The sequence below is a fragment of the Ranitomeya imitator genome, chromosome 5, assembly GCF_032444005.1.
Source record: "Ranitomeya imitator isolate aRanImi1 chromosome 5, aRanImi1.pri, whole genome shotgun sequence".
In the NCBI taxonomy this organism is placed as follows: domain Eukaryota; kingdom Metazoa; phylum Chordata; class Amphibia; order Anura; family Dendrobatidae; genus Ranitomeya; species Ranitomeya imitator.
The window spans coordinates 625624998-625769176 of record NC_091286.1 but is presented as its reverse complement, the minus strand read 5'-3'; the positions used below and the strand labels follow the sequence as shown (position 1 = coordinate 625769176).

The 144179-nt window shown below is 44.6% G+C and overlaps 2 protein-coding genes across 3 annotated transcripts; one reads left to right on the top strand and one right to left on the bottom strand.

The window, feature by feature from the left end:
• The first annotated feature begins 3522 nt into the window (after positions 1-3522).
• PDIA6 (protein disulfide isomerase family A member 6) lies at positions 3523-41285 on the top strand. 2 transcript variants are annotated; one of them, XM_069728096.1, is made up of 13 exons: positions 3523-3655; positions 6934-7075; positions 9598-9655; positions 14372-14498; positions 16239-16348; positions 34604-34731; positions 35338-35452; positions 36995-37135; positions 37354-37438; positions 37556-37628; positions 39453-39611; positions 39749-39845; positions 40746-41285. In XM_069728096.1, the coding sequence occupies exons 1-13, from the start codon at positions 3646-3648 to the stop codon at positions 40812-40814; spliced, it is 1314 nt and encodes a 437-aa protein (XP_069584197.1). In that variant the 5' UTR covers positions 3523-3645; the 3' UTR covers positions 40815-41285. The 2 variants fall into 2 exon arrangements, with proteins under 2 accessions (XP_069584197.1, XP_069584196.1); XM_069728095.1 differs by lacking the exon at positions 3523-3655 and having other exon boundaries at positions 6882-7075.
• Positions 41286-48243: 6958 nt separating this feature from the next.
• Positions 48244-139756, bottom strand: ATP6V1C2 (ATPase H+ transporting V1 subunit C2). The gene is made up of 13 exons (XM_069728094.1): positions 139677-139756; positions 123545-123701; positions 117264-117331; positions 103249-103334; positions 81500-81594; positions 63016-63107; positions 61853-61951; positions 59766-59834; positions 56308-56400; positions 55945-56038; positions 50924-51021; positions 49640-49769; positions 48244-48922 (listed from the first exon to the last, which is right to left on the bottom strand). Exons 2-13 carry the CDS (start codon positions 123671-123673, stop codon positions 48824-48826), a joined length of 1152 nt encoding a protein of 383 aa, XP_069584195.1. The 5' UTR covers positions 123674-123701; positions 139677-139756; the 3' UTR covers positions 48244-48823.
• Positions 139757-144179: the final 4423 nt, after the last annotated feature.

Below are 144179 nucleotides of genomic sequence, written 5' to 3'. Positions count from 1 at the left end.
ACTAGCCAGATTGAGTACATGTGGGGGTTGCCTGGTTGCTAGGGAAATCATTCAGCTGCCGGGATGAAAACTAAATCTCCGAGCACTCATAAATACTCGGAGGACACCCGAGCAACGAGTATACTCGCTCATCACTACTCCTCACCCAACCGCCTCCAAGACTTCTCCAAAATATCCCCCATCCTCTGGAATTCTTTGCCCCAACATGTCCGACTATCAACCACATTCGGATCCTTCAGACGGAACCTCAAAAACCCACCTCTTCAGGAAAGCCTACAGCCTGCACTGACCCCGCTGCCTCCTCATCACTACCGAAGCTACCGCCTCACCAACATCGGAGCTCCTGCAACCCCCAACCTACTGCCTCATTCCCCACAATCCTGTAGAATGTAAGCCCGCAAGGGCAGGGTCCTCGCCCCTCTGTATCAGTCCGTCATTGTTAGTTTGTTTGCTGTAAGTGATATCTGTAACTTGTATGTAACCCCTTCTCATGTACAGCACCATGGAATCAATGGTGCTTTATAAATAAACTAGATGGTGGCCCGATTCTAACGCATCGGGTATTCTAGAATATGTATGTAGTTTATTTATGAAGATTTTAGAATAATACAATGAATACACAGAATTCGGCTGGCCGGGCGCGACCAATTAGCGAAGCGTGGTTCAAATCCCGTGCCAATTCGCGGCCGGAGTGCGCCTGTCGCTGATTGTTCGCGGCCGGCCACATAGTATATAGCACAGCAACATAGTATATAGCACAGCGACGTAGTATATAGCACAGCCACGTAGTATATAGCAGCCCACATAGCATATAACACAGCCACGTAGTATGTAAGAAACTACTAGATAGAGGGCACCATCTATAATTGTTTATGTGCTCAACCCGCTGCATGTCAAATACAAGTCATAACAAACACAGAGAAGGAAACATGCATAGACGCAGGGATCAACAAAAATGACAAATTTTATTTATTACAAGTCCTTAGACCACACACTATAAATTTTAAAAACATTTAAAAACAAAAAATAGAGAAATTACCCAAGAAGACTAATAATCCACATGGAAAATGATCCCCAACAAATCTACCTCAAAAATCATTCACTGTCCCAAGCAATTATCTGCACTAATGTAATGAAATCCAATTCAGACCGCAAAGTGCAATTATGCAAATAGCTATAAAAAGACTTTACTCTGCCATAACGTTAACAGTATAACAATACTAGAATCGGCATAATAACCAGCAGAAGGACAGATAAATCAGAAAGTTATAATACACGTATGAGAGCACACATTACCAGAATAAGTTCCCAATGGACATGCTCATAACCGATCAAACCGCTGAGGAAGATAAGATAAAAAGGGAATCAGCCCCCATGTGGCCCACCCAACGCGTATCGTCACAAAAGTGACTTCATCAGGGGTAACGATAGTGTGATGGCTGGGGGATCCCAGATTATATAGTACTTACTAAATGTGCGATGTAATTCAGCTGCAGGGAGTCTACCACGAGAGAGCAAGCACCCACACATTGTCCTAATTCTAGTATTGTTATACTGTTAACGTTATGGCAGAGTAAAGTCTTTCTATAGCTATTTGCACAATTGCACTTTGCGGTCTGAATTGGATTTCATTACATTAGTGCAGATAATTGCTTGGGACAGTGAATGATTTTTGAGGTAGATTTGTTGGGGATCATTTTCCATGTGGATTATTAGTCTTCTTGGGTAATTTCTCTATTTTTTGTTTTTAAATGTTTTTAAAATTTATAGTGTGTGGTCTAAGGACTTGTAATAAATAAAATTTGTCATTTTTGTTGATCCCTGCGTCTATGCATGTTTCCTTCTCTGTGTTTGTTGAGCCACGTAGTATATAACACAGCTCACATAGTATATAACAGCCCACGCAGTATATAACGCAGCCCACGTAGTATATTGCACAGCCACGTAGTAGGTAGCACAGCCCACGTAGTATGTAGCACAGCCCACGTAGTATATTTCACAGCAAAAGAGGGGAGAAGCCAGCGCTGCCTATGGTTAAAACGCAATACATAAAGTGCAAACGCACATATTGAGTTCTAACTGTATTTTCAAAATGAGACATTTAGCAAACAATTGATCAATTCTTTGAGCTACCCCGCCACGTCACGGCATTCTCATAATGGGGCAGTCCTACTCTACGTTTTTTATATTTGCCGTGCCATAAAGGCCTCCTAAACTAATTAAAAGCAAGACCACATTAAATGCAAGCTGTACCTGGAACATTACTGAATCACCCCCATGGCGCCAAAGGGGCAAGTGAGGATAAAGGCTGACCAGGTCCAGGCATAGACATTTCAGGTCCAACCTCCACACTGCCCAGCCAGCACCACAGATAAAGGGTGAGACAGGCTGAGACACAGGTGCATAATTAAAAAAAGCCTAGGGCAGGGCAGGGCTGCTGTGTGTGTGTACAGCAGCCTATCAATCACAGAAACACAGAAAGAATGGCGCACGTAACCCGGAGCGCACGTACCAATATCAAAGCAAAAGAGGGGAGAAGCCAGCGCTGCCTATGGTCAGAACACAATACATAGAGTGCACATGCACATATTGATTTCTAACTGTATTTTCAAAATGAGACATTTTGCAAACAATTGATCAATTCTTTGAGCCACCCCACCACGACGTGCCGCAATGCATTATTGCGACTGGAGCGGCGCGCGAGGAGCGGGAAAGGCCTGGGCTGGATCCGGGGGCCATCGGAGGGTGAGCATATAATGATTTATTTTTTTAACATTATGTTTTTACTATTGATGTTGCAGGTCACAAAGAGGGTTAATGGCAGGGCTAAAGGACTGCCTTACACCGCGTTATGCCACGGTGTAAAGCAGTCCTTTTAACACTCTGTGGGCACTGACTGGGGGGGAGGGGAGTATGGAGGGGGCACTGACTGCAGGGGAGTACGGAGCGGCCGGACTGTGCTCGTCGCTGATTGGTTGCGGCCAGCTGGCCGTGACCAATCAGCGACGCAGGATTTCCGAGACAGACAGACGGAAGTGACCCTTAGACAATTATATAGTAGATAATAATAAACGATAGATGAGGAGTTTTCTTCCTGATGTCCCTCACTTTCCCAAATAATAAAAGGTGCAGCATGCTGGTATTATTTTTTGGCCAAATATGACAATACTACAACATGAGCCAACACTGTGATCACCCGCGTGTTTCTTCCTGCAGTGTCTCCTTACAGTGGGGCAGAGCCACATCAGCCTGATAAGAGACTAATAACAGGTCTCGGGTAAGAGGAAAAGGGCAGAAAAACAGGAGACAAAGGAGAAGGAAACGTCCACCTAAAGTTCACAACGTTCTATCCGGCGGTGACGTCACGTTCCATTCTAGAATACTAACAAACCCCGCCCACATCGAACCAGTCAGCCGGCGCCAGCCAATCAGATCCTCCCAGCTCGCCTTGCCGGAGGAAGGCTGTGGGACGGGGCTGAGGCGGCTGCGCTACCCGGCCGGCGCTGATTGGCTATATTAATGATGGAATCCTCGGAGCGACCAATGGGCGGCGGACACGGCGGAAGGTGAGAGAGCGGCTCCGTACTACTGAGGCGAAGTCGGGCAGAGACCGCACACACCGGGACCCGGGAGAGCACGGCCAGGATGCTGCTAGGTATGCTAGCTTAGTATGCTGCTTGTGTGTGTGGAGCATGTGTGCGTGCGCAGCCATTGTTCTCAGTGGTGGTTTCTATAGTGACGGCCCCAAGCGCCTCTTCTCCCTCACTGGGGAAACCTCTCACAGCAGCATCTGAGGCTGCAATCCACTACCTGCAGCTATGGTGCCTGATGGCAGCCACTGTGTGGGGAGAAAATGGCCAATGCCATTCATAGTGGCCCCAAACTGAGAATTGTCCGCGGGGCAGAGGAAGCGCTGAGCCGTGTGTGTCTGCATGAGGATGCTGGCGGATCCGCCCCGGTGAGGACCGTGCAAGCCATCCACTCTGCATGGGACGGATCCGGTACTGATAGGGAGGTGCGGACGGATCGGGTACAGATACTGAGGTGTGGACGGATCGGGTACTGATACTGGGGTGCGGACGGATCGGGTACTGATACTGAGGTGTGGACGGATCGGGTACAGATACTGAGGTGTGGACGGATCGGGTACTGATACTGGGGTGCGGACGGATCGGGTACTGATACTGGGGTGCGGACGGATCGGGTACTGATACTGAGGTGTGGACGGATCGGGTACTGATACTGGGGTGCGGACGGATCGGGTACTGAGGTGTGGACGGATCGGGTACAGATACTGAGGTGTGGACGGATCGGGCACTGAGGTGTGGACGGATCGGGCACTGAGGTGTGGACGGATCGGGCACTGAGGTGTGGACGGATCGGGTACTGAGGTGTGGACGGATCGGGTACTGTTTCTGAGGTGCGGACGGATCGGGTACAGATACTGAGGTGTGGACGGATCGGGTACTGAGGTGTGGACGGATCGGGTACTGTTTCTGAGGTGCGGACGGATCGGGTACTGTTTCTGAGGTGTGGACGGATCGGGTACTGTTTCTGAGGTGCGGACAGATCCGATACTGTTTCTGAGGTGTGGACAGATCAGGTGCTGATACTGAGGGGCGGACAGATCCGGTACTGTTTCTGAGGGGCGGACAGATCAGGTGCTGATACTGAGGGGCGGACAGATCCGGTACTGTTTCTGAGGGGCGCACAGATCGGGTACTGTTTCTGAGGTGCGGACAGATCCGATACTGTTTCTGAGGTGTGGACAGGTCAGGTGCTGATACTGAGGGGCGGACAGATCCGATACTGTTTCTGAGGGGTGGACAGATCAGGTGCTGATACTGAGGGGCGGACAGATCCGATACTGTTTCTGAGGGGTGGACAGATCAGGTGCTGATACTGAGGGGCGGACAGATCCGGTACTGTTTCTGAGGGGCGGACAGATCAGGTGCTGATACTGAGGGGCGGACAGATCCGGTACTGTTTCTGAGGGGCGCACAGATCGGGTACTGATACTGAGGGGCGGACAGATCCGGTACTGTTTCTGAGGGGTGCACAGATCGGGTACTGATACTGAGGTGTGGACAGATCCGGTACTGTTTCTGAGGGGCGCACAGATCGGGTACTGATACTGAGGTGTGGACAGATCCGGTACTGTTTCTGAGGGGCGCACAGATCGGGTACTGATACTGAGGTGTGGACAGATCCGGTACTGTTTCTGAGGGGCGGACAGATCAGGTGCTGATACTGAGGGGCGGACAGATCCGGTACTGTTTCTGAGGGGCGCACAGATCGGGTACTGTTTCTGAGGTGCGGACAGATCCGATACTGTTTCTGAGGTGTGGACAGGTCAGGTGCTGATACTGAGGGGCGGACAGATCCGATACTGTTTCTGAGGGGTGGACAGATCAGGTGCTGATACTGAGGGGCGGACAGATCCGATACTGTTTCTGAGGGGTGGACAGATCAGGTGCTGATACTGAGGGGCGGACAGATCCGGTACTGTTTCTGAGGGGCGGACAGATCAGGTGCTGATACTGAGGGGCGGACAGATCCGGTACTGTTTCTGAGGGGCGCACAGATCGGGTACTGATACTGAGGTGTGGACAGATCCGGTACTGTTTCTGAGGGGCGCACAGATCGGGTACTGATACTGAGGTGTGGACAGATCCGGTACTGTTTCTGAGGGGCGCACAGATCGGGTACTGATACTGAGGTGTGGACAGATCCGGTACTGTTTCTGAGGTGTGGGCAGATCCGGTACGGTTTCTGAGGTGTGGACGGATCGGGTACTGTTTCTGAGGTGTGGACGGATCGGGTACTGACATGGGGGGCGGACAGATCTGGTACTGAGTGCAGACGGATCCATTGACGTTTGGGTGCGTGCGTCGCCCATTTTTAACGCTGACAGTAAGATCTCCGGTGTTGTGAACGTGCCCGGGTCCCGCTGTGGATCCGCGTCTCTTTGCTCTGCAGAAATGCAAGCAGTTTTTGGCGCAAATCTTGTAATGAAATCCGTGCAATCTGGCCGTGTCCCATCTTCTGTATAGGTGTATCCACATCCTGCGCACACACTGCTCCCAATCAAGTGTTTTTTTTTTTTTTCAGATTTAGTTTTATAATATCTGTAGTTTTCCTCCTGCGCTGCCCGTGGTGACATCTGCAGATTAATGATCCTCGCTGTAGACCCATGGGCACGGCCGTCTTCTTGTGCTGCGTGTGGATGATGGTTGGTAAAGTCTTTGCTTCTGCTGTCTGCGCACGTTCACATTGCATTTGGCGGCTCTGTCGGGATACATGTTGGACCCCCAGCACAACGGGGTCCGCACACATGCTCCGACGGGGCCGCAGACTGCAATGGTGACGGCAGAGCGAGCGTGCATCATTTTTCGGAGCGTCCGCCGACTGGAAGCACTCAGGTGTAACAGTCTGCGTCTGACTGTCCCCCTCCTGTAGGCGTACGCTCCCGATAATGATGTACGTTCTCTGCTGTTTTTGTCAGGTGATCAGATCGTTCACGTCTGTAATAAAAATCGTTCTCGGCAGCACATCGACATATGTAACCCGGAGCTGTGCTGCCGAGAACATGATGTTTTATGCACTCAGAGAACAAAAAGCAGTCATTCTGATTGCCCCCTGTCTACGTCACCAGCAGTCTGCGTGTGTTTAGCTCCTGGTGGTCTTTGTACGGGGTGACGCACGCGATGAGGACTTGTGCATTTGCTTTGCTTGTAGTTCAAAAAATGATGACTATAACCCAGACGCCGGAGCGTGGAAACCCACAGGTGTCCAGGTGTGACTCTTCCAAGTGATGCAGCCGTCCCACTCTCGGCTCGCCATAGACCCAGAGATGGATTTTTCTCTCCCATGATCCTTGTATCTTCTTGCATTGCATGTTTTGTATATTAATGAGCTGGTCTCTTCTTCCAGGCGCAGTCGTTTGCTCGCTGTTTGTGGCGGCGCGGTGCATGTACTCGGCCAGCGATGATGTCGTAACGTTAACGGCCTCCAATTTCCAAAGAGAAGTCGTCCAGAGCGACAGTCTGTGGCTGGTGGAGTTCTATGCTCCCTGGTGGGTATGATTGTCCGGGGGAGGGGCGGGATAATGTTGGGGTCTCCAGCTTCTGTGGATTACAACCCTCTACATCCTGGGAGTTGTAATTCCAAAACAGCTGGTTGTGGAAGAAGCATACGCGAAACGCGCGTAGGGGCTGGCAGTCTGGTGACAACACTATGACCGATATGGGTAACGATCAATTTTGAACTATCCACTGTACTGTTTGCCTCTTAAAGGTCCATGCACACTGTTATTTATGGTTTAGTATATTCAAAAACTTGTTCCTACCGGTCATATATTTCTACTATAGTGTTGTCTTCCAGACCCATCCCCCTTCTTTGCCCTGTGTCCTTCACATCTAACGCTACCTATATAATATTTGTGTACCTAATATTTTAGTGATTTTATTGCTATCTATACTTTGTCTATGTACAAACAAAAACTATTTTTGATATACTTAATTGATTTAATTTTCCATGGATGTGATACATGTACAGTTATATGAAAAAGTTTGGGCACCCCTATTAATCTAAAGCTTAATGTTTTATAAAAATTGTTTTTTTGCAACAGCTATTTCAGTTTCATATATCTAATAACTGTTGGACACAGTAATGTTTCTGCCTTGAAATGAGGTTTATTGTACTAACAGAAAATGTGCAATCTGCATTCAAACAAAATTTGACAGGTGCATAAGTATGGGCACCCCACCAGAGAAGTGACATTAATATTTAGTAGATCCTCCTTTTGCAAAAATAACAGCCTCTAGTCGCTTCCTGTAGCTTTTAATGAGTTCCTGGATAAAGGTATTTTTGACCATTCCTCTTTACAAAACAATTCCAGTTCAGTTAAGTTTGATGGTCGCCGAGCATGGACAGCCCTCTTCAAATGATCCCACAGATGTTCAATGATATTCAGGTCTGGGGACTGGGATGGCCATTCCAGAACAGTGTAATTGTTCTTCTGCATGAATGCCTGAGTAGATTTGGAGCAGTGTTTTGGATCATTGTCTTGCTGAAAGATCCATCCCCTGCGTAACTTCAACTTTGTCACTGATTCATGAACATTATTGTCAAGAATCTTCTGATACTGAGTGGAATCCATGCGTCCCTCAACTTTAACAAGATTCCTGGTGCCGGCATTGGCCACACAGCCCCAAAGCATGATGGAACCTCCACCAAATTTTACTGTGGGTAGCAAGTGTTTTTCTTGGAATGCTATATTTTTTGGCCGCCATGCATAATGCCTTTTTGTATGACCAAACAACTCAATCTTGGTTTCATCAGTCCACAGGACCTTCTTCCAAAAATAAATTGGCTTCTCCAAATGTGCTTTTGTATACCTCAGCCGACTCTGCTTGTGGCGTGCTTGCAGAAACGGCTTCTTTCGCATCACTCTCCCATACAGCTTCTCCTTGTGCAAAGTGCGTTGTATAGTTGACCGATGCACAGTGACACCATCTGCAGCAAGTTGATGCTGCAGCTCTCTGGAGGTGGTCTGAGGATTGTCCTTGACTGATCTCACCATTCTTCTTCTCTGCCTTTCTGATGTTTTTCTTGGCCTGCCACTCCTGACCTTAACAAGAACTGTACCTGGGTTCTTCCATTTCCTTACTATGTTCCTCACAGTGGAAATGGACAGGTTAAATCTCTGAGACAGCTTTTTGTATCCTTCCCTTGAACAACTATGTTGAATAATCTTTGTTTTCAGATCATTAGACAGTTGTTTTGAGGAGCCCATGATGCCACTCTTCAGACGAGATTCAAACAGGAGAACAACTTGCAAGTGGCCACTTTAAATAGCTTTTCTCATGATTGCATACACCTGGCTATGAAGTTCAAAGCTCAATGAGGTTAGAAAACCAAAAAAAGTGCTTTAGTAAGTCAGTAAAAAGTAGGTAGGAGTATTTAAAACAAGAAAATGATAAGGGTGCCCATACTTATGCACCTGTCAAATTTTGTTTGAATGCAGATTGCACATTTTCTGTTAGTACAATAAACCTCATTTCAAGGCAGAAACATTACTGTGTCCAACAGTTATTAGATGTATGAAACTGAAATAGCTGTTGCAAAAAAAAAATTTTTTTATAAAACATTAAGCTTAAGATTAATAGGGGTGCCCAAACTTTTTCATATAACTGTATGTCAGTATCCATCATCCTGTCCCCCGGCCGCAGTGTTTTTTTTTTTTTAACATACTGTGCCTTACTCTCCCTCCCTGGGTACAGCGCTGAGTCTTTGCCGCTGCTCCCAGTGTCTGTTATTGTCTGCAGCACTGACATCATGTTGACAACGCTGCAGCCAATCATTTGTTTCTGGGGCTCGTGCCATTTGCTCAGGCAGAGATCCTGAGTTCACCGATTAGCTGCAGCGCTGTCGATATAAAGTCAGTTTTGCAGACAATCTCAGATACTGGGAGAAGAGATTCAGCGCTGGACCGGGAAACAGTAAGGAATTTCTGAAACCCCCTTTAAGAAACTAGTTTAGATCCGTAGAATAACTTTATATGGAATGGTGACGTGTCGGGGTATCTTTTGCCAGGTGCGGCCATTGTCAGAGACTGACCCCCGACTGGAAGAAAGCTGCCACCGCGTTGAAGGTAATACCTGGCGTGCAGCCAAGAATGTGACTTTTTTTATTTATTTATTTTTTACGTTTTGCTTTTTTCTTTTTTGTACATTCATATTTTTACATTCCATATGGGGGTGGGGAACAGCGCAAAAATAGTAATGACCACAGGAAGCCAAATGGCACAAACCAAATTGCTGTGTAGGTGGGATTTTTATTATATTGGTAGAAATTTTTACATTGACATTTAGCTTTAACCCCTTCATGACATGGCCATTTTTCTATTTTTTTTCTTCTTCTTTTTTTTTTTGCCCACATAACCGTACGAGGGGTTTTTTATTTTTGCAGGCTGAGTTGTACTTATGAATGACAATATTCAATCTATTACATGATCTACTGGAAAATGGGTTAAGGATTCCAAGTGCGTTGAAATAGAAAAAAAAGTGTCAAATTTATTTTGGGGTTTTTTTTATGTAGAATGTTCACTATATGGTAAAACTGACCTGTCATTGAAACTTGATGGGGACGTACGAGCATGCAGATACCAAACATGTAGTTTTTTTGTTTATTTATGTGATGGAAAATTTTTTGGAAATTTTGTTAACCCCTTCGTGACCTTGCCGTTTTTTGCAATTCTGACCAGTGTCCCTTTATGAGGTAATAACTCAGGAACGCTTCAACGGATCCTAGCGGTTCTGAGATTGTTTTTTTTATGACATATTGAGCTTCATGTTAGTGGTAAATTTAGGTAAATAAATTATGCGTTTATTTGTGATAAAAACTGAAATTTGGCGAAAATTTTGAAAATTTCGCAATTTTCACATTTTTAATTTTTATTCTGTTAAACCAGAGAGTCATGTGACACAAAATAGTTACTAAATAACATTTCCCACATGTTTACTTTACATCAGCACAATTTTGGAAACAAAATTTTTTTTTTTGCTAGGAAGTTATAAGGGTTAAAATTTGACCAGCGATTTCTCATTTTTACAGCGAAATTTACAAAACCATTTTTTTTAGGGACCACCTCACATTTGAAGTCAGTTTGAGGGGTCTATATGGCTGAAAATACCCAAAAGTGACACCATTCTAAAAACTGCACCCCTCAAGGTACTCAAAACCACATTCAAGAAGTTTATTAACCCTTCAGGGGCTTCACAGCAGCAGAAGCAACATGGAAGGAAAAAATGAACATTTAACTTTTTAGTCACAAAAATTATCTTTTAGCAACAATTTTTTTGATTTCACAATGGTAAAAGGAGAAACTGAACCACGAAAGTTGTTGTCCAATTTGTCCTGAGTACGCTGATACCTCATATGTGGGGGTAAACCACTGTTTGGGCGCACGGCAGGGCTTGGAAGGGAAGGAGCGCCATTTGACTTTTTGAATGAAAAATTGGCTCCACTCTTTAGCGGACACCATGTCACGTTTGGAGAGCCCCCGTGTGCCTAAAAATTGGAGCTCCCCCACAAGTGACCCCATTTTGAAAACTAGACCCCCCAAGGAACTAATCTAGATGCATATTGAGCACTTTAAACCCCCAGGTGCTTCACAGAAGTTTATAACGCAGAGCCATGAAAAAAAAAAAATTTTCTAAAAAATAATAATAATAATAATAATAATAATTTTTATTTATATAGCGCCAACATATTCCGCAGCGCTTTACAAATTATAGAGGGGACTTGTACATACAATAGACATTACAGCATAACAGAAATACAGTTCAAAACAGATACCAAGAGGAGTGAGGGCCCTGCTCGTAAGCTTACAAACTATGAGGAAAAGGGGAGACACGAGAGGTGGATGGTAACAATTGCTATAGTTATTCGGACCAGCCATAGTGTAAGGCTTGGGTGTTCGTGTAAAGCTGCATGAACCAGTTAATTAATTTTTTTTTTTTTTAATATAGGCCACACAGGGATCGTTAGGTTAATGCATTGAGGCGGTAGGCCAGTCTGAACAAATGAGTTTTTAGGGCACGCTTAAAACTGTGGGGATTGGGGATTAATCGTATTATCCTAGGTAGTGCATTCCAAAGAATCGGCGCAGCACGTGTAAAGTCTTGGAGACGGGAAAAAATGATCTTTTAGCCTGCAATTTTTTTTCCCCAAGGGTAACAGGAGAAATTTGACCCCCAAAGTTGTTGTCCAGTTTCTCCTGAGTGCGCGGATACCCCATGTGTGGGGGTAAATCACTGTTTGGGCACATGCCGGGGCTCAGAAGTGAAGTAGTGACGTTTTGAAATGCAGACTTTGATGGAATGGTCTGCGGGCGTCACTTTGCGTTTGCAGAGCCCCTGGTGTGCCTAAACAGTAGAAACCCCCAAAAGTGACCCCATTTTGGAAACTAGACCCCCCAAGGAACTTATCTAGATATGTGGTGAGCACTTTGAACCCCCAAGTGCTTCACAGACGTTTACAACGCAGAGCCGTGAAAATAAAAAATCATTTTTCTTTCCTCAAAAATGATGTCTTAGCAAGCAATTTTTTATTTTCTCAAGGGTAACAAGAGAAATTGGACCCCAGTAATTGTTGCGCAGTTTGTCCTGAGTATGCTGGTACCCCATATGTGGGGGTAAACCACTGTTTGGGCACACGTCGGGGCTCGGAAGTGAGGGAGCACCATTTGACTTTTTGAATACGAGATTGGCTGGAATCAATGGTGGCGCCATGTTGCGTTTGGAGACCCCCTGATGTGCCTAAACAGTGGTAACCCCTCAATTCTACCTCCAACACACCCCTAACCCTTATCCCAACTGTAGCCATAACCCTAATCACAACCCTAACCCCAACACACCCCTAACCCTAATTCCAACCCTAACCCTAAGGCTATGTGCCCACGTTGCGGATTCGTGTGAGATTTTTCAGCATCATTTTTGAAAAATCCGCGGGTAAAAGGCACTACGTTTTACCTGCGGATTTTCCGCGGATTTCCAGTGTTTTTTGTGCGGATTTCACCTGCGGATTCCTATTGAGGAACAGGTGTAAAACGCTGCGGAATCCGCACAAAGAATTGACATGCTGCGGAAAATACAACGCAGCGTTTCCGCACCATGGGCACAGCGGATTTGGTTTTCCATATGTTTACATGGTACTGTAAACCTGATGGAACACTGCTGCGAATCCGCAGTGGCCAATCCGCTGCGGATCCGCAGCCAAATCCGCACCGTGTGCACATAGCCTAATTCTAAAGGTATGTGCACACGCTGCGGAAAACGCTGCGGATCCGCAGCAGTTTCCCATGAGTTTACAGTTCAATGTAAACCTATGGGAAACAAAAATCGCTGTACACATGCTGCAGAAAAACTGCACGGAAACGCAGCGGTTTACATTCCACAGCATGTCACTTCTTTCTGCGGATTCCGCAGCGGTTTTACAACTGCTCCAATAGAAAATCACAGTGAAACTGCAGTGAAATGCGCAGAAAAACCGCTGTAATTCCGCAGCGGTTTAGCACTGCGGATTTATCAAATCCGCGGCGGAAAAATCCGCAGAGGACCAGAATACGTGTGCACATACCCTAACCCTAACCCTATTCTAAAATTAGTGGGAAAAAAAAAATTCTGTATTTTATTATTGTCCCTACCTGTGGGGGTGACAAAGAGGTGGGGGGGGGTCATTTACTTTTTTTTTTTATTTTGACCACTGTGATATAACCTACCACAGTGATCAAAATGCACTTTGGAATGAATCTGCCGGCCGGCAGATTCGGCGGGCGCACTGCGCATGCGCCCGCCATTTTGGAAGATGGCAGCGCCCATGAAGAAGACGGACGGACCCCGCAAGGATCGGGAAGTATGATGGGGTGAGGGGGAGCACGGGGGGGGGGGGGGGATCGGAGCATGGGGGGGTGGATCGGAGCGCGGGGGGGTGGAACGGAGCACGGGGGGGGGTGGATCGGAGCACGGGGGGTTGGATTGGAGCACGGGGGGAGCGGACCACAGGACGGAGGGGAGCCGGAGCAGAGGACCGGACAGATCGGGGGGCTGGGGGGGCGATCGGTGGGGTGGGGGCACATTAGTGTTTCCAGCCATGGCCGATGATATTGCAGCATCGGCCATGGCTGGATTGTAATATTTCACCAGTTTTAATAGGCGAAATATTACAAATCGCCCTGATTGGCAGTTTCACTTTCAACAGCCAATCAGAGCGATCGTAGCTGTGATTGCAATGCGGAATACAAAGTGTTAGTCTTGGGCAAACTATTTGGGGATTTAGAGAAAACCTGCTCTGGGCTTTTGTGTCTTGTGACTACAGGATGTTGTCGTGCAGTCCATTTCATTCCCGACCCGGGTTTTCCATGTGGCTGAAGGCCACAGATTCCAGTCTAATTCCATTTAAATTGAAGTAAAGGGTTTGGGTGTGTCAGGATCAGTATCAGTCAGTCTGGTTGCTGCAGGAGTGCAGAGCAAGCGGCTCTGCAGAGCTCCACCTGTGTGAGGCAAGCGGAGCTGACAGGCCTGACACCCACAGCGGTGCAGTCGCCCACAGTAACTAGTTTCGAAGGTGGACTGGCATGTTTATCAGCTGCAAACTGGAGAATATGGTTCCCGGCTGCAATCCGGAGGATATTGTGTACTGTGTATTGCTGTGAGTTGAACATTAAAGGGACGTTTGTTTTGGAACTTTGCTGGGTCACTGCCTCATCACTTCAGTGTGGATACCGCTGCACTACAACTGTCATGCACTAATGCGTATACAGCTCCAAGTTACCGCCCTCTTAGCTCATGTCCGATGTCTATTTCAGGGAATAGTGAAGGTGGGAGCTGTGGACTGTGATCAACACAAGGCTTTGGGTGGTCAGTACGAGATTCGAGGGTTCCCAACAATCAAGATATTTGGGGCAAACAAGAATAAGCCGGATGATTATCAAGGTATGTGTCCAATTGATTAGCTGAGGCTTCTGGTGTTAAAGGAAATATGTCAGCAGGTTTTGCTATGTAATCCGAGAGCCGCATGATGTAGTGGCCGAGACCCTGATTCCAGTGATGTCACATGCTGGTGTACATGCCGTCATTTTCTAATAATCCCTGTTTTCTCTGCTGCAGATCTAGCAGTGCTCAGAATGTGAAGTTGTTTATACCCTGCCCACACCACTGATTGGTAGCTTTCTGTCAATATACAGTCAGTGGTGGGGGTGTGTACTCCTGCCCCTGCATGAGGTTCACCAATCATGAGCAGGAGGTGTCATGAATGGGAGAAAAGAACACACCCTCTACTCGCTGATTTCTGCATCTACTGGAGAACTACAGTAGAGTTGAGCTATGTATCATTACAAACACCTCCAGATCTCATCTCGCAGCACTGTCAGCTCTCGTCCTCATACTGACCGCCATGAGAAGAAATTGGGAAGTGTTTGTAATAATACAGCTGAGCTGAGTTATATATAATTACTAATGCTTGTAAATCTTTTTTTTTTTTATTTGTATAGATTTCTAACCACTGTTTCACCTTACATGGCAGGACAAAATAATTTTTGCATTTGGGGTTAAGCAGGCTAGCATAAATCTGTTTCCTACTTTGATAGGTCAACTTTTAAACAAATTAAGTAAATAAGGCAGCACACTGCAGCGCTGAAACATGCAAACTTGAAACACGAAATTTGAACTGCATTACTGCACTAGAAATATGAAAAATGAGAGCGTTTAGCGCATAAAAATGGCCAATTTTATGTGTACCTGGTAGCCCCTTTACGGCATCTCTCTAATACCAGGTCCTACACTTGCCTTACCTCGCTGAGAATAAACGTCTCCATCTGAATTGGTGCATGTGAAACCTCTTCCTAGACTAAAATTCTCTCTCTCTGTGGAGGTGTATTGGACCCGCTGTAATTAAAACACCTGTAGGCTAGGAGGCAGAGTGCACGATCAGAAGGCTAGAGAATACATTTCACAAACCTGACCTGCACATCCAAACATAGACTAAGTGTGAACAGGTGCTGAACCTAGAGTCGCCAACTCGTATATAGTTAAGTAAAGTGTGCTGCCTTATTTACTTAACTATATACGAGTTGGCGACTCTAGGTTCAGCACCTGTTCACACTTAGTCTATGTTTGGATGTGCCGGTCAGGTTTTTGAAATGTAACTTTTAAACAAAGTCGTCCATTGAATTCAGTCTATAACCTAACCTGTTGATCCAAAAGAAGTTAAAAACACCATGAGGCAAATGCTAATTTCCTCCATATTAGAGAAAATATTGTCCCTCCCACCTGCCCAGCATGTGATGACGTCTTTCTGTGCAGGATGTAGAACTGAGAGGGGCTGCACGACCCTCCATAACTATTACAGGCCTATGACCTGAGACGTCACTGACGCTCACAATAAAATAATCTTTAGGCCGGGGTCACACTTGCGAGTTCAATGCGAGAAAGTCACGTGAATCTCTCACCTCAATACCCAACAAAGCCGCCGGCACTCGGAACGGAGTGTGCGGCTGCATGTATTTCTATGGGGCTAAACGCTCCGTTCCTTAGTGCCGGTGTCGGGTATTGAGGCGAGAGATTCGCGCGGCTTTCTTGCATTGAACTCGCAAGTGTGACCCTGGAATTATTCTGCTCCTGGTTTGGTCAGGATCCTCGGTTTTGCTGATTGCATCTTCGCCTGTTCTTTTCCAGGAGGAAGAACCAGTGAAGCCATTGTTGATGGAGCATTAAATGCCCTCCGGTCTCTAGTGAAGGATCGGCTGAGCGGAAGAGGAGGCGGTGGCTATGATTCTGGAAAACAGGTCGGTATGGGAGCAGCCTTCTGAGTCCGGCTGTGTGTTGCACCTCCATACAGACAAGGAGGGTATGCCTAACATCCTGCCCCACCGGTATAATGAAGAGGTCAAACACCGAGCCGTTCAGTGTGCAATCATTTATGGAGATGGCAATAATGGAAATTGAAGCTCTGTGCATTAAGATATATTTTTCAACACTTCAATACAAAGCCATTGAATGAGCACTCCGTATAGAAATGATAGTTACACCTAGTGCCAGCCCTAGGTATGCAGAGCATAGCACTCCTTTATAATCTGGGGATCACAGGATGGCAGCCTCTCATTTACTGGGCATGTTGCGGACTCGACTCCTGAGCCCGCTATTTTATGTCCTGTGTCGAAAAGGGTTTAACTAATAAATCTGTCTAGTCAAATGTATGTTATAAATGATCAAATACATTTTACACATGTTACATGATCATTGGACGAATGAATATAAGGTTTTAAAAGGTTTGAAGCTCATGAAGAGAATGCCAAGAGTGTGCAAAGCAGTCATCAAAGCAAAAGGTGGCTACTTTGAAGAACCTAGAATATAAGACATATTTTCAGTTGTTTCACACTTTTTTGTTAAGTATATAATTCCACATGTGTTAATTCATAGTTTTGATGCCTTCAGTGTGAACGTACAATTTTCATAGTCATAGAAATACAGAAAAATCTTCAAATGAGAAGGGGTGTCCAAACTTTGGTCTGTAGTGTGTGTGTGTGTATATGTGTATATATGTATGTTCTGTGAAATCAGTCATGTCGAAATGGTAATGACAGTGATGGTAATACCAGCTGGGAATATAATATATATAAAGATAAATGGTATTCTATTCCCAGTTGGTATTACCATCACTGTCATTACCATCCCCATCATTAAAAGCTCCTAAGTGATGAAATTGCATGGATTTTACCACTGAAGTTTTCTACAGAGGAAAGACAAAAACTCCTTTCACAGATAATGGTGATGATTGCACAGCTCCTATCAAAGTTATATGGATGTAGATCACTGACTGTACATTTATAACATAGCAGCTTATATAGGAAAATGAAGGCTGATCTGTGTCCTCCTAGTAGTCGGCGATGGTACTGACTATCTTGTGTAATGATGCACCATGAGATTGACTGAAGAGGATAGATGGATACAATGCAAGGGTAGAGCTAGGTACCAAGTGAAGGGGTGAAGGGAAGAAGACAACGGTATTATGTATATATGAGAAGTGTATTGTGTGACAATCAGGAGTACTTCTCTAATTTCCTCCTGATCCTTGTGCTTTGTGGCTGATATGAGAGGCCAGCACTTAGCATGGAGGGCTTGGGGAGTGCTCCTGTGGCGGCCAGCACTTAGCATGGAGGGCTTGGGGAGTGCTCCTGTGGCGGCCAGCACTTAGCATGGAGGGCTTGCGGAGTGCTCCTGTGGCCCTAAGGAACCTTACCGCCAGGGACAGGTCTGATTTGAAGTTAGTGAGAAATGAGGGCTGACAAGATTAACATTTTTGGACCCGAGTAAAATAAAGACATTTATTTTGAGATACGGTAGACACAACGGAGCCATGAATAGTTAGCACTGCAGAATATCTTTAATGTCTACTATTGCTATATCACAGTAAACTATACGGAAGAGAATACAAAGCTTCCTACAGACACCCCAAAACTGTTCTGCCTCTGCTTTCCAATCCACATTCCCTCCATATGTCCAAAACTAAAACTGAGTTCTTGGGGAGAAAAGTAGGAAACTCTAATCCTTTGTAATCAAAACCTTCTGGTGACCACACAAATATTATTGAGGCAACTCCTAATAAGACGAGAAGCTCTAATAGTGAAGAGGTCCGCATTGAGCTTTTCTTATGATGGAGTTATCATTGTGTAGGATCGATCCGAAGAAGAAATGGCGCACCATAGACGACGACCAAACAAGCAACACAAACAGCACTGTGATTCCCAGGGTCGTAATCAACAACACTTTCCGCACCTTAAACCCCAGGGTTTACAATATCATCAGCCTTCTCAACAACGCGGCTTCCAGCAGCAGCGTGGTCAATGTGGTCAGCGTGGTTGAGTATGAAGAGGTCCAGGATCCAGCCTACGACCATGAATCAAACCTTCTGCCATAACTGATTGAAATCAAAATCTACAGCATTCTTGTCTGTGCGCTTTATCTTTTAGTTTTCTGTTTTCCATGAAGCTTAGCATCTGTCAATGTGCTGATTTAGTGGTTTAGCGCTCTTGTGAGGACGGATGTGACATGTTTCTCCATTTTATCAGCTAAAGATTACGTAACGTTCTGATCGTCCATACGACTGCTGTCTAAATTCTGTACAAACCTGTCCTGATAAATTATAAATCACACATCAGCTCTGCCCACATGCGATGAGTTTGGTTATTTGGTACCTGCGATCACATTGGACTTGGTGTCAGGTGGCGCTAGGGATGGATGGATTGAATGTTTAGGGTGTTTTCAAGAAAAACTAAATGGCCAAATTTACATCCACAACATAACAAAATAAATAAAAGACGTGGTGGCTCTTGAAGCAATCGGTGAAGAATTAAGCACGGTGCAACACAACCTTTGCGATTTTCGTTACCGTCGGGTTCATGTTACCAAAAAAAGACCATTCAGAAGCTTGGAATAATAAAGCGTTAATGGCCATCCATTCAACATAATACTCTGGTGGTTCTGGAGGTGGTCTGGCACAAATAAGTTAGGTCCCGTTGGACACTACTGACTATGGGAGTGAAGTGGCTACGCCCATGAAGAACCCAATCTATTAATCGAAGGAAGGTCGCTCTCTAGCAGAACAGAACATTGAGTCAAAAGCCACATGACCACATATTTGTTTGGCTCCTCTCACCCAACCACATATATTTAGCCCAGACCCTACCAAATCCCTTATTCAGACTTCCAACCTATTCATATTATTCAGTCCTACCCTTTATGGCAAGATTACACTCATCTTCCGTCAATGGTAGATCTATCTGGAAGAGTTGGAAAGTTGTTTGCAAAAACGGATACTCCGTTCAGTACACATTCTCTCAATAATCAGCAATGTGGGAAGACCAATGACCTCGAAAGGTGAAAAACCCTCCTCTATCCACATTGAGGTGAATATATACATAATTTTTGGGAAGGAATTCTACGTTCAAGAAGATAAGAGGTGGGGGAGTTAAAAGTAGACACAAAAGTATTCCACATTGTCAGATGAGAAAATCACACTAGAGAACCACATAACTTGAGACTTGGACCTATTTGCAACCCTCTTGCTCTTCACTTTCATTTTTAAGATAGTTGTTCATTTATAGATGGGGGTGGAAATATACACTGCTCAAAAAAATTAAAGGGAACACTAAAATTCCCCATCCCAGATATCACTGAATGAAATATTCCAGATACAAATTTGTATTCATTGCATAGTGGAATGTGTTCAGAACAATAAAACATAACAACTATCAATGTAAATCAAAATGAATATCCCATGGAGGTCTGGATTTGGAATGATGCTCAAAATCAAAGTGGAAAATCAAATTACAGGCTGATCCAACTTCAGTGGAAAAGCCTTGTGACAAGGAAATGATGCTCAGTATTGTGTGTGGTCTGGGGAACGGGCGGGCCAGTCCATAGCTTCAATGCCTTCATCTTGCAGGAATTGTTGATACACTCCAGCCACATGAAGTTTGGCATTGCCCTGCATTAGGAGGAACCCAGGACCAACCGCACCAGCATATGGTCTCACAAAGGTTCTGAGGATCTCATCTCGGTATCTAATGGCAGTCAGGCTACCTCTGGCGAGCACATGGAGGGCTGTGCAGCCCTCCAAAGAAATGCCACCCCACACCATTACTGATCCACTGCCAAACCGGTCATGCTGAAGGATTTTGCAGGCAGCAGATCGCTCTCCACTGCATCTCCAGACTCTCACGCCTGTCACATATGCTCAGTGTGAACCTGCTTTCATCTGTGAAGAGCACAGGGCGCCAGTGGCGAATTTGCCAATCCTGATGTTCTGTGGCAAATTCCAAGCGTCCTGCACGGTGTTGGGCTGTGAGCACAACCCCCATCTGTGGACGTCGGGCACTCAGACCATCCTCATGGAGTCAGTTTCTAACCGTTTGTGCAACAGATGCACATTTGTGGCCTGCTGGAGGTCATTTTGCAGTGCTCCTCCTGTTCCTCCTGGCACAAAGGCGGAGGTAGCGGTCCTGCTGCTGTGTTGTTGCCCTCCTACGGCCCCCTCCTCATCTCCTGGTGTACTGGTTTGTCTCCTGGTAGCACCTCCAGCCTCTGGACACTACGCCGACATACACAGGAAACCTTGCCACAGCTCGTATTGATGTGCCATCCTGGATGAGCTGCGCTACCTGAGCCACTTGTGTGGGTTGTAGAGTCCGACTCATGCTACCATGAGTGTGAAAGCACAACCATCATTCATAAGTGACCAAAACATCAGCCAGAAAGCATTGGTACTGAGATGTGGTCTGTGGTCCCCACCCGCAGACCACTCCTTTATGGAGTGTGTCTTGATAATTGCCAATAATTTCCATCTGTTGTCTATTCCATTTGCACAACAGCATGTGGAATTGATTGTCAAACAGTGCTGCTTCCTAAGTGGACAATTTGATTTCACAGAAGTTTGATTTACTTGGAGTTCTATTCTGTTGTTTGTGTTTCCTTTTTTTTGTGCAGTGTAGTACTGGAATGGTGCTCATTTCTAGCTGTGAAACAAATGTTTGGCTGCTAGGTTTGGGCTTAATTCTGTTGCTCTAAAACTTATTTATCACAATCGTATGGTCCATACTGCGCCTGAGACTTGAGGATGCTGATTGTTGGATGTATTCACAGTTGGGAATATGAATATATATATGGACTGTGAATGTATTGTACATCCAGGACCTGCAGCAAACAAATGGTTAATGGCAAAGTTGTATGCTATCAACAGAAAGTAGCTGAAAACTGTGCAAGCAAAGTAACCGCAAGTAACTATATAAACTGGATTCTTACTTGCAGAGATTACACACTGTTGCAGCAATTTAATAGTGTGAACAGCAGAGAAGAGTTTATTCTTACATCAGACAAATGGTTAACCGCAGGTCTAAAGGTACCGTCACATTAAGCGACGCTGCAGCGATATAGATGACGAGCCGATCGCTGCAGCGTCGCTGTTTAGGTCGCTGGGAGACGTCAAACACCGGCAACAGCAGAACGATGCAGGAGCGATCCAGTGACGTACTTATCGTCCTTGCTGGTTGTTGCTCCATGAAAAAACATTGCTGGCATCGTTGCTTTTGCGGTCAAACATGACGAATCACGCCGACCTGACGACCAAATAAAGTTACGGACTTTCAGCTCCGACCAGCGATGTCACAGCAGGATCCTGATCGCTGCTGCGTGTCAAACACAACGATATCGCTATCCAGGACGCTGCAACGTCACGGATCGTTGTCGTTCTCGTTGGAAAGTTGTTCAGTGTGAAGGTACCTTAAGCCAGGAAGTAAATCCAAATAGATGTTAAACAGGAGTTTGTGAAGAAATGATTAGGCAGAGATAAGAGGATGAGGAGGCAAACACCAGAAGTACACATGGAAATTAAGGTACCTTCACACTGAACAATTTAACAACGATATCGCTAGCGATCCGTGACGTTGCAGCGTCCTGGCTAGCGATATCGTTGTGTTTGACACGCAGCAGCGATCTGGATCCTGCTGTGAGATCGTTGGTCGGCGCAGAAAGTCCAGAACTTTATTTCGTCGCTGGATCTCCCGCTGACATCGCTGAATCGGCGTGTGTGACACCGATTTAGCGATGTCTTCACAGGTAACCAGGGTAAACATTGGGTTACTAAGCGCAGGGCCGCGCTTAGTAACCCGATGTTTACCCTGGTTACCAGTGTAAATGTAAAAAAAAAAAAAACACTACATACTTACATTCCGGTGCCTGTCCCCCAGCGTTCTGCTTCCCTGCACTGTCAGTGCCGGCCGGCCGTAAAGCAGAGCACAGCGGTGACGTCACCGCTCTGCTTTACGGCCAGCCGGCGCTCAGTCAGTGCAGGAAAGCACAGCGCCGGGGGACAGACACCGGAATGTAAGTATGTAGTGTTTGGTTTTTTTTACATTACACTGGTAACCAAGGTAAACATCGGGTTACTAAGCGCGGCCCCGCGCTTAGTAACCCGATGTTTACCCTGGTTACCCGGGGACTTCGGCATCATTGGTCGCTGGAGAGCGGTCTGTGTGACAGCTCTCCAGCGACCAAACAGCGACGCTGCAGCGATCGACATCGTTGTCTATATCGCTGCAGCGTCGCTAAATGTGACGGTACCTTTAATGCAAAGCTGCTAAATACTCAGACAGTACATAGATAATTGAGAAATCTGATGTTCAACACCCAGTGGACACCTCCCTTGCCTGGTTCTTAAAGGAACATTATTCATAGAAATTAATCATTAAATTAATCAAGAAACATAGATGCCCTCACTGGTTGCAATTCTGCAACATTTTCTGCATGATCCTGAAACGGCTAATTTTATAGAAATCCTGCAGAGAACAATGGGGTTCTGCTGACCAGTTCCACTGTAAGCAGGGTGTTTGCTTATCCCCCAACACCTTAGCAAAGGGGGTTAGACTGGTACCTAAAATCTCCTTTTTTACATTTCCATCTTTACACTATAGCACCTTTGTAATTGGTTTTATTTTACAACACTGTACACTTCTCCCTATGGAGCTAATCCCTAAATGTGTTTTTTTTTTTTTACTTTCTGTGACTTTTTCATTGACGGGATTCTCAAATGGGATGTCCCATTCTGCAAGGCGTATTGCCTCTTCTGGGACAAGACATCAGAGGGGGGAGGCTCCTGCTGCAGCTAGTTGTCCTTACAGACACATACAACACTGCATTGAGAAGGTGGCATACCTTAGCTCCTCATAGAAAGTATATTTTCTTAGCTTTCATAAGTAGTATGAGGCAAAATGGAATGAAAAAGATGATGAGAGGACCTGTTGGATTTATTTTTTATTTATTTTGTGTGCATTTTCTGTTTAGAGCTTTTCCATATTTTGTATTTAATTGATAGTTGTGACTGGGGGGGGGGTGATGAAGTTAACATCATCCTATGTTTTATGCTTGACGTGTTTCAATTGATTTTGTTTTTGATGGGTTTATGTTTTTATAGCTTTCGCATAGATACACTTTTAATATATTTTGTAGTTGGGCCTTTCCCGTGGCAGTGCAGGCAGGATGTCTCGTAATGTTACTTTTCAACATATGTCCTTAAATAAACAATGGCACTTCAAACTACTATATCAACCAGAAGCGGATTTAGATCCCATTAACCCGCACGAAGAGAACCATATGAATAAAAATGGAATATCTTTATTAAATCGACATAAAACGAACAACAAGACCTGATGATATATTACAACAAAGTGTCCTAAGAGAGATATAAGGGCCACACAGTAAGCTAGATAGGTCAGCTATAGTATACGTCAAAAAACATATGATGTAATCCAAAGTACAGAAATACAGGGGGAAATGGTAGTTCTCCCAAGTGCCTAGACAATAACCCTGCCCGTATGCGGAATTCTAAGTAACCAATCTAATCCTTCTACCAGCTCCTATAATGAGCATATCCAATGAACAATATGATATGATATGATATGATAGCATATAAAGAGGATAGTACCGTAATGGAGCAGGACCCTTCTCTCCCGTGCGCCCCGACGCGCGTTTCGCCCAGAGCTTGGTTAAAGTGAGGACCCAGCGGTCATTAAATACAACAAACCGCCAATAGAGATTCGACATTTAATAGGGGGCGTGAAATGTGTGTTTTTTTTTATTAAATGTCGAATCTCTATTGGCGGTTTGTCGTATTTAATGAAAGTATACAAAGTATAAAGTGTATACAATTAAATCCTACTATACCTCAGGGGTCGTGGCACCATCAGACCAGAGGTATAGTAGGATTTAATTGTATACACTTATTTGTTTATGGCGCCGCAATATGGTGATGTAGTTTGGGGCAACGCATTGTATTATGCCGTGTTGGCAAGAGAGACTTTCTTACCCTAACAAACTATCATATACTAGACTAGCTATTGAACCCGTTCTACGCCCGGGTGGCGAGCATTTATATTGGTATATTGTCTCCATCCTGTCATGCGCTGCTCCATCCTGCGTTCCCCTTCCTGTCATGCGCTGCTCCATCCTGCGTCCCCATCCTGTCATGTGCTGCTCCATTCTGCGTCCCCATCCTGTCATGCGCTGCTCCCATCCTGCGTCCCCATCCTGTCATGTGCTGCTCCATCCTGCGTCCCCATCCTGTCATGCGCTGCTCCATCCTGCGTCCCCATCCTGTCATGCGCTGCTCCATCCTGCGTTCCCCTTCCTGTCATGCGCTGCTCCATCCTGCGTCCCCATCCTGTCATGCGCTGCTCCCATCCTGCATCCCCATCATGTCATGCGCTGCTCCCATCCTGCGTCCCCATCCTGTCATGCGCTGCTCCATCCTGCGTCCCCATCCTGTCATGCGCTGCTCCATCCTGCGTCCCCATCCTGTCATGTGCTGCTCCATCATGCGTCCCCATCCTTATGTGCTGCTCCATCCTGCGTCCCCATCCTGTCATGTGCTGCTCCATCCTGCGTCCCCATCCTGTCATGTGCTGCTCCATCCTGCGTCCCCATCCTTATGTGCTGCTCCATCCTGCGTCCCCATCCTTATGTGCTGCTCCATCCTGCGTCCCCATCCTTATGTGCTGCTCCATCCTGCGTCCCCATCCTTATGTGCTGCTCCATCCCGCGTCCCCATCCTTATGTGCTGCTCCATCCCGCGTCCCCATCCTTATGTGCTGCTCCATCCCGCGTTCCCATCCTTATGTGCTGCTCCATCCCGTGTCCCCATCCTTATGTGCTGCTCCATCCCGCGTCCCCATCCTTATGTGCTGCTCCATCCCGCGTCCCCATCCTTATGTGCTGCTCCATCCTGCGTCCCCATCCTGTCATGTGCTGCTCCATCCTGCGTCCCCATCCTGTCATGTGCTGCTCCATCCTGCGTCCCCATCCTGTCATGTGCTGCTCCATCCTGCGTCCCCATCCTGTCATGTGCTGCTCCATCCTGCGTCCCCATCCTTATGTGCTGCTCCATCCCGTGTCCCCATCCTTATGTGCTGCTCCATCCTGCGTCCCCATCCTTATGTGCTGCTCCATCCTGCGTCCCCATCCTTATGTGCTGCTCCATCCCGCGTCCCCATCCTTTCATGTGCTGCTCCATCCCGCGTCCCCATCCTTATGTGCTGCTCCATCCTGCGTCCCCATCCTTATGTGCTGCTCCATCCTGCGTCCCCATCCTTATGTGCTGCTCCATCCTGCGTCCCCATCCTTATGTGCTGCTTCATCCTGCGTCCCCATCCTTATGTGCTGCTTCATCCTGCGTCCCCATCCTTATGTGCTGCTCCATCCTGCGTCCCCATCCTTATGTGCTGCTCCATCCTGCGTCCCCATCCTTATGTTCTGCTCCATCCCGCGTCCCCATCCTTATGTGCTGCTCCCATCCTGCGTCCCCATCCTTATGTGCTGCTCCATCCTGCGTCCCCATCCTTATGTGCTGCTCCATCCTGCGTCCCCATCCTTATGTGCTGCTTCATCCTGCGTCCCCATCCTTATGTGCTGCTCCATCCTGCGTCCCCATCCTGCTGCTCCATCCTGCGTCCCCATCCTGCTGCTCCATCCTGCGTCCCCATCCTGCTGCTCCATCCTGCGTCCCCATCCTGCTGCTCCATCCTGCTGCTCCATCCTGCGTCCCCATCCTGCGTCCCCATCCTGCTGCTCCATCCTGCGTCCCCATCCTGCTGCTCCATCCTGCGTCCCCATCCTGCTGCTCCATCCTGCTGCTCCATCCTGCGTCCCCATCCTGCTGCTCCATCCTGCTGCTCCATCCTGCTGCTCCATCCTGCCTCTGACCCGCTCGGCGCCGAGTGCTGGGGGGCCTTAGCAGGCGGGGACACCGGCGCGCTGTGGGGGTCAGGTGCCGGTATCGCTGCCAGCTCAGGCCCCCCAGCACTTACTATATTCACCTGTCCCCGTTCCATCGCTGAGCGGCGCCATCTTCCCGGTCTCCTCGGCCTGTGACTTTTCAGTCAGAGGGCGGCGCCGGCGCGCATGCGCGTCATCGCGCCCTCTGAACTGAAGGCCACAGGCCGAGGAGACCGGGAAGATGGCGCCGCTCAGCGATGGAACGGGGACAGGTGAATATGTCCGATACTCACCCTCCTGGCGGTCCCTGCTTCTGCGGGGGAGATCGCGGTGTGCGTTCAGTGTGAACGCACACCGCGATCTCCCGGGAGCGTCGCTCTGTGAGGCCCAGACTGCGCCGGCGCTTGCGCTTGCGCAGTCTATCGAGGCTTCGGACAGAGTGACGCTCCCAGCGTTATATTATAGATTGTGGCCCGATTCTAACGCATCGGGTATTCTAGAATATGCATGTCCCCGTAGTATATGGACAATGATGATTCCAGAATTCGCGGCAGACTGTGCCCGTCGCTGATTGGTCGAGGCAACCTTTATGACATCATCGTCGCCATGCTGTGCTCGTCGCTGATTGGAGACGCGGGATTTCCAGGACAGACAGACAGAAAAACCCTTAGAATTATATATATAGATATACGGCGGCGAGTTATAATGTTGTTACAAGCTTACCTCTGGCCTGGGGTGCCTATATTTGGTACCATCTCCATCATTGGTGTTTTTATAGTGTTTTGTGTATTGTTCCAAATAAAATTTATAAGTTTATTGTACAATGAGGTTCTTGTGCAATTTTTTGTAGGTCATTATGTCTAGCAATGTGTACAGTCATTTTATCCATTGTGTAAAGGATGTGAAAGTTCCGTGTAGGAACGGACGTTTAGACTGATTTGACTTTCTTGATAGACGAGCTCACAGGGATCACTGTCGGCCACAATGCCCGGCTTTCCCTACCCCTCCACCTACATAGTGCTGCCAATGTTGCTTATTGGGTCAGGATATGAGCTAATCTCTGAAGGCATAAGTCTTTTTGCTTTTATTTAATACATTGTTTGGGACTTCTAAAAAAGTATTTAGTCAGTCAGCAATAGTGCAAGTTCCACCACTTAAAAAGATGAGAGGCGTCTGTAATTTACATCATAGGTAGACCTCAACTATGGGAGACAAACTGAGAAAAAAAAATCCAGAAAATCACATTGTCTGTTTTTTTAACAATTTATTTGCATATTATGGTGGAAAATAAGTATTTGGTCAGAAACAAAATTTCATCTCAATACTTTGTAATATATCCTTTGTTGGCAATGACAGAGGTCAAACGTTTTCTGTAAGTCTTCACAAGGTTGCCACACACTGTTGTTGGTATGTTGGCCCATTCCTCCATGCAGATCTCCTCTAGAGCAGTGATGTTTTTGGCTTTTCGCTTGGCAACACGGACTTTCAACTCCCTCCAAAGGTTTTCTATAGGGTTGAGATCTGGAGACTGGCTAGGCCACTCCAGGACCTTGAAATGCTTCTTACGAAGCCACTCCTTCGTTGCCCTGGCGGTGTGCTTTGGATCATTGTCATGTTGAAAGACCCAGCCACGTTTCATCTTCAATGCCCTTGCTGATGGAAGGAGGTTTGCACTCAAAATCTCACGATACATGGCCCCATTCATTCTTTCATGTACCCGGATCAGTCGTCCTGGCCCCTTTGCAGAGAAACAGCCCCAAAGCATGATGTTTCCACCACCATGCTTTACAGTAGGTATGGTGTTTGATGGATGCAACTCAGTATTCTTTTTCCTCCAAACACGACAAGTTGTGTTTCTACCAAACAGTTCCAGTTTGGTTTCATCAGACCATAGGACATTCTCCCAAAACTCCTCTGGATCATCCAAATGCTCTCTAGCAAACTTCAGACGGGTCCGGACATGTACTGGCTTAAGCAGTGGGACACATCTGGCACTGCAGGATCTGAGTCCATGGTGGCGTAGTGTGTTACTTATGGTAGGCCTTGTTAAATTGGTCCCAGCTCTCTGCAGTTCATTCACTAGGTCCCCCCGCGTGGCTCTGGGATTTTTGCTCACCGTTCTTGTGATCATTCTGACCCCACGGGGTGGGATTTTGCGTGGAGCCCCAGATCGAGGGAGATTATCAGTGGTCTTGTATATCTTCCATTTTCTAATTATTGCTCCCACTGTTGATTTCTTCACTCCAAGCTGGTTGGCTATTGCAGATTCAGTCTTCCCAGCCTGGTGCAGGGCTACAATTTTGTTTCTGGTGTCCTTTGACAGCTCTTTGGTCTTCACCATAGTGGAGTTTGGAGTCAGACTGTTTGAGGGTGTGCACAGGTGTCTTTTTATACTGATAACAAGTTTAAACAGGTGCCATTACTACAGGTAATGAGTAGTGTTGAGCATTCCGATACCGCAAGTATCGGGTATCGGCCGATACTTGCGGTATCGGAATTCCGATACCGAGATCCGATATTTTTGTGATATCGGGTATCGGAAGTGTAAAATAAAGAATTAAAATAAAAAATATTGTTATATTCACCTCTCCGGCGGCCCCTGGACATCAGCGGGAGGATCCGGCGTCCGGCACGGCTTCTTTCTTCAAAATGCGCGCCTTCAGGACCTGTGGAATGACGTCCCGGCTTCTGATTGGTCGCGTGCCGCCCATGTGACCGCCACGCGACCAATCAGAAGCCGCGACGTCATTCCTCAGCTAAAGTCCTAGAATGAGCGCCTTCTAGGACCTGAGGAATGACGTCGCGGCTTCTGATTGGTCGCGTGGCGGTCACATGGGCGGCACGCGACCAATCAGAAGCCGGGACGTCATTCCACAGGTCCTGAAGGCGCGCATTTTGAAGAAAGAAGCCGTGCCGGACGCCGGATCCTCCCGCTGATGTCCAGGGGCCGCCGGAGAGGTGAATATAACAATATTTTTTATTTTAATTCTTTATTTTACACTTTAATATGGATCCCAGGGCCTGAAGGAGAGTTTCCTCTCCTTCAGACCCTGGGATCCATGAGGATACATTCCGATACTTGATGTCCCATTGACTTGTATTGGTATCGGATATCGGTATCGGCGATATCCGATATTTTTCGGGTATCGGCCGATACTATCCGATACCGATACTTTCAAGTATCGGACGGTATCGCTCAACACTAGTAATGAGTGGAGGAAAGAGGAGACTCTTAACCCCTTTACCCCCAAGGGTGGTTTGCACGTTAATGACCAGGCCAATTTTTACAATTCTGACCACTGTCCCTTTATGAGGTTATAACTCCGAAACGCTTCAACGGATCCTGGTGATTCTGACATTGTTTTCTCGTGACATATTGTACTTCATGATAGTGGTAAAATTTCTTTGATAGTACCTGCGTTTATTTGTGAAAAAAACGGAAATTTGGCGAAAATTTTGAAAATTTCGCAATTTTCAAACTTTGAATTTTTATGCAATTAAATCACAGAGATATGTCACACAAAATACTTAATAAGTAACATTTCCCACATGTCTCCTTTACATCAGCATAATTTTGGAACCAATTTTTTTTTTTGTTAGGGAGTTATAAGGGTTAAAAGTTGACCAGCAATTTCTCATTTTTACAACACCATTTTTTTTTAGGGACCACGTCTCATTTGAAGTCATTTTGAGGGGTCTATATGATAGAAAATGCCCAAGTGTGACACCATTCTAAAAACTGCACCCCTCAAGGTGCTCAAAACCACATTCAAGAAGTTTATTAACCCTTCAGGTGTTTAATAGGAATTTTTGGAATGTTTAAATAAAAATGAACATTTAACTTTTTTACACAAAAAATTTACTTCAGCTCCAATTTGTTTTATTTTACCAAGGGTAACAGGAGAAATTGGACCCAAAAAGTTGTTGTCCAATTTGTCCTGAGTACGCTGATACCCCATATGTGGCAGTAAACCACTGTTTGGGCGCATGGGAGAGCTCGGAAGGGAAGGAGCGCTATTTGACTTTTCAATGCAAAATTGACAGGAATTGAAATGGGACGCCATGTTGCGTTTGGAGAGCCACTGATGTGCCTAAACATTGAAACCCCCCACAAGTGACACCATTTTGGAAAGTAGACCCCCTAAGGAACTTATCTGGATGTGTGGTGAGCACTTTGACCCACCAAGTGCTTCACAGAAGTTTATAATGCAGAACCGTAAAAATAAAAAATCATATTTTTTCACAAAAATTATATTTTTGCCCCCAATTTTTTATTTTTCCAAGGGTAAGAGAAGAAATTGGACCTCAAAAGTTGTTGTCCAATTTGTCCCGAGTACGCTGATACCCCATATGTGGCAGTAAACCACTGTTTGGGCGCATGGGAGAGCTCGGAAGGGAAGGAGCGCCGTTTGACTTTTCAATGCAAAATTGACAGGAATTGAGATGGGACGCCATGTTGCGTTTGGAGAGCCACTGATGTGCCTAAACATTGAAACCCCCCACAAGTGACACCATTTTGGAAAGTAGACCCCCTAAGGAACTTATCTGGATGTGTGGTGAGCACTTTGACCCACCAAGGGCTTCACAGAAGTTTATAATGCAGAGCCATAAAAATAAAACAAAATTTTTTTCCCACAAAAATTATTTTTTAGCCCCCAGTTTTGTATTTTCCCTAGGGTAACAGGAGAAATTGGACCCCAAAAGTTGTTGTCCAATTTGTCCTGAGTACGCTGATACCCCATATGTGGGGGGGAACCACCGTTTGGGCGCATGGGAGGGTTCGGAAGGGAAGGAGCGCCATTTGGAATGCAGACTTAGATGGAATGGTCTGCAGGCGTCACATTGCGTTTGCAGAGCCCCTAATGTACCTAAACAGTAGAAACCCCCCACAAGTGACACCATTTTGGAAAGTAGACCCCCTAAGGAACTCATCTTGATGTGTTGTGAGAGCTTTGAACCCCCAAGTATTTCACTACAGTTTATAACGCAGAGCCATGCAAATAAAAAATATTTTTTTTTCCACAAAAATTATATTTTAGCCCCCAGTTTTGTATTTTTCCAAGGTTAGCAGGAGAAATTGGACCCTAAATGTTGTTGTCCAATTTGTCCTGAGTACGCTGATACCCGATATGTGGGGGGGAACCACCGTTTGGGCGCATGGGAGGGCTCGGAAGGGAAGGAGCATCATTTGGAATGCAGACTTAGATGGATTGGTCTGCAGGCGTCACATTGCGTTTGCAGAGCCCCTAATGTACCTAAACAGTAGAAACCCCCCACAAGTGACCCCATATTGGAAACTAGACCCCTCAATGAACTTATCTAGATGTGTTGTGAGAACTTTGAACCCCCAAGTGTTTCACTACAGTTTATAACGCAGAGCCGTGAAAATAAAAAATCTTTTTGTTTTCCCACAAAAATTATTTTTTAGCCCCCAGTTTTGTATTTTCCCAAGGGTAACAGGAGAAATTGGTCCACAAAAGTTGTTGTCCAATTTGTCCTGAGTACGCTGATACCCCATATGTTGGGGTAAACCCCTGTTTGGGCACACAGGAGAGCTCGGAAGGGAAGGAGCACTGTTTTACTTTTTCAACGTAGAATTGGCTGGAATTGAGATCGGACGCCATGTCGTGTTTGGAGAGCCCCTGATGTGCCGAAACAGTGGAAACCCCCCAATTATAACTGAAACCCTAATCTAAACACACCCCTAACCCTAATTCCAACGGTAACCCTAACCACACCTCTAACCCTGACACACCCCTAACCCTAATCCCAACCCTATTCCCAACTGTAAATGTAATCTAAACCCTAACCCTAACTTTAGCCCCAACCCTAACTGTAGCCCCAACCCTAACCCTAACCCTAGCCCTAACCCTAGCCCTAACCCTAGCCCTAACCCTAGCCCTAACCCTAGCCCTAACCCTAGCCCTAACCCTAGCCCTAACCCTAGCCCTAACCCTAATCCTAGCCCTAACCCTAGCCCTAATGGGAAAATGGAAATAAATACATTTTTTTTTATTTTTCCCTAACTAAGGGGGTGATGAAGGGGGGTTTGATTTACTTTTATAGCGAGTTTTTTAGCGGATTTTTATGATTGGCAGCCGTCACACACTGAAAGACCCTTTTTATTGCAAAAAATATTTTTTGCAATACCACATTTTGAGAGCTATAATTTTTCCATATTTTGGTCCACAGAGTCATGTGAGGTCTTGTTTTTTGCAGGACGAGTTGACGTTTTTATTGAAAACATTTTTGGGCACGTGACATTTTTTTATCGCTTTTTATTCTGATTTTTGTGAGGAAGAATGACCAAAAGCCAGCTATTCATGAATTTCTATTGGGGGAGGCGTTTATACCGTTCCGCGTTTGGTGAAATTGATAAATCAGTTTTATTCTTCGGGTCAGTACGATTACAGCGATACCTCATTTATATCATTTTTTTATGGTTTGGTGCTTTTATACGATAAAAACTATTTTACAGAAAAAATAATTATTTTTGCATCGCTTTATTCTCAGGACTATAACTTTTTTATTTTTTTGCTGATGATGCTGTATGGCGGCTCTTTTTTTGCGGGACAATATGACGCTTTCAGCGGTACCATGGTTATTTATATCTGTCCTTTTGATCGCGTGTTATTCCACTTTTTGTTTGGCGGTATGATAATAAAGCGTTGTTTTTTGCCTCGTTTTTTTTTTTTTTTTCTTACGGTGTTTACTGAAGGGGTTAACTAGTGGGACAGTTTTATAGGTCGGGTCGTTACGGACGCGGCGATACTAAATATGTGCACTTTTATTGGGTTTTTTTTTATTTAGATGAAGAAATGTATTTATGGGAATAATATTTTTTTTTTTTTTCATTATTTTGGAATATTTTTTTTTATTTTTTTTACACATTTGGAAAATTTTTTTTTTACTTTTTTACTTTGTCCCAGGGGGGAACATCACAGATCAGTGATCTGACAGTTTGCACAGCACTCTGTCAGATCACTGATCTGACATGCAGCGCTGCAGCCTTCACAGTGCCTGCTCTAAGCAGGCTCTGTGAAGCCACCTCCCTCCCTGCAGGACCCGGATCCGCGGCCATCTTGGATCCGGGGCTCGAGCAGGGAGGGAGGTGAGGAGACCCTCGCAGCAACGCGATCACATCGCGTTGCTGCGGGGGGCTCAGGGAAGCCCGCAGGGAGCCCCCTCCCTGCGCGGTGCTTCCCTGCACCGCCGGCACATCGCGATCATCTTTGATCGCGGTGTGCCAGGGGTTAATGTGCCGGGGGCGGTCCGTGACCGCTCCTGGCACATAGTGCCGGATGTCAGCTGCGATAAGCAGCTGACACTCGGCCGCGCTCACCCCGTGAGCGCGGCCGATCGGCTATGACGTACTATCCCGTCCAGGGTCAGATAAGCCCAGGGCACCTCGACGGGATAGTACGTCTAAGGTCACAGAGGGGTTAAAGAAGAAGTTACAGGTCTGTGAGAGCCAGAAATCTTGATTGTTTGTTTCTGACCAAATACTTATTTTCCACCACAATATGCAAATAAAATGTAAAAAAAACAGACAATGTGATTTTCTGGATTTTTTTTTTCTCAGTTTGTCTCCCATAGTTGAGGTCTACCTATGATGTAAATTACAGACGCCTCTCATCTTTTTAAGTGGTGGAACTTGCACTATTGCTGACTGACTAAATACTTTTTTGCACCACTGTAAGTCTGCAAGAGATAAGTGTGACTTAAAAAAAACAAAATCTCAATCTGGAGGACCAAATAATGTATTGCCTCATGTTCCCTGTGGGGGCACTGCAGAGAAACGAAGTGCTTAGGCTACGTTCAGACTAGCGTTGTGCGCCGCTGCGTCGGCGACGCACAACGCACCGAAAAACGCGGCAAAACGCACGCAAAAACGCTGCGTTTTGCGATGCGTGCGTCGTTTTTTGCCGAAAATCGGACGCAAGAAAAATGCAACTTGTTGCGTTTTCTTGGTCCGACGCTTGCGGCAAAAAAGACGCACGCATCGCAAAACGCAACAAGCAAAAACGCATGCGGCCCCCCTGTTACACATAGGGGCGCATGACGCGTGCGTCGCCGCTGCGTCGCCCGACGCGGCACCGACGCAGACTAGCACAACGCTAGTCTGAACGTAGCCTTATTGTTAGGCTCCCTTATGGTTGTAACTGACTGCTGAGGGTCAATACAGCAAGACACACTGGAAAAAAAAATTGAATGTAAATATTATTGAAAGAGAAATGGAATAATTCATCTTTACATTCTCTTTCTCTTGTTTTCTGTAGCAGAGAAGCACTGGAAGCAAGAAGGAGGTCATTGAACTGACAGATGACAATTTTGACAGACTAGTATTGAACGGCGATGACGTTTGGCTTGTTGAATTCTTTGCTCCGTGGTGCGGCCACTGTAAGAAGTAAGTGTACACTGGAAGTTCTGGTATTCAGGTCACAACCTATGACGTATAGGTACGTCATCGGTCGCCTCCCTCTGTTTGATGCGGGCTCCGGTGCTGAGCCCGCATGTTTTCCTGCACTTAACAGCTGATATGATCTGAAAAATAAGAAGTTATGGCTCTGGGAAGAATAGGAGTTATAAAAAAAAAAAAAAACATGGAGACGCAAAACTCCTAAGATCGTGAAAGGGTTAAAAGGGTTAGTACGGCTGTTAGGGGCACATGACAGCTGATCAAATCATCTGTGGTGCCGGAAAAGATGCAATTACATTGGAGGGGGGGTCACTAGGGAGACTCTTGCCTTGTCTAACCACGTAGATGCTGCAACCACTTTTGGCCGTGGTATCTGAGGGGTTGAATCTCGATTTGATGTTCTCTCCTCTCCCCGGTGGTTGTCGCAGCAGAATATCAGTTATGTGCAATAAAAAAAAAAAAAGTGCCCTAAACAGATAAGCAGGTAGAGTTTGAGAGATTTATGTTATTTTATTGTGGAAGCAGTCCTAGTTTTTGTAAGTCATTGATCTGAGCGTTATATTGAATAATATGCCGTGTTCTGTCTGCCCTCAGCTTGGAGCCGGAGTGGGCCGCTGCAGCCTCCGAAGTTGCCGAACAAACCAAAGGCAAAGTGAAGCTGGGCGCAGTTGATGCCACGGTGCACCAAGGACTAGCCAGCCGCTATGGGGTGAGTAGTGACCTGTGTAACCGGATCGCCAGGTGCCAGTACGGACACTGGGCTATAAGTCAGATCGCTGGGACTGGTGCCCGTACCGACACTAATAATGAGGTATAATATCAGGAAATCGCTGTGACTTCACTGTATACAGGGACCGGTGCCTTTTTTTTTTTTTTTTTCCTCCATACTATAATCTCTAGTAATGACTAGCGTTGAGCGAATATGTTCGGGTCTCCGCTTATTTGGCACACTATAGCGGTTACTGAATAAGCTGCAGAGGGAACACGGATACATAGAGCGCGCCGGCTAATCGGCACCGCAGCTGCATGTGTCGCGGCTGTGTGACAGTCACAACACATGCATGGAGAGGCTGTGTGTCGGGCTCTCCATTCATGTGCTAGGACTGTGACACAGCCGCGACACATGCAGCTGCGGTGCCGATCAGCCGGCGCGCTCTATGTATCCGGGTTCCCTCTGCAGCTTATTCGGTAACCGCTATAGCGTGCCAAATAAGCGGAGACCCAAACATATTCGCTCAGCTCTAGTAATGATCACTACTGAACTACTGAACTGTCTGCTCTTTATCCATTAGGTACTGTTGTATCTACGACCTATGAGGGATTATTGTACATCTTGTGTCTTTCACTCAAATCCTATAGGACAGTGAGTTCATTCTGCCCCTTTCCTCACAACAAATTTAAATTGCTTTTGGGGTACAGATCAATCTAATATGTCCAGGAACTGTTCCTCTTCTCCTGCTTTGTAACTTGCCCTCCACTCTTTCAGTAGGTGGGGTTCCTGTTCATCAGTATTCTGACAGCACTATAGGAGCTGGAACTTCCTTTCCCCTCCCTTTCCCGTGTGTATTGCTTCTGTCATTGTCCACTGACTTACCTGTCCTTGGCTGAAAGTCTGCCTCTCTATTATGCCTTTATTCAGTTTGATAGTGAGGAGAGCAGTACCAGGGACACAAAAGACCCTTCTCCACTTCCTGTCGGCATCTCTGCTTCTAGAGACAGATTACACTTGACAGCAGGCAGGAAACCGCAAATTCTACAAAACTGAGATACCTAGGGGCCGGCACTTTGGATTGAGTTTTCAGGCCGAAAATGTAACAACCCTGCAGCAGAACAACAAAAGATTTGTAGCCGTAATTGCAGCAAAAGGTTCTGCAAAGTATTGAGTCAGGGGGGCTGAATACAAACGCACGTCACAATTTTAAGCTTTACATTTTTAAAATGTAATTAGAAAAACAAGTATCCTTTTCTTTACACTTCACAAATACTTGTTTATTTTGTGTTTTATATATCACATAAAATCCCATTAAGATATATATGTTTGTGGGTATAAAGTGAAAAAATTTGGAAAAGTTTGCGGGGTATGAATACTTTTTCAAGGCACTGTATATTGGGGAATTGCATTAATAGAATTTAATTATCGGACCATGTTCTCCTCTACAGTAAAGGGGTTCGGCAGTGAAGGATAAGTGTCTGTAACGCCCTCATCAGCTTCAGGCGCAGCATCTGTAACTTTAATTCTTTTTCTTTTCAGATCAGAGGATTTCCCACCATTAAAATTTTCCCGAAAGGAGAGGAACCCATCGACTATGAGGGTGGACGGACGAGGGCGGATATCGTGGCTCGTGCCCTTGACTTGTTCTCTGAGAACGCTCCTCCCCCGGAAATCCTGGAGGTTGGTTTTTCTTCATTTTTGCCTATTTGTGAGCAGATAAGGCTAGGCGGTGGCAGAGGTTCCTGGCAGCTGCTTTGGACAAGCCGATCATCCATGCCACTAATCCGTCCCGTCATCTGGGTTGCAGGAACCCGGAAAACTCTTGTGTGACCTTCCTCTACGTCCCTCCCATGTTCCCGGACGCGGATGATGAACTCTCACACTTTTTGCTTTGACAGATGCTGAATGAAGCCCTCATGAAGAAGACCTGCGAGGAACACCAGCTCTGCATCGTCGCTGTCCTGCCTCATATCCTGGACACAGGTACTAGGTCTGACACCACCCTGCACATCGTCGGACTAATCGGAGGGGTAGTGGTTGGCATCGCTTGGCCTTCGCCGTCGTGGACGGGACCTCAATTGTTTTCCATTTTTCTTGCAGGAGCATCTGGAAGGAATGCCTATTTGGAAGTCATGCTGAAAATGGCTGATAAGTACAAGAAGAAGATATGGGGGTGAGTCCGCCTGCAGCCGCCATGGAGCGTTACAGTGGTTTATTTCAAATGTCACCCCAAGACGTCATTTTTTAACCCCCTTCCTGACATAGGGCATACACATACTTAGGTGAACTGGACTTCTTTTGGAGATCGTGATTTAAAAAAAAATAAAAAAATTTGTATATTGCAGTATGTAGTCAAGCAACCAAATCATTGCCGGGGACTAAAAGTATAAGCAAAAAGTAATAGAAGTTTTTTACATTTTTACTCCTCAATTTCCCAATGCAAAATTAAAAAAAAAAATTCTCTCTGCGGCCGTAATAGTCTATCCGATCTCCGAAAATATGATATCCATTAACAGTAAACAGCATAAAAAAATGCTAAAATTGCTGTTTTTTGTTCACCTTCCTTCCCTCCAAAAAATGCCAGAAAAAGCGACCAGAGCACTGTACATAGCCAAGAATGAGCCATAAAAACTACAGCTCAGCACTCTACAAATAAGCCCAGCGACGTGACTAATTAAAAAAAAAAAATGCAGATATGGGAAAATGGCAACACGCACAATTTTTATTTTTTTTAAGTTTTGGGTTTTTTTTTTGGTTTTTTTTTTACCATGAAAATACTAATAAAAACTATTCATGTTTGCTATCGACCCCATCATAACAACCTGGAGAATCATGTTTTCAAATCCATATTTACCTCTCAATTTACCCTGTGAAAAACATTCCCACCAATCTCCCCCGAAAAAGTCAGAATTGTTCGGGAAGGGGGGGGGGGGGGATTCCACTATTTCATGCTACATGGAATTTTATTTTATTTTTTTTTTTCATTTTCCAGTTCATTCAAATGAACGAATGTTTTCATAGAAAAAAACTTTTGGAAAATGGTGACACAAATAAAATTTTTATTTTAATGAATTTCTGAATTTTTTTTTATTTTTTTTTTAATTTTTACACCATGAAAAAAAAAAAAAACTAGGCATATCTGGTATCACCGTATTTATCCTGACCTGGAGAATCGTATTGCCTGGTCATTTTTATCGTACAATGAACAAAATAAAACCAATTGCAGGATTGGGGGTGGGGGAGGGAGGATGAAATTTGGTCAAACTTGGAATTTATTTCCCAGTACATCGCATGGTAAAATAGATGGTGGTCATACCTCGTATGTCTGTCAATTTAGAAGAATAAAAAATAAAGTTATGGAAAATCTCCATGTCGGGAAGGGGTTAAAGGGATTATTCCCAGTTTCATATATAGGTATTGGTGGCTAGAGCTTGTAAATAGAAGCAATTTTGCCATTTACTGCTCGTAAATATGTCAGCCATTTGTGAGATATTAACACTTTTTCTTTTGTTTACAGGCTCGTTGCCTTAGAGACCGACCTCCACTGCTGGACAACAGAACATGAGCAGTGTTTACAAGCTCTTTTCTGTTGAGCTTGTAAGGACTGTATTTTTTTTTTTTTTTCTTAAAGCTGACCAGGATTGCTAAAGTGAGCTGTTACCTCCTGATCCTGGCTAATTTCAGCGCAGTGCCTGCATGCTAAGCAGCAGCAGTGGTCGGTCTCCTTGGCAACAAGCTGTAAACAAAAATGCTAGTATCTCAAGAACGGCTGACAATTTTAATAAGCCGTAAATTGCAAAAAGTGCTTGTTTTTACCAGCACTATCCGACCAATATCCAGTTCTAAAAATGGGAATAACCCTGTAACGTTTCAGCAGCTGATATTACGCTTTGGAAAGACAAGGGAATATTTTTCTGCAGACCATATTGGAGCGGTTTGCAGCTATTGAACAGCTGCCACGGTGTACGGACATCTAATAGCGCGTGTATTGTTACAGATGGCTCTGGACAGAAGCCGGTGCCCAGCTGGATCTGGAGACCGCTCTCGGCATCGGCGGCTTTGGTTATCCGGCCATGGCTGCTATTAATGCACGAAAGATGAAGTTTGCACTTCTGAAGGGCTCCTTCAGCGAGCAGGGAATCAACGAGTTCTTACGGTAAGAGTAAATTGTGTCTCGTGGGTGGATGTCCCTTCTGAGCTTTTCCGAGCGATATCCATAAAGAATTCTGCGACGTTCTGGTTATATTTGACCTCCATGTTTATTCGGTTTTGCTTTTCCCTCTGTGTTTGCAGAGAGCTCTCGTTTGGCCGCGGCTCCACTTCTCCAGTTGGCGGTGGCGCCATTCCCAAGATTAACTCCGTCGAGGCTTGGGATGGGAAGGATGGAGAGGTAAGAACACATCTAATTCTGGTTATTAACAGGCTCGTCCGAGACTCCTATATGAATGTCCTACCCGTAGGACAATGGTGGGGGTCTGACACCCCCCATCAATCTGCTCCTGCGGTTGCCATAAATGTATGGGGTGAAACACAGCCACCCTGTACATCGTTTAGTGCTCGCTGTCAGCCGGCATTGCATCCTATCTCTACTCGTAGTGGATAGGTCATCAATATATAAGACCCAGACAACCCCTTTTCAAAAGGAAACTGTCAGGAGGTTTTTACTATGTAATCTGAGAGCAGCATGATGTTGGGGCTGAGACCCTGATTCCAGCGATGTGTCGCTTGCTGGTCTGCATGCTGTCATTTTGATACAATCGCAGTTTTCTCTGCCTCAAATTTAGCAGTTCTCAGATGCTGATCCTTCTATAGCCCCGCCCACACCCCTGATTGGCAGAAAGCGAATCAGTGATGGGGGCGTGGTTGGACTAGGAGGCACAAGACCTCTAGTCCTGCAGTGATAATCTCCTACTGATAAAACACTTATTCTATTGAGACAACAACACACAACCCAGTAAGTGACACATCCCTGGAATCAAGGTCTGAGCCCCAACATCATGCTGCTCTCAGATTACATAGAAGAAAAACTGCTGACTGAACATCACCCAAATTGAGTTTCTTGCCAGTGCCTTAAAGGGGTTCTCTGGGTGTCTGATATTAATAACCTATACTCATGGCCTCAATATTAGATCAGCAGGGGGTCCGACACCTGGTACCTCCATCAGTCAGCTGCTAGCCATTGCAGTGATGGCCAGATATAAACCTTGAGCACTGTGCTGTCATCCATATCATGTGTCTGGAGAACCTCTTTAATAAATCCATCCTACATTTCTGTTTTTTTTTTCTGCAGCTTCCGGTCGAGGACGACATTGATCTCAGCGATGTAGACCTTGACGACATTGAGAAAGATGAACTGTGAAAAGAAGCAGCACATGCCTCCATGTCGTATCGTTACATCCCTCCTCTCGGAGGAACGTTCTAGATGGTGGGGTGGACCGCCACCCGTCCAGAACGCTGGGGTGGCAGCTGCAATGACTCTTATGTGTGCACTCGGAGAGAAGGATTTCAATTCTACCAATGGACAGTTCCTCTCGGGAGAACACTGAAAAAAATTCTATGAATTGTCGTAACAGTGATGACTTCTGTTGTTTTCTCTTTAGATTTTTGTTTTCCCTTTTTTTTTTTTTTGGGTCTGGGGTCGTGGTGTTTGCAGACTGAAGGAATTACACCCTATTTGGCTTTTTTCGCCAGTTAAAAACTGTCACCCAGATCGTCTTCTCGGCCGATGCTGCAAATATTGTTTTGTTTAATGTATTTTATGTTTTGGGTATTTTCATTGGCAAATTGATCAGCTTGACTCAATTTCTGAATAAAATATTTTTTGACACTTGGTGTTTTTATTGGTTGATTTGTGTTATACCTTTCTGGAAAAGTAGCTTTCATATCATAATTTGTAATGTTTTTTTTTTTTTAGCAGGGTTTTTGTATTTTTGTGTTCTGGAGGTACAAAATCAAATATATTATACTTTTCTCGATAATGGCATAGGGGTATACAGGACCATGGGTGTGCGCTCTGCCACGACATGGCTCGACATATGATCGAAAAGTTTTGACTCCACTTGGTGGGTTTCATCTTTTACTACGACACTAGGCAGCTCCGTTTTAGTGTCGGTAGGAGGCAGACACGATCTGTATCAGACCTTCTACACGTTTTCTTTGTCATATTTTTTGCTTTTCTTTCTGTCTTCAGGTGGTGCAGATGTACCCTGCCTTAGGATAGCATCCCAGGAAGGACTTGTTTACAGCTCGTTTGGCTGTTTTTTGCACTTTTTTGGCCACTTTCCCTGGCACCATCCACTGGGGCCTTCAACAAGCCCATGGTAACCCTTGGTAATCGCCTTCTCTGTGAAAGGTGAGGCCTTTTTCCTAGCCTGTGGGCCTTCTCTAGTGATTACCACCATGGGGGTGCTGTGCGGCTGTGGAGTCTTAACTAATCGAGGCATGGTCTTTACTTCTGGCTAGGCCGCAACTTCCATTTCACGTCTGTGGTGGCCTGTTATCTCCCGTCTCGTCTCAAAGGGATTCGAAGAGCAGGCTTTCTCTCCCTTCATGTGCTTTTCTCACTATTTTTTTCGGAGAGGGCTTTCTTTTTTTTAAGCTTTGTCCTTCCTGGAGTCAAAGCTGTCTCTCCACTCCTACAGGCATCTTTTCTGTGTCACTTTATAGTCACAAGTCTCAAGTAGCTTGCCGATATAATATCCAGCTGCTCAGCGCCATTTGATGGAAACAAATACTCGGTTTAACTGCTCCTGCACTTTGCTTGCTACCAGTAGGCGCCTTTCTTTGGTATATTTTCTTTTTTTTTCCAGCTCCTATGTTCTCTTCCCTGGAAGACTCCCCAGGCAATCCCTGGTTACATAACTTGCATTGCAACAAACACCTTGCCATGCGGTGAGCCAGGTTCCCTCTGCGAGTTTCTTAGACCTCCTGCCCACTCTGGAACCAATGTCCCCCGAATGGGTCAGGTCTATCACACAGGCCTCTCCGAATCCATGGTTGTTCCCCTGGTGCGCTTGCCAGCCAGGCTCGCACGTGAGCGTTTTCGTACACAATCACTGCCCTGAGCTTGTGGAATTCACCTCACCCCACAGATCTTCTCACAAGACACAAAGAATCCCTTCCAACAGATCTTCAGTATCCTGGGACAGAGCCCCAGCAGATGACGCCGTTTCACCCACTGCCCAGACTCAATTCTTGGGGGACTCCTCTGACTCTGAATATGAGCAGAATTCAAAGTTTACCTCAGGCATGGAGGAGCTTCTTCAGGCCGTGAAATACACCACACAAGTCAAGGACGAATCCGCCTCCTCTTCCTAGGAAGGAAATCGGCATTGTAAGCAACAGATCACTTTTCCCCATGACTTTGATGATCTTTCAGTGAAGGAATAGAAAAGCCCATATATAGTAGAGTTCAAAATAATAGCAGTGTGGTCAAAAACATGAATTAGTCACAATCTTTATCCCAGTTTTTATTTCCAGCATTGGGAACATTGCACACTGTTTTCGAATTGAAAACCTGAAGGGAAATGTATATAATTATTAACTACTTCAGAAAAAAAGCAAAAAATTAACATTGGGCCGTTCTAAATAATAGCAGTGTCATCATGTGTCTTTACAATCTCACAATATGTACTATTTTGAGGATTTAGCATTCCTGTGAATCGGTAACCTAATATTTAGTTGTTACCCACAGTTTTTTTGTTTTTTTTTTTTAGAACTGCTTCACATCTATGTTGCACGGAGTCACCAACTTCTGTCCGCTGTCACCTGTAATTCCAGCCCAGGATGCTCGGATTACATCACACAATTTTTTGGCATTTGTTGGCTTTGCCTCAGAAACTGCATTTTTAATGATCCCCCCACAAGTGTTCTATCGGATTAAGGTCCGGGGATTGGGCTGGCCGCTCCATAACCTCAATTTATTGGACTGGAACCAAGATTTTGCTCATTTACTGGTGTGTTTAGGGTCGTCGTCTGGTTGAAACCCCCATTTCAAGGGCATATCCTCTTCAGCGTAAGGCAACATGACCTCTTCAAGAATATATGCAATCTGCTCCATGACCCCTGGAATGCGGTAAATAGGTCCGGCACCATAGTATGAGAATCCTGTCCCATATCGTGATGCTTCACCACCATGTTTCTCTGTATGCAGAGTGTACTGTGGCTTGGAGGCAGAGTTTGGGGGTTATCTGACAAACTCTTCGGCCCTTGGATCCAAAAAGAACAATTTTACTTTCATCAGTCCACAAAATGTTTCTCCATTTCTCTTTAGGCCAGTTGATGTGTTCTTTGGCAAATTGTATCCTCTTCAGTACTTGTTTTGGTTTTTTATTAACAGTGGGACTTTGCGGGGACTTCTTGCTAAGAGATTAGCGTCACACAGGTATCTTCTACCTGTCATAGTTCTCACAGGTAACTTGAGACTGTCTGTGATCATCCTGGAGATGCTAATTGGCTGAGCCTTTGCCATTCTGGCTCTTCTTCCACCCTTCGGATGGTAGTCTTCCTTTTTTTTTTCCATGTCTCTCTGGTTTGGTTTTCCATTATAGACAGAAAATCATATCATTACGAATCATAGCCCATTCAGGACCCAAATATAAGGCTAGAGTGGTATTTAAAACAAAAAAAGATGACTTGGCGTGTGCTGGTATTGTCCCGACGCGTTTCCCCGTTAGCACGGTTCATCAGGAGGAAAATAGTGTGGTCATTGATGATGCCGGATGCCATATAGAGGTATGTCTATAATGGACGGAGGACGAGCATAGTCACTAGTGGATTATATTTTGGCTTTTTGGTATGAGCTACTTACTTATGCGGTGTGCTGTATCATTGTAATATATATGGGGGTGCCTGTTAGGGCCTTTAGACTGCTTGTATTTGTGGGCATTTTTTTCTGTGTTTTTTTCACCACTGCTCTTCACTATATTGTTTTCCCACCTATATTGAGAGGGACATTGCAGGGGAGTGAGGGACAGCCTACGTTGAGTGGGGGCGCCAATAAATCGTTTCTTAGGGTGCCAACCTCCACAGTCAGGCAGTTTTGAGCAGTAGGATGTGTGTAGGACCTTAACAGGATATTGTTTAGTGGTATTTCGTTTCCTATCTAATATATATTGGTATTTACCAAATTTTTAATATTGGGTCAAGGTTTTTTTTTTATATATATATATATATATATATATATATATATATATATATATATATATATATATATATATATATACAGTGGGGCAAAATAGTATTTAGTCAGTCAGCAATAGTGCAAGTTCCACCACTTAAAAAGATGAGAGGCGTCTGTAATTTACATCATAGGTAGACCTCAACTATGGGAGACAAACTGAGAAAAAAAAATCCAGAAAATCACATTGTCTGTTTTTTTAACATTTTATTTGCATATTATGGTGGAAAATAAGTATTTGGTCAGAAACAAAATTTCATCTCAATACTTTGTAATATATCCTTTGTTGGCAATGACAGAGGTCAAACGTTTTCTGTAAGTCTTCACAAGGTTGCCACACACTGTTGTTGGTATGTTGGCCCATTCCTCCATGCAGATCTCCTCTAGAGCAGTGATGTTTTTGGCTTTTTGCTTGGCAACACGGACTTTCAACTCCCTCCAAAGGTTTTCTATAGGGTTGAGATCTGGAGACTGGCTAGGCCACTCCAGGACCTTGAAATGCTTCTTACGAAGCCACTCCTTCGTTGCCCTGGCGGTGTGCTTTGGATCATTGTCATGTTGAAAGACCCAGCCACGTTTCATCTTCAATGCCCTTGCTGATGGAAGGAGGTTTGCACTCAAAATCTCACGATACATGGCCCCATTCATTCTTTCTTGTACCTGGATCAGTCGTCCTGGCCCCTTTGCAGAGAAACAGCCCCAAAGCATGATGTTTCCACCACCATGCTTTACAGTAGGTATGGTATTTGATGGATGCAACTCAGTATTCTTTTTCCTCCAAACACGACAAGTTGTGTTTCTACCAAACAGTTCCAGTTTGGTTTCATCAGACCATAGGACATTCTCCCAAAACTCCTCTGGATCATCCAAATGCTCTCTAGCAAACTTCAGACGGACCCGGACACGTACTGGCTTAAGCAGTGGGACAAGTCTGGCACTGCAGGATCTGAGTCCATGCTGGCGTAGTGTGTTACTTGTGGTAGGCCTTGTTACATTGGTCCCAGCTCTCTGCAGTTCATTCACTAGGTCCCCCCCGCGTGGTTCTGGGATTTTTGCTCACCGTTGTAATCATTCTGACCCCACGGGGTGGGATTTTGCGTGGAGCCCCAGATCGAGGGAGATTATCAGTGGTCTTGTATGTCTTCCATTTTCTAATTATTGCTCCCACTGTTGATTTCTTCACTCCAAGCTGGTTGGCTATTGCAGATTCAGTCTTCCCAGCCTGGTGCAGGGCTACAATTTTGTTTCTGGTGTCCTTTGACAGCTCTTTGGTTTTCACCATAGTGGAGTTTGGAGTCAGACTGTTTGAGGGTGTGCACAGGTGTCTTTTTATACTGATAACAAGTTTAAACAGGTGTCATTACTACAGGTAATGAGTGGAGGAAAGAGGAGACTCTTAAAGAAGAAGTTACAGGTCTGTGAGAGCCAGAAATCTTGATTGTTTGTTTCTGACCAAATACTTATTTTCCACCATAATATGCAAATAAAATGTTAAAAAAACAGACAATGTGATTTTCTGAATTTTTTTTCTCAGTTTGTCTCCCATAGTTGAGGTCTACCTATGATGTAAATTACAGATGCCTCTCATCTTTTTAAGTGGTGGAACTTGCACTATTGCTGACTGACTAAATACTTTTTTGCCCCACTGTGTATATATATATATATATATATATGGATCATTAAAAGTGAAGTTTTAAGGGATTACATGTACGCACTGTGGAAATGTGCACATTTTAGGCATTATTCAGCTTTTGCATTACATCCACAGCAGAAGTGGACGTGCTGTGAATTTCAGGTTCATTTGTTTTTGCCATTTTTCTCCAGTGTATGTGAATGAGATATCTTGAACTCTTTGACGATTTAGAAGCGTGAATGCATTTATGGAGCGCCCGCTAGGGCTGTGGGGCACTCTGTACCGGCAGTACTTAAAGGGGTGGGTCACGGTGGCAGTGACCCGGTCCGTGGCCCTGGGCATCCAATAAAAGGGGAAAGGTGCAGTGGGAATAAAGTCTACTGTAGTAGTGTTCGTGATGCCACCTGTGGTATTCGGCCCGGGATGGCTGACGCTGCTTAAAGGGGTCCTCTGGGGATGATGGTATTGTAGCAGAGGTGGTATAGTTCCCCACAGGTAGAACTCAGTCCCCAGGGCTTCCAGTGTACAAGGGAAAGATGACAGACGGAATACTGCCGGAAAGAATTGGAGGACACAAGGTTGCAGTCTCTTTACCTTTTATTGTAGTAATCAACCACAGTCCAGGGTACGGATCACAGGTGTTGGTGTGGTCCGGCCAGCCTGGAAGCGATTCGGAGATCCCCCTAGCCAGGTGGGGTAGCTTTCCTTACTGCGCTGTGATTTAAGTCCCTTGCTGCCTAAGGCTTCACACAAGCTCCTCACTTTCTCTCTGTCCCTTTAAGTAGGACACTAATCCGTATGGCAGGCAACTCGAGCCTTTTTATAAGTGTCCCTGGTTGCGGCGACTCTGGGCTCTATATGCTGCTGTGGCTTCGGATGTAATGGTGGACAGGCGACTTGAAATCTCCTGCCCGCCAGGTTCTGCTGTGGGGCATAGATACCCCCACAACCTCGGAATTCCGGCTTCCAGTTAATTGCGCCAATTCTGGAGTGAGCCCTCTCGTAGCTCCACTCCGAGTATCTTTCCTGTCATTTGCCTCTTCTCCCTCACAGTCTCTCACAGACTGCCCTGTCTCTCTATTCTCTTTGAAGGAGCTGCAGAACCACATGTCTGCATGGCCCCAGCTTTCCACTCCTCACTCCTCTCTGACAGACTGACTCTAACTCCTCCTCCAGCCAGAATATATAGGGAAGCCACCCACAAACTGGATCAGAGCTCCCCCTTCTGGCCTGGAGTCAGAACAGTGTTGTGTGTACGTGCTACCTGTTACAGGGATCCTTCCTCGCTTCCAGGCATGGCATCACCCTCCCTGTGAGGAAAACAATACCACTGACAACCGAACTCCTGGGAAGTCACATTTATTTATTGGGTCGTTCCCATTTTCATGGATGGATATTGTCGGATAGTGCTTCTAAAAACACACACTTTTGATATTTATTTCTTATTAAAAATTGTCAGCTATTCTTGAGATACCAACAATTTTCTTATTTTGTTTAGATCTCATTTCCTAGGAGAGCGACCACCACTGCTGTATAGCTTGTAAACCCTGCGCTGAAGCTGGCCAGGATTAGGAGGTAACAGCGCCCTCCAGCGATCCAGACCAGTTTCAAAGCAGTGCTTACAAGCTGAATAAAAAAGAGCTTGTAAACACTGTGCATGCTCCACTGTCTGGCAGTGGTGGTCGGTCTCCAAGGCAACAAATGTCTCCAAATGTTAATATCTTGAGAAGAGTTAAAAATTGTAATAAACAGTAAATTGCAAAATTGCTTGTCTTTACAGGCACTATCTGACAAAACCCTATTTATGAAGATGGGACTAACCCTTTAAGCACTCTTAAACTAATGGTTGGTGATGGCTGAGCATAATGATGGGGTATTTGCATATTTCGGGTCATTCATTGCCTTTGGAGAGTGTGCATCATGTATTGCAGACTACATCGCAGTTAGTACTAATTAGTCACAGATTGTACTACACAGTTACATATATAATATTTATTTTATTATAGGTGGTCACAGTCCACCAGGCACAGGGTCATGATATAATTTACAAATATGACATGCTGCTGAGTGATGTCTTCTTCATATAGCTCTGGTTTCATGCAGTTTCCTTTTTGATGCTGATTAAGGCTGTGTTCACACGTTGTGTTTTTTTTTATGCGTTTTTTCCGGAAACCAAAATCTGCTCTCTTGACAGTAAAAAAAAAAAAGCTGCTTACAAAAAAGCATGTTTTCCTGCATTTTGTTGGTGCAGATGTGTCATTTATTTAGAGTACATGTTTAATAAAGCTAGTTTCATTCACCCAAATTTTTTTTTGCGCGTTCTAAGGTGAAAAAATGCTTTAGAAACAAGATTTATGAAATCTTATAGCTTTTGATGGTACTGTAAAAAGCAGGTTTTAATTTTCATTAAAGAAAAACCACAATGTGTGAACATACCCTTAAAGGACATGTCTTGAGGAAAGACTAGGCAGCAATATCAGTACAGTGTTAAAGGGACGATGGTCACTAGGGAATTCACTATGGTGTGTTCCGTGTCTTGCATAGACAGCATCTAACACTACGACCCAAAGTCTAAGCTGGTCAGGTCAATCTTGAAGGAGACGTACGGGTAATACTCTTGGTTGTTCAGTTGTAAGCCAGGAATATCCATATTTACCTACGATAACAAGCAAATTATAGTCAGTACAAGTTATGGAGAAACTGTACAGAAACTCCAGTGGACGCATGAAATCGGTCTCGACAGCCAACATTCGGTACCACAAACAGGGGAGATGACTTAGCAAATCTTCTGTGTCGCCTAAAGTGATCTTCCACCCTGGGACTGAAAAGTGACTTACATTTTTCATGTATAATTACCATAGCTGGTGTCCTCCATTTGCCTCCCGCAGCTTCCTCTGCAAAAATCGGAGGTCCATTTCTCCTACTCACAAGATAGTGGCATGGGGGGCGCACTGGTAAGTCTAAGCCACGCCTTCCCCGTCATGACTGCTGTGCGATAGGACAGGTCAGAGAGGCGTGGCTTAGACTTACCGCTGCACTCCCCGCGCCACTGCTATCTTGTGAGTAAGAGAAATGAACCTCTGACTTATTAAAAAGTCACATTTTATAAATCGGTTGAAAACATCTGTAAACTCCATGCCTACAGTCGGTGCACCCTTACTCATTAGACCGTTGGCTGAACCGGTCGATATCAGTGGGTTCATTACTCTAATGTATATGGTGGCCTTAAAAAAGGCTAAGAAGATTTGCGGTTGTCGCCATATGACACCATTTTGGGGGACGTGCTCAAGAGAAAAGGGAGGTTCAAAGGGGATAAACCCTTTAAGGCAACAAAACCAGAAAACGTGGCGTTTTATTGGTGCCTTCTACTTACATCCTTCATGTTGGCAGCCGCTGCCTCATCCAGGTGTCGGAAAACGGCGTTCAACACGTCTCGTAATCTTTTCATGGACTTCTTGTTGGGCTGTAGAATTACTGCCTGGAAGTTCACCGGCAAGCCATACCTACGATAACAAGATTACCAACCGTAAGTTACAAACTTTATGGGCAATCTTTCAAGGGGCTGCCATGGGGGGCTTGATAACCCCTTTTACAGAAATGTGCCCCACTATGCGCCTTACACCAGGGGTGTCAAACTGCATTCCTCGAGGGCTGCAAACAGGTCATGTTTTCAGGATTTCCTTGTACTGCACAGGTGATAATTTAATCACCAACTCATTATTTGTGTAGGGGATTAAATTATCACCTGTGCAGTACAAGGAAATCCTGAAAACATGACCTGTTTGCAGCCCTCGAGGAATGCAGATTGACACCCCTGCCTTACACTATGCATGTGAATCTCCCTGCTCAGATCTTCCCCCAACATCTCAATAAATGAAGCACATGGGCTCTCTGAAGCACAGTTGCTCACAGCAAATACATAGGCCTGCGCTCTGAGACACAATCCTTCATCCTGAGCCAAGTAGGGAGAAATCACATGATCAGCGAAGGGACCAAGTAACACAAAGCCCTGGTAAGAACGGCGGGTCCACCATGAGTATGTATATATATATATATATCACTACAAAAATCACACAACACCAACATAAGTAATTAAATAGGAACCTCTTTAATTAAAGTGTCTAACCTACTGGTACCGCAGGAACCCAGGTAACATTTCAGCCATAAAAACTGTATCCCCAAAAATTTTTACAAAATTTGACAATATTGTGTCAGAGAGTACTGGATGCAAATGCTGCAGACTGCGCTCTGTGCAGCAGCATTATCCATGCCACAGGCAATGTGAAAATTGTCTGATTTTCACCCAGAAAAAAAGCACAATTTTTCATCCACATGGTTCATTTTTATATATCGGCAGTATAAAAATTAGCAAGACCAAATAGTTTCCCATGTTAACACTGGATGCTATACAGTGGCCGCGAATGGGATATTTTTTTATTTTTATTTGAGCAACCCATAGGCTTGATGGTCGAGTTTCAGCCGAAACACGAAAAAAAACCTACTCTGAGCAGTCCTGCTGCGTAACATTGGTCTGTGCAAGATCAGTTTTTTTCACACAGACCAAAAACGCACAGTCATGTGAATGTAGCCTTAAAGAAAGTTTCTCTCCACCCAGGAGCAATATTCCTACATACAATCAGTACTACAAGGTCCTCACCTTAAAACAGACTCCACGAAAACTCGCAAGGCTTTCACATGAATCCAGGCAATGAACGCTTCACTGAAGTTTACTTTTAACCAGCGCAGCAGAGGCCCCTGTAGGTCAGAGCAGTAGAGGTAAAGATCAGCTTCCTACAGGTTAGTACAGGACATTATGATGACAAATGTTCTGAATTTTTTAATTATCGTTAGAGATGCAACAACTCAAATAAAAAAAAAAATAAGATGATTCCTGGCCTTTGTTGGCGCATCATCAGTTTTGTGTGTGAAGGAGGCTGGCTGATTGCTCATTTTAATCTCTGTTTATGCATGGATTGAGACAAAGAAGGGAGCTGGCTTATCAGCCAGCCCCCTTCACACACCACATTAGGCAAATGTCTATATATGAAATGCTGTCCAGTATGGAGCACAAGCCAGAAGTCAAGCTTCTTTTATCTTGGACCAGGGTGAATCACTTTAGGACAGGGTACAATTAACATTTATTAGAAACCCATATAACTTGCTTTTTTAGGCACATTTTACCCCTTAAAGGGGTTAACCGGGACTATTTCTTTTTACTATGGACCTAAAAACTAATAGGCAGGTAGTTACCTACCTACCTGTCTGTCTGACAACCTACCTGTCTGAAGTGCCCGCTGCTGATCTTCCCTGGCACAGGGTGGTCACAGACCACTCTTGCTAGCGATTCAGTGGCTTCTGCCGACGTCATGTCGACAGAGCTAAACCAGTCTGCCCTAAGGTGTGGTTATGAGGCACGTTCTCATGGTCAGTAATCGGCAGCGCTTTAGACACAGCACATGTCCGCTCTGTCCAAAGCACTGCCGGCTTTTGTACGCGCGGTGATTCCGCATGTGTTCACCGAACCGTGCGGAATCACCGCATCCTATACATAGAATGGTGCTATTTGTCTTGCCGAGACTGAGCGTTTCTGAAAGATAAATAGACATGCTGCGGTCTGGAAAGACGCGCCGCATGTCTGTCTCCGCAGGGATGCCGAAGGCGTCCTTGCACGCATAGTGGAGATGGGATTTCTTCAGGCACGAGATGATGAGGGGTATTCTCTCATGATTAAGTATGTGATATTTGGTGCCTGTCTTACACCCATGTATGTGGTTCGCCCCCGTAGGGCAGTGGGGTACTCGGTACCGGGTCCTTCGGTTCTCAAGGGGGATGTCACAGTGGCTGACCCGGTCCGTGGCACTCGGGAGGTCCGTTGTAAAAGGGAAAGGTCTTTAAAGGGGAAATGTTTGTGACGCCACCTGTGGTATTCGGTCAGGGTGACCGATGCTGCTTAGGGGTCCGCTGGGGTGATGGTTATGGCAGCTAGATGGTATACCTTCCCACAGGTGAAGTGTGTCCCCAGGGCTTCCCAGAGTGTAGATGATGGATGGTGGATGGTGTGAGGCGCAGTGAAGAACGAGGACACAAGGTTGCAGTCTGTTTACCTTTACTGAAGACTTCAGCATTCACAGTCCAGAGCACCAGATCACAGGGTAGGCAGAGTGCGACCGGTTTGGAGGCAAATCCAGAGTCCCCTTATCCAGGTGGAAGTCAGTAGCCTTCCTCTAGCGCCTGGGTGTTGTAGTCCCTTCCTGCTGAGCTTCTCATAATGTCCTCACAACTGTTGTAGATGTTCTAGATGTTATGTCTCTCTCTGTCCCCCAGATGGATAGGAACAAACCCGTATGACTGGTGGCCTGAGGCTTTTTACAGGGACTCTAGCACGCTCCGGCCTCTCGTGGGTGCCACCTTGCCTCCTGGGTATAGGGTGGACAGGTAATGTGGAATTAGCTGTCCTGCCAGTCTCTGGAGCAAGGCATAGAATCTGTTGCTCCCTCGGTATTCCGGCTACCGGATCCTGCGCTTTAGAAGGAGGCAGCCTGTGCAGGGCAGAACTCCTTCCGGTTTCCTCTCCTTTTGCTAAGACTTCGTTTCTCACCCTCTACAATACAGTTCGCTGTTTGTGTCTCCTTCTTAGGATGCTGCTGCACGTGGGGCAGGCGCAGCTCCGTGGCCTTCTGTCTAGGCCTCTGACAGGATCCCACCCCTGTCAGGGACCAACTACCTGAGCGGAGCTCAGGCAGCAGCTAACTGGGTGAAGCCCAGTCAGCTTCTATGTCTAACTTCCTGTCCAGACCACCAGTTTTACCTTGTGAAGAGTGCCCTAATAAAAAGGAGCATAGCTCCCCCTGGTGGACTGGAGTGTGAAATGTGTTGTGTGTTGGTGTTACCTGGTAAATAGATCACCATTATTGCCTTCAAACGTAACATCACTCCCCTCTAGAGGAGAATGATATTACTGCAAAGACCAGGACCCTGGGGCGCTGCATATGTTTAGGGCAAGGTTAGACTTCCCATACAACATCAATGAGCAATGAAAAATGATGTAACGATGTAATGATTCCTCTATGATGTAACCTTGTAATCGGGGCGGACATACCGCCGGTGCAGCTGCATCGGGGCCTGAAGGTGAAGGGGGACCCCTGCAGGCAGGGCCGTATTGCCCATAGCAGCAGAGTATGCAGCCATTATGGGAGCACTTAGTTAAGATTATGGGCGGGAGTGAGAGGAGCCCGGTGTCCTCCTGCATTGGGCCTCTCTCATTCCCTCCCATAATCCTGCGAATACCCAGAGCCGGGGAGAGAGCGGCGCGCAGAGTGCAGGAGTTCAAAAAGGGGGCATGTCATGTAGGGAGAGACGCTTTCCCCAGCAGACTGAGGAGAGCGCTCACTGGCTGCCGTCTGTCCTCCTGCATGGCGGGTCCCAATGGTGAGTATACAGGGGACAACAGTGGACGAAGAGCAGGACTTACTGTGGGTCCTCTGCTCCCTCCACTGTTCTATCCCCAGCCGGCTGCAGCATCTCAGAGAAGAGGCCAGGGGAGGAGGCTCACTGCACGGGACAGCATGGCGGCTGCAGGGGGTGGATAACAGTCCTCTCTACAGCGATCTTTATCAAAGCTTTGATAGACATCGCTCTTGCGATCGAAAGGCGTCGCCTGCTGTTTCTGTGTGCACATGGTGCGGTCTTGGAGCATGCCTTTTGTCATTTCTAATTGATGAAATAAATTTTGAAGATTTTATCTAAGGAGCTGGAACAAAAACCTTTTTTTTCTATGTATGTGTGTATCTATGTGTGTATATACGGTATATATATATGTATATGAGTGTACGGTATGCGTATATTATATGTGTATATAAGTGTGTGTTTATGTATGTACGGTATATGTGTGTGAATGTATGTACGGTGTATGCGTGTATGTATGTACGGTATACAATATGTGATCCATTGGATCATGGATACCTTGCTGATCACTGGGGATTCGACCACTGGGCCCTCCAGAGATTCTGAGAACAAGGGTCCGCAGTCTCGTCCTACATGGATCAGAGTTGTGTGTGCTCGGCCTCTGCTCTCCATTATCCATAGAGCTTGTGAGCGCTGCGCTCGGCTATTTTCATCAGTTCCATAGACTATGGATAGAGCAGATACCAAATGATACAGATACCAGACATATAGTGTAATATAATGTACACATGGTTGAGCTCTGCCGGTTCCAGCAGTTATCACATAACCACGAGGATGTGCTTTGCCCACTTGCTGTGATGTGCCAACTACAGTGTCAGCCGCATCTGCAGTGTTCTGTTCACTAACACAGCGGACACTAGTTGTCACCTGACTGCCAGTATGACTGGGCTGGAACCAGCAGATCTGAATGCTAATGGATATATATATTACACACACATACAGTATATATATCTCCATCTCAGTGAAAAAATATAAATATATATATTTTTAGAGGTGTGGGGGCCAAATAGAACTTTTGCTATGGGGCCCTGTGGTTGCTATGTACGTCCCTGCTTGCAGGGCAGTAATAATGAGGGCAATCTGCCTTGTTTCTCGGAGCCTGAGGTTCCAGGGGTCCCATTGCCAAATTCCCCTTGTAAGGGGGTCACGGTATCTGTACTGAACCCCTAGGCGTTTCCCGGTGTATAGGTTGCAAAGCGTATATATATATATCTATGTTTACATACGGTTGTCAATGTATGTTATGTAGTGAAAGCGTATTGTTGGTAATAGACCACTAGATGGAGGCATTTTTGAGTATCTAGTTTAGCACGGTAGTTCACCAGTGTGAATAGTTAATTGTAAGAGGGGTCACTATGATAAGGGGAAGGGAGCTTCCTGGTTAGAGGGAATAGGGGCCTGGGCGCCCATAGAGCTCGGGTGAGCTTATAGCCCGAGCAGCTTAGATACCCTGCAACGTTCTGTTTAAGAGAGGAGCCCAGCCATCCAGAACCAGGGGATTAGTTTAGCCCCAGCAACAGTAGTGTCAGCAGCTTCAGGAGCTAGAGCCGCAGTGAAAGGACATGGCAGGAAACATGGGCAGGTCACTCGCCATGTGGCAGGTGATCGCATGGGCAGATACCCTCAGATCTGGTGCGAAACGGTTGGGGGAACATCTCGAAAGCAGAGAATCTGGACAGGGAGGACGCTGAGACACCGTGTGATACAGTAGGACCCGGTCTCGAGCCGTGTGACAAGGAGAGGAGTGAAGGGAAAGCTGAAGTGACGTGTAATGTGAACCCTAATGTTACCGCTGTAACGGATCTGGAAATGCTGTGAAGAAGTGAGAGTAAAGTTTTGTGTTTTGAGTTGCACCTTGCCTGTGTCTCTGCGTATTTGCAAGCGATCAACGAAGATCTTGGGGGACACAGGAGAGGCCCTGTCGGCGCAGAAAATAGAGAGGCAAGTAAGTTGCCAGGGAAACGTGATTTTTATGTGAAGGGAGGACAGGGCACACAAAACCCGATAAGCTCAGCCACGACTATGGCCCTGGCCGACCTTTACACCCTCATCATAAGCAGCGTACCCGGCAGGGAGGGTGGCCCAGACACATTTCTTGCACAGGGGCCCCGAGCTGTTAGTGCCCGCCCCTGCTTGTAATGATGTATGATCTTCAATAAAACAAGTAAAAAAAAAGAACTGTCCAAACCGTAGGCTGCTGGCATTAAGACTCACATACTGCTGCTTCTTATCTGCCTCCAGTTTAATGATCTCATCTTTTTCAGACTGCAGCTCTTTCTCGTTGAAGTAAAACTCCCGCACTATGAACCTAAAGACAGAAAATATGATCAGTACAGTTAGGCAACAGTTAAAGAGGTTGCCCACTAGTTTTTCATTGAAGACCCATCCTTAGGTCATCACATGCGGGGATAGCCTGTTTGTTAGACTATCCCCGCATGTGTTGCGGTTGTCAGACAGCGGAGAGACCTGAAGCTGCGGTGACTAGAGCATTTTTTCGAGCACGCCAAAAATACAGGATTAGGACACACCGGATAACACGTTAACCAAGCTCGCTCATCACTAATGCCAAACTCTTACCTGTTCTCCCGAGCCTTAGCTTTAAATTCATCAATCACTTTTCTGAAGAGGGTGACGGTAAACAAGCCTCCTTCTGCGTCCTCCGCAATCATCCTGCACGGAAGCACACAGACGGCGGAATGAACAGCGGCGCCCAGTTTCTGATGACCTGAGGTCGTACCGCCTGTGCCCATTTTGTCTCTACAGCCAATGGTGTCACTAATCATTATCCCGATATGAATTGGTCGCTTCTTCCCACTGTGTGCACTGTCTGATCTCCTCCTAAGGAACTCATCGTCATGGAGGATCCCTCACTGGGAAGATCACCAGTAATCCTCCACAGAAATTACTCAAAGGGCTCGTGCACATGATCGATTTTCTCGCACAAGTGCTATCTATGGTTTTCATGGACTTTCAGACTGAAGAAGGTGGAGACACTTTTTTATTTTCCCTCCACATCGGAGAAAAACTGATACCACTCTCGGACCCTTTTTGAGGGGAGGAGAAAACGGTCGTGTGACCCTACCCAAATAGTAACTAAAGTTTCATGGTTTTCTATTTATATGTTTGTCCAGTATGAAACGTTGCACATCACTTTATTAGGGGATTTGTCTTCATTCTTGCAACAACAAAAAATTGCATGTATATGGCCTGCAAACCCCTGCTTTTTCCCTAGTTTATTTCCTGCCTTCAGCTGCAGAAAGTACTTATTAGGAGTACAGATGATGGCAGTGATGGGTCAGCTCGGCTTGTGTCTCATTAACTATGGGAATAAGCAGCTTCAGGATATTGTTCTGATAAGCAGAACAGTCAAAGGAGGAGACAGAGGCCGACTCCATCACTGCCATCATCTGTACTCCTAATGAGAACCTTCTGATATCAACGCAGCTAAAGGCAGGAACATAAACTTGGGGAAAAGTCGAGGCTTGGAAGCCACTTACATGAATGAAGACAGACACCTAATAAAGTGATGCTTAGTATTTGAACATCTTCCTAATGAGGGATTCTTGGTGACTATTCATTTCTGTGGAGGATCTCACAAAACAAATCCAACCGAATTACCTTTTCATGGCATCAGATATACTCTCAGGCCCAACGAGATTTCAACATGGCAAAAGGATCGACCCATGCCATGATGTAACTGTGCATTCATGGCTAATTAGAAAACTCAGCGGAAATAAAATTTTATGAATAGTTGTATGTATCACCAGATTATCGAATTGGTAAAGTTTCCCCCTGTTAAGAGCTTAAGCGTAACCATCATTTTAACTTGTATTTCATAAACCATTAGCACACATGAAATTAAGCAACTTTGTAATGTATCTTATCAGAGAAATGTGCTTCTTTTTCCTCCAGGACTGATCTTCTAGTCTCAATTCATGGATGAAATCTGTATTCAATGAAGACAGATTTCCCCATTACTGAGACAAAAAAATAACAGTTGCTGCTTATAAGACTCTATGAAGGGGGAGGAGAATGAGGGAGGAGCTAGCGGAACCCAGACATTCTCCATAGAACTTTATGAACACAAACGGTCACCTCCTATCTCAGTAATGAGAAAGTCTCTAGTCACTGAATACAGATTTTCCCCGTGAATTGAGAATTTTGACAAAGAATAATTAGTCCTGGAGGAGAGTGGAGTGGATTTCTCAAATAAAATATATTACAAAATTTCCTATTTTCACATGTACTATTAATTTAATGAAAAAAAAAACTATGGTTACTTCTTATGAGCCATGCTATGCTTCCCTGAGAAATTAAATATACAGATAGCCTGTTCACAGAGGAAGAGAACACCAACTCTAGTGCCACCTGTTAGAAGTAACGATCCTAGAAGTCAATATCGACCTTTTAAAGGGCCACATGATTTAGGATATGACGCCAAAACAAAAACTCCATTTTTACATACAGCTGTTTCAGGATTTTTTACGCTCATCAGTGCAAAGTAGAAGACTGGCTGGCAGGGTGGGAGGCGTTTGAAATGGGGACTAAGAGATAAAGTTTCTCCTTCTGGAGAGCGCCAAGTTGATGTGGAGAAACTTAGGTCATGCAATGCTATCCTTGAAAGTTGGAGGCCTGATTCAACATTTGTGATTTTTTTTAAGTTACTTTTTCTTTTTTTTGTCTTTATTGATGTTTTTGCTCAAAATTCTTCAAAATGGTGCACCCGGTTTATATATTTAGAGCAACATAAAAAAATGCTGTTTAGCTTTGTCTTCAACCTATTTTGTGACCTTTAGCGAGAAACATTTTATGTTCCTCTATAAAATATCGCAAAATTTCAGGTGTTCATGAAATCACTCCAGAGCGAGACTCGAGTTCGCTTGCATCAAATTTTGTGACTTTTCGAAAAGATGCAAATGATGGATCATTAAAAAAATATTTGGAAACACTAAACTCTGTCCATAGTGGCAAACTAGTAACAAAATAGGCCAATAAACATATATATACGGTATATATATATATATATATATATATATATACACGGTATACATATATATATAAAATAAATTTAAAAAAAGACGCAAATAAAAACATGTGAAAAAATCCAAAAACGTGGTGCAAATGCAATAATTTACTAAGCCCTAAATATGCAAATAGCCTCTTCACAGAAAAAAAGAACAAGATCTATCACCTGGGGAACTCCTTATTCCCACTGTCAATAGCTTCCCACCCAGCCAACCAGTTCTCCTTCTTAAGGCCGGATACACGCTTGTGTATTTCAGTGTCCGTAATTTCCGGACTGACCATGGGTTGACTTGAACTCGCAACCTCTTAAACATATATAAGGCTGTAAATTGGGGTTGGAAGATCTAATACCAGATCTGGCATTGGGGTCGATATACGGACAGTGAAGTCCACTCATGTGAACCTGGTCTTACACCAAAACAGCTGCATGAAAATGGAGGTTATGCCTATGTATCCCAAATGTATCCCTATGCCTATGTATCCCAAATCATGTGGCAAGACTCTTTAATTGGTTGATATTCACTTCCAGGATTGGCACTAGAGGCGATGTCTTTTCCTCTGGGATCAAACTATTTACGGTACATGTCACCAGATTAGATTGGTGCAAAAATTTTGGGCAAAACTCACAACCAAATTCCTCCCAGCACTCCAGTCTTACGCTCGTGTTCGCCAATAGTCTAATGAGTATGGGGGCGCTGGCCAACAGATTGCCCGGGAAGATGTCCAATTTCAGATCACCTTCTACTCCCAGAGATAAGACGCAACGCAGAGATGTCAATTGACGGCTTTTTCATAGAGAGCACAGGAGTGTTTGGCCGAATGAGTCCTCTGGTGCATGGAAGAGTCAGCCAAGATGGCAGTTGGCCGAACGATCTGCTGAAGAATCGTTCGGCCGACAGAAATTTGATGTGTATGGCCGGCTTTACAGTCTACCCGGAAACAGAGTATACATTTCTCAAATCCCAAGTCCTCCTACTGTGTCTTTAACCATTATACCCACTGATTCTTACTTGGTTGACCGAGGTACAACCATATCGGCCAGAGATTCGTAGGTCTTCTGCCAAGCATTATAGCCGGTCCTGTAAGTGAAAAGTTACAGAATTTGTAAGAATAAGATGCAGCATGTTCTCATTCATCACCATCATTCATTTGGTATTAGTAAAACTTACAAAGCCTCCAAGATCGCCATAACTAAGTTTTTGGGACCTTACGAGGCTCTGCACACCAATGGAATGATTGCATAGTATCCAACAAATAACACTTATTTTATAAAGGTGAGCCATGCGGATCAAGGCAAAACAGCTTCATCTCGAATTTTACAAAAATTTTAGACTCCATTCACTCCAAATTATTTGTGATTCACTGTGTGCAAATTCAGTCCCCATTTGGATGGACTGTCAAGGGCTGTGAAAGGGGTTAAAAGAGAAAAACAAAATAGTAAACTCACCTTGCTGCTCACCTGTCCCACCACCGTTTCTCCCCGCCAGATCCTTTGCTGGCTTCATCTGGCTCCAGACTTTACAGGTCTTCATAGCAGGCGATCTCCTCATCTGTATGTTCCTTCTCTTTGCACAAGTGCGTCCTGCGCTGAGTAGGTTGTGAGCTACTAAATAGACATCGGGTGATGCACGTCATGATTTTGTGATGTCATGACATGTGGCAATGGGGCATACTGAGCGTTGGAAGCGTAGGTACAAAGTGAAGGGAGATGTAGAAGAAGACATCACCTCCTGTGAAGACAAGAGCCGGGGGAGACAGTGGAGTTCTGGGCAGGGAGCTGAAGCGAGACAGCTGAGCGTCGATCTGAGTACACTATTCGTCTACCCCTTAAATACCCTTTTAGTGAGATTAATAATACAAGATTTTAAAAATAGTCAAAAACTATTTTTTTTTTTTTTAAATAATCAAAAATACAAAAATGTAAACTCCTCTTCCTTATCCCATTTATCTCTTAAAAACTCTAAATTAACATATTGCTGCATGTCGGAACTCTCAAAATATCATATTACAATTAAATTATAAAAAAAAAATCAATGTTATTTGTTCCACATTGTAAATTCTATATGAAAATAAAACTGCCAGAATTGCTGTTTTTTGAATACGACACCTAAAACAAAATTAACTAGTAACGTCATCATAAGGTCTTATGTACCAGAAAACGGTTGCAATAACAATTTTCTTGTTTCCTGCAAGAATCAAGCCCTCACACAGCTATGTCATTGAAAAAGTAAATGAATAAGGCAACACAAAACATTTTTTTTAACGATAGTAAAACATGAAAAAAAAACAACTATATATGATTTTCTGATAACTGTATATCCCCAAAGAATAAAGTTCTGCATATAATTTTTACTACATGGTAAAATCTGTATTGGTAATAAAAAAAATTGAAATCTTGCAATTCTCACACTGGCCACTGGGTTTTTGTTTTTTATTCTAACTTCCTGTTGTTTCAGGAAACAATACATGTACATTAGTACGCTAGCCACAATGGTCAGACCCTGACCCTAAATTTTGTATTCAAGCATATCATGAGCGTGTGCAAAGGTAATTGTGAAGGGACATGGAGAAGGGTCAGCGGTGACATCGCCTATTGTGATGAGTAGATGCTTTGTTATCAGCTATACATAGGGATGATACCTGTCATTGTAATCCTGACTCTGATGATAGTGCACCTGCTGAAAACTCTTCCTGAAAGGACAGGAAGTAGGAGTCTAAAAAGTCCCAGTGACCCTCAAAAAAAAACACATAAAAAAATGCAAAAGTCTTGGAATCCACTTGAAAATAGGTGAGGCGGAAAAGAGTTCCCACTGAGTAACAGCAAGCAGAGATCTTGAAAACCGTAATGAATTGACACAGTGAATATATTAGAATATTGAACATGCACTGTCGTCATAGTGAGCCAATCAGAGAAGACGGAGAGGCAGGAGGAGGGAACGAGCAGCAGCTTGAACCAATGATGAGCCAGTGGGTGTGTCTCAGACCACCTCAGTCTCCCTGTAGACACTGATAGAGGAGCAGTAGTCACAGATCACAGCTCTGCTTTAATGAGGTTGATCAAGTATAGGTGTAGGTCCTGACTATTTATACTACTTACTTTGGGACGACCACCAGAAGTGTTATGAGATATTCGGAGTTCAGAACAAAGTCTTCTTTATTTACAATGTCAGCTAAGGTTCTCGTCAGTAAATTGCCCCTGTGGAATAAAGGAGACATCTATTACTAGTATCTAGAAAATCAGAAAATTAAAGGGATTGTCTGGGTGCATAGAAAGTTGTTTTTTTTTTTTTTTTAAATGGAAATTAATGAAACTTACAAATCTACTTTAATAATGAAATCTACACAACTGATTCCATTTTAGTGTCAGTTTTAATACCCCCGGACATTTCCTCATTCGTTCTCGGACATAGGAAAGAGCATCTGACCTCTGATGAAGGACGGCTGTCTGTCTACGTAGTTTAATTAGTTAAGCCACCTTCCCTCTTTCTCCATCGCAGCTGATGAGAAGTCAGAGAACAGGGGCTGGCTTTTCTAATAAACTTAGCCAGCCCCCCTACCACATCACCAACACAGGGAGGCGAAAAAAGCTCTTCCTACAAATTGTCACATGAAAAACTCAATCTCAAGTATTGGGGGCTAACTTAAGAGGGAATCTGTCAGCAGGCTTTGCTACCCCATCTAAGAGCAGCTTAATGTAGGGACAGAGACCCGGATTCCTGCAGTGTATCACTTACTGGGCTACTAGCTGTCAATATATTGATAAAATCACAGTTTTCTCTGCTGCAGTTCTACCAGTTCTATGAATGCTGAGCCCACCCACACCACTGATTGGCAGAAAGCGTCCAATCAGTGATGAGGGTGTGGTAGGACTATCTGGCGGACGGGTTACTAGTCCTCTAATGATAATCTCCTGCGACAAAACAGTGATTTTATCAAAACTACACTGAGAAGCCCAGGAAGTGACACATCGCTGGAATCAGGGTCTCTGTCTCTACATTATGTTGCTCTCAGATTAGGTGATAAACACCTGGTAGCAGATTTGCTTTAAGACCCTCATACACTTGAGAAAAAAGTCTGTAATATATTTACATTATATATATATTTATAGTGTGGGCCCATGGAACTCTATAGGCAAAGTACTGTGGATCCATGCAGCACAGATCAGTAATGCAGCCATGTGCATGAGGCCTAATACTCGTACTATTATCAACAGATCTCCTATAGAAATGCAAAGTCACTCACATAAATCTCTATACATACACAGTTTTCCTCTCCAGACTCTGCAGATTGCCCTTAATATTGTTATATGTAAGTGCTCTTGACTTCAGATCTGTGTCTATTTGTGACATTTGCTGGAAAAAAAAGGTGAGAAATTAAAATACATTCAGGTCAATGGGCCCATCTCCATTATTTCCCCTAAAATTTACACTAAACTTAAAGGTAATGTATTGTCAGAAAATGTTGTTCTATTGTTTAAGTCAAGTTTTTGTGTTTAATGTTTTTTTGTTTTTTTGCAAATATAGGGGGCTTCCACGTTATTGATAGCACAAAGGCTCTAAAAAAGCGCTATGGCTCCTCACCCCCCAAAAGAAATCCAGCTCCCAAATCCAAATGACCCTCCTCCCTTCTGAACTCCAGTGTGCCTAATCCATATTTAGTGTCCAGATGTTTGCCATTTCTGTAGCGATGAGAGCCCGACTGAATTTGCAGGTGCATGTCTCCAGAAGCAAGAACTGGGCACCACAACATACTGGTCACTACAATGCAAAATTGACTGGAATTGAGATGGGACGCCATGTTGCATTTGGAGAGCCACTGATGTGCCTAAACATTGAAACCCCCAAAAGTGACACAATTTTGGAAAGAAGACCCCCCTAAGGAACTTATCTAGATGTGTTCTGAGAGCTTTGAACCCCCAAGTGTTTCACTACAGTTTATAACGCAGAGACGTGAAAATAAAAATAATTTTTTTTCCACAAAAATTATTTTTTAGCCCCCAGTTTTGCATTTTCACAAGGGTAACAGGAGAAATTGGACCCCAAAAGTTGTTGTCCAATTTGTCCTGAGTATGCTGATACCCCATATGTGGGGGGAACCACCGTTTGGGCGCATAGCAGAGCTCGGAAGGGAAGGAGCGCCATTTGGAATGCAGACTTAGATGGAATGGTCTGTAGGCGTCACATTGTGTTTGCAGAGCCCCTAATGTACCTAAACAGTAGAAACCCCCCACAAGTGACCCCATATTGGAAACTAGACCCCCAAGGAACTTATCTAGATGTGTTGTGAGAACTTTGAACCCCCAATGTTTCACTACAGTTTATAATGCAGAGCCATGAAAATAAAAAATCATTTTTTTCCCCACAAAAATTTTTTTTAGCCCACCAAATTTTTATTTTCCCAAGGGTAACAAGAGAAATTGGACCCCAAAAGTTGTTGTACAATTTGTCCTGAGTACGCTGATACACCATATGTTGGGGTAAACCCCTGTTTGGGCACACGGGAGAGCTCGGAAGGGAAGGAGCACTGTTTTACTTTTTCAACGCAGAATTGGCTGGAATTGAGATCGGACGCCATGTCGCATTTGGAGAGCCCCTGATGTGCCTAAACAGTGGAAACCTCCAATTCTAACTGAAACCCTAATCGTAGCCCCAACCCTAACCCTAGCCACAACCCTAACCCTAGCCCTAACCCTACCCCTAACCATAGCCCTAACCCCAACCCTAACCCTAGCCCTAATCCTAACCTTAGCCCTAACCCTCGCCCTAGCCCTAACTCTAATGGGAAAATGGAAATAAATACATTTTTGTAATTTTATTATTTTTCCCTAACTAAGGGGGTGATGAAGGGGGGTTTGATATACCATTTATAGCGTTTTTTTAACAGATTTTTATGATTGGCTCACACTAAAAGACGCTTTTTATTGCAAAAAATAGTTTTTGCGTCTCCACTGTTTGGGCGCATGGCAGAGCTCGGAAAGGAAGGAGCGCCGTTTGACTTTTCAATGCAAAATTGACTGGAATTGAGATGGGACGCCATGTTGCGTTTGGAGAGCCACTGATGTGCCTAAACATTGAAAACCTCCAAAAGTAACACAATTTTGGAAAGTAGACTGTTATGATCAGGTGACCTTGGAGCAGCATGACAACTTTCACTGGAATAGGTGGTAACTATACTGACCGCAAACCCTGATCTTAACACTGCAACTAGAAGTAGCTGTGGGGTGTGCCTAACAAAACCTAGACACCTCAACACAGCCGGAGGACTAAATACCCCTATAGATGGAAATAGGAATTCTACCTTGCCTCAGAGCATAACCCCAAAGAATAGACAGCCCCCCACAAATAATGACTGTGAGTAGTAAAGGAAAAGACACACGCAGGCAGAAAACAGGATTTAGCAAATGAGGCCACAATAGCTAAATAGGAAAGGGTAGGACAGGATACTAAGCGGTCAGTATTACAAATCCTTCCAAAAATATCCACAGCAGAAAATACAAAAACTCCACCATCTAACTAAAGATGGGGAGCGTATATCTGCAACTCCAGAGAATCCAACAAGACCGAGAAAACACTGACACAGTCTAAGCTGGACAAGAGAAAAACAAATGAATAGCACAGAATATAAGCACACTGCATGTGTGCTACAGAAAAAGAAACAGACACTTATCTTTGCTGAATTGGCAGCTAAGCAGGAGAAGCCAGAAAGTGATCCAACACTTCCCAAGAAACATTGACAACTGGCAAGGACTAATGAATCCTGCACACCTAAATATCCCAGTCAGAACTGCAATCAGCAGAAACACCTGGCCAGGACTGCGACTCGGAGACAACTGCATTCCCACCTACAACCACTGGGGGGAACCCAAAAGCAGAATTCACAACAGTACCCCCCCCTTGAGGAGGGGTCACCGAACCCTCACCAGGGCCCCCAGGACGATCAGGATGAGCCAGATGAAAGGCACGGACCAAATCAGCAGCATGGACATCAGAGGCAAAAACTGTTGTGAATTCTGTTATCGAACTCCCTCCTGTGGTCATGAATGGTACTTCGGCGAGATCTGTCCATGGACTCCCTCTGGTGGCTGTGAGTGGTGCTGCTGCTTCTGAGGTTCCTTCCACAGGTGACGGAGTTTATTCGTTGGCTGGCTGCTCTATTTAACTCCACTCAGATCGTTACTCCATGCCAGCTGTCAATGTTCTTGTACTGGTTCAGTTCGCTCTTGGATCTTTCTGGTGACCTGTCTACTCCAGCAGAAGCTAAGTCCCTGCTAGTTATTATTTGTTCATTGTTTTCTGGTCCAGCTTGATATCATGATTTTGTTTTGCTAGCTGGAAGCTCTGGAATGCAGAGTGGCACCTCCGCACCGTGAGTCGGTGCGGAGGTCTTTTTGCACACTCTGCGTGGTCTTTTTTGTAGTTTTTTGTGCTGACCGCAAAGATACCTTTCCTATCCTCAGTCTGTTTAGTAAGTCGTAGTAGAAAAAACCGTGTGCACTACTGTGAGGATGGTGCCAAGGTAGGTTCCCACACCTTAGTGTAATATACAAAATCCATTTCTCCCTAGTTTCAAACGCCCGTTGAACCTTAAAGATTCTCTCGTAAGGGCAGACGTGGGGTCGTGTAAAGCCTCACCTCGCCAACAATTTCTACAAAATCCTCGTACGGGAACTTTCCCATGCCTCAACTGTGCGCAATGCCACAATGTCCGTAAGGGTTCTTCCTTTCACCATCCTCGTTCTGGCAAAACATTCCGTATCCCAGGGTATTTCACGTGTGCCTCATCATGGGTCGTATATCTGATCAAATGTCCCTGCGGACTCCTCTACGTGGGAGAAACCACGCAATCCATACGTGATCGCATCTCCAAACACAAATCCACGATCCGGTGCAAGAATCTTCTATTACCCATCCCGTCACACTTTAGCAATCAAGGCCATAGTGTTTCACAACTACAGTTCCAAGTCATTGAGCATATCCCCCCTAACAGACGGGGTGGTGACCGAGTGGCCCGTCTAAAACGTAGGGAGGCCTTTTGGATCCATACATTGGAGACCCTTCACCCACTGGGTCTTAATAGAGAGTATGATCTGGCATCATTTTTGTAATATTATGTGGTTCTCCCCTTTTCTTTTGGTAGCCCTATAGGCTCTATATGTTCATTTGGGTAGACACCACTTTGGGTCTCCCCCTTATACAACGTTAAGCCATACCACCATCTTAATATGTTTTACTCCCCGGTTCTACACTCGCACCTAACATGGCTATGATGCGAATAGACATATGCATATTTATCTGTATGTATTTGTATTTGTATGTCAGGTATTGATTATCTCTCTTTCTCCTTTATCATTAGAATCGGCTGTACTGAGGTCCGCTCATGTCACTCATCTATCGCACTGGAATGTGGTTACATTCCTCACTCTACTCCTCTATCTCTGGCTCGACTCAGCGCAGACACTAAGGAGATCCTCCACCCATCACTGGTTCTCCTTTTAGGCACCGCCTCCCCCTGTCTGTGAGACCTTGTTTATCCTCTTGCTTTAGGCGGAACCTTCCTCTCTGTGACTTTGTTTTGCCGGACTGTTACACTAGATCGTCACTTCCGCCGGACCTGTAGTGCGGCGCACACACGCCGCTGCTTCTCAGCGTGCCGCGTTGTCATGGCAGCGTGACGCACTTCCGGTTTCGCCGCACGCTTTCCTATTGGTCCATGAGCCCCTCCTCCTGCCTTTATACAGCGGTCTCTCATTCTTACGACTAGACCAGCGGTGGATACCGCGTCTAGCTCATGGCACAGCTCATCTCACCCGGAACAGGTAACTTCTTCTTCCAGCGGAGCACGACATCTCTCACATAGTCCTACAGTAGGCTCACCTTTCCCATCTCTCTTTTCTGCCCCCAGTAATTGGTCCTACATAGATTTCCCTACGGAGCTCTGGCACTAGGTATGACGCAAGTTAAATTTCTTTCACACTCCACCTGTAGGGCACTATTTTTATACCATCCATTGTGACCCTTTAGACGCTGCTTTACTCGTGTGCCTAGACACCTTGGTCTCTTTGACCCTACTTAAAGCTCAGTACGGTACGTGTCACACGGTTTTCTATAATTTTCCTGTGTACTTCCTACTCTTATACACGGAACATGATAGTGCCTCGATATTCTACATGGTTCTCTCTGGCGATTCTGTCGCTGTATCTACAGACCTGTACATATGATACCGATGCCGTTGTTCTAAATCTCTATACGTTATGTATATACTTTGTTTATTTATGTATTTATTTTGTTTTTTTTATTATTTGTATTATTATTTTCACTTGTAGTTACTGATGAAGGTCCGTGTGGTGGACCGAAACGTTTATTTGGTACTACAATAAATCTTTCACTTTGAGCATCAAGTTGAGTGCTAGGTTCTTTTTGTATATTACACTAAGGTGTGGGAACCTACCTTAGCACCATCCTCACAGTAGTGCACACGGTTTTTTCTACTACGTGTTATTCCCCATACGTGTAGCACACTGTCAGGTCATGTCTACATTTTTCTATAACGCAGAAGAGACCACGAATATCTTGGCACGTTCCACCTTTAACAGTGATTTCCTCAAAATTCCACCAAGGGAGATTAGGGGGAGAGATTTGGAACGGGAGCTCCGGCACTTTACCAACATTGAACTCCACTGTGCCACCCTCACCGAATACCTTAGAGCACAACGGATCCCTAGGGGTCTGCGGGTTCCATTACGTCCCACACTGTTCCGAGATTGTCCTGAATATTGTACTAAGTATGAACATATACTAAACAAATGTTCTTTTGACATTATCACCCTGACCATCGAGCACCTGCAGAAAGCGATCACCACAAGTTCCGAGGCCATCGAAACCATCGAGGCGCAGCTATCCTCATCAGGTTATCCAGAGGAACTCACGACCCTGAGAGACCAAATATCTAAAAACATTGAGAAACATCGTCGTGAGACGGAGGAAAGGAAGCGCATCAAATTCAACAGGGACACGGAAGACTACGAACGCCAGCAGGTGTATAGATGGCAAGACAGCTTCTTCTCTCGACGTATTCCAACCCGTCAGGCTCCTCGTACTTCCTTGGACTACTCCACGTCGGGCTCGGAACAGGAACAAGGTACCTCTGTCACCCTTCCGCCACGTTTTTTAGGCCAACAACAACGCTATCCTCGAAGAAGACAACGAGGCGGGGCCACGGACATAAGAAAGGATCCAGACCATGTGAGGATAACGAGATCCCAGGTAACATAGTAACATAGTAACATAGTTAGTAAGGCCGAAAAAAGACATTTGTCCATCCAGTTCAGCCTATATTCCATCATAATAAATCCCCAGATCTACGTCCTATAGTAACATAGTTAGTAAGGCCGAAAAAAGACATTTGTCCATCCAGTTCAGATGGACAAACCCACTGGTAATAAACATTTCGGACAGACTACTTGGGATAGCTGAATACAAGGTCCTTCAGAAGGGACTATCTTTCTGTCCCTCATACCAGTGTCACACGTTCGACCTTGAAATGGACTTACAACGGTTTTTCCGTTCCCTCAGACTTAAGGCCTTTTTCGCTACCTCCCCAGAGCCGGCCCCTACTTTACCCACACCCACTACATTGGATCATACGCTCTCCTCTCGTAGTTTGGGTTTATATACCAAGAGCCATTTTAGGCCCCCACATGGTTCACATGCCATGGAGTCGTTTATAGGCTTCGTACAAGATGCCTTTAAGTCATTACGTGAGGATAATAGAAGAGGTAGACTGCACTTCACCTCCAATCTCTCTAATACTGAACGTCAGGTCTTACATGGCCTACAAAATGACAAAAACCTGATTATCAAACCAGCGGATAAAGGAGGTGCCCTGGTCATCATGAATAAGTCGGATTACCTCCTTGAGATTAGACGACAGTTGGATAACCCTACCATTTACACTAAGTTACCACGTGACCCCACACCCGTCACTCGGCAACTTATTTCAGACACCCTCCTCAAATATACCGAGTTAGGGGTACTTGATGCCAAAACAAGCAACTTTCTTACCAATCCACATCCGATTACCCCAGTATTCTATACCATTCCTAAAATCCACAAGAACCTGGAAAAACCGCCGGGTAGACCGATAGTCGCCTCTACCGACTCCATTCTCTCCCCTCTGGCAGTATACCTTGAGAAAATTCTAACCCCTCTAATACGATTAGCTAAATCTTACATCTTAGACACAGGATCTTTCCTTAAAATCCTCAAAGACCTGGGACCCATTCCTCCAGGGTCAATTTTAGTCACCATGGATGTTAAAGACCTGTATACGTCTATTCCTCACATAGAGGGTATCAATTCGGTCCATAAGCTTCTCACTAAGTCCAATTTTTTACCTGATCAAATCAATTTATGCGTCGATTTACTAACCATTATCCTAACCAAAAATTTCTTCATGTTCCAGGACGACTTCTACTTACTGATCCGTGGGACCGCGATGGGCTCCAACGTAGCACCCCCATATGCAAATTGCTATATGGCCGATTTCTAGGAGAGCCACATATATTCTCATCCTCTATTCAGTAATAACGTGATTTTATGGAAACGCTATATCGATGACGTTTTCTGCATATGGGGGGGGGTACGTTGGAGGCCCTCGCCTCTTTCTTCGGCTGGCTCAACACAGCCTGGCCGGGCATCTCTTTTACTATGTCCCACGATGATACACGGATAAACTTCTTGGATACAATGGTTATCCTCCAGTCAGACGGCTCCATCTCCACCGATTTGTATACTAAAAGCACCGATCGGAATAGCCTGTTACATTTCACAAGCTTCCACCCTCCCGCTACAAAGAAATCGGTACCCAAGTCTCAGTTTCAGCGGGTGTCCAAAATTGTATCAGACGGAGACCTAAGGCCTCTCCGTCTTCAGGAGATGTCCACTAAATTTTCTGAACGGGGCTACCCATCATCAGTACTACAACAGGCCGTCGTACCTTCTCCTCCACGTCTAAACAGAGCCACCAACAGAATTCCATTTATACACACTTACCATCCATTCGCATATATCTTACACAGGTCTATCCGTCAAAATTGGCATCTACTATCTAAAGCTTATCCTCAGGTACCCGAATTTCAAAATCCATTTCTCCCTAGTTTCAAACGCCCGTTGAACCTTAGAGATTCTCTCGTAAGGGCAGACGTGGGGTCGTGTAAAGCCTCACCTCGCCAACAATTTCTACAAAATCCTCGTACGGGAACTTTCCCATGCCTCAACTGTGCGCAATGCCACAATGTCCTTAAGGGTTCTTCCTTTCACCATCCTCGTTCTGGCAAAACATTCCGTATCCCAGGTGCCTCATCATGGGTCGTATATCTGATCAAATGCTCCTGCGGACTCCTCTACGTGGGAGAAACCACGCAATCCATACGTGATCGCATCTCCAAACACAAATCCACGATCCCGTGGAAGAATCTTCTATTACCCATCCCGTCACACTTTAGCAATCAAGGCCATAGTGTTTCACAACTACAGTTCCAAGTCATTGAGCATATCCCCCCTAACAGACGGGGTGGTGACCGAGTGGCCCGTCTAAAACGTAGGGAGGCCTTTTGGATCCATACATTGGAGACCCTTCACCCACTGGGTCTTAATAGAGAGTATGATCTGGCATCATTTTTGTAATATTATGTGGTTCTCCCCTTTTCTTTTGGTAGCCCTATAGGCTCTATATGTTCATTTGGGTAGACACCACTTTGGGTCTCCCCCTTATACAACGTTAAGCCATACCACCATCTTAATATGTTTTACTCCCCGGTTCTACACTCGCACCTAACATGGCTATGATGCGAATAGACATATGCATATTTATCTGTATGTATTTGTATTTGTATGTCAGGTATTGATTATCTCTCTTTCTCCTTTATCATTAGAATCGGCTGTACTGAGGTCCGCTCATGTCACTCATCTATCGCACTGGAATGTGGTCACATTCCTCACTCTACTCCTCTATATCTGGCTCAACTCAGCGCAGACACTAAGGAGATCCTCCACCCATCACTGGTTCTCCTTTTAGGCACCGCCTCCCCCTGTCTGTGAGACCTTGTTTATCCTCTTGCTTTAGGCGGAACCTTCCTCTCTGTGACTTTGTTTTGCCGGACTGTTACACTAGATCGTCACTTCCGCCGGACCTGTAGTGCGGCGCACACACGCCGCTGCTTCTCAGCGCTGCCGCGTTGTCATGGCAGCGTGACGCACTTCCGGTTTCGCCGCACGCTTTCCTATTGGTCCATGAGCCCCTCCTCCTGCCTTTATACAGCGGTCTCTCATTCTTACGACTAGACCAGCGGTGGATACCGCGTCTAGCTCATGGCACAGCTCATCTCACCCGGAACAGGTAACTTCTTCTTCCAGCGGAGCACGACATCTCTCACATAGTCTTACAGTAGGCTCACCTTTCCCATCTCTCTTTTCTGCCCCCAGTAATTGGTCCTACATAGATTTCCCTACGGAGCTCTGGCACTAGGTATGACGCAAGTTAAATTTCTTTCACACTCCACCTGTAGGGCACTATTTTTATACCATCCATTGTGACCCTTTAGATGCTGCTTTACTCGTGTGCCTAGACACCTTGGTCTCTTTGACCCTACTTAAAGCTCAGTACGGTACGTGTCACACGGTTTTCTATAATTTTCCTGTGTACTTCCTACTCTTATACATGGAACATGATAGTGCCTCGATATTCTACATGGTTCTCTCTGGCGATTCTGTCGCTGTATCTACAGACCTGTACATATGATGCCGATACCGTTGTTCTAAATCTCTATACGTTATGTATATACTTTGTTTATTTATGTATTTATTATTTTTTTTTATTATTTGTATTATTATTTTCACTTGTAGTTACTGATGAAGGTCCGTGTGGTGGACCGAAACGTTTATTTGGTACTACAATAAATCTTTCACTTTGAGCATCAAGTTGAGTGCTAGGTTCTTTTTGTTTAGTAAGTCGGGCCTCTCTTTGCTGAAACCTGTTTCATTTCTGTGTTTGTGACTTTCATCTTTAATCACAGTCAATATATGTGGGGGGCTGCCTTTTCCTTTGGGGAATTTCTCTGAGGCAAGGTAGGCTTTATTTTCTATTTCTAGGGCTAGTTAGCTCTTAGGCTGTGAAGAGGCATCTAGGCCGTGTTAGGTACGCTCCACGGCTATTTCTAGTTGTGTGATAGGATTAGGGGTTGCGGTCAGCAGAGTTCCCACTTCCCAGAGCTTGTCTTGTGTGAGTTTAACCATCAGGTCGTTCCTGGTGCTCCTAACCACCAGGTCCATAACAAGAAAACCAAGAATTATCCTCCTGGCCATAACCCTTCCATTTGACAAGGTACTGAAGCCTCCGCCTCGAAAAACGAGAATCCAAAATCTTCTCAATCACATACTCCAACTTTCCATCAACCAACACAGGGGCCGGAGGATCAACAGAGGGAACAATGGGCACCACATATTTCCGCAATAAAGATCTATGGAAGACATTATGGATAGCAAAAGAGGCCGGAAGCGCCAAACGAAAAGACACCGGATTAATAATCTCAGAAATCTTATAAGGACCAATAAACCGAGGCTCAAACTTAGGGGAAGAAACCTTCATAGGAACATGACGGGAAGACAACCAGACCAGATCCCCAACCCGAAGCCTGGAACCAACACACCGACGACGGTTAGCAAAACGTTGAGCCTCCTCCTGAGACAACACCAAGTTGTCCACCACATGAGCCCAAATCTGCTGCAACCTGTCAACCACAGAATCCACACCAGGACAGTCAGAAGGCTCAACCTACCCATAAGAAAAACGAGGATGAAAACCAAAATTACAAAAGAAAGGCGAAACCAAAGTAGCCGAACTAGCCCGATTATTAAGGGCAAACTCGGCCAATGGCAAGAAGGCCACCCAATCATCCTGATCAGGAGACACAAAGCATCTCAAATAAGTCTCCAAAGTCTGATTAGTTCGCTCGGTCTGGCCATTTGTCTGAGGATGAAATGCAGAAGAAAAAGACAAATCAATGCCCAGCCTAGCACAAAAGGCCCGCCAAAACCTAGAAACAAACTGGGAACCTCTGTCGGACACAATATTCTCCAGAATACCATGCAAACGAATCACATGCTGAAAAAACAACGGAACCAAATCTGAAGAGGAAGGCAATTTAGGCAAAGGCACCAAATGAACCATCTTAGAGAACCGGTCACAAACAACCCAGATAACAGACATCTTCTGGGAGACCGGAAGATCAGAAATAAAATCCATGGAAATATGCGTCCAGGGCCTCTCAGGGACTGGCAATGGCAAAAGCAACCCACTAGCACGGGAACAACAAGGCTTGGCCCGCGCACAAGTCCCACAGGACTGCACAAAAGAACACACATCACGCGACAAAGAAGGCCACCAAAAGGACCTACCAACCAAGTCTCTGGTACCAAAAATGTCAGGATGACCAGCCAACACGGAACAGTGAACCTCAGAAATCACTCTACTAGTCCATCTGTCAGGAACAAACAGTTTCCCCACAGGACAGCGGTCAGGTTTGTGAGCCTGAAATTCCTGAAGAACCCGTCATAAATCAGGGGAAATGGCAGAAAGGACCACCCCTTCTTTCAGAATACCGACCGGTTCTAAGACCTCAGGAGAATCAGGCAAAAAACTCCTAGAGAGGGCATCAGCCTTAATATTCTTAGAACCCGGAAGGTACGAGACCATGAAATCAAAATGGGAAAAAAACAAGGACCATCGAGCCTGTCTAGGATTCAGCCGTTTGGCAGACTCGAGGTAAATCAGATTCTTATGATCCGTTAAGACCACAATACGGTGCTTAGCTCCCTCAAGCCAATGTCACCACTCCTCAAACGCCCACTTCATAGCCAACAACTCCCGATTGCCGACATCATAATTGCGTTCAGCAGGTGAAAACTTACGGGAAAAGAAGGCACACGGTTTCATTAAGGAACCAACAGGATCCCTCTGAGACAAAACGGCCCCTGCCCCAATCTCAGAGGCGTCAACCTGAAACGGAAGAGAAACATCCGGTTGGCGCAACACCGGAGCAGAAGTAAATCGACGTTTAAGCTCCTGAAAGGCAGAGACAGCCGCAGAGGACCAATTCGCCACATCAGCGCCTTTCTTCGTCAAAACGGTCAAGGGTTTAACCACGCTGGAAAAATTAGCAATGAAACGGCGATAAAAATTTGCAAAACCCAAAAATTTCTGAAGGCTCTTCACGGATGTGGGCTGAATCCAATCATGAATGGCCTGAACCTTAACCGGATCCATCTCTATAGACGAGGGAGAAAAAATAAAGCCCAAAAAAGAAACCTTCTGCACCCAAAGAGACACTTAGACCCTTTCACAAACAAAGCATTGTCACGAAGGATCTGAAATACCATCCTGACCTGTTGCACATGAGACTCCCAATCATCGGAAAAAATCAAAATATCGTCCAAATATACAATCAAGAATTTATCAAGATAAGTCCGGAAGATATCATGCATGAAGGACTGAAAAACAGATGGAGCATTAGAGAGTCCGAATGGCATCACAAGGTATTCAAAATGGCCTTCGGGCGTGTTAAACGCAGTTTTCCATTCATCACCCTGCTTAATACAAACAAGATTATATGCCCCCCGAAGGTTAATCTTCGTAAACCAACTAGCTCCCTTAATCCTAGCAAACAAATCGGAAAGCAAAGGTAAAGGGTATTGAAACTTGACCGTGATCTTATTCAAGAGGCGATAATCAATACAGGGTCTCAAGGAACCATCTTTTTTAGCAACAAAAAAGAACCCCGCTCCCAACGGTGAAGAAGATGGTTGAATATGCCCTTTCTCCAAAGACTCCTTAATATAGCTCCGCATGGCGGTATGTTCAGGCACAGACAGGTTGAAAAGTCGACCCTTAGGAAACTTACAGCCTGGAATTAAGTCAATAGCACAATCGCAGTCCCTGTGCGGTGGAAGGAAACTGGACTTGGGCTCATCGAATACATCCTGAAAATCAGACAAAAACTATGGAATTTCAGAAGATGAAGAAGAGGAGATTGACATCAAAGGAACATCATTATGAACCCCCTGACAACCCCAACTAGTCACAGACATGGACTTCCAATCCAACACAGGATTATGTACCTGCAACCACGGAAAACCCAGCACGATAGCATCATGCAAATTATGCAACACCAGAAATCGACAATCTTCCTGATGGGCTGGCGCCATGCGCATGGTCACCTGTGTCCAAAACTGGGGCTTATTTTTAGCCAAGGGTGTAGCATCAATGCCCCTTAAAGGAATAGGGTTCTGCAAAGGCTGCAAGGGAAAACCACAACGCTTGGCAAACTCAAAAGCCATTAAGTTCAAGGCGGCACCTGAATCCACAAACGCCATGACAGAAAATGATGACAATGAGCAGATCAAGGACACAGATAACAAAAATTTAGGTTGTACAGTACTGATGGTAATTGAACTGGCGATCCTCTTTGTCCGCTTAGGGCAGACAGAAATGACATGAGAAGCGTCGCCACTATAATAACACAACCTATTCTGATGTCTGAAACCTTGTCGTTCCGTTCTAGACAGAATCCTATCACACTGCATTGGCTCAGGAATTTGCTCTGAGGATAACGCCACAGCACGCACAGTTCTGCGCTCCCGCAAGTGCCGGTCAATCTGAATGGCCAGAGACATAGAACCACTCAGACCGGAAGGCGTGGGAAACCCCACCATAACATCTTTAACGGATTCAGAAAGACCCTTTCTGAAAATTGCCGCCAAAGCATAATTATTCCATTTAGTCAACACCGACCATTTTCTGAATTTCTGACAATACAATTCTGCCGCCTCTTGACCCTGAGACAGGGCCAACAAGGTCTTCTCAGCTTGATCCTCAGAATTAGGTTCATCATATAACAATCCCAAAGCCTGAAAAAAGGAGTCTACATCAAGCAAAGCCGGATTCCCAGATTCCAGGGAAAATGCCCAATCCTGCAGGTCGCCACGCAGCAGGGAGATGACGATTTTAACTTGCTGAATGGAATCACTGGAGGATCGAGGTCTCAAAGCAAAAAACAGTTTACAGTTGTTTTTAAAACTCAAAAATTTGGACCTGTCACCAAAAAACAAATCAGGAGTAGGAATCTTCGGTTCTAAAACAGGAGTCTGAACAATATAATCAGAAATACCCTGTACCCTAGCAGCAAGCTGGTCTACACGAGAAGCTAATTCCTGAACATTCATGCTAGCACAAGGCTCTTCAGCCACCCAGAGATAAAGAGGGAGGAGAAGACAAAGTAGACTGAAGAAAAAAAATGGCTCAAGACCTTTCTTCCCTTCTTCTGAGATGCATTTAACTCATTTTTGGCCAGTTGTACTGTTATGATCAGGTGACCTTGCAGCAGCATGAAAACTTTCACTGGAGTAGGTGGTAACTATACTGACCGCAAACCCTGATCTTAACACCACAACTAGAAGTAGCCGTGGGGTGTGCCTAACAAAACCTAGACACCTCGACACAGCCGGAGGACTAAATACCCCTATAGATGGAAATAGGAATTCTACCTTGCCTCAGAGCAGAACCCCAAAGAATAGACAGCCCCCCACAAATAATGACTGTCAGTAGTAGAGGAAAAGACACACGCAGGCAGAAAACAGGATTTAGCAAATGAGGCCACAATAGCTAAACTAAATAGGAAAGGATAGGACAGGATACTAAGCGGTCAGTATTAAAAATCCTTCCAAAAATATCCACAGCAGAAAATACAAAAACTCCACCATCTAACTAAAGATGGGGAGAGTATATCTGCAACTCCAGAGAATCCAACAAGACCGAGAAAACAATGACACAGTCTAAGCTGGACAAGAAAAAAACAAATGAATAGCACAGAATATAAGCACACTGCATGTGTGCCACAGAAAAAGAAACAGACACTTATCTTTGCTGAATTGGCAGCTAAGCAGGAGAAGCCAGAAAGTGATCCAACACTTCCCAAGAAACATTGACAACTGGCAAGGACTAATGAATCCTGCACACTTAAATATCCCAGTCAGAACTGCAATCAGCAGAAACACCTGGCCAGGACTGCGACTCAGAGACAACTGCATTCCCACCTACAACCACTGGGGGAACCCAAAAGCAGAATTCACAACAGTAGACCCCCTAAGGAAATTATCTAGATGTTTTGTGAGAGCTTTGAACCACCAAGTGTTTCACTACAGTTTATAACGCAGAGCCGTGAAAATAAAAATTATTTTTTTTCCCACACAAATTATATTTTAGCCCCCAGTTTTGTATTTTCCCAAGGGTAACAGGAGAAATTGGACCCCAAAAGTTGTTGTCCAATTTGTCCTGAGTACGCTGATACCCCATATGTGGGGGGAACCACCGTTTGGGCGCATAGCAGAGCTCGGAAGGGAAGGAGCGCCATTTGGAATGCAGACTTAGATGGAATGGTCTGTAGGCGTCACATTGTGTTTGCAGAGCCCCTAATGTACCTAAACAGTAGAAACCCCCCACAAGTGACCCCATATTGGAAACTAGACCCCCAAGGAACTTATCTAGATGTGTTGTGAGAACTTTGAACCCCCAATGTTTCACTACAGTTTATAATGCAGAGCCATGAAAATAAAAAATCATTTTTTTCCCCACAAAAATTTTTTTTAGCCCACCAAATTTTTATTTTCCCAAGGGTAACAAGAGAAATTGGACCCCAAAAGTTGTTGTACAAGTTGTCCTGAGTACGCTGATACACCATATGTTGGGGTAAACCCCTGTTTGGGCACACGGGAGAGCTCGGAAGGGAAGGAGCACTGTTTTACTTTTTCAACGCAGAATTGGCTGGAATTGAGATCGGACGCCATGTCGCATTTGGAGAGCCCCTGATGTGCCTAAACAGTGGAAACCTCCAATTCTAACTGAAACCCTAATCGTAGCCCCAACCCTAACCCTAGCCACAACCCTAACCCTAGCCCTAACCCTACCCCTAACCATAGCCCTAACCCCAACCCTAACCCTAGCCCTAATCCTAACCTTAGCCCTAACCCTCGCCCTAGCCCTAACTCTAATGGGAAAATGGAAATAAATACATTTTTGTAATTTTATTATTTTTCCCTAACTAAGGGGGTGATGAAGGGGGGTTTGATATACCATTTATAGCGTTTTTTTAACAGATTTTTATGATTGGCTCACACTAAAAGACGCTTTTTATTGCAAAAAATAGTTTTTGCGTCTCCACATTTTGAGAGCTATAATTTTTCCATATTTTGGTCCACAGAGTCATGTGAGGTCTTGTTTTTTGCAGGATGAGTTGGCGCTTTTATTGGTAACATTTTCGGGCATGTGACATTTTTTGATCGCCTTTTATTCCGATTTTTGTGAGGCAGAATGACCAAAAAACAGCTATTCATGAATTTCTTTTGGGGGAGGCATTTATACCGTTCCACGTTTGGTAAAATTGATATAGCAGTTTTATTATTCGGGTCAGTACGATTACAGCGATACTTCATTTTTTTTTTTTTTTTTTTGCGCTTTTATACGATAAAAACTATATTATAGAAAAAATAATTATTTTTGCATCGCTTTATTCTGAGGACTATAACTTTTTAATATTTTTGCTGATGATGCTGCGTGGTGGCTCGTTTTTTGCAGGACAAGATGACGTTTTCAGCAGTACCATGGTTAATTATATCCGTCTTTTTGATCGCGTGTTATTACACTCTTTGTTCGGCGGTATGATAATAAAGCGTTGCTTTTTGCCTTGTTTTTTTTTTTTTCCGCGTTCACTGTTTGATCACAGTGTTCCGGGGATTAATGTGCCAGAAGCGGTCCGTGACCATTCCTGGCACATAGTTCTAGATGTCAGCTGCGATAGTCAGCTGACACCCGGCCGCGATCGGCCTCGCTCCCCCTGTGGCCGATCCACTACAATGTACTATCCCGTCACTGGGAATTAAGTCCGAGGTCACCTCGACGGGATAGTACGTCATATGGGATTAAGGGGTTAAAACACCTGTTAGTTCAAGGTGCTCACCACACTTCCAGATAAGTTTCTTGAGGGGTGTAGCTTCCAAAATAAGGTCACTTGTGGGGGCTTTCAATTGCTTAGGCACATCAGGGGCTCTGCAAACTCAACATGGTGTCTGCTATCTATTCAGGCCAATTTTGTCCAGAGGTCAGATGCCACGCCTTCCCTTCCAAGATGTGCCGTGCTCCCAAACAGTGGTTTTCCCCCACATATGCGGTATCAGTGTCCTCAATAGAAATTGCACAACAAATTACAGTTGCAAGTAAAAGTTTGGGCAAATTAGGGGAAAGCAAGATGTCACACACACAAAATGCATGTTGGGGCTCTGTTTAGGTCCTAGGGAATTTTTTTACTTGCCTATATAGGTAGGAGTGCAATTAATTAATCTACCTCTTTACCATGCACAGGCACTTTATTTGACATTGTTTAAGTAACATGGTGGGTTTATGGATATGGCAACTATTTGGGCAATCCTAGCTCAAGCATCACTATATGCATAAACTTGACTGCCAAATGCTCCTGTCTGCCTTTGGTAGATGTAAATAGTGCCATGATATTGATTGCACTACGAATTGTGTTGCACCATGACATGTGTGTAGTTTCTTTTGTCATCTTTTGATCATGTTTTACCCACTTATGTGTTTCCCTACCTTTTGTGGTTTCTTCTAAATAAAAATATTATGTTTTTGTCACAAAACTGTTTTCGTATTTCATTAAGCATGATGGTGGAGCAATCATGCTTTGGGGTTGTGTTGCAGCCAATGGCACGGGAAACATTTCATGGGTAAAGGGAAGAATGGATTTAAAAAATCTCAACAAATTCTTGATGCACAGAAAACCCCATATGTAAAAAAGCTGAATTTGAAAAGAGGATGGCTTCTACAAATGGATAATGATCCTAAACACATGTCAAAATCCACAATAGATGACCTCAAAAGGTGCAAGCTGAAGGTTTTACAATGGCCCTCACAGTCCCCTGATCTGAACATCATTGAAAATCTGTATCTAGACCTCAAACTTGCAATGCATACAAGACGACCCAGGAATCTCAGAGAACTGGAAGGATTTTCCAAGGAACAATGTACGAAAATCCCTCAAACAAGAATTGAAAGATCATTGGCTGGCTACAAAAAGTGTTTACAAGCTGTGATGCTTACAAAACGGGGTGCTACAAGGTATTAACCAAACTTTGCATCAACCCATTTTCCCTTTAGTAATTTTTAAAATGTAAAAGATGAAAATATATTTTTTTGCCTAAAAAAACTTAACTTTAGGCCTTTTAGAGATGACTTCATGTTCAACTTGCTCAACTGTTCACAATAACAGTAATTTTGACCAGTGGTGCCCAAACTTTTACATGCTACTGTGTATGATCCAATACATTCTATTGATTACATTTCTCTTGTGGAGACTAGGGTTTCCGCGAGAGAAATTGACATGCTTTCACATGTTCAGTATTTGGTCAGTATTTTACATCACTATTTGTAAGCCAAAACCAGGAGTGGGTGATAAATGCAGAAGTGGTGACGTGTTTCTATTATACTTTTCCTCTGATTGTTCCTCTCCTGGTTTTGTCTTACAAATACTGATGTAAAATACTGACCAAATACTGCTAGTGTGAACATGGCCTTAAGCTTTGACATAAAGGAAAGAAACAAATGTGTACGATATATGATCCCAATTCACCTTGGACAGGGAGTCAGTTAAATTTTTCAGTGGCTGCTTCACGGGATATTTTGCCATGTCCCACTCAAAACGGGCCAGGTAGCTGACCAAGTCAACTGCAAAAACAGAAAAACAAATGTTATAGTGGAATATTTGCTGTTAACTTCATATATGGCTTTAATTCCCTGAAGGTTCTTTATTCTGTCAATTTTCTATACCTTTATGACAATTTTAAAATCCAGAATATCATATAATCCAGCATTTACAAGTAAGGTATCTCTTGATTTTGGACTAAAATAATTTCTATTTTTTTCCACATATAAAATCTGCAGCATTTACAGTATCCGCAAAATATGAGTTTTAACGTAATCGGATATATAAACGCTTTGGGTTTGTTTTTAATTTTTTTTTTTTTTTTGTTGTTGTTTGGTGCAGAATCCATGTTAAAAAAGTGTTTGTTTGGTTTTTTAAATCCACATAGTGTCAATTTCTTTTGAAGATTTTTTGGTACAGATTCTATCCATTCATTTCAAATTTTTTGTTGCATTTGTGCAACAAAAAATGCACATAAAAAAACATACAAATAAATGAAAAAAATATGCACGGATGCAGAAAAGCTGCAGATTTCAGTTTCAAAATCTGTGTATAAACTTCACACGAACTCCTAGCTGCCACACCAGGCAACTGCAATACCAGACACTGTCTTTGAACAATGGTGGCGCTCTAGTTTTTGAGATCTCAAGAGTGCAGCTTCACATGAATTTCTTTACAAAAATCTTTAATACAACTGATTGCAAACACCTTCTCGAGAAGAAAAGGGAATTTAACTTTATTTATTCTGCCTTATAGCCCTCCAAATAAGCTAACCCCCATGACAATATTGCTGTTTCCATGACTAGACTATTACGTGGGTCTAGGAGGCACTTTGTCTTGCAGCATGGGCGCTGTGAGGCACCAGGCCGTCCACTCTGCTGTTGCATTGTCGCTGCGGCGGTGGTCGGCGTACGCCTCCGCTCAGTTGAGGCGATAGGGACCTACTGAGAGGTTCGCTGTGACGTGGCAGTGGGCTTCATACAGTCTGATCAGAATGCAAAAATAATGAGCCTCATGTTTGGTAATACATATTTTGCCAAGAGGCATTAGATAAATGTATGAATTTTTGGAGGTGCGGTCCTTGCTCTTTTCTTGGCGTATAGCATATTCCTGCCCAGCAGATGATGAGCTGAGCCGTATTCTTCCCAGCAGATGAGGAGCTGAGCATCCATACTTCCCAGCAGATGAGGAGCTGAGCCCGTATTCTTCCCAGTGTAATAGCGTGCAGGATTGAGTATGTCACCACTGAACAGACAGACCAACTGTTGAGGGGAATTTATTAACAGGAGTAAGATTCTCCTCGCAGGGAGTAAACAGGGGGTTAATAGAGATAAAGCAAACAGTAAACAGCTAAGCAAAATCGCAAACGGTTAACGAATGTTCTGGTAACTTATCAGTCCAGGGAGGTCCTGACTTGAGGGTCCTTATTCCAACATGGATACAGTTACCAGCAGCGCTTGAAGATCCTGAAGTCTCTTCTCTGTCTCCTAGGAACTGGAGACTCCGGGGTTAAGCCTTTTCTTCCAGTGAAGCTGAAAGCAGGAAGTAACTCAGCCACTCTGCTGCCAGTCTCTGTATATCAGGCTGGCAAGCTTTCTGCAGTTGCAATGCTACACACACACACACTGAGCGGTTTACTTGTCACACTCAGGGGTTCCGGCTTGTCACTGCGGTCACCAGGGCTGCACGCTCAGCTCACTGTCAGGAGATGCGTCTTTTCCTATTACAGAGGCTGCCAAGTCCACACTCTCACATCCAGCCTTCACTATGGTGGGTATCTCACCCTCAGTGCCCTCATGGGGAGCACTACCTTTAGGGAAGCACGGCGCTGCAGCCTGCCCTCTCATGTCCCGTAATGCCTAGGTTTCCTTACCCAAATATACAGTCTCAAATATTCCTATGAGGCCATTAGTTCAGCTCAGGAGACCCGCGGTCAGTCAAGGCATTGCGACCTATATAGGGACTATGAAATATGGAATAATTAACGGAGGTCCGGAATGGGTTATTCCACTTTACTACTTGAGGATTTCCTAATACAATATTCAAATATGGCTTTTCTAAGCGAGATGACCAGAGTTATGACCTGGTGGTCAGGACAATAATGGACCTGGTGGTTAAGAGCACACGGAATGACCTGATAGTTTCTGATAATAAGGACGAGCTCTGGGACGTGGGAACTCTGCTGACCGCAATCCCTAATCCTATCAAACACACTAGAAATAGCCGTGGATTGCACCTAACGCTCCCTATGCAACTCGGCACAGCCTAAGGAACTAGCTAGCCCTGAAGATAGAAAAATAAAGCCTACCTTGCCTCAGAGAAATTCCCCAAAGAAAAAGGCAGCCCCCCACATATAATGACTGTGAGTAAAGATGAAAATACAAACACAGAGATGAAATAGATTTAGCAAAGTGAGGCCCGACTTACTGAACAGACCGAGGATAGGAAAGGTTACTTTGCGGTCAGCACAAAAACCTACAAAAAGATCACGCAGCGGGCGCAAAAAGACCCTCCGCACCGACTCATGGTGCGGAGGCGCTCCCTCTGCGTCCCAGAGCTTCTAGCAAGCAAGACAACAAATAAAAATAGCGAGCTGGACAGAAAAATAGCAAACCAAAGAAATACAAGCTGAAACTTAGCTTCTGCTGGGAAGACAGGACACAAGAACGATCCAGGAGTGAACTAGACCAATACTGGAACATTGACAGGTGGCATGGAGCAAAGATCTAAGTGGAGTTAAATAGAGCAGCCAGCTAACGAATTAACCTCGTCACCTGAGGAAGGAAACTCAGAAACACCCACCAGAGGAAGTCCATGGACAGAACCAGCCGAAGTACCATTCATGACCACAGGAGGGAGCCCGATAACAGAATTCACAACAGTACCCCCCCCTTGAGGAGGGGTCACCGAACCCTCACCAGAGCCCCCAGGCCGACCAGGATGAGCCAAATGAAAGGCACGAACCAGATCGGCAGCATGAACATCAGAGGCAAAAACCCAGGAATTATCTTCCTGACCATAACCCTTCCACTTGACCAGGTACTGGAGTTTCCGTCTCGAAACACGAGAATCTAAAATCTTCTCCACCACATACTCTAACTCCCCCTCAACCAACACCGGGGCAGGAGGATCAGCGGATGGAACCACAGGCGCCACGTATCTCCGCAATAACGACCTATGGAACACATTATGGATGGCAAAAGAAGCAGGAAGGGCCAAACAAAATGACACAGGATGGATAACCTCAGAAATCTTATACGGACCAATGAAACGAGGCTTAAACTTAGGAGAGGAAACCTTCATAGGAACATAACGAGATGACAACCAAACCAAATCCCCAACACGAAGTCGGTGACCCACACAGCGCCGGCGGTTAGCGAAACGTTGAGCCTTCTCCTGGGACAATGTCAAATTGTCCACCACATGAGTCCAAATCTGCTGCAAACTATCCACCACAGTATCTACACCAGGACAGTCTGAAGACTCAACCTGCCCTGAAGAGAAACGAGGATGGAAACCAGAATTGCAGAAAAACGGCGAAACCAAAGTAGCCGAGCTGGCCCGATTATTAAGGGCGAACTCAGCCAACGGCAAAAAGGACACCCAATCATCCTGATCAGCAGAAACAAAGCATCTCAGATATGTTTCCAAAGTTTGATTAGTTCATTCGGTTTGGCCATTTGTCTGAGGATGGAAAGCCGAGGAGAAAGACAAATCAATGCCCATCCTAGCACAAAAGGATCGCCAAAACCTCGAAACAAACTGGGAACCTCTGTCAGAAATAATGTTCTCCGGGATACCATGTAAATGAACCACATGCTGGAAAAATAATGGCACCAAATCAGAGGAGGAAGGCAATTTAGACAAAGGTACCAAATGGACCATCTTAGAAAAGCGATCACAAACCACCCAAATGACCGACATCTTTTGAGAGACGGGGAGATCCGAAATAAAATCCATAGAAATATGCGTCCAGGGCCTCTTCGGGACCGGCAAGGGCAAAAGCAACCCACTGGCACGAGAACAGCAGGGCTTAGCCCGAGCACAAGTCCCACAGGACTGCACAAAAGAACGCACATCCCGTGACAAAGACGGCCACCAGAAGGATCTAGCCACCAAATCTCTGGTACCAAAGATTCCAGGATGCCCAGCCAACACTGAACAATGAATCTCAGAGATAACTCTACTAGTCCATCTATCAGGGACAAACAGTTTCTCTGCTGGGTAACGGTCAGGTCTATCAGCCTGAAATTTTTGCAGCACCCGCCGCAAATCAGGGGAGATGGCAGACAAAATTACCCCCTCTTTGAGAATACCCGCCGGCTCAGGAACACCCGGAGAGTCAGGCACAAAACTCCTTGACAGGGCATCAGCCTTCACATTCTTAGAGCCCGGAAGGTATGAAACCACAAAATCAAAATGGGAGAAAAATAACGACCATCGAGCCTGTCTCGGATTCAACCGTTTGGCAGACTCAAGATAAGTCAAATTCTTGTGATCCGTCAAGACCACCACGCGATGCTTGGCTCCTTCCAGCCAATGACGCCACTCCTCGAATGCCCACTTCATGGCCAACAACTCACGATTACCAACATCATAGTTACGCTCAGCAGGCGAAAACTTTCTAGAAAAGAAAGCACATGGCTTCATCACCGAGCCATCAGAACTCCTTTGCGACAAAACAGCCCCTACTCCAATCTCAGAAGCATCAACCTCAACCTGAAACGGAAGCGAAACATCTGGCTGGCACAACACAGGGGCAGAAGAAAAACGACGCTTCAACTCCTGAAAAGCCTCTACAGCTGCAGAAGACCAATTGACCACATCAGCACCCTTCTTGGTCAAATCAGTCAACGGTTTAGCAACAGTAGAAAAATTAGCGATGAAGCGCCGATAAAAATTAGCAAAGCCCAGGAACTTTTGCAGGCTCTTCACAGATGTCGGCTGAGTCCAATCGTAAATGGCCTGGACTTTAACAGGGTCCATCTCGATAGTAGGAGGGGAAAAAATGAACCCCAAAAATGAAACCTTCTGAACTCCAAAGAGACACGTTGACCCCTTCACAAACAAGGAATTCGCACGAAGGACCTGGAACACCATTCTGACCTGCTTCACATGAGACTCCCAATCATCCGAAAAGACCAAAATATCATCCAAATACACAATCAGGAATTTATCCAGGTACTCTCGGAAGATGTCATGCATAAAGGACTGAAATACTGATGGAGCATTGGAAAGCCCGAATGGCATAATCAGGTACTCAAAATGGCCCTCGGGCGTATTAAATGCTGTTTTCCATTCATCGCCTTGTTTAATTCGCACAAGATTATACGCCCCTCGAAGATCTATCTTGGTGAACCAACTAGCCCCTTTAATACGAGCAAACAAATCAGACAGCAACGGCAAAGGATACTGAAATTTGACTGTAATTTTATTAAGAAGACGGTAATCAATACAAGGTCTCAAAGAACCATCCTTCTTGGCCACAAAAAAGAACCCTGCTCCTAACGGTGATGACGACGGGCGAATATGGCCTTTCTCCAAGGATTCCTTTATATAACTCCGCATAGCGGCGTGTTCTGGCACAGATAAATTGAACATTCGGCCCTTAGGAAACTTACTACCAGGAATCAAATTGATAGCACAATCGCAATCCCTATGAGGAGGTAGGGCACTGGCTTTGGGCTCATCAAATACATCCCGATAATCCGACAAAAACTCTGGAACTTCAGAAGGAGTGGAAGACGAAATAGACAAAAATGGAACATCACCATGTACCCCCTGGCAACCCCAGCTGGACACAGACATAGATTTCCAGTCCAATACTGGATTATGAACCTGTAGCCATGGCAACCCCAAAACGACCACATCATGCAGATTATGCAACACCAGAAAGCGGATATCCTCCTGATGTGCAGGAGCCATGCACATGGTCAATTGGGTCCAGTACTGAGGCTTATTCTTGGCCAAAGGCGTAGCATCAATTCCTCTCAATGGAATAGGATACTGCAAGGGCTCCAAGAAAAAACCACAGCGCCTAGCATACTCCAAGTCCATCAAATTCAGGGCAGCGCCTGAATCCACAAATGCCATAACAGAATAGGATGACAAAGAGCAAATCAGAGTAACAGACAATAGAAATTTAGACTGTACCGTACCAATGGTGGCAGACCTAGCGAACCGCTTAGTGCGCTTAGGACAATCGGAGATAGCATGAGTGGAATCACCACAGTAAAAACATAGCCCATTCTGACGTCTGTGTTCTTGCCGTTCAGCTCTGGTCAAAGTCCTATCACATTGCATAGGCTCAGGCCCATGCTCAGATAGTACCGCCAAATGGTGCACAGCTTTACGCTCACACAAGCGTCGATCGATCTGAATGGCCAAGGACATAGACTCATTCAGACCAGCAGGCATGGAAAACCCCACCATGACATCCTTAAGGGCTTCAGAGAGACCCTTTCTGAAGATTGCTGCCAGGGCACATTCATTCCACTGAGTGAGCACAGACCACTTTCTAAACTTCTGACAATATATCTCCGCTTCATCCTGACCCTGACACAGAGCCAGCAAGATTTTCTCTGCCTGATCCACTGAATTAGGTTAGTCATAAAGCAATCCAAGTGCCAGGAAAAACGCATCAACATCACGCAATGCCGGATCTCCTGGCGCAAGAGAAAATGCCCAGTCTTGAGGGTCACCACGTAACAAAGAAATAATGATCTTTACTTGTTGAACAGGGTCACCTGAGGAGCGAGGTTTCAAGGCAAGAAACAATTTACAATTATTTTTGAAATTCAAGAACTTAGATCTATCACCAAAAAACAAATCAGGAATTCGAATCCTAGGCTCTGACATCGGATTCTGAACCACAAAATCTTGAATGTTTTGTACCCTTGTAGTGAGATTATCCATCCAAGAGGACAGACCTTGAATGTCCATGTTTACACCAGTGTCCTGAACCACCCAGAGGTAAAGGGGAAGAGAGAGACAAAACACACTGCAAAGGAAAAAAAAATGGTCTCAGAACGTCTCCTATCCCTCTATTGAGATGCATTAGTACTTTGGGCCACCTGTACTGTTATGACCTGGTGGTCAGGACAATAATGGACCTGGTGGTTAAGAGCACACGGAATGACCTGATAGTTTCTGATAATAAGGACGAGCTCTGGGACGTGGGAACTCTGCTGACCGCAATCCCTAATCCTATCAAACACACTAGAAATAGCCGTGGATTGCGCCTAACGCTCCCTATGCAACTCGGCACAGCCTAAGGAACTAGCTAGCCCTGAAGATAGAAAAATAAAGCCTACCTTGCCTCAGAGAAATTCCCCAAAGGAAAAGGCAGCCTCCCACATATAATGACTGTGAGTAAAGATGAAAATACAAACACAGAGATGAAATAGATTTAGCAAAGTGAGGCCCGACTTACTGAACAGACCGAGGATAGGAAAGGTTACTTTGCGGTCAGCACAAAAACCTACAAAAAGACCACGCAGAGGGCGCAAAAAGACCCTCCGCACCGACTTACGGTGCGGAGGCGCTCCCTCTGCGTCCCAGAGCTTCCAGCAAGCAAGACAACAAATAAAAATAGCGAGCTGGACAGAAAAATAGCAAACCAAAGAAATACAAGCTGAAACTTAGCTTCTGCTGGGAAGACAGGACACAAGAACGATCCAGGAGTGAACTAGACCAATACTGGAACATTGACAGGTGGCATGGAGCAAAGATCTAAGTGGAGCTAAATAGAGCAGCCAGCTAACGAATTAACCTCGTCACCTGAGGAAGGAAACTCAGAAACACCCACCAGAGGAAGTCCATGGACAGAACCAGCCGAAGTACCATTCATGACCACAGGAGGGAGCCCGACAACAGAATTCACAACAGACCAGGTTATGAGAAGATTACTGTGATCCTTTGGCTTCTGGCACAGAGATGCCTGATTATAATAATAATAATAATAATTTTTATTTATATAGTGCCAACATATTCCGCAGCACTTTACAATTAAGCGGGGACATGTACAGACAATAATTTCAGTACAAGTTAAGACAGTTTAAACAGTGACATTAGGGGTGAGGTCCCTGGTCGCAAGCTTACAATCTACAAGGAAATGGGGGGACACAATAGGTGAAAAGTGCTTGTTATTTTAGGTCTGGCAATTATAATAAATAGGGATTTTCATATGAAGCTGCATGATCCGGTCATCAGCCCGTGTGTTTAAGTGCAATAGTCAAGTATCAAGTGCAGTTATCATGTGCATGGAGGGTGTGGAGACAGATGAATAGTAGGGTGCAGATTCACTTGCAGATAATATTTGGAAGGAGGGAACAGGACAAAGTTAGTTTACTGAGTAGTTGATGTGGTAGGCTTGTTTGAAGAGATGGGTTTTTAAAACGTGCTTGAATAGGTCGGGGCTAGGTATCAGTCTGATCGTCTGGGGAAGTGCATTCCAGAGAGCTGGCACTGCACGGGAGAAGTCTTGGAGACGGAGGTGCGAGGTTCGGATTACGGGGGATGTTAGTCTTAGGTCATTTGTAGAATGGAGGGCACGTGTAGGGCGATAGATGGAGATGAGAGAGGAAACATAAGGCGGTGCAGAACTGTGGAGAGCTTTGTGGGTGAGAGAGATGAGCTTATACTGGACCCTGTAGCGAATGGGTAGCCAGTGTAATGACTGGCACAAGATGGAGGCATCGGTGAAGCGGCTGGACAGAAATATGACCCTGGCTGCCGCATTCAAGATGGATTTGAGAGGAGAAAGTTTGGAAAGATGGAGATCGATCAGAAGAGAGTTGCAGTAGTCCAGACGAGAATGAATAAGAGCAAAAGTAAGAGTCTTAGCAGTTTCAAAGGTGAGAAAAGGTCGGATTCTGGAGATGTTTTTAAGATGCAGGTGACAGGAGCGAGTGAGTGATTGGATATAGGGAGTAAAGGAAAGTTCGGTGTCGAATATGACCCCAAGACAGCGGGCATGCTGCTTGGGAGTTATGGTTGAACCCTCCAGGGTAATTTCGATGTTGGGTAGAATGAGGTTAGTAGAAGGGAGAAATACAAGAAGTTCCGTTTTGGAGAGATTTAGTTTCAGATAGAGGGAGGACATGATGTTAGAGACAGCAGACAGACAATCCTTGGTATTTTGAATTAGGGTAGGGGTGATGTCGGGGGAAGAAGTGTATAATTGGGTGTCGTCAGCATAGAGATGATACTGGAACCCAAATCTGCTGATTGTTTGTCCAATAGGGGCAGTGTATAGAGAGAAGAGGAGGGGGCCCAGGACTGAGCCCTGCGGAACCCCGATAGTAAGGGGACAAGGAGAGGAAGAGGAGCCGGCAAAAGATACAGTGAAGGAGCGGTCAGAGAGGTAGGAGGAGAACCAGGAGAGGGCTGCGTCATTGAGGCCTATGGAGCGGAGCATGGAGAGAAGGAGCTGGTGATCCACAGTATCAAATGCGGCAGATAGATCCAGGAGAATCAGCAGAGAGCAATGACCTTTGGATTTAGCTGTTATTAGATCATTAGAGACTTTAGTGAGGGCAGTTTCAGTAGAGTGTAAAGAGCGGAAACCAGATTGTAAGGGGTCGAGAAGAGAGTTATCCGAGAGATAGCGGATTAGACGGGAGTGGACCAAGCGTTCCAGGAGTTTAGAGATGAAGGAAAGGTTAGAGACAGGTCTGTAGTTAGCCGTGCAGTTCTGGTCCAGGGATGGCTTTTTAAGTAAATGGGTAATGATGGCATGCTTAACCCTGCTGTTCTGTTGGTCAAAAATGACCGACTTTGAACTTCAATATTCTTTAAAATATTCAAGATGCGGCTCTGAAACCCGTGGCCGACCGACCCATCCTCATTTAAGTCAATCAACCACAAGTTTCAGAACCGCATCTTGAACACCCCAAAAAATACCAAAGTTCAAAATAGGTCTCCCCAGACCGAACAGAACAGCAGGGTTAAATGAGGAGGGAAAGATGCCTGAGGAAAGAGAGAGGTTAAATATTTTAGTCAGGTGAGTGGTAACCACTGGTGAGAGAGACTGCGGGAGAGGTGAAGGAATGGGGTCACTATTGCAGGTTGTAGGCCGAGCAGAAGTGAGGAGCTTGGAAACTTCTTCTGAAACAGGCTCAAAGATGTCTAATGAGCTTGAGGTGCGGCAGGGAAGGGGATCCAGGCACTGAGGAGATTGGGCTGAGATATCCTGATGGATGTGGTTGATTTTTTCTAGGAAATAAGTGGCCAGATCCTCACCACTGAGATTGGAGATGGGGGCCTGTACTTTAGGTTTCAGGAGGGAGTTTAAGGTTTCAAAAAGTCATTTTGGGTTGTTGGATAGTGAGGTGATGAGGGTGGTGAAGTAGGATTGTTTGGCCAGAGAAAGGGCAGAGTTATAGGTTTTGAGCATGAACTTATAGTGGATGAAGTCTTCTGCTAAGAGAGATTTTCTTCACTGCCACTCTGCACACCTTGAGCAACGCTAAAGAAAGCGTGTTTGCATAGTTTGCCAGGGCTGCCGTTGTCTGTGTCAGGTCTTTCTGCGTGTAGAAGATGCTGCTTCATCCAGGGCATTCTTCAGTGTAATATTGAAGTGTGACAATGCTAAGTCTGGACAGGAGAGTGAGGAGATGGGCGCTAAAGATGTGTGGAGGTTGTCCATAAGCTGCTGGGTATTAATGGTACCTGTATTCCGATAAGTGTGGTAAGTGGGGGTGTCCTGAGTGAGGAGACAATTCTTGATAGAGAAGGAAAGAAGGTTGTGGTCCGAGAGCGGGAGTGTAGAGTTAGTAAAGTCGTGCAGCGATCCGGGACGGGAGAAAACCAGGTCCAGAGTATTCCCGTCCTCATGCGTAGTTGAATTAGTAAACTGTGAGAGGTTGAATGAAGAAGTTAGAGAGAGAAGATGAGAGGTAGATTGGGAGAGGGGATCATTGATGGGGATGTTAAAGTCGCCCATGATGAGGGTGGGGATGTCACAGGATAGAAAATGAGTAAGCCAGGTGGCAAAGTGGTCTAGAAACAGGTGGGAGGAACCTGGAGGGCGATAAACAACTGCCACCTGCAAGGGGAAGGGCTTAAAGAGTCTGACGACGTGGACTTCAAAGGAAGCAAATGTAAGTGAGGGAACCGGGGGGATGACCTGGAAAGCACATTGTGATGAAAGGAGTAAACCAACACCTCCACCCTGTCTGTTCTCAGGTCTGGTGGTATGTGAAATTTTCAGGCCACCAAATGAGAGAGCGGCAGCGGCGGTAGTGTCTGAGTGCTGTATCCAGGTTTCTGTAATAGCCAGAAGGTTAAGGGAATTAGAGAGTAAAACATCATGAATGTAAGTTAGTTTGTTACACACAGACCGTGCATTCCAGAGAGCACAGTGGAAAGCAATAGGAGAAGGCATGCACTGAATGTTAATAAGATTAGCAGGGTTTCTATATGCAGCTGGAGGAGAGTAATGTATGCTGGTGGAGAGAGGTCCAGGGTTTAGGGAGATGTCACCTGCAACTAGCAGAAGGAGAAAAAAACAGAAAGAGCAGGTGGTGGGATGATTTGTATGAACGTTTTGAGTGCTGCATGGCGGTAGTGGCTGGTTTGGAGTGGGTAAGAAATGTCAGTAGAGTCTCAGAGTTATACATGGGAGAGGGGAGAAGGGAGGGGTGGATATAGAGAGAGTGCCCAGAATGTGTTAAAGGGCAGGCGAGTTGTGAGAAAGCAGACGTTAAAACAAATAAGAAGCAGATTGATATGATGAATGCATAATGTAGTATGACTGACCAAGAAGCATGATTGTTTGAAAAACGTATGCACCTTACCTGTCTCCTGCCCTGTCCAACTGCCATTGTCTAACTGCAAAGCACTTTAAACTGTCGCACTTAAAATCTGATGCACACGCGAACCCGCACGCGTGCTATCCCAGCTAGACTATTATGATATTTTCTGAACACTGTGTCACAAATTACCTGTAACTAATATAAGAGAAGTTCTTGATTGTCTTAATCAATTGTAATGGGCCCCAGACACTACGCTGCGGGTGGGATAAGGCGCAGGATATGAGCTGTACATGGGGTTGTCTCTTCTCACTGATAGCTGACCCCAACTACTGCGTTTCCATCTCAGGTACTAGAAGTGCGGAAACTGATATGGCCTGAAAAGAGCATGAACTCAGCAACATTTCCATTCCACTAGAAGGAAGGTATCCTGCAGGTAAATTGCATCAGTCTCTCATGAAACTAAACTACAACTACCATCATACATCATAATCCACTTGCCCTGCAAACCTTCTTCTATGTACCGTAACCTCTAGCGCCTCTTCTGAGTAGTTGACCTGGTGTCATACCATCGTTGTGTAAGAAGATGGAAGTGTTGCCTACATTCCCCCTTGAAGACACGTGTATTGTTATAATGCATTTGAATGTGTTGATATTTAGCTGGGACCTTCTCCTAACCACAACTCCAGGAAAGTGAACCTAGAGCGGAGTGAGAGCGGTGGACCACACCCCGACACTGACTGACAGCAGGTTCTGCAGTGCATCAGTACATAGCCGGTTGTCAGTCAGTGGCGCAGAGCGGTTACAGCCGCTGCTCTCAGTGTTGTGAGCGGTGACTGTAGTTCCTCTGGGCACGCCTGCATGACCGAAAGCCATCAGCTTCCGAGGTAAATAAAGTTCATTTTCTCTTGGGTTCCGTAATTTCAGTACTCTGGCTGGGCAACTTTATAATGCTAGTAACCTACAGATTAACCCTATATCTTCAGGTTAATATTATTTTCGGACCTGAGAGGTTCCCTTTAACTGCATCAGGCTTTGAAAACCTGACTGGTTGAAAACACAAAAACTGAACATATGAGCTGCAAGTCGCTTTGACATTGAAGTGCATATGTTCAATTCTTTTTGGCGTTTGTTTAGCGCTTTTTTTTTTTTTTTTTTTAATAAGCAGAATCGGATAAAAAAAAAAGACATTGCGTGCACATATCTTAACTAAAATCAGCAGACTGTCCTTAAACTAGGATGTCACCATGCTGGACACTAGTAAACAGCATTCATGTGCACAGTGAGATAGCGTGAGTCCACCATAGACAGTAAGCCCCATGCGTTTCTCAATGGGCAAGAGGCGACCATGCATCCAGTTGTGACTGCAATCCATTACTGCTAAATCACTGAGGATAATGTGGCACTAAGCAAAGCAGAAATGGCATTCATGAAGAATCTCTACATGTTTTCAAGGATTTATGCAAATGTAACTAAGCCAGTTTCTTGAAAAAAGGAGGCCTACTTTGTGCTGATACATAACTAGTGAAGCTGGTGGATATGGAGTCATCACTGTTTGTTCACTACAGTTAGGGCTTATTCACATGCTGTATTTTTGTTTTTTGTTGTTTTTTTTCCTTGTGTTGTTTTCCTTCAGAAACAAAAAAATGCTGCAAAAACGCACCATGTGAACATATAAAATGAAAGCCAAGCCTCTTCCAGATGCCATTACTATATCCACGATTAGATAGGACTCAACTACTGGAGTCAGAAGAACCTGGGGAACCTGGAGAACAGAGGTGAACTTTCAGTTTTTGCATAGCTGTAACAGAAGAATGGAAAGAACTCATAACTCTGCAGGGATGTTATCTGAGTCATACGGATATGGTGACCAGGCTACGAGGCCATTATGTGACACATCCATCGTAACCTGATCACTGTACCCCTACAACTAGAGTCGCTGTCTCTGGAGCTCGGAGACCTAGACAATCCATGCTGAAATAAAACCCACGGCACACGGGCAGTTTACATACTGTGTATGTGCTTCACTTTCTTCTTCTTGCCTGAAAAAAATCAGCTGTGAGAATCGATTTGCAGGACCCTGTTTAGCGGCCATATAATTAATCCGTGGCCTTTGCATGGGAACCCTGAGAATCGCCTCCTATTTCCCGACATCCACGGATCTTCTTTTGAAGAGACAATGATGTTGTGCCCGGCTGGCTAATCAAAAGAAGAGCCGCGGATGCAGATTAGTAGGAGGCGGTTCTCACATCTAACGGTAGTCGTTAGTCAATAATAATAATAATAATAATCTTTATTTTTATATAGCGCTAACATATTCCGCAGCGCTTTACAGTTTGCACACATTATCATCGCTGTCCCTGATGGGGCTCACAATCTAAATTCCCTATCAGTATGTCTTTAGAATGTGGGAGGAAACCGGAGTACCCGGAGTAAACCCACGCAAACACGGAGAGAACATACAAACTCTTTGCAGATGTTGTCCTAGGTGGGATTAGAACCCAGGACTCCAGCGCTACAAGGCTGCAATGCTAACCACTGCGCCACCGTGCTGATATATCGTAATTACATCACCTCAATGCTTGTATCTCACAATCAATCATTCCTTCTCTGGCCCACTGTTTTCCTTTTCCATTATAACCTATTCACATTCACGATTATAGAACTTCTCTTGACTTGCCCCTGTCTCCTAGAGAACTCTTCCCTGTTCTACTAAACTATCCATCAAAATCAATATGTTTGTCTTTCCTCTGAAGTGCTGATATCTTTATGTCTTCTATCCTTTTCCATGCATTGATTTAGGACTTCTCAAGAGTAGCCCCTGTCCCGTGGAGCATTCTTCCCTATCCTACTAGACTTGTCATGATCCCAATGGCAGGGGATCACAAAAGGACAAGCAAAAAAAACAAAACAAGCTCTAGGGTGATGGAACCTGAGCTGACCGCGATCCTGAACCTAAACACACAACTAGCATTAGCCGGGGAACGTGCCTACGATGATTCCTAGACGTCTCGCGCCAGCCGAAGGATTAACTTCCCCTATCAGAAGAAACACAGACCTCACTTGCCTCCAGAGAAACACCCCACAGAAATAGCAGCCCCCCACATGTAATAACGGTGAAATGAGAGGAAAGCACATACGTAGTTATGAAAATAGAATCAGCAAAAATGAGGCCCGCTAAAGCTAGATAGCAGAGGATACAAAAGTGAACTGCGCGGTCAGCGAAAAACCCTTCAAAAAACCATCCTGAAATTACTTGAACTCATGTGCCAACTCATGGAACATGAGGAGTAATTTCAGCCCACTAGAGCAACCAGCAGCAAGGAATCACATATCTGGAAGCTGGACTAAGACAAAAATTAAGCAAAACGTGGAACAGGAAAATCAAAACTTAGCTTGTCCTGAAGATAACAGACGCAGGGAGCAGAGGTAAAAAGACATGCTGATTACATTGATAGCCGGCGAGGAAATGACAAAAAAGCCAGGTTAAATAGGAAACTCCCATAACCTGATGGAACAGGTGGACACCAGAGACCGCAGAGAACACAAGTCACCCAGTACCATCAGTAACCACCAGAGGGAGCCCAAAAACAGAACTCACAACAGTACCCCCCCCTTGAGGAGGGGTCACCGAACCCTCACGAGAACCACCAGGGCGACCAGGATGAGCCCTATGAAAAGCACGGACCAAATCGGCAGCATGAACATCAGAGGCAATCACCCAAGAATTATCCTCCTGACCATAACCCTTCCACTTGACCAAATACTGGAGTTTCCGTCTGGAAACACGAGAATCCAAGATCTTCTCCACAACATACTCCAATTCACCCTCCACCAGCACCGGAGCAGGAGGCTCAAGCGAAGGAACAACAGGTACCTCATACTTCCGCAACAACGACCGATGGAACACATTATGAATAGCAAACGATGCCGGGAGATCCAAACGAAACGACACAGGGTTAAGAATTTCCAAGATCCTATAGGGACCGATGAACCGAGGCTTGAACTTAGGAGAAGAGACCTTCATAGGAACAAAACGAGAAGACAACCACACCAAGTCCCCAACAAGAAGTCGAGGACCCACGCGGCGACGGCGATTAGCAAACTGCTGAGCCCTCTCCTGGGACAACTTCAAATTGTCCACCACATGACTCCAAATCCGATGCAACCTATCCACCACCATGTCCACTCCAGGACAATCAGAAGGCTCCACCTCACCAGAGGAAAAACGAGGATGAAACCCCGAATTACAAAAGAAAGGAGAAACCAAGGTAGCAGAACTAGCCCAATTATTAAGGGCAAACTCAGCAAGCGGCAAAAAGGAAACCCAGTCATCTTGATCAGCAGAAACAAAACACCTTAAATAAGTTTCTAAAGTCTGATTAGTTCGTTCCGTCTGGCCATTCGTCTGGGGATGGAATGCAGACGAAAAGGACAAATCAATGCCCATCTTAGCACAGAACGTCCGCCAAAATCTAGACACAAACTGGGATCCCCTGTCAGAAACGATGTTCTCCGGAATGCCATGCAAACGGACCACGTTTTGAAAAAACAGAGGGACCAACTCAGAGGAAGAAGGTAACTTAGGCAAGGGTACCAGATGAACCATCTTAGAAAAGCGGTCACACACAACCCATATGACGGACATTTTTTGAGAGACAGGGAGATCCGAAATAAAGTCCATGGAAATGTGCATCCAAGGCCTCTTTGGGATAGGCAAAGGTGACAACAATCCACTGGCCCGAGAACAGCAAGGCTTAGCCCGAGCGCAAACTCCACAAGACTGCACGAAAGAACGCACATCCCTCGACAAGGAAGACCACCAAAAAGACCTGGCCACCAAGTCTCTAGTACCAAATATTCCAGGATGACCTGCCAACACAGAAGAATGGACCTCGGAGATGACTCTACTGGTCCAATTATCCGGAACAAACAGTCTTTCCGGCGGACAACGATCAGGTTTATCCGCCTGAAACTCCTGCAAAGCACGTCGCAAGTCTGGGGAGACAGCCGACAAAATCACCCCATCCTTAAGGATACCAGTGGGCTCAGAATTTCCAGGGGAGTCAGGCACAAAACTCCTAGAAAGAGCATCCGCCTTCACATTCTTTGAACCTGGCAGGTATGAAACCACAAAATTGAAACGGGAGAAAAACAGTGACCAACGAGCCTGTCTAGGATTCAGACGCTTGGCAGACTCAAGGTACATCAGATTTTTGTGATCAGTCAAGACCACCACACGATGTCTAGCACCCTCAAGCCAATGACACCACTCCTCAAATGCCCACTTCATGGCCAAAAGCTCCCGATTACCAACATCATAATTCCGTTCAGCGGGCGAAAATTTTCTAGAAAAGAACGCACATGGCTTCGTCACTGAGCCATCGGAACTTCTCTGTGACAAAACCGCCCCCGCTCCGATCTCGGAAGCATCAACCTCAACCTGAAAAGGAAGCGACGTATCTGGCTGACGCAACACAGGAGCAGAAGAAAACCGGCGCTTAAGTTCCTGAAAGGCCTCCACAGCCGCAGGAGACCAATCAGTAACATCAGCACCCTTTTTAGTCAAATCTGTCAAAGGCTTAACAACACTAGAAAAATTAGTTATGAAGCGACGATAAAAATTAGCAAAGCCTAAGAACTTCTGTAGACTCTTAAGAGATGTAGGCTGCGTCCAGTCACAAATAGCCTGAACCTTGACGGGATCCATCTCAATAGTAGAAGGGGAAAAAATATACCCCAAAAAAGAAATCTTCTGGATTCCAAAGAGACATTTAGAACCTTTTACAAACAAAGAATTGGCCCGCAGGACCTGAAACACCTTCCTGACCTGCTGAACATGAGACTCCCAGTCATCAGAAAAAACCAAAACATCATCCAAATACACGATAATAAATTTATCCAGATATTCACGGAAAATATCGTGCATAAAAGACTGGAAGACAGAAGGAGCATTAGAAAGTCCAAAAGGCATCACCAAATACTCGAAATGGCCCTCAGGCGTATTAAATGCGGTTTTCCACTCATCACCCTGCCTTATCCGCACAAGATTATACGCACCCCGAAGATCAATCTTAGTGAACCATTTAGCCCCCTTAATGCGAGCGAACAAATCAGTCAACAATGGCAAAGGATACTGATATTTGACTGTAATCTTATTCAAAAGACGATAATCTATGCAAGGCCTCAAGGAACCATCTTTTTTGGCCACAAAAAAAAAACCTGCTCCCAAAGGGGACGAAGATGGACGGATATGTCCCTTTTCCAAGGACTCCTTAACATAATTCCGCATAGCAGTATGCTCTGGCACTGACAGATTGAACAAACGACCTTTAGGGAATTTACTGCCAGGAATCAAATCTACAGCACAATCGCAATCCCTGTGAGGAGGAAGCGAACTGAGCTTAGGCTCCTCAAAAACCTCCCGATAATCAGACAGAAATACCGGAACCTCAGAAGGAGTAGATGAAGCGACAGAAATCGGAGATGCATCATCATGAACCCCCTGACATCCCCAGCTTAACACAGACATTGTTTTCCAGTCCAGGACTGGGTTATGAGTTTGTAACCATGGCAGACCAAGCACTAAGACATCATGTAAATTATACAGTACCAGGAAGCGAATCACCTCCTGATGAACGGGAGTCATACGCATGGTCACTTGTGTCCAGTACTGAGGTTTATTCATAGCCAAAGGTGTAGAGTCAATTCCTTTCAAAGGAATAGGAACTTCCAGAGGTTCCAGACTAAACCCACAGCGATTGGCAAATGACCAATCCATAAGACTCAGGGCAGCGCCTGAATCCACATAGGCATCAACGGAAATGGATGATAATGAACAAATCAGCGTCACAGACAGAATGAACTTAGACTGTAAAGTACCAATGGCAACAGACTTATCAACCTTTTTTGTGCGTTTAGAGCATGCTGATATAACATGAGCTGAATCACCACAATAAAAACACAATCCATTTTTCCGCCTATAATTTTGCCGTTCACTTCTAGACTGAATTCTATCACATTGCATTATCTCAGGTGCCTGTTCAGAAGACACCGCCAAATGGTGCACAGGTTTGCGCTCCCGTAAACGCCGATCAATCTGAATAGCCATAGTCATGGACTCATTCAGACCTGTAGGCGCCGGGAACCCCACCATAACATCTTTAATGGCCTCAGAAAGGCCATCTCTGAATTTTGCAGCCAGAACGCACTCATTCCACTGAGTAAGCACCGACCATTTCCGAAATTTCTGACAATATATTTCTGCTTCATCTTGCCCCTGAGAGAGAGCCAATAAAGCTTTTTCAGCCTGAATCTCTAGGTTAGGTTCCTCATAGAGCAAACCCAATGCCAGAAAAAACGCATCCACATTGAGCAACGCAGGATCCCCTGGTGCCAATGCAAATGCACAATTCTGAGGGTCACCCCGCAGGAAAGATATAACAATCTTGACCTGCTGAGCAGGGTCTCCAGAGGAGCGAGATTTCAAGGAAAGAAACAACTTGCAATTGTTCTTAAAATTCAGAAAACTAGATCTATCTCCAGAAAAAAACTCTGGGATAGGAATTCTAGGTTCAGACATAGGCGTATGTACAACAAAATCTTGTATATTTTGAACCTTAGCAGCAAGATTATTCAGGCTGGAAGCCAAACTCTGGACGTCCATGATAAACAGCTGAGGTCAGAGCCATTCAAGGATTAAGAGGAGGAAAGAAGCAGCCAAGCTGCAATTAAGGCTAGGCAGCAAACACTGAGGAGGGAAGAAAAAAAAAAAAAAAGAAAAAAAAAAAAAAAAAACTTCCTCAGACTACTTTTCCTCCTACTTCAGCCAAAACGATGACCAATTTTTTTTTTTAGGCCGGCTATACTGTCATGATCCCAATGGCAGGGGATCACAAAAGGACAAGCAAAAAAAACAAAACAAGCTCTAGGGTGATGGAACCTGAGCTGACCGCGATCCTGAACCTAAACACACAACTAGCAGTAGCCGGGGAACGTGCCTACGATGATTCCTAGACGTCTCGCGCCAGCCGAAGGATTAACTTCCCCTATCAGAAGAAACACAGACCTCACTTGCCTCCAGAGAAACACCCCACAGAAATAGCAGCCCCCCACATGTAATAACGGTGAAATGAGAGGAAAGCACATACGTAGTTATGAAAATAGAATCAGCAAAAATGAGGCCCGCTAAAGCTAGATAGCAGAGGATACAAAAGTGAACTGCGCGGTCAGCGAAAAACCCTTCAAAAAACCATCCTGAAATTACTTGAACTCATGTGCCAACTCATGGAACATGAGGAGTAATTTCAGCCCACTAGAGCAACCAGCAGCAAGGAATCACATATCTGCAAGCTGGCCTAAGACAAAAATTAAGCAAAACGTGGAACAGGAAAATCAAAACTTAGCTTGTCCTGAAGATAACAGACGCAGGGAGCAGAGGTAAAAAGACACGCTGATTACATTGATAGCCGGCGAGGAAATGACAAAAAAGCCAGGTTAAATAGGAAACTCCCATAACCTGATGGAACAGGTGGACACCAGAGACCGCAGAGAACACAAGTCACCCAGTACCATCAGTAACCACCAGAGGGAGCCCAAAAACAGAACTCACAACATAGACTATCCCTCAAAACCTAACCATCATCTCAATTCCAGCGCCTTATACTTAGCAAGCTCTCATAATCTCTTCCATAAATTTGGAATCCAGAATACTTCCTCACCTTAACAACATACACATTAGACTGTAGTCAGGAATATTGATGAGATCATCCGACAGTCTTAATGTGTAAAGGGGCTTCCTCACTCTCCCCCGTTAAATGATGTTGGGGTAGATGAGGATCTGACCAGTTGGATTTCCAATGATCCATTTGTTCTCGGGGAGATAAGCTGCCGCCAGGGGAGTCTGGCACTGGCTCTCTCTTGCAGAGCACAATAGTGATACCGGTGTACGGCGGAGTTAGGTGAGATAGGTGTTGGTCAAATGATTGTTTAGCTGACAACTATCTATTGTGTATTATGCCGTAAGGGCACAATCGGACGAACGTATTATTTTCACGAGAATCGCACTGTAATCCTTGTACTGGCCGTCGGCTCTTCTGACCTGAGCGTGATAGTATGTATTTCTATGCAACTGTCACAGGCTGTCACTGGCTCAGGTTAGGAGAGCCGAAAGCCAGTCTGAAGATTGCGATGTGATCTTCGTGCGAGTAATGAGACCGCCTGACTGCACCCTATGGCCCCCACACACATCAGACTAATGCCAACCTAATCCGCCGATATTGACAGGTTCAGCCGACACTTTAATGAGTATGTGGTCGTAGACGGACTAATTGTCAGCGGGGATGTTAATTGGGCATATCCGATTTCGGACTGCCGACCGCATTGTTCTCCCAGAGGTAAGCCAGCCTTTTCAAGGAGGACACAGGAGCACATGGCAGAATGAGCGCTCTTGAGTATGGGAGTGTCAGCTGTGATGACTGTCAGTCGAACGATCGGCCAAACCACAATTCGGCCAACAGCCGTCTATTGTGTATGGTTGACTTTAGTCTTTAATACCTACCCATAGCCAGTCACTTAACATTACCTATAAAGGAAAATATCTGCATAGCATGGTATAGACTGGAAAATGATATACATTTTTATTTTCTGTTCTAATTATTTTTTTTCTTACAGAATTACACCAAATCCATAAGAAAAAGATTCCATCTGCCTGTGCAATAAAATCTAGGTCAGAAACGGAGATGTCACTGTAGTCAAAGGGAGGATAGACATAAGCATGAGGCATGGACATATCAAGGGAAAAAATTTGGCAATGGCATTTATGGGCAAATGACCTAGGACCTGCCATGATGGTAGGTTGCGCGTCTGAAGTACATACCACAGTCGTTATACCTGAAGTTACAATGTGGATACGCAAGTTCTCACCTCCATTTGCCAGTAGGTTTTCTTGGGCTTTCTCTGCAGAGTCAACCATGATTTCCCCAATATACTGAGCAATTTTCTTAATTACACTGAGGGGGAGAAAGGACAGTAGGATTACCAAGAGGAGAGGTTCATGTATCATCATATTATAACCTGCACAAGACCAAGCCAGCACCTGGCGATCTGCATCAGTCATATATCATATATGGTTACTATATCAGTGGTGACATCCACTAATGCCGATTGCTGTGCCCAAAGGGATTTTCCGACTTCTGCTTCAATCTCCATGTCCATCAAGAGGTGCAAAATCCAAAGACTATGTTCGATATAGCGAAAAAGCAATACATTTTTAGCTGTGTGAGCTTTTTTGTGCAAAAATCTGCTGCAAAAAAAGCCTGTGCTCACTGTCCAATAAAAGAAGCTGCATAACTCATTGGGTTTTTTCGGTTGTGTACTTTTTTTCCCATTTGTTGCAAAAATGTATTTGGCTGAAAATTGATTCTAGTTGTTTTAATAAGGTTGTTTCAGATGAATAAGCCATTTGCAGAACTTTACGCAACTAAATCTGCAACACATATGCAGCATGTGAACAGACATTTATGTGGAGCCAGAAAAGGTAATGCAAAGTCACAATTGTGGGGTATTTTTTTTAAAGAAAAGGAACCTGAGGAAATTAAATTTACTCCACCCGGCAGCCTCAGACTTTCAGTCATAGAAGCATGACTTTCGTCACTGCTCAGTACATAGTGAGTGGCGGTTCAAACCATGCCCCGGCACTGACTGACAGCCGATTCTGTAATGATGATCTGCTGAGCTGCCTGTCAGTAAGTGCTAGGACATGGTTACAGAGCGGTGACTGAAACTACACCGACGCGCCCCTATGACTGAAAGCACGAAGCTGCCGGAAGCAATAAAGTTCACTTTCTACTGGAAGTGGGGCTTTTAGTGCTGTGGCCATGGCCACATGGTTTCAGAGCTCTATTAACCTACAGATTAATCCCATATCAAAAATAAGATCGACCAAACAAGCCAAGTTTTTACTGAACAACCACCTCAACCCCTAATTATAACAGACCACTTCCTCTCCCTCATAATCTTGCTCACCTACATCACTAAAAGAGTTCTGATCTCCTCTCCAAATTCCATTTCACTATTTGTGCACTTGACCCCATGCCTTCCCACCTCCTCTCCAACCTCACCACCACGCTTATCCCAGCCCTAATCCATTTCTTCAGTCATTAACTTCTGCTACCTTCTCTTCCGCTTTCAAACATGCTACAATCACACCTATGCAGAAGAAACTATGCCTCGATCCGACCTCTATGTCCAGATGTTGTCCCATACCGCTGCTCCCGTTCGCCAGCAAACTCCTCGAACAGCATGTCCACTCTGAACTTTCCACCCACCTCTCATCTAACTCACTCTTTGACAACCTACAGTCCGGCTTCTGTCCCCACCACTCCACCAAATTACTAATGACTTACTTACTCTCTCCTCCATACTTGTACATTCCTCACCCAATTACCTCCAAGAATTCTCCTAAGTATCTTCCATCCTCTGGACTTCTACTTCGTGTTATTCGCCACATTCGGAACTTTCAGATGGGGCTTGAAAACCCATCTCTTCGAGAACGTTTACAGCCACCACGGAGCCCCTGCCACCTCACCGCCACTAGACCTACCGCAACCCCCTATCCTACTGTCTCCTACCCCATTATCCTGTAGACTGTAGGCCCACATGGACAGGGCCGTCTGCCCTCTGTTCCAGTCTGTCATTGTTAGTTTGTTAATATAATAGACTGAAAATATAAAATATAGACTGAAAATGCAAAGCAAAATTCTTGAACTGGGTGTGCAATTTCAAAGAATTTGTAGTGGAAAATGTCAACGAATACAAGACAAAAAAAAACGCAATAAAAAAAACAAACAAATCATGATACGGCCACTTTAAATATGGATGTAGGGTGTAGAATTTAATTACAGGTTTAAAGTGACAGTACGCTGCAAAACCTTCTTCACTGTTCAAAAGTGACATGGAAAAACACTCAGAGCCAGAGACTAGCCACAGTAAATAAATAATGGTAGGAGATGAGACGGCACACTGAAAATATCTCCCTTCTCTCTTGTACCGGACAGAGACAGCGCTGACAGGTTCAGACTGCTTGGTTACACCGGAGCTGTATATCCCATAACACTACAGGGCTGCAGACGGTAGGAGTAGCTGCAGTCCTAATACAGAAATCCAGCTCATATATACCTGGACGTGCACATGTACACTGACCATGGCTATGCCTTCTGCTAAGAATGATCCTATAGGAGTATGTTCACACATGTATTTTACATGAATTTCGGAATAGTTTTTGCTCCAAAATCCTCCTTAAAAATCCTACTTCAAATAATGTATCAATAAGTTTCCTATTGTTTTCAATAGGAAAATTCGCCTCTAATGCACATTGTTCGGGGGGGGGTTAGTTTGGATAAAGGCTACAAATGGCTATGTGCATACAGAGTTTTCTGAGGAGCTTTTGGAGCAGAAACCATGCAGAAATTGAGCATCAACTCCCCAAATCAAATTTCAAGACTCCTCAAAAGCTTGTAGGTTTTGTCCAGATTGGCTATGTTCACATGCAGCGTTTTTGGTGCATTTTTTAAAGGGAACCTGTCACCCCGTTTTTTCAGATTGAGATATAAATACTGTTAAATAGGGCCTGCGCTGTGCGTTACAATAGTGTATGTAGTGTACCCTGATTCCCCACTTATGCTGCGCAATACATTACCAAAGTCGCCGTTTTCGCCTGTCAATCAGTCTGGTCTGGTCAGGTGGGCGTGGTGACATCGCTCTTTTCTTCCCCAGCTTTCCGTTGGTGGCTGCGCGCACGTGAAGAAGCAGCGCGCGATCTGCGCTATTACCCCCTGTCATCGGTGGGGGCGGCCATCTTCCTGGGGCCGCGCGTGCGCAGATGGAGTGCTCTGCTGCACGGGGCTTCAGGAAAATGGCCGCGGGATGCTGCGCGTGCGCAGAAGAGATCGCGGCGGCCATTTTTCCAAAGCCGAGATGCAAATAACGTAGTTATTATTTTTTTAATTATTATTATATCTTTTTACTATTATTCTTACTATTATATCTTTTTACTATTGATGCTGCATAGGCAGTTTCAAAAGACAGCATCCGTCGCTGGATTCCTGCTTTTGACGGCCCATAGGCTTCCATTATAGCCAACGACAGGCAGCGCAGAATCCATCGCTGGCCGATTTTCCGACGTACACATAAAACGATCATCTATGCGTTGTCCCCGCATGACGGACAGCAATTTTACGACAGATCCAGTGCACGACGGATGAAACATGTGGCCATCCATCACAATCAGTCACTGATACAAGTCTATGAGAAAAAATCTGATGCAGCAGAAACATTTGCTGGATCCGTTTATTCATAAAACGATGGATTTTGACAGAAACAAAAAGACAGAAGTGTGAAAGAGGCCTAATGCGGCTGATGTGATTTATCTGGACTTTGCAAAGGCATTTGATACTGTATCACATAACAGCCTTATTCTGAAGCTACAGAAGCAAGGACTGAGGGAAACTATATGCAGATGGGTACAGAATTGGTTAAATGACAGGAAAGAAAGAGCTGTCATAAATGGTATATAGTCAGCAGTGGGGACTGCAGGGATCCGTACTGGAAGCGTTGGGGACTGCACGGATCTGTACTGGAAGCAGTGGGGACCACAGGGATCTGTGCAGGAAGTAGTGGGGACTGCAGGGATCTGTACTGGAAGCAGTGGGGACTGCAGGGATCTGTACTGGAAGCAGTGGGGACCACAGGGAATTGTACTGGAAGCAGTGGGGACCGCAGGGATCTGTACTGGAAGCAGTGGGGACCACAGGGATCTGTGCAGGAAGTAGTGGGGACTGCAGGGATCTGTACTGGAAGCAGTGGGGACTGCAGGGATCTGTACTGGAAGCAGTGGGGACCACAGGGAATTGTACTGGAAGCAGTGGGGACCACAGGGATTTGTACTGGAAGCAGTGGGGACCGCAGGGATCTGTACTGGAAGCAGTGGGGACCGCAGGGATCTGTACTGGGAGCAGTGGGGACCGCAGGGATCTGTACTGGAAGCAGTGGGGACTGCAGGGATCTGTACTGGAAGCAGTGGGGACTGCAGGGATCTGTACTGGAAGCAGTGGGGACCACAGGGAATTGTACTGGAAGCAGTGGGGACCACAGGGATTTGTACTGGAAGCAGTGGGGACCGCAGGGATCTGTACTGGAAGCATTGGGGACCGCAGGGATCTGTACTGGAAGCAGTGGGGACCACAGGGAATTGTACTGGAAGCAGTGGGGACCGCAGGGATCTGTACTGGAAGCAGTGGGGACCGCAGGGATCTGTACTGGAAGCAGTGGGGACCGCAGGGATCTGTACTGGAAGCAGTGGGGACTGCAGGGATCTGTACTGGAAGCAGTGGGGACTGCAGGGATCTGTACTGGAAGCAGTGGGGACCACAGGGAATTGTACTGGAAGCAGTGGGGACCACAGGGATTTGTACTGGAAGCAGTGGGGACCGCAGGGATCTGTACTGGAAGCATTGGGGACCGCAGGGATCTGTACTGGAAGCAGTGGGGACCACAGGGAATTGTACTGGAAGCAGTGGGGACCACAGGGATTTGTACTGGAAGCAGTGGGGACCGCAGGGATCTGTACTGGAAGCAGTGGGGACCACAGGGATCTGTACTGGGAGCAGTGGGGACCGCAGGGATTTGTACTGGAAGCAGTGGGGACCGCAGGGATTTGTACTGGAAGCAGTGGGGACCACAGGGATTTGTACTGGAAGCAGTGGGGACCGCAGGGATCTGTACTGGAAGCATTGGGGACCGCAGGGATCTGTACTGGAAGCAGTGGGGACCACAGGGATCTGTACTGGAAGCAGTGGGGACCGCAGGGATCTGTACTGGAAGCAGTGGGGACTGCAGGGATCTGTACTGGAAGCAGTGGGGACCGCAGGGATTTGTACTGGAAGCAGTGGGGACCACAGGGATCTGTACTGGAAGCAGTGAGGACCGGAGGGATCTGTACTGGAAGCAGTGAGGACCGCAGGGATTTGTACTGGAAGCAGTGGGGACCGCAGGGATTTGTACTGGAAGCAGTGGGGACCGCAGGGATCTGTACTGGAAGCAGTGGGGACCGCAGGGATCTGTACTGGGAGCAGTGGGGACCGCAGGGATTTGTACTGGAAGCAGTGGGGACCACAGGGATTTGTACTGGAAGCAGTGGGGACCGCAGGGATCTGTACTGGAAGCATTGGGGACCGCAGGGATCTGTACTGAAAGCAGTGGGGACCGCAGGGATCTGTACTGGAAGCAGTGGGGACCGCAGGGATTTGTACTGGAAGCAGTGGGGACCGCAGGGATCTGTACTGGAAGCAGTGGGGACTGCAGGGATCTGTACTGGAAGCAGTGGGGACCGCAGTGATTTGTACTGGAAGCAGTGGGGACCACAGGGATCTGTACTGGAAGCAGTGAGGACCGGAGGGATCTGTACTGGAAGCAGTGAGGACCGCAGGGATTTGTACTGGAAGCAGTGGGGACCGCAGGGATTTGTACTGGAAGCAGTGGGGACCGCAGGGATTTGTACTGGAAGCAGTGGGGACCGCAGGGATCTGTACTGGAAGCAATTGGGACAGCAGGGATCTGTACTGGAAGCAGTGGGGACCACAGGGATCTGTACTGGAAACAGTGTGGACTGCAGGGATCTGTGCTAGGATCGTTTCTTTTTAACCTCTCTATTATTGACCTAGTGGATGGGATTGAGAGTAAAGTGTCAGTCTTTGCTGACGACACCAAACTATGTAAGATACTAAAATTTGACCTTGACATTAAAATATTGCAAAAACGTTCTGAATAAAATGTCTGAATGGGCAAACACTTGGCAAATGAGATTTAATGTAGATAAATGTAGAGCATTGGACCATGGACGGGGTAATCCTATTGCTGTATGTACATTAAATGGGAGCATACTCGGGACTACAGAACAGGAGAAGGACTTGGGTATTCTGGCTACAAATAAGTTGAGCAGCAGTACTCAATGTCAGGCAGCAGCTGCAAAAGCAAACAAGATTTTAGGATGTAAAAAAAGAGAGAGAAAATCCTGGGATCCCAACATATTGTTACCTCTTTAGAAATCACTTGTGAGGCCACATCTAGAATATGGGATCCAGTTTTGGGCTCCACATTTTAAAAAGAATATTCAGAAGTTAGAGTCAGATCAAAGGCGGCAACTAGATTATTACCAGCAATGGAAGGCCTCTCATATGATGGGAGGTTGGAAAAGTTGGGCTTGTTTATCTTTGAAAAAAAAAGACGTCTCAGATGAGATCTCATTTATAACAAGACATCAAATCCAAAACCCATCACAGAAAAAAGGCCATACTTTCCAATACCTGGTCACAATACTAATGTACTTCAGGATGAAGCAGACCCCCAGCATTTAGTATTAGCCAAAATGGATTGCAAAGCTTTCTTCTTACTTTAGTCTTCATGTCATCTATATTTGATAATTGCACCACCAAGTGAGCGTAGTGACCTCCATTGCGGAAGTTTTCAAATACTCTACCAGGGAATTCTCACTTGTTGTAGGGTCTCCATTCGAGTACGGCAGACGAAAAGCCAACACAAGCACGCAGTGTGTACATAGAAATCATGGGACCCCATAGCAGAAGTTCTAATTGCCCCCCCTCAACAAAAAAGAAGTAAAACAGAAGAGCACATCTCAAAACTTTGCAGCCTTTACCAAATAATTTTACTTCTAATGAGGCCCTAGATTCCCCTTTTTTCTCTTTTTTTTTGTGTTGTTCCAATACACACAAAGGAAATAAACATATGTATAACAAAACGTGTAATTGCAATAAGTTTCTGGGAGAAATACCTTATTTTCTGGAACAATTTCATGGATGCCAACATTTTTGGCCATGGCTAAATATATATTTTATTTTTCTTTACTGTTTATAAAAACTGCCTTCAGTCCCAATATTTTGAGAATCATACCTTTTTTATTGTTTTGGGGGAATTCAATAGAACAACACATAGCAACCAAGCCGGCAATACATTGCAATCAGGCTTATGAACCGTAGACTATGTTTATAGGATGGCTAGCTTCAAATAGGAGCAAAATAAAACATTTTTTTTTGGGTTGTGCTCAAATCCCTGAAGTAGAAATGGCCAGATGAAGCACAGACCAGTGCGAAACGGCTGTAGCCTTGGTGCCTCGTGCACTTTCCCCATGTGTTTTTGCATTATTGCTTGAAGATTGTACAACTTTTCGTTTTACTGATGAGCGCTATCCCTGTCCTCCAGCTTTGAACTGTGCTTTAGGCCTCATTCATACGTCCCTGTTTGAACACCTACATAAATACTTGGAGTTTTTGGATCAGTGTGTCAGAGTTTGTCCATTTTTACAATCAGCCATCAGTGTTTTTTTATGAATGGATAAATAAATTACAAAGCTTCTCCTATTCTTTGCAATACGGTCAACACACGGACTTTACATTGATGACGTCCATGTGAGGTGTTTTTCATAGACCCATAGACTTGCATTGGCCCTTTTCATCTGCGATACCGAAAAAAAAAAATGTTAGTGTGAACAGCACCATAAATTACAATGGATGCATGTTCTGTCTGTGAAAACAAATGAGGCCTTATCGGAAGTGGTGTGCCCAAAAAACAGCAATTCTGCCATTGATTCTATTTCTCTTTCTCAATGTTTACCCCATTGGGTAAATATTATTATATTTTATTAGTTTGGACAATTACACACGGAAATTCCAAATATGTTAATTACCGTATATACTCGAGTATAAGCCGACCCGAGTATAAGCCGAGACCCCTAATTTTGCTACAAAAAACTGGGAAAACTTAATGACTTGAGTATAAGCCTAGGGTGGGAAATGCAGCAGCTACCGGTAAATTTCAAAAGTAAAAATAGATACCAATAAAAGTAAAATTAATTGATACATCAGTAGGTTAAGTGTTTTTGAATACCCATATTGAATCAGGAGCCCCATATAATGTTCCATAAAGTTTATGATGGGCTCCATAAGATGCTCCATATTAAAATATGCCCCATACAGTGCTGCACAAAGGTTAATAATGGCCCTATAAGATGCTCCATAGAAACTTTTGCCCCATACAATACTGTATAAAGGTTGATGGCCCCATAAAATGCTCCATAGATTATGCCCCATAAAATGCTCCATAGATTATGTCCCATAAAATGCTCCATAGATTATGCCCCATAAAATGCTCCATAGATTATGCCCCATAAGATGCTCCATAGATTATGCCCCATAAGATGCTCCATAGATTATGCTCCATAACATGCTCCATAGATTATGCCGCATAAAATGCTCTATAGATTATGCCCCATAAAATGCTCCATAGATTATGCTCCATAACATGCTCCATAGATTATGCCCCATAAAATGCTCTATAGATTATGCCCCATAAAATGCTCCATAGATTATGCCCCATAAGATGCTCCATAGATTATGCCGGGTCCCTGGCAGCTGATCACTGTCATATAGTCTCCGGGAGCTGGCAGCTTCTTCCTATGTTCTGCGGTCATGTACCGCTTATTAAAGTAATGAATATGCGTCGATATTCCGCTGAACACAGGAACAAGCTGCCGGAGACCATCGGAGATGCAGGGCCCGTGCCAGGAGCAGGTGAGTATGTGACTGCCGCCGCTCCCCCTCTCCCGCCGACCCCCTGGGACAACGACTCAAGTGTAAGCCGAAAGGGGCACTTTCAGCCAAAAAAAATGGGCTGAAAATCTCGGCTTATACTTAAGTATATACGGTATTTTAGATTTTATTATTTGCATTTTCAGAAGCGGTGGTAGGGTTATTTAAACATTCCTAACCTCTTAAATGCTACTGTCATGATGGACATCAGGCAATTAAGAGTTTAAACTTTTGTGATCCAGCTCTATATAATAAATGCATACATCCATAAATTTAATAGCAAAGCCACAAAAAGATGACTAAAAATCCTCCAAAAATTCAAGAATTAATATAGCAGAAAAGCGTCAGCAGTATTTACCTGCCCAGGTCTCTGAACAAATGCACTATCGGGATGCAGCAAACCCATGTAGCAAAGATGGTGGCAACACAGGTGCAAAATACTAATAAGACAGCCACTCACAGCCTACTAATCCATGGAGGGGTGATTGCTCAGTATATTATTGCACAAAAGAGGCCTGTATAGGGCGCTGATCACATACAGGTAATGCACAGTGTCCAGTTTATAGCCTATTAGTCACTCCCATACTATTCGTTCAGGTGGGCTGCCCAGCACTATCTAAATGCATCCCATTTGTACACCCCAGTTTACAAGACCTCGCGTGCTAGACTTGGCTGCACACTGAAAAATAAAGTGCAAAAAATATATATAAATATGTGAGGTATTGGTCGATGTTTTGGCGAAATATGCAAGCTTGGAACCCAACATCACGGGTCCTCACGCTTGCGAGTCCTAACACTAAACTTAATAGCAAAGCCACAAAAAGAGAACTATGAGAAGGGAGAGACCCAATGAAGGGAGAGTAACTATCTGTATTTGTTGATTAATTGGGGTCCACCTTTTTAAAAATGGAAAAAAAAACCTTTAAGGCTGTGTTCACATTAGGTTTTTTTCCCCAAAAAATTGCGTTACAAAATGCACAGCAGCCTAATTTATGAATGAGTTCTGGAAAGAGCACACCTATTGCGCATTGTTTATGCTATATGGATCTGCTTCAGAATGAGTTGAATTTGTAAATTCAATCTTTAATGAAAGTTCTCTGACGTGTCCACCCAAGGTAACGGCTAGCACATCTAGTAGGCCTTATCTAAAACAATTAATACATTTTAAACTTCTACATTAAACTTTGCTTACACCTATGGTCCAAATTGTCTGAACCAAATTGGACAAATGATGCACAAATATATGGATTTAAAGACCATTTCAGGGTTAAATGCAGGTTCGGATGTCATAGTCTAGCTAACAGGAGGCAGCCCATGTCATAAAATCCAGAAAATGTCCATTATACTGGGAGTGGTAGATGGCCTTGGGTGATTCTGCGTTACCTGATGTTACCTACTTCCCATAAAGGGTGTGCTGAATATTTTCCTAATGAAATATTGAGGAGTCTACTTTCTTTGTAAGTGTTTCACACGGCTCGGGGTAAGTAGAGTTCAGCCGGCTACTCGGCTCTGTTTACAAACAACCTGATACTCTATAGACATATTACCACCAGTGATGGCAGCACGGTAGAGAATGTACCTCGTATTGTAAGGCCAATGCAGCCAGTGTCAGAGAGGTACAAAAGACCCATCCCGAGCCAGGAGAGGTGTATTAGAGGAACACAGGACATTAGAGAGACTGTTCAAAGAGTAGCAAGGTAATACCAGATTGAGAGCCCCACAGATCCAGATGGAGAGACACATCCATCTCATCAAGGCCCTACAAACCCAGTATGGAGAGAAGACTCGGTATGGAGAGACACTTCCACCCCCCCTACACAACCCTACAGACCCGGTATGGGATTCACATCCAAAGCCACACAGTCCTTCAGACCCAGTACAAAGAGACACATCAATCCTGTTACAGTCCTATAGACCCAAAATGGAGAGACACAGCCAGCCCATCACAGCAGTTGAGGCTTGGCATGGATAGACAAAGTCATCCAGTCACAGCCCTAGGAAAGACACATTCATCTCATGACAGCCCTGGTATGCAAAGACATAACCATCCCCTCACAGCCCTACAGATGTAGTATCAAGAGACACATCCACCCTCTCTCAGCTCTACTGGCCTGGATCGAATAAACAGAACCATCTCCCCACAGCCTTACAGACCCAGTATGGAGAAACACAACCATCCCCTCACAGTACTACACACCCATAATGGAGAGACACAACCATCCCCTCACAGTACCACACACCCATAATGGAGAGACACAACCATCCCCTCACAACCGTAAAGATCCAGGAATTGACAGACTTGTCCACCCCCTCAGAGCCTTACAGACCTAGTTTGGAGAGAAACATCCAACCCATAACAGCCCTACAGAACTGAGTTTCAGTAAGGAGAGACACAACCATCCCTTCACAGCCCTACAAACCCCATATGGAGAAACACAACCATCCCCTCACAGTACTACACACCCATAAAGGAGAGACACAACCATCCCCTCACAACCGTAAAGATCCAGGAATTGACAGACTTGTCCATCCCCTATTCACCCTCTCACAGCCCTACAGGCCTAGAATGAAGAGAAACATCCAACCCATAACAGCCCTACAGAACTGAGTTTCAGTAAGGAGAGACACAACCATCCCCTATTAGAACAACTAACAGGCCCCCAGGGCAGATAACACTACTATAGTGGTGAGTATGCAAGGTGATGATTATTGGAAATAGACTGATCCTCTAGCTGTTTGCTGTAACTTTGTTTGCCTTCACCTAAAACAAAATCGCCAAGCTTTGTAGATCACGTGATCCGTAACCATAAAAGAAAGCACTTTCTCTTGAATAAGAACAATATTTTGTTGAAGTTGACAATTTTTATCTGTGATCACTACATAGCACCACACACTTGTCCACCATCCACATCATCATGCAATTTGTTGTACAATTTCTCCTGAGTACGCTGATGCCTCATATGTGTTAGAAAACTACTGTTGTACATTGTAGTGCCCGTACATTGTGCCCACCTTGTGCTTCTGGAGGCATGCACCCTTAAATTAGGTGGGCTCTTATCACTACAGAAATGCCAGACATGTGGATGCTAAATCTGATTTAGGCACACTGGCTCAGAAGGGAGGGGGGAATTTAGATTTGGGAGCACAGAATTCACTGGATTTCTTTTGGGTGGCAAGAAGCCATAGCACTTTTCCAGAGCCTTTGCACTACCAGTACCCCTGAAAGATCTATTTACTATAATGAGGCAGCAGCGTTACTCTGGACTCCATTGGGCCTCTGTTCAGCAGTGTCTTTTTTATCCAGAGGTGCAGAAAACTGTGGGCGACCGCGCTTTTATGCACGCTTCAAAATACGGAAAACGCCGGATTACAGGTCAGTGTTCACAGTGTCTCCATCTGTCTCATTATAGGGAATCTTCTGCCGGGGGTTCCATCTCAATCACATATTTCAGAGATTTACATGGAAATCCCGATGTAAGCGCTCAGCGCAGAGCGCAGGATAAATATGGGTCAAGCCTTACAGCGATCTTTGGGAGGCAGAATGAACAAATCAACAGCAGGTGAAGAATTGGTTTTATTTATTTTCTATGCTGTTCCTGGTGCGGTATAAGTGATTAGGCGACTTTATTCTTCGTGTCGGTGCGATTACAGCAATACCACACTAGAAAAACCATTTTTTTGCAAAACAATGTTTTTGCATCATAATATTTTGAGAGCTATAAGTTTTCTATATTTCAGCTGACAGAGTCATGTCAGTGTTTTTTTTTGTGGGATGAGGTGATGTTTTTATTGGTACCATTTTTGGGGACATAACTTTTTTTGTTCGCTTTCTATTCTGATTTTTAGGAGGCAGAATGAACAAAGACCAGCAATTCAGGAATTTTTGGGGGGGTTTGTTCTTTTAATGCCGTTCTACATGTGGTAAAAGTGATAAGGCAGATTTATCCTTTGCGTCAGTATGATTACAGCTATACCACATTTATATCATTTTATATAAAATAATTGTTTTTGCATCACTTTATTCTGAGAGCTATAAATTTTGTATTTCTCCGCTGATGGAGTTGTATTGGGGCTTGTTTTTGCAGGACAAGATGACGTTTACAGCTATACCATTTTTATTTCAATTCGACGTTTTGATTACGTTTTATTCCACTTTTGTTCGGCAGTACGGCGAAAAATCATAGTTTTTTGCCACGTTTTTTATTTATTTTTTTACGGTGTTCACTGAAGCAGTTAACAGTTTTATAGATCAGGTCGTCCTGACGATAACAAATATAGTATATACTTTTCGGTTCATTTTTATTTTTACATAAATGTACTCATTTATTGGTATAATTTTTTTTTCATTTTTTAAATTTATTTTGTGTTTTTTTTTTTATATATATATTTTTTTTTACTTTTTTAGTTAGTCCCTCTATGGGACTTCAACCTTTATTTCTCTGATCACTAGTCTCATACATTGCAATACAGATGTATTGCAATGCATGAGACCTGTCAGTTCTACACTGGCAGATGACCGGTCTAACAGGCTACCATAGCTGACAGACCCGGAGGTCTTTATATGACCTCTGGCATGACAACTCTTGGCTTCCCCATGATCACGTCACATGGGTGCTGGAGGGATGAGAGTAGTCCCCTCCCTCTTACAAACGTCTCAATGACACGATTGCTAGAAGATAGGAAAGGATTAACTTCACTGGTACCTGAGCCAATCCGGTCCCGATGATGTCGCTGGTCAGAACTACCACCGCTTGTAGGACTCTGGGGATCTCGAGCTCTGCAAAACTGCTGACCATAGAGTATTATCGGCGCTGCGCAAAGCCCAGCAAACGCTGATGTTTATTTACCATTGGTGGATGGGAACAGGTTAATGTAACCGAATTGCAAAAATGATTTTTAGCCCGAAATTTACACATTTAGCTAAAAAAATTGTTACCAAAAGGGTACAACCCACAATATACAGTATATACTCGTATATACAGTATATGTATGTATATTGCGATTTAATTCCCCCTTCCCCTTCAGAGAACCAGAGTACTTTTACTTTTCGGTCTACTCGAGGATCACATCACTTGAATATCACTTGATATATAGTAATACATCTCGGACAGCCATGATTGTTGTGGCCTCACATAGACACACCCGGAGCTGACCCCAGCCACCCTAATTGAGATCTAGATCTGGAGCCGATCGAGCGAGAGTTGGGTTCAGTCAAGATCTGTGTGTATGTGAAAACAATCAGCCCCGGACGCTGTGTGCAGTAAACACCTCATGTTGTACCTTTCAGCATAGATGTCAAGTTTCCCCAGATCGTCCGAAAGTCCAATGAGAGCGTCCAGAGTCCCCACCTAACAAGACATGAAGTGTTAGACAGGTTACCTCAGGAAAATGCTTTATCTATATATCCCATATCTATCTCATATCTATCTATCTAACTATCCCATATCTATCTATCTATCTATCTATCTATCATCTATCTATCCCATATCTATCTATCTATCTATCTATCTATCTATCTATCTCATATCTATCTATCTATCTCATATCTATCTCATATCTATCTATCTATCTATCTATCTATCTATCTATCTATCTCATATCTATCTATCTCATATCTATCTATCTATCTCATATCTATCTCATATCTATCTATCTATCTATCTATCTATCTATCTATCTATCTATCATCTATCTATCTCATATCTATCTATCTATCTCATATCTATCTCATATCTATCTATCTATCTATCTATCTATCTCATATCTATCTATCCCATATCTATCTATCATCTATCTATCTCATATTTATCTATCTCATATCTATCTATCTTTCTATCTATCTATCTATCTATCTATCTATCTATCTATCTATCCCATATCTATCTATCAATCTCATATATATCTATCTCATATCTATCTATCTATCTATCTATCTCATATCTATCTATCTATCTATCTATCTAATATCTATCTATCTATCTATCTATCTATCTATCTATCTATCTATCTATCTATCTATCTATCTATCTATTATCTATCCATTATCTATCTCATATCTATCTATCTATCTATCTATCTATCTATCTATCTATCTATCTATCTCATATCTATCTATCTATTATCTATCTATCTCATATTTATCTATCTATCTCATATCTATCTATCTATCTATCCTATATCTATAATAATAATAATCTTTATTTTTATATAGCGCTAACATATTCCGCAGCGCTTTACAGTTTGCACACATTATCATCGCTGTCCCCGATGGGGCTCACAATCTAGATTCCCTATCAGTATGTCTTTGGAATGTGGGAGGAAACCGGAGTACCCGGAGGAAACCCACGCAAACACGGAGAGAACATACAAACTCTTTGCAGATGTTGTCCTGAGTGGGATTAGAACCCAGGACCCCAGTGCTGCAAGGCTGCTGTGCTAACCACTACACCACCGTATCTATCTATTTATCTATCAATCTATCTATCTATCTCATATCTATCTCTCTATCCTATATCTATCTATCTCATATCTATCTATCTATCTATTTATCTATCTATTATCTATCTATCTATCTATCTATCTATCTATCTATCTATCTATCAATCTATCTATCTCATACCTATCTATCTATCTATCCCATATCTATCTATATATCTATCTATCTCATATCTATCTTTCTATCTATCTATTATCTATCTCATATCTATCTATCTATCTATCTATCTATCTATCTATCTATCTATCTATCCCATATCTATCAATCTATCATCTATCAATCTATCATCTATCTATCTATCAATTGAATTCAAATGAGCTTTATTGGCAGGACTAAGTACACGTTAGCATTGCCAAAGCATATGGTAAAAATACGGGGGTGGGAGAGAGAGGCATATAGAGGTCCAGGATATATCAGACTCCTTTTAGAGGATAGGGGACATGTCTATGGTGGGGTATAGGAGTCCATGACATATCAGGTTCTTTAGTCGGGGGATAGGAACATGTCCAGGGTGGGGTACAGGAGTCCATGACATATCAGGCTTCTCTTAGTCTGTGGCAGGCACTGACATATTCCGCTGCTACGGCCACTGCACTTTCCTCTTCCCCCAGTATAAGGCTACGTTCAGACTAGCGTTGTGCTAGTGTGCGTCGGGTTAGCGTCGGGCGACGCAGCGGCGACACACGCGTCATGCGCCCCTATGTTTAACATGGGGGACGTATGCGTTTTTGTTTGTTGCGTTGTGCGACGCATGCGTCTTTTTTGCCACAAGCGTCGGACCAAGAAAACGCAACAAGTTGCATTTTTCATGCGTCCGATTTTCGGCAAAAAACGACGCACGCGTCGCAAAACACAGCGTTTTTGCGTGCGTTTTGCCGCGTTTCTGCGTGCGTCGTGCGTTGCGTCGCCGACGCAGCGGCGCACAACGCTAGTCTGAACGTAGCCTTATCGGCAGTTTCTCTTCCTACTCCTTAAAGGTGAAGTCTGGGAGGAGATCAGACAGTCTCTTGAAGTGAGTGTCCCTCACTGCGGAGTATTTGGGGCACCTCAGCAGGAAGTGGGCCTCATCCTCCACGGCCTCCTGGGGGCACTGCTGGCAGGGTCTGCTCTCTCGGGGCTTGTAGTTCTGTCGGTGCCGCCCGGATTCGATGAGTAGGCTGTGGGCGCTCAGTCTGTACCGGCTCAGGATCTGTCGATCTTTGGGGTTTTCTAGTTTCTCTAGATATGGGGCCAGTTTGTACTCCCTCTGTAGATTCCGGTATATTGTCAGTTTCTTGGATTTGTTTATGTCGTTCCTCCAGATGCTGAGATATTCCTCTTTGACTTTGTGTACCATTTTCTGGATTTCACCTTTTGTCAGGCCATGGAGGTTGATGGCTTGGTCAGACTGGCTTTGGGTACTTTTTCTTGGGAGGCTTCCTGAGGCTTCCTGGTGTAGGAGGGCTTTGTGATGGTAGGAGCTGGGACTGCTACTTTGTAGATGAGCCTTGAATGACAGTACCTTCTTCATTATTGCGATGTGTAGTGGGAATCTGCCCAGCTCTGCTCGGCAGGCGCTGTTTGATGTGCTCCGATGGACTTGGAGAAGATGCTTGCAGAACTCTAGGTGGAATATTTCTGTCGGCCCAGCGTCCCACTTTGGGTATGAGGCTCGGCCCCAGACCTCACTACTGTACAGAAGGATTGGGGCAATGATGGAGTCAAAGATTTTTAGCCAGACGGTTACTGGTGATTTGAGATGGTACAGACGTCTTCTGATGGCATAGAAGGCTTTGGATGCCTTGTCTTTTAGTGACTCTATGGCTTGCTTGAGTTCTAGGCCCAGGTAGGTGTACCTGTTGGTTTCTGTAAGTGGACGGTTGTCTATCATAAAGGTAGGATGGCCAGTGGGTTTCTGCTTTCTTTTCGGGAACACCATGATATTAGTTTTTTTTTCGTTGATTGGCAGTGCCCATGTGCTGCTGAAGGTCTCTAGGATTTTCAGATGATCTCGGAGGCCTTTCTCAGTTGGTGATAACAGCACGATGTCATCTACATACAGATCATCTGCATACATTTATCTATCTATCTATCTATCTATCTATCTATCTATCTATCTATCTATTCAAATTCAAATGAGCTTTATTGGCAGGACTAAGTACATGTTAGCATTGCCAAAGCATATGGTAAAAATACGGGGGTGGGGGAGGGGGGGCATATAGAGGTCCAGGGAATATCAAATTCCTTTTAGAGGATAGGGGATGTTTCCAGGGTGGGGTATAGGAGTCCATGACATATCGGGCTCTTTAGTCGGGGGATAGGGATATGTCCAGTGTTGGGGTACGGGAGTCCATGACATATCAGGCTCCTCTTAGTCTGTGGCAGGCACTGACATATTCCGCTGCTACGGCCACTGCACTTTCCTCTTCCCCCAGTATTATCGGCAGTTTCTCTTCCTCCTCCTTGGAGGTGAAATCTGGGAGGAGATCAGACAGCCTTTTGAAGTGAGTGTCCCTCACTGCGGAGTATTTGGGGCACCTCAGCAGGAAGTGGGCCTCATCCTCCACGGCCTCCTGGGGGCACTGCTGGCAGAGTCTGTTCTCTCGAGGCTTGTAGTTCTGTCGGTGCCGCCCGGATTCGATGAGTAGGCTGTGGGCGCTCAGTCTGTACCGGCTCAGGATCTGTCGATCTTTGGGGTTTTCTAGTTTCTCTAGATATGGGGCCAGTTTGTACTCCCTCTGTAGATTCCGGTATATTGTCAGTTTCTGGGATTTGTTTATGTCGTTCCTCCAGATGCTGAGATATTCCTCTTTGACTTTGACTAGATATCTATCTATCTATCTATCTATCTATCTATCTATCTATCTATCTATCTATCTATCTATCTATCTATCTATCTATCTATCCCATATCTAGTTGGAGCGCCCCCAGACGCAGGGCCACAGGTTACTTGGTACCGGTCCTCTCTGTCTCAGTTCTGGGGTTGTAACGGTGGCTGGACCCGGTCCGTGACCCTGCTAAGGGGCGTCCAATAAAAAGGAGTGATGGTAGTTTGTCAAGGTTTTGTGACGCCACCTGTGGTATTCGGCCAGTGAGACCGACGCTGCTCGGGGTCCACTGGGGTGATGTTATGGCAGCTAGATGGTATACCTTCCCACAGGTGAAGTGTGTCCCCAGGGCTTCCTGATAATGTAGATGGCGATGGTGTGAGGTGCAGTCAATAACGAGGACACAGGGTTGCAGTCTCTTTACCTCTGCACGGTTAACAGGGCTGTCTGAGACCGGCCGGTCCGAAGGCACATCCAGAATTCCCTTTGCAGGTGGAAATCGTTGCCTACCACTAGCGCCTGTGTGTTGTAGTGCTTCCCTGCTGAGCATTCGGGATAGTCCTCACAACTTCTGTTCTCGTTCGTTCCAGTTCTTTCTAGTTCTTTCTATTCTCCGTCCCCCAGGTTTGTTATGGCTAGGACGCACACATTTGACGGGTAGGCTCGGAGCTCTTCCGGGACCCTAGAGATGCCCCTCTCCACGCGTTGACCCCTATGTCTGCTTAGGTGATGTAAGGTAGACAGCCAACCTATAATTAACTGTCCTGCGGTATTTGAAGTAAGGCCTGAAGTCAGTTACTTCCTCGGTGTTCACCGGCTACGCGCCTTAGTAGTATGTTGCCGTTTTTGGGACACGACTCCTACTGGCTCTCCTTTGTGCTTTGATCTCATTTCTCACTGTCCACAATATCCTTCGCTTCGTGTCCTTTCTTTGGATGCCGCCGCAGATAGCGAAGGCGCGGCTCCGTAACATTCTATCCTTGTCGCTAGGTGCCTGCCAGGTTCCCACGCCTGACAGGGACCCCCCTGAATCTTCCCCCGCAACACCCCCTGCCACGGGATGTTGCCTGAACAAAACCCAGTCAGCTTCTGACTAACTTCCTATCCAACCCTTAGTTTTACCAGTGTGAGGAGTGGCCTAATAAATAAAACTCTTTGCTCCCCCTAGTGGCCGGAGTGTGAAGTGTAATGTGTGCTGGTGATACCTGGTCAGGAGAACTCCTTTAGTGCCATCAGACGTACCATCACTCCCTTTAGTGGCAGAGCGATACTACTGCAACGACCAGGTCTCTGGGGCGCTGCATATCTATCTATCTATCTATCTCATATCTATCTATTATCCATCTATCCCATATCTATCTCCTATCTATCTATCTATCTATCTATCTATCTATCTATCTATCTATCTATCATCGATCTATTTATCCCATATCTATCTATCTCATATCTATCTATCTATCTATCTATCTATCTATCTATCTATCTATCTATCTATCTATCTATCTATCCCATATCTATCTTTTATCTATCTATTTATCCCATATCTATCTATCTATCTATCTATCTATCTATCTATCTATCCCATATCTATCTCCTATCTATCTATCTATCTATCTATCTATCTATCTATCTATCTATCTCATATCTATCTATCTATCCCATATCTATCCATCCATCCATCCATCTACATATCTCCTATTTATTTATGTAAGCACCGGCAGACACAGACAGAGGACTCCTGTGCATTAATGTGTCTATGATAGAAATTTTTTGCCACTCTGGAGGTGGTAGTGGCCCCCTGACTTTCTGGGCCCCTGTGCGGCTTCCCAGTTACATGTCCACTTCTGTGTCTAACGTCTGAATAGATTTTGGTCGCGGGTCATGAGTTCCATGTGACTTTGCTCTCCAGGACCACGATGCAGGCAGCGGGTGACTACGACACGCACATGACCTTTCTGCAAATTTGCTGAATTTATTGAAGTTTTATATGATAAGTTTATAACAAGGCGCAGACGTATTCTAAGTCTTCTGTTGTGGCCTGAACCTTACGACTATTTCACAACAAATACAAACTGTATTTTGGAAACAAAATGAGTAAAAAAGAGAAAAGATTCAAGGATTCCGCTTCCACCTTGTACCTTCAGGATAAAGTCACATAATAGAGGATAACAGACAGGCTTTGTTACCGCTCACTCTTCTCTGCCGGGCTCCCCATGTAGGTGGTGATAATCTACAACACACAGGTAGTCTGCCCTCACCTTCAGGTCAGGTATGATGAACTTTGAGTTGTCGGACAGGTTGGCCTTAGAAGTGACAGTATTCATCCTCTCCAGGGCTGTTAGATTGGTCTTATCTCCAGGAACTGAAATCAACCAAAACTCCGACATTTTCTACTTTTATGAGGAGCGTCAGGCACTGGAAGACATAGTGTTACAGTATGTCAAGGAAAGAAAGCCGACAGCTCTGTTACATCACTGTGTGTCATGCCGTAAGATATAATAAGTAATACATGTACATATACTAAGTAATACATACTCTAAGTAATGCATACACTAAGTAATATATATATATACACCGACTAATACATGTATATACACTGAGTAATACATATACAGTACAGACCAAAAGTTTGGACACACCTTCTCATTTAAAGATTTTTCTGTATTTTCATGACTATGAAAATTGTACATTCACACTGAAGGCATCAAAACTATGAATTAACACATGTGGAATTATATACTTAACAAAAAAGTGTGAAACAACTGAAATTATGTCTTATTTTCTAGGTTCTTCAAAGTAGCCACCTTTTGCTTTGATGACTGTTTTGCACACTCTTGGCATTCTCTTGATGAGCTTCAAGAGGTAGTCACCGGGAATGGTCTTTCAACAATCTTGAGGGAGTTCCCAGAGATGCTTAGCACTTGTTGGCCCTTTTGCCTTCACTCTGCGGTCCAGCTCACCCCAAACCATCTCGATTGGGTTCAGGTCTGGTGACTGTGGAGGCCTGGTCATCTGGCGCAGCACCCCATCACTCTCCTTCTTGGTCAAATAGCCCTTACACAGCCTGGAGGTGTGTTTGGGGTCATTGTCCTGTGTAAAAATAAATGATGGTCCAACTAAACGCAAACCGGATGGAATAGCATGCCGCTGCAAGATGCTGTGGTAGCCATGCTGGTTCAGTATGGCTTCAATTTTGAATAAATCCCCAACAGTGTCACCAGCAAAGCACCCCCACACCATCACACCTCCACCCCCATTCTTCACGGTGGGAACCAGGCATGTAGAGTCCATCCGTTCACCTTTTCTGCATCGCACAAAAACACGGTGGTTGGAACCAAAGATCTGAAATTTGGACTCATCAGACCAAAGCACAGATTTCCACTGGTCTAATGTCCATTCCTTGTGTTCTTTAGCCCAAACAAGTCTCTTCTGCTTGTTGCCTGTCCTTAGCAGTGGTTTCCTAGCAGCTATTTTACCATGAAGGCCTGCTGCACAAAGTCTCCTCTTAACAGTTGTTATAGAGATGTGTCTGCTGCTAGAACTCTGTGGCATTGACCTGGTCTCTAATCTGAGCTGCTGTTATCTGTTGTGAATTCTGTTATCGAATTTCCTCCTGTGGTCATGAATGGTACTTCGGCGAGTTCTGTCCATGGACTCCCTCTGGTGGCTGTGAGTGGAGCTGCTGCTTCTGAGGTTCCTTCCACAGGTGACGGAGTTTATTCTTTGGCTGGCTGCTCTATTTAACTCCACTCAGATCGTTACTCCATGCCAGCAGTCAATGTTCTTGTACTGGTTCAGTTCGCTCTTGGATCTTTCTTGTGACCTGTCTACTCCAGCAGAAGCTAAGTCCCTGCTAGTTTATTATTTGTTCATTGTTTTCTTGTCCAGCTTGCTATCATGATTTTGCCTTGCTAGCTGGAAGCTCTGGGATGCAGAGTGGCACCTCCGCACCGTGAGTCGGTGCGGAGGTCTTTTTGCACACTCTGCGTGGTCTTTTGTAGTTTTTTGTGCTGACCGCAAAGATACCTTTCCTATCCTCAGTCTGTTTAGTAAGTCTGGCCTCCCTTTGCTGAAACCTGTTTCATTTCTGTGTATGTGACTTCATCTTAACTCACAGTCAATATATGTGGGGGGCTGCCTTTTCCTTTGGGGAATTTCTCTGAGGCAAGGTAGGCTTTATTTTCTATTTCTAGGGCTAGTTAGCTCTTAGGCTGTGAAGAGGTGTCTAGGCAGTGTTAGGTACGCTCCACGGCTATTTCTAGTTGTGTGATAGGATTAGGGGTTGCGGTCAGCAGAGCTCCCACTTCCCAGAGCTTGTCCTGTGTAAGTTTAACCATCAGGTCGTTCCGGGTGCTCCTAACCACCAGGTCCATAACAGTTATCCTGCGATTTCTGAGGCTGGTGACTCGGATAAACTTTTCCTCAGAAGCAGAGGTGACTCTTGGTCTTCCTTTCCTGGGGCGGTCCTCATGTGTGCCAGTTTCTTTGTAGCGCTTGATGGTTTTTGCCACTGCACTTGGGGACACTTTCAAAGTTTTCCCAATTTTTCGGACTGACTGACCTTCATTTCTTAAAGCAATGATGGCCACTCGTTTTTCTTTACTTAGCTGCTTTTTTCTTGCCATAATACAAATTCTAACAGTCTATTCAGTAGGACTATCAGCTGTGTATCCACCAGACTTCTGCACAACACAACTGATGGTCCCAACCCCATTTATAAGGCAAGAAATCCCACTTATTAAACCTGACAGGGCACACCTGTGAAGTGAAAACCATTCCCGGTGACTACCTCTTGAAGCTCATCAAGAGAATGCAAAGAGTGTGCAAAGCAGTTATCAAAGCAAAAGGTGGATACTTTGCAGAACCTAGAAATATAAGACAAATTTTCAGTTGTTTCACACTTTTTTTGTTAAGTATATAATTCCCCATGTGTTAATTCATAGTTTTGATGCCTTCAGTGTGAATGTACAATTTTCATAATCATGAAAATACAGAAAAATCTTTAAATGAGAAGGTGTGTCCAAACTTTTGGTCTGTACCATATATATGCTGAGTAATACATGTACATACACTGAGTAATACATGTACATACACCGACTAATACATGTACATACACTGACTAATACATGTACATACACTGAGTAATGCATATCCATGCGCCACTTGTACATGTATTAGTCAGCTTCCTTCAAAGATATAAAATCTTTGGAGGGAGCTGAAGCTGAATGTCATCCAGCGACATCCCCGAAACCTGAAAGATCTGGGGAAGATCTGTATGGAGGAGTGGGCCAAAATCCCTGCTGCAGTGTGTGCAAATTTGGTCAAGAACTACAGGAAACGTCTGACCTCTGTAATTGCAAACAAAGGTTTCTGTACCAAATATTAAGTTCTATTTTGCTATTGGAGAAATTTCTGCTGCCTGCAACATCCTCCAACAAAACTGGTTTGGCAGTGGGTCAGTAATTGTGGGGGGTGGCATTTGTTTGGAGGGCCGCACAGCCCTCCATGTGCTCGCCAGAGGTAGCCTGACTGCCATTAGGTACTGAGAGGAGATTCTCAGAGCCATTATGAGAACACTAGATGGTGGCCCGATTCTAACGCATCGGGTATTCCAGAATATGCATGTCCTCGTAGTATATTGCCCAGCCACGTAGGTTATTGCCCAGTCACGTATATAAACCAAACCAAAAACAGAGATCCCTTAAAAAATAACTTTTAATAGTATCATTAAAAAGACTATATTTATCCCAGATTAATATAAATATAAAACAGTATTATATGTACCTAGTGGACCCTAGACCGAACTACAATGAGTCCTACCTGGCAGTGGAGGTTGGCACCCTACTTTTCTGCGGTTGGCGCCCCCACTCCTCGACGACTAGCCCTTTAAAGCCCTATCAAAGACCTATAATAAGGAAAAAGCTAAATAGCCCTGTTATCAACACCTAGACTAGTACCCTGCCTGCCAGTGGAGGTTGGCACCCTAATTTACTGCGGTAGGCGCCCCCACTCAACGGCGGCTAGCCCTAGGGTCCCTAACACTCCCTAAAAATTGGGATAGACAAAAAGATATTGTCCCACAAACACCACCGATACCCGTAGAAAAAAAGAGAGAAAAAAGAGAAAAAATAATATAATAAAGCCAAAAAAAAAAATATATATATATATATATAATCTCAGAAACAATAGGAAAAAAAAAAAATATTACTATATTCAATAGATGTAACATAGAGGGTAAGCAAAAACTGCTATGATGAAAGCAATATATTTCCCTCCAGATAAATATCAATATAGGCCAAATACGGGTATACTGGGTGCAATGATATTAATGTCCACAGACAACCCAGCACTTAAATGAAAACCACTTTTGTGACACTACATAATATATCAGATGTTCAATATAAAATAACAAGTAGTGTGTGTCCATGAATATGGCGTCACCACAATGACAAAAAGTGGAAAAAAAGGACAATTCAAAAGACAGCAACTGGGAACACAGTCACCACTTGGTAATAGAGTGGCGAAGGCTCATCAGAATGTAAAACATGAGACTGCAAGGACACAATCGTCCTAATGATGCAAAAATAGACAATCTTGATTAAGCATCACCAATATACTCATCTATTTGCTGTTTTCTCATGATTAGGATCCAGCTGCTGCCACAAGATACAGAGCGGTTACATCTAATTTGATATCACCAGCATCTGTCAAATGGTCCCCATACAATGCCCGACGCGTTTCCCCCCCATAGGGAATGGCGGGGGTTCATCAGGGGTGATAGATTCATGCACAAGATGAAGGTACTGTCGCGGCAAGCGCCACTCACCAAATACGCCTTTTTATACAGAAACTGAACGCACACCGGAAGCGTCAACGGGACTGTACCGGAAATGAAGTCACCAAGACGCCCCGGGTGCGAGGTGCCACATCATGCGAGCCTGGCCACAAGAAAATGGAGGGGCGGCCAAAGACAATGTCCTCACAACTATGGCCGATATAGGCCGCGCATGCGCTTTAAGGCACTGCTCGAAACCGGAGCAATGTACCGGCGCAAGCGCTCTAAGATGTACCAGACAATGATAATCCTCCACTAGAGGCCGACCTTAATATAATGCGAAGCACCACATCATGCCCACTTGGCCCGGCCACAAGAAAATGGAGGAGCGGCCAAGAACAGAAACACACGGCCATGGCCGATTGCACATGCGCATAAACGCGCTACCTGAACAAAACGCCAGCTAATGCACACTACAGAAAACCAGTGGATGCTAGGCGGTAGTAATGCTCTAGAGGCCGATAATGTAGTGCAAAGCACCGCATAATGCTAGCTTGGCCGCAATGGAACCATCAGAAAAAAGGTCACAAAGGTATGGACAAATCTGAACGCGCTGAGCACAAAGGCCAAGTGATAGCAACAGCGCTGTGAACACCCAATTAAATACTAAGGATTGTCAGTACAAAAGGCTATTAGTATAACACAGGTCAGTGAAATATGAACCTGATAAATGGTGAGTGACCAATTGGACAAATACTACATGAAATAAATAAAGTCAAAATAATACAAAATAATGAAAAAGGTCAAACAATGCGACCATAAATATACATAAATATTATAAATGACCAAAAAGAAAATCTGACCCTGTTATTGGCAAGTTTGTTAAGCGACATTGGCAGATACTTAAATCTGACCCTGTTATACCCGTATTTGGCCTATATTGATATTTATCTGGAGGGAAATATATTGCTTTCATCATAGCAGTTTTTGCTTACCCTCTATGTTACATCTATTGAATATAGTAATATTTTTTTTTTTTTCCTGTTGTTTCTGAGATTATATATATATATATATTTTTTTTTTTTTTTTTTGGCTTTATTATATTATTTTTTCTCTTTTTTCTCTCTTTTTTTCTAAGGGTATCGGTGGTGTTTGTGGGACAATATCTTTTTGTCTATCCCAATTTTTAGGGAGTGTTAGGGACCCTAGGGCTAGCCGCCGTTGAGTGGGGGCGCCTACCGCAGTAAATTAGGGTGCCAACCTCCACTGGCAGGCAGGGTACTAGTCTAGGTGTTGATAACAGGGCTATTTAGCTTTTTCCTTATTATAGGTCTTTGATAGGGCTTTAAAGGGCTAGTCGTCGAGGAGTGGGGGCGCCAACCGCAGAAAAGTAGGGTGCCAACCTCCACTGCCAGGTAGGACTCATTGTAGTTCGGTCTAGGGTCCACTAGGTACATTTAATACTGTTTTATATTTATATTAATCTGGGATAAATATAGTCTTTTTAATGATACTATTAAAAGTTATTTTTTAAGGGATCTCTGTTTTTGGTTTGGTTTATATACTTTTCTGAGATTCTGGATTATTTGTGAGGGTTTTTTTTTGGTTTTCTTCTTGTGATGGCCAGTTTTCTTTCGGGACCACTGGACAATAAAAGATGGCTTGATGATGCTAGGGAGGTATTTTCTGACATTGAGGGTCAGAGTGGCTCTACATCCACCCCTACTCTGAGATCACTGTTCTCAGATCTTTTGGCAGCATACAAAAATAATATAAAGTCATGGTGGGAGGTCCAGTCCTTGGATAATTATATCAAACATAAAATTGTACCACGTGGTCTTATAATACATCTGCTACCAGCCCCCAGGTGCGTGTCCCCCACACTACTAGCTAAGTGGGAGGAAGAGTCAGTGGCCTCATCATTGAGGTTTATGCATATTCTTTTAGAGGAGGAGAAAAAGACTCTAGAGAACTCCTCAATTAAATTGAAAGAACTTGTGGATAATATCCTCAAATATAAGAGTGACTCTGAGTTTTCCAACAAGGAGGAATCCCTTAAAAACTCTGTTGAGAAATTCCATCTAGAGATTAAGGATAGGAAGCATAAACGTTTTGTGAAGGATTGTGCAGAATTTAAAGAGAAGAGGGCTTATCCCTCGTTGCAAATCACCACAGCAACAAGGGGTGACATCTCCTCCTCAGACATTGACTCCTCCGACATAGACTCAGCACCTAGGGGGGCAGTATCCAAACAATTCTCCAGACCAAAGAATCGTGGTAGAAGGGGTGGACGAAGATGGCAAAATTATGGATCAGACAGGGGGTATCAACCCTCTACCTCCTCGTCTTCCTCTTTTTTAGAGGACCGGGGGGGGGTTCATGTACCATCTACGGAATCGAAACCCTATCAGCCATCAAAAGTAGTGACACAGTTTGAACAGGATGACAATCAGATTATCAATCTGTCATCATATACACTCACCATGTCTGAGAAACAAGTGCTTAAAAAGGGTCTTACCTTTGTTCCAACAATGCGCTTTGATCCGTTTACTTGGATCAAGGACCTCAATCTTTTTACTAGGAAACTTAGGTGGAGGAATTTTTTCTACAAAAATGATTTACAGAAATGTCAACAACTGGGTATCTCGGCTGAGGACCTTAATGACTTTGAAATCCTTACGGAGCTTAGTGAGGAAGGCAGCAGGGTTGCTGGTGAGGGCCCCTTCTCGGATCTTAAACCAACGAGCAGTAGAATGCCACCATCCTGTGATTTTGGCAGTATTGATGTCTTCCAGAAATTGGTGACGGATGAGATTAATAATATCATTCCAAGTTTAGACTCGACTCATCCTAATTTGACACACTCAGAAAGGAAGTCTTTGAATGACTTGAAGAATAATACATCTTTAGTCATTAAGCCTTCCGATAAAGGTGGTAATACTGTCATTATGGATCACGAGAAGTATATTGAAATGTGTATGTCTATTCTATCTGATGTATCATCTTATGAAATATTGAAGGGTGACCCTACGGCTAAATATACTGCTGAATTATCTAGGCTGGTGACACGGGCCTTTGAGTCCAAATTGATATCTAAAAATTAATTCAGTTTTCTTTTACCTAAGTTTCCTATGGTGTCAACTTTTTATGCTTTACCCAAAATCCATAAGGGGTATAATCCCCTTAAGGGCCGGCCCATAGTGTCAGGGGTTGATTCTTTGTCCCAAAATTCGAGCATATATCTGGATAGACTTTTAAGATCTTTTGTCACGGCTTTGCCATCCTATATTAGGGATACGAGTGACTTATTGACAACGATAGAGGGGATCACGGTTGAACCTGATACTATCATCGCCTCCATTGATGTGGAGGCGTTGTATAGTAGTATTCGACACAAAGATGGTCTTAAGGCTATTGGGTATTACATCAGTAGCAGGGGCATTCATTGTGGACGGCATAACACATTTATTTTGGAGCTTCTTGACTTTGTGCTACAGCGTAACTATTTTGTTTTGCGGTAGGTACTACCACCAGCTCAGGGGCACAGCGATGGGGAGCCCTTGTGCTCCCACTTACGCTAATTTGCTCCTGGGCTGGTGGGAGGACACGTTGATTTTTAAAGACGAGGATGAGATCTGGAGCCCCAGGATTTTTTTCTGGGGCCGATATATCGATGACATCCTGGTCCTCTGGAGGGGTGATGCTTGTTCCTTTTCTGCTTTTGTGGCATATCTCAATACTACCATTGAAGGCTTATTTTTTACCTTTGAGATTGGGGGACATAGCATCAACTTCCTTGATGTCAACATTTGTAGACAAGTGGATGGCTCTCTCAGCACAACTATTTTTCGTAAATCAACAGCTACAAATAGTCTGCTGAGATGGGAGAGCCACCATCCCTTTCCGTTGAAGAGGGGTATCCCCAAAGGACAGTTCCTGCGACTTCGTAGGAACTGTTCCTCCCTAAATGACTTCGAGAGGAAGTCGCTGGAACTTGGGGACCGGTTTAGGGCAAGGGGCTATCCGCAGGATGTGATAGACTCTGCTTACCAGGTAGCACTGAGATCCAATAGATCATCCTTGCTGGTACCAAAGACTGAAATTGAGACGTCAACTGTCACACGACTTATTGGTACGTTCGATGATCAATCTAGGAGGGTCTATGAGATTTTTAAGCGACATTGGCAAATACTTAAATCTGACCCTGTTATTGGCAAGTTTGTATCCTTCCATCCGTCAATTACTTATAGAAGGGGGAGATCTATTAAGGATAGTGTCGTTCACAGTCACTTTATCCCTCCAAAAAAACAGAGTACGTGGCTTGCAAATAGGTCCGTAGGCACTTTTAAATGCGGACATTGTTCCTTTTGTAAATATATTGACGTGTCTAAGACCTTTAGGAGTTCGGCCACAGGCAGGATTTTTTCTAATAGACAGTTTGCCAATTGCAGAACGACTGGTTTGGTGTATCTCTGTACTTGTTCTTGTCCCAGAGACTATGTCGGTAAAACGAAACGTGAACTACGTGTCCGCATGAGTGAACACCTTGGTGATATTAGACACAATAGAGATACACCACTAGCGAGACATGTCAACATTGAACATGGGGGTGATAGTGGCTGCCTCTCATTTAAGGTCATTGAAGTGATCACTCCTACGGTCAGACTCGGAGATTTTGACAGAAAAATATTACAACGTGAATCCAGGTGGACATATTTATTGAAATCGGTGAGCCCTTTGGGCCTCAATGAGCAGTTGTCCTTTGCTAGTTTCGTATAGCCATGTGGGGTGGTTCTCTGTATTTCTTTTTGGTCATTTATAATATTTATGTATATTTATGGTCGCATTGTTTGACCTTTTTCATTATTTTGTATTATTTTGACTTTATTTATTTCATGTAGTATTTGTCCAATTGGTCACTCACCATTTATCAGGTTCATATTTCACTGACCTGTGTTATACTAATAGCCTTTTGTACTGACAATCCTTAGTATTTAATTGGGTGTTCACAGCGCTGTTGCTATCACTTGGCCTTTGTGCTCAGCGCGTTCAGATTTGTCCATACCTTTGTGACCTTTTTTCTGATGGTTCCATTGCGGCCAAGCTAGCATTATGCGGTGCTTTGCACTACATTATCGGCCTCTAGAGCATTACTACCGCCTAGCATCCACTGGTTTTCTCTAGTGTGCATTAGCTGGCGTTTTGTTCAGGTAGCGCGTTTATGCGCATGTGCAATCGGCCATGGCCGTGTGTTTCTGTTCTTGGCCGCTCCTCCATTTTCTTGTGGCCGGGCCAAGTGGGCATGATGTGGTGCTTCGCATTATATTAAGGTCGGCCTCTAGTGGAGGATTATCATTGTCTGGTACATCTTAGAGCGCTTGCGCCGGTACATTGCTCCGGTTTCGAGCAGTGCCTTAAAGCGCATGCGCGGCCTATATCGGCCATAGTTGTGAGGACATTGTCTTTGGCCGCCCCTCCATTTTCTTGTGGCCAGGCTCGCATGATATGGCACCTCACACCCGGGGCGTCTTGGTGACTTCATTTCCGGTACAGTCCCGTTGACGCTTCCAGTGTGCGTTCAGTTTCTGCATAAAAAGGCGTATTTGGTGAGTGGCGCTTGCCGCGACAGTACCTTCATCTTGTGCATGAATCTATCACCCCTGATGAACCCCCGCCATTCCCTATGGGGGGGAAACGCGTCGGGCATTGTATGGGGACCATTTGACAGATGCTGGTGATATCAAATTAGATGTAACCGCTCTGTATCTTGTGGCAGCAGCTGGATCCTAATCATGAGAAAACAGCAAATAGATGAGTATATTGGTGATGCTTAATCAAGATTGTCTATTTTTGCATCATTAGGACGATTGTGTCCTTGCAGTCTCATGTTTTACATTCTGATGAGCCTTCGCCACTCTATTACCAAGTGGTGACTGTGTTCCCAGTTGCTGTCTTTTGAATTGTCCTTTTTTTCCACTTTTTGTCATTGTGGTGACGCCATATTCATGGACACACACTACTTGTTATTTTATATTGAACATCTGATATATTATGTAGTGTCACAAAAGTGGTTTTCATTTAAGTGCTGGGTTGTCTGTGGACATTAATATCATTGCACCCAGTATACCCGTATTTGGCCTATATTGATATTTATCTGGAGGGAAATATATTGCTTTCATCATAGCAGTTTTTGCTTACCCTCTATGTTACATCTATTGAATATAGTAATATTTTTTTTTTCCTGTTGTTTCTGAGATTATATATATATATTTTATTTTTTTTTGGCTTTATTATATTATTTTTTCTCTTTTTTCTCTCTTTTTTTCTACGGGTATCGGTGGTGTTTGTGGGACAATATCTTTTTGTCTATCCCAATTTTAGGGAGTGTTAGGGACCCTAGGGCTAGCCGCCGTTGAGTGGGGGTGCCTACCGCAGTAAATTAGGGTGCCAACCTCCACTGGCAGGCAGGGTACTAGTCTAGGTGTTGATAACAGGGCTATTTAGCTTTTTCCTTATTATAGGTCTTTGATAGGGCTTTAAAGGGCTAGTCGTCGAGGAGTGGGGGCGCCAACCGCAGAAAAGTAGGGTGCCAACCTCCACTGCCAGGTAGGACTCATTGTAGTTCGGTCTAGGGTCCACTAGGTACATTTAATACTGTTTTATATTTATATTAATCTGGGATAAATATAGTCTTTTTAATGATACTATTAAAAGTTATTTTTTAAGGGATCTCTGTTTTTGGTTTGGTTCATATACTTTTCTGAGATTCTGGATTATTTGTGAGGGTTTTTTTTTTTTTTTTGTTTTTTTTTTATTGCCCAGTCACGTAGTATATTGCCCAGTCACGTAGTATATTGCCCAATCATGTAGTATATTGCCCAGTCACGTAGTATATTGCCCAGTCACGTAGTATATTGCCCAGCCACGTAGTATATTGCCCAATCATGTAGTATATTGCCCAGTCACGTAGTATATTGCCCAGTCACGTAGTATATTGCCCAGCCACGTAGTATATTGCCCAGTCACGTAGTATATTGCCCAGTCACGTAGTATATTGCCCAGTCACGTAGTATATTGCCCAGCCACGTAGTATATTGCCCAGTCACGTAGTATATTGCCCAGCCACGTATGTTATTGCCCAGTCACGTAGTATATTGCCCAGCCACGTAGTATATTGCCCAGTCACGTAGTATATTGCCCAGCTACGTAGGTTATTGCCCAGTCACGTAGTATATTGCCCAATCATGTAGTATATTGCCCAGTCACGTAGTATATTGCCCAGTCACGTACTATATTGCCCAGCCACGTAGTATATTGCCCAGCCACGTAGTATATTGCCCAATCATGTAGTATATTGCCCAGTCACGTAGTATATTGCCCAGTCACATAGTATATTGCCCAGCCACGTAGTATATTGCCCAGTCACGTAGTATATTGCCCAGCCACGTAGGTTATTGCCCAGTCATGTAGTATATTGCCCAGCCACGTAGTATATTGCCCAATCATGTAGTATATTGCCCAGTCACGTAGTATATTGCCCAGTCACGTAGTATATTGCCCAGCCACGTAGTATATTGCCCAGTCACGTAGTATATTGTCCAGTCACGTAGTATATTGCCCAGCCACGTAGTATATTGCCCAATCATGTAGTATATTGCCCAGTCACGTAGTATATTGCCCAGTCACGTAGTATATTGCCCAGCCACGTAGTATATTGCCCAGCCACGTAGTATATTGCCCAGCCATGTAGTATATTGCCCAGCCACGTAGTATATTGCCCAGCCACGTAGTATATTGCCCAGCCACGTAGTATATTTCCCAATCATGTAGTATATTGCCCAGCCACGTAGTATATTGCCCAGCCACGTAGTATATTGCCCAGTCACGTACTATATTGCCCAGCCACGTAGTATATTGCCCAATCATGTAGTATATTGCCCAGCCATGTAGTATATTGCCCAGCCACGTAGTATATTGCCCAGCCACGTAGTATACAGCACAGAGCCACGTAGTATACAGCACAGCCCATGTAGTATATTGCCCAGCCACGTAGTTCACAGCACAGAGCCACGTAGTATAAAGCACAGCCCACGTAGTATATTGCCCAGCCACATAGTATATTGCCCAGCCACGTAGTATATTGCCCAGCAACGTAGTATATTGCTCAGCCACGTAGTATACAGCACAGAGCCACGTAGTATACAGCACAGCCCATGTAGTATATTGCCCAGCCACGTAGTATATTGCCCAGCCATGTAGTATTCAGCACAGCCCACGTAGTATATTGCCCAGCCACGTAGTATATTGCCCAGCCACGTAGTATATTGCCCAATCATGTAGGATATTGCCCAGCCACGTAGTATATTGCCCAGCCACGTAGTATATTGCCCAGCCACGTAGTTTATTGCCCAATCATGTAGTATATTGCCCAGCCACGTAGTATATTGCCCAGCCACGTAGTATATTGCCCAGTCACGTAGTATATTGCCCAGCCACGTAGTATATTGCCCAATCATGTAGTATATTGCCCAGCCACATAGTATATTGCCCAGCCATGTAGTATATTGCCCAGCCACGTAGTGTATTGCCCAGCCACGTAGTATACAGCACAGAGCCACGTAGTATACAGCACAGCCCATGTAGTATATTGCCCAGCCACGTAGTATACAGCACAGAGCCACGTAGTATACAGCACAGCCCATGTAGTATATTGCCCAGCCACGTAGTATATTGCCCAGCCACGTAGTATACAGCACAGCCAACGTAGTATATTGCCCAGCCACGTAGTATATTGCCCAGCCACGTAGTATATTGGCCAGCCACGTAGTATATAGCACAGACACGTATTATATTGAACAGCCACGTAGTATATTGCCCAGCCACGTAGTTCACAGCACAGAGCCACGTAGTATACAGCACAGCCCACATAGTATATTGCCCAGCCACATAGTATATTGTCCAGCCACGTAGTATATTGGCCAGCCACGTAGTATATAGCACAGACACGTAGTATATTGCACAGCGATGTAGTATATAGCACAGGCACAGAGTATATACTCACTTTCCGTCCGCAGCTGTCACCGCCGCATGTGCTGCGCTGTCTCTTGCAGTCGCAGCCGTCATGAATAACCACGGCTGTTATCACTGACCGCGGCCGCAAATTTAGTCCCCAGCTTTTGGCGGCGGTAGGCCCAACAACGCCCATGGTCCCGGCCGACTCCGCCCCCTTTACAGCGCTTCTGGCCGGGCCTGTATGGAGTGGGCGGGGACTTGCTCTGCATGCTTCCTGGCCTCCCCTGCCCTTTTGTCTACGCCCACTGGCTGGCCTCGACCAATGAATATCCGGGACAGACAGACGGAAGTGCCCCTTAGACAATTATATAGATAGATATGCAGGTGCCCTGAGCCTTGGGCTCCTTCTGATACATGACAATGCTAGGCCTCCTGTGGCTGAAGTGTGTCAGCAGTTTCTGCATGATGAAGGCATTGATGCTATGTGCTGGCCTGCCCATTCCCCAGATCTGAATCCATTTGAGCACATGTCTCTCATTCCATTCACCAACGCCACGGTGCACCACAGACTGTCCAGGAGTTGGCTGATGCTTTAATCCAGATTTGGGAGGAGATCCCTCAGGAGAACATTCACTGCCTCATCAGAAGCATGCCCAGGCATTGTAGGAAGGTCATACAGGCACGTGGAGGCCACACACACTACTGAGCATCATTTCCTTGTCTTGAGGCATTTCCACTGATCAGCCTGTAATTTGATTTTCCTGTTCAAATAATTTTTATTATAACTTTGAAATTTAATATTAGCATGTGGAAATAATCATATAGTCAGCTCGCAAGGGTAATTTGATTTTCCACTTTGATTTTGAGCATCATTCCAACTCCAGACCTCCATGGGATATTCATTTTGATTTACATTGATAATTTTTATGCTTCATTGTTCTCAACGCATTTCACTATGTAATGAATAAAGATTTACAACTGGACTATTTCATTCAGTGATATCTAGGATTTGGTACTTTAGTGTTCCCTTTATTTTTTTTGAGCGGTGTATATATGTATTACTTAGTGTAAAAGTATAGTGTAAGTAATACATGTGAATATACAGCGTAATACATACAAATATACTAAGTAATACATATGCTAAGTAATAAATGCACTACATAATACACATGCAAATAATAAGTACAATTCTGACTGATGACCCCCCAGATGAATGCTCCCTCCTGCAGGAAAAGCTGTCACACAGTACACCGCACTCCTCATAGGGGGGATCGGGTGTCTTGTACCTGCGATATTACCTGAGGTGTGGGATTACTGCGTGGAAGAGGTGTCAGAGAGACTGCTAATGTGACATTCAGCAAGATGAAGCAGGAATGACAGACCCTAAATGGCTGATCGGGAGATTTAAAGCAATTTCCTAATCTAAATCCCAAATACGGTAGTTTACTTTCTAAACAGATATCACAGGCACCCCAGGGCTCACAGGGAGGCGAGAATTCATAATCCCCCTTTCCCCAATATATATATATATATCACTGGTAATATAGAATTCTAAATGACTCCAATGTGAAGCACACAAGCCATAAAATAACAAAATCATTCTAAGGGTGTAGTCAGACGGTGGTATAAATCGGCCACAGATCAGAACGCACGGACTGTCCGGCAGCTCTCCCCCCTGACTGTGGCAGCCCCATGTATTTCTGTGCAGCTGCCAGGCTCGGGTCAGAAGAGCCGACGGCCAGTCCGAGCATTGCGTTCCTTTATATACAGAATATTCATATGTCTACGCCCTAATCGTAGCCACACTTATTGGCCCGCCTTTATTAACAAGCATCAATTAAGCATCTGGATTTTTTTTCTTCATCAGTTTACCGGATGAGATTTTTATCCATTATTGATCTGTGCGTCCGTTTTTTCTCGTATGCCAAAGAACAAAAAAAAAAATCAAAGCTAAACAGTAAAAAAATAAAAGGACTTAGATAACGCACGCTATTTTTTTTTTCTTGGTCCACCCAAAAACACGAGCGTGTGAGGGGGTCCCATAGATTGTAATGGGTAGACGTTCGAAAGAATACGTAGGTGAAAAACGTGTCTGAATGAGGTCTAAAAAGAGAGAAGAGTTTGAAAAATCGAAGGCAAATTTATTAAAAGGCGGCCGCCTATAATAAAAAAACACCGTAAGTCGCATTCTGATCTTTCAAACCTTGTTCCGAGTCGTTTGTCCAATTGATAATTATATTATTCATTGATTATTATTACTAATTTGACCTGAACTGTGTCTCCCAGGAAGCCATACCCACTTTTAACTTTCACGAGTCAGTAAAAAAAAAAGTGTCAAAACTTTGTAGAATTCGCGGATATTTCGTTGTGGGTTTTGGTACATTTTACAGCAAAACCCGGTGTAACGTCGATAGATCTTATTCTTTCAATGTTCGCATTTTTTTTTCCAAATAGGAAATGTCAGCGCAAAATCGCCGTTGTCAATAAAAACTGGAAAATGTTCAAAAATTACGGAAATAAAAAAAAAAGTCTGTGACTTTGATAGGATAAATGTGCAATGCCTAACCCTGACCTACACAAATGCAGAAGGATTATGCCCTTACCTGGGTGTATGTGCTGCGTTCTGTGCGCTGTGCCAGTCCGGGGCACCTCCTTGCAGCCTCCTCTCCTGCACACCAATGCTGCACCTCACCCTGCCGAGCCTCCCTTTATGTGTGGAGCATCAGTAGGTGGCACCTGTCATCCAGCTCAGTGCTGTCCCCTGCAGGCGCTGTTCACACTGCTCCCGTCACCTCCCAATCATCAGGACCTTATCTACAGCCAAACACCCAGACAATTCAATATATCTATATTCCTGCTGTCAAATATCGAAAACATGCAGAAATCATAAAAAAAAGTGATGATAACAAGTGAAAAAGAAAAATATAACAAATACCAATACCGTAAAAAATTCTTTTAACCCTTTCACCTTCACTTTCCTGACCAGACCAAAATTTTTTTTAATTCTGATCAGTATCCCTTTAGGGGTTAATAACTCTGGTACACTGTGATTCTGAGACTGTTCTTTAGCGACACATTGTACTTTATGTTAGTGGTAAATTAAGGTCGAATTTTGTTTTTACGTCCATTTGTGAAAATATCAGAATTTTGGCAAAAATATTGAAAATTTGGCAATTTTTTTTTTTTCAAATTGTATATCCTTAAATCAGCCGGTCATGCTGTACAAAATAATTCATAAAGGATGTTTCCCATATGTCTGCTTCACATCAGTATTATTTTTTCAACGTCTTTTTTTTTTCGTTAGGAAGTTAGAAGGGTTACAAGTTTATCGTACATTTCGAATTTTTGCAACAAAAAATGTACAGAAAAGGTATTTTTTAAGGGACCGCATCACGTTTGATGACAAAAAATGCCAAAAACGTGACACCCTATTAAAAACTACACCCATCAAAGTCCTCAAAATCCACATTCAAAAATGTATTAACCCTTCCGTTGCGTCACAGGCATTAAAGCAACGTAGAAGAAAAAAATGAACATTTTAATTTTTCTTCACAAAAATGTTCATTTAGACCATACATTTTGCATTTTTACAAGGGTAACAGGAGAAAACGTACCATACAATTTATTGTGATATTTCTTCCTGAGTACGCAGATACCTCTTATGTGGGGGAAAACTACTATTTGGGCGCACAGCAGGGCTTGGAAGGAGAGGAGCGTCATTTGACCTTTCGAATGCAAAATTGGCTGGAATAGATAGTGGACACATTTTTTTTTCTGGTGTTTCCTGAAGGGGTTAACATGTCTGACAGTTTTATATGACAGATCGTTCGCAGCGATACCAAATAGGTGTATTTTATTATATATATATTTTATTATTATTGATATTTTTTCATTTTTTTGTGTGTTTTTTTTATTTTTACAATTTTTTAAAACCTGTTTTTTTTGTTTTTTTAAAACTTTTTTTTCATCTTGTCCCAGGATGGAACATGAACTTTCACAGCCCTGATTGCTGATCTAATACTCTGAAATGATCAGGGAATCACACACACAGAAGAAGCTTGTTAGTTCATGCTCTGAATAGGAGCTTATAGGCCACCGTACCTTGGTGACCCCGCTCTGGATGCAGATTCTCGGGGAGATCTATGTCCGGCCCATAGATCTTAACAGCTTATATACATATTAAGAAAAACTTGGATTTTTCTGGAATAAGACGTCGGATCGCAGATAAAAGGGGAACTCAATGGACTTAGTTTTTTCTTCATCGCACTGATGTGAGTGATGACTATCTATGTACTGCACTGTGGAATATGTTGGCGCTATTTAGGCAGTAAATAATAAGTAACCAGCGGATATTGTTGTATAAACCAGTCTTGTGTGTGTTTCTCGATCTAGTGAAGACTGGGACTGCAGTGTGATTTACACTGTATACACTGTACACACTACTCTCTGTGTATAGTGTATATAGTATATACAGCTGTTATCCGAGCCGTCAGTGGTGGAGGGGGACTCATTCAGTCGTTCTTAGGGCGGAGGATAAAATTGCAGCACGCATGATATGCGTCTGATATTCGTATAGCACTCAGCCATGTAAGTCAATGTGGAACATATCGGACTGCACTCGGATGCCATCTGAGTGCTGTCCAATTTTTACACACTGACAAGATGGAGAATTTTTTTCCACATCTGAGAATATCAGATCACACTTTGATCAAACTCTGATTAGAATTTTAGTAGCATAATCGGCCCAATTCTCTGGGATGGGAGAAAATACAGTTATGTGACTCTAGCCTTATAGTGACTGCAGCTTATTATAGAGAAACAAACTGGGATGCTATCATCCTCCCTGGGTCCACTGCTGAGTCTCTGCTACTGCCGGTGTCTGACATTGGCTGAAGCTGACAGTGCAGCAGCCAATCACTGAGCTCAGTGGCTCTGACAGTGTAGACAGGTTGCCCCGTGCAGAGTAGCTGAGTTCACAGATTGGCTGCAGCGATAGATTTGGGTTAAAAGGAGGCCATGATTTTTACTGTACACTGCAATGCTGGAGTATTACTGACTGTATATGGTACAAGCAAACGATCGCAGGTCCAAGTCCCCATATGGGGACTGGGAAAAAAGGGTGAAAAGTAGATTTCACCCCGCTTGGACATGCACGGCCTCGCTATGCGTGATGTGAGGGTTCTCCGGTGATGGGACAGGGCGATCATGTGACCACGTGTATGCGATAAACAACCTCCCGGTCACATTCCGACTAGACATGCACCCTGCTTGGATTTTTCCCATTTCCCGGATTATATGGTAAAACGAACGATGTCTTTTCTAAACTACAACTTGTACCATACACAATAGGCCCCGGGCTAGGACTGTGGGAGGAAGAATAAAAAAGGAGGAAGAAAACAAAAACCTCAAGAGTAAAACTGGCTCCTCCTTAAGGGGTTAATGTGAATAAGTACCCTGGAAATCTTGAACTTATTTAAAGGGTTTGTCCAGGATTTTTATGAAAGTCTGCAGTCACTTTATGTGCAGCATGCGCTGTGAGGGTTCTCCGTTGATGGGACAGGGCAGTCATGTGACCACATGTATGTGATATACTACCTCCCGTCACATTCCAACTAGACATGCACGGCCTCGCTATGCGCGATGTGAGGATTCTCCGGTGCCGGCGGCGAGAGTGGGCGGTCATGTGACCACATGTATGCCATATACAACCTCCCGGTCACATTCCGACTAGACATGCACGGCCTCGCTATGCGCAATGTGAGGATTCTCCGGTGCCGGCGGCGAGAGCGGGCGGTCATGTGACCACATGTATGTGATATACAACCTCCCGGTCACATTCCGACTAGACATGCACGGCCTCGCTATGGCGCGATGTGAGCATTCTCCGATGATGGGACAGGGCGGTCATGTGACCACATGTATGCGATATACAACCTCCCGGTCACATTCCGACTAGACATGCACGGCCTCGCTAAGCGCGATGTGAGGATTCTCCGGTGCCGGCGGCGAGAGTGGGCGGTCATGTGACCACATGTATGTGATATACAACCTCCCGGTCACATTCCGACTGGATATATTGCACGGCCTCGCTATGCGCGATGTGAGCATTCTCCGATGATGGGACAGGGCGGTCATGTGACCACATGTATGCGATATACAACCTCCTGGTCACATTCCGACTAGACATGCACGGCCTCGCTATGCGCGATGTGAGCATTCTCCGATGATGGGACAGGGCGGTCATGTGACCACATGTATGTGATATACAACCTCCCGGTCACATTCCGACTAGATATATTGCACGGCCTCGCTATGCGCGATGTGAGCATTCTCCAATGATGGGACAGGGCGGTCATGTGACCACATGTATGCGATATACAACCTCCCGGTCACATTCCGACTAGACATGCACGGCCTCGCTATGCGCAATGTGAGGATTCTCCGATGATGGGACAGGGCGGTCATGTGACCACATGTATGCGATATACAACCTCCCGGTTACATTCCGACTAGACATGCACGGCCTCGCTATGCGCGATGTGAGCATTCTCCGATGATGGGACAGGGCGGTCATGTGACCACATGTATGTGATATACAACCTCCCGTCACATTCCAACTAGACATGCACGGCCTCGCTATGCACGATGTGAGGATTCTCCGGTGCCGGCGGCGAGAGTGGGCGGTCATGTGACCACATGTATGCCATATACAACCTCCCGGTCACATTCCGACTAGACATGCACGGCCTCGCTATGCGCGATGTGAGGATTCTCCGGTGCCGGCGGCGAGAGTGGACGGTCATGTGACCACATGTATGTGATATACAACCTCCCGTCACATTCCAACTAGACATGCACGGCCTCGCTATGCACGATGTGAGCATTCTCCGGTGGCGGCGGCGAGAGTGGGCGGTCATGTGACCACATGTATGCCATATACAACCTCCCGGTCACATTCCGACTAGACATGCACGGCCTCGCTATGCGCGATGTGAGGATTCTCCGGTGCCGGCGGCGAGAGTGGACGGTCATGTGACCACATGTATGTGATATACAACCTCCCGTCACATTCCAACTAGACATGCACGGCCTCGCTATGCACGATG

Bases quoted from the DNA above. Each gene is read 5' to 3' on its own strand.
- PDIA6 (XM_069728095.1), top strand. From the start codon at position 6,897: ATGTTTTGTATATTAATGAGCTGGTCTCTTCTTCCAGGCGCAGTCGTT. The intron at 37,629-39,452 runs GTGAGTCCGCCT...GTATTGTTACAG, and splicing joins TACAAGAAGAAGATATGGGG to ATGGCTCTGGACAGAAGCCG. The intron at 39,846-40,745 runs GTAAGAACACAT...TTTTTTCTGCAG, and splicing joins GGGATGGGAAGGATGGAGAG to CTTCCGGTCGAGGACGACAT.
- ATP6V1C2 (XM_069728094.1), bottom strand. From the start codon at position 123,673: ATGTCGGAGTTTTGGTTGATTTCAGTTCCTGGAGATAAGACCAATCTA. The intron at 103,335-117,263 runs GTACAACATGAG...TCTCCCCCTCAG, and splicing joins CTTGACATCTATGCTGAAAG to TGTAATTAAGAAAATTGCTC. The intron at 81,595-103,248 runs GTGAGAACTTGC...CTGTTTTTGCAG, and splicing joins AAACCTACTGGCAAATGGAG to TTGACTTGGTCAGCTACCTG.